Below are 144,179 nucleotides of genomic sequence, written 5' to 3'. Positions count from 1 at the left end.
ACAATAGCGATAGAAATTTCTGACTGGGCCCGGGAGCTCTGCTCAGTCTGCATCTTGCTGACTTGCAAATGCTCCCAGGGTAGCGGAGGAATGGGGGAGAATGGCAAGATCTGGAGGTCCCATCCTAGAAGCCTGTGAACAATGAGTTAAGGCTGTGAGACCTCAGCGACAGCAGCAGCAGCAGCAGCAGAAGCAGCGAGTAAACTGATTTTTAGACCAAGTTCGGCAGTCCCTCCCGGGCCTCGTTCTGCAGATGTTTTAGTGAGAAAAAACCCAGTTCTGAAAATGTAAGGGTATAATCAGAGGAAATTAGAAGGTTCAGAAAGAAATTTGCAGTGACAACATGTGGGGAAGGTCTAGAGTTATTTCATTATCTTGGCAACTAGAATCTCTTCACTCAGGATAGATTCTTCGCAACAGGATCATTTCTTGTTTCCTCATCCCTGAGGCCAGTCGAAAATCTGGAAACCTCCATAATGAAGAGCAAAAGTATTGACTCCAAACCAACACAGGTACAAAACCAAGGGCTTTGTGAGGTTTAATGAACATAATTGTCAAGTGTTTGGTCCAAAGTGCTTCACTGATACTAGAAATAATGACGGCAAGACCTTTTTAGCCAGTCTCAGCCTGTGCATAGATGGGTATAAGAGCCCCATTAAATGTCTTTGATTGTTCTGTGCTTTTCTCAATCATAATCATTTCATTCCTTTATGTCACATGCTGAGGAAACATATCAAGACAGGGTGAAAAGGCCTTCGTGGATTTGGTCACTGTGGTTTTCTCTAAAATTTTCTTTCCATCTGTTACCTTTCTGAACAATTCTTAAAGACACAACCATGCAAAAGCGCAGAAATGCAGTGAAGGTTAAACCAATTGCTTGAGCTCCCTCGGCGAAACCATTAAACCTCTTTGTGGCTTCATTTCCACAGCTGTAAAAACAAGGTTAGCCAAACAAACCTCTTGCACTTTGTTGAATTTATTCCTACAATGATGTTAAAACAACTCTGGAAAACAGCCACCTGCCTACTTGCCCAGGATGAGTAGACGTTTTTGTCAGGTTAGCAGAAGTAAATTTCAATTGTGCTAGTTTCACTTCAAGTGAAGTTGTAGGAGGAAATCTAGTAGATTCAAGACACCTTTTCTGCCTCTGAATCCCACACTGTCCATCTCTAGCACCTCTGCAGTTCCTGGTGGTTGCAATCTACCTCCCTCTTGGTCTCACCTGTGCAATTCCCTCTGAATTCCAGACTTTTCCCACTAGATTGCAATCTCCCTGGGGACAGGGATTAGGTTTACCAACTCTACTGTACTCTCCCAAGCACTTAATAAATACCACTGACTTGACTGCTTGATTCTCTCCATCCTAATCTCACTCCCTTCCCCTACTCTGACCCTTGGGAACTTTGATCTCCATGTTGATGATCCTTTGGTCTTCTAAGCCATCCACCTTAGAAATTTCATCCTCACCTTACACCATGACTTCCAGAATCTGGATCCACTACACCTATCCTATTCTATCACAGTTTTCATGGATTTCCTACCAATTCTCATACTACCACCCTCCACCAAACACACGCACATTTCCCTGCCCCTTCCCTTCATATTAAGGCCCTGGTCATTTCCTCCATTCCTGGATTTAAGTAGCTGAACCCTTCTGGAGAAATCCAGACACTGGACTTACTTCTGCCATTTTAAATTCATTCCAACCTGCTGTAATTAAGCTCTCTTCATTCCTCTCACATTAATCAGCATGTCCACGATCCTATCCAACTCTTCAACACCTTTAACTCCCTGAAGAAGCCCCAGTCCTCCCATCACATCCCTTTTCATTCACTCATTCAACTGTATTTATTGAGTGCTAAGTGTGTGCAGAGCACTGTACTAAGCGCTTGGGAAGTACAAGTTGGCAACAAATAAAGACGGTCCCTACCCAACAACGGGCTCACAGTCTAGAAGGGGGAGACAGACAAAAAAAAAAAAACCATGTAGACAAGTGTCAAAGTCATCAGAACAAATAGAATTAAAGCTATATGCACATCATTAACAAAATGAATAGAATAGTACATATGTACAAGTAAAATAAATAGAGTAATAAATCTGTACAAATATATATATATACAAGTGCTGTGGGGAGGGGAAGGAGGTAGGATGGGGGGGATGGAGAGGAGGAGGAGAAAGGGGCTCAGTCTGGGAAGGCCTCTTGGAGGAGGTGAGCTCTCAATGGGGCTTTGAAGGGAGGAAGAGAGCTAGTTTGGTGGATGTGTGGAGGGAGGGCATTCCAGGCCAGGGGAAGGATGTGGGCTGGGGGTCGATGGCGGGACAAGTGAGAATGAGGTACAGTGAGGAGGTTAGCAGCAGAGGAGCAGAAGGTGTGGGCTGGGCTGTAGAAGGAGAGAAGGGAAGTGAGGTAGGTGGGGGCGAGGTGATGGACAGCCTTGAAGCCGAGAGTGAGGACTTCTTGCTTGATTCATAGTTTGACAGGCAGCCACTGGAGATTTTTGAGGAAGGGAGTAACATGCCCAGAGCATTTCTGCACAGAGATGATCTGGGCAGCAGAGTGAAGTATAGACTGAACTGGGGAGAGACAGGAGGATGGGAGATCAGAGAGGAGGCTGATGCAGTAATCCAGTCAGGATAGGATAAGAGATTGAACCAGCAAGGTAGATGTTTGGATGGAGAGGAAAGGGCAGATCTTGGCAATGTTGTGGAGGTGAAACCGGCAGGTTGTGGTGATGGATTGGAGTGTGGGGTGAGCAAGAGAGCGGAGTCGAGGATGATACCAAGGTTGTGGGCTTGTGAGATGGGAAGGATGGCAGTGACGTCTACAGTGACAGGAAAGTCAGGGAGAGAGCAGGGTTTGGGAGGGAAGATAAGGAGTTTGGTCTTGGACATATTGAGTTTTAGATGGTGGGCAGATATCCAGATGGAGATGTCCTGAAGGCAGGAGGAAATACGAACCTAGAGGGAGGGAGAGAGAGCAGGGGCAGAGATGTAGATTTGGGTGTAATCAGCATAGAGATGATAGTTGAAGCCATGGGAGCGGATGAGTTCACCAAGGGAGTGAATATAAGAGAACAGAAGGGGACCAAGAACTGACCCTTGAGGAACTCCTACAGTAAGGGGATGGGAGGAGGAGGGGGAGCACGCAAAGGAGACTGAGAATGAATGGCTAGAGAGATAAGAAGAGAACCAGGAGAGGACGGAGTCTGTGAAGCCAAGGTTGGATAGCATGTTGAGGAGGAGGGAGTGGGAGTGTCGAGGGCAGCTGAGAGGTCGAAGAGGATTAGGATAGAGTAGGAGCCGTTGGATTTGGCAAGCAGGAGGTCATTGGTGACCTTTGAGAGGGCAGTTTCAGTGGAGTGTAGGGGATGGAAGCCAGATTGGAGGGGGTCAAGGAGAGAGATGGCATTGAGGTTAGCGGCAGAGGAGCAGAGGGTGCAGGCTGGGCTGTAGAAGGGGAGAAGGGAGGTGAGGTAGGAGGGGGTGAGGTGATGGACAGCCTTGAAGCCGAGAGTGAGGAGTTTTTGCTTGATGCGTAGGTTGACAGGCAGCCACTAGAGATTTTTGAGGAGGGGAGTAACATGCCCAGAGCATTTCTACACAGTAATGATCCGGGCAGCAGAGTGAAGTATAGACTGAAGTGGGGAGAGACAGGAGGATGGGAGGACCTCGTCCACTGTCTTTTTGGTAAAATAGAAAACAAAGTACATGAACTTCCAGAGTCTCTCCAAAGACTCCCCCACTTCTTTCTTTACCTTTCCAACTGTTTGGCAAGAAGAGGTCTCCCATCTCCCTTCTAAATTTCCACCGGATGCTCCTCCAGCACCTCAAAATTAACATCTAAAGTAAAATTTCTCATCTTCCTTCCTAAACCCATCCTCCTCTTAGCTTTCCTATCTCTGTCGATAAGACCTCACCCCAGAATCCACAACCCGGGTGTCATCCTCAACCCCTCAACGCCTCTCAGCTTTCACATTTAACCAACGGCCAGATTCTGATAGTTCTTCCTCCACAACATTTCTGGGATCCACCCCTTCCCGTCCTCATAAATCATTACCACCTTGTTCCAAACTCTTATCATATCATGTTTAGAAATGGGATCAGCGTGATCACTGTTCTCACAGCCTCCGTGCTGCTGCCCAAACCATCTTCCTGAAACATCATTCGGTACATGTCTCTCCACTACTCAAAAATGTCCAGTGGCTTCCCGTCTCCCCCACATGAGGCAAAAACCCTGCAAATTGTCTTCAAGATTCTCCATAAACTCTCTTCATCTTGCAAAGTGGTTCTCTTCATCTACTATTCCCCAGCTCTTACTTTTGGAAGCAGCATGGCACAGTGGAGAGACCATGAGACTGGCAGTCAGAAGGTCATGGCTTCCGATCCCTACTCTGCCATTTGTCTGCTGTGTGACCTTGGGCAAGTCACTTAACTTCTCTGCACCTCAGTTACCTCATCTGTAAAAAAATGGGGATTAAGTGTGTGAGTCTAATGTGAGACAGGGACTGTGCTCAACCTGATTAACTTGTATCTCCCCCAGTGCTTAGAACAGTGCTTGGCATATAGCAAGTGTTTAGCAATTACCATAATTATTATTATTATTATTTGCTCCAAGCTCATCCAACTGTATCTGTCTCTCAACTCCTCTGCCTCTGGTCCTTGCTCACCCTGTAGCCCTGGCCTGGAATTCTTCCTGTCCCAAACCCCCAAACTTAACGAGGATAAAAAACATGTGTTTTACTTCACTTATACTCATCTAAGTGCTTGACACCATTCTTTGCACTCAGTAAGCACTCAATAATTGAATGAGGTTAAGGCGGAGGCTGGTGAATTCTTTGCATTTACTTTCAAAGCTGTAATTCAGCCTGAAACTATTTCACTGTTTTCAAACTTAAAAATTTAAATGTTTCCTAAATGGTAAAGAATTAAGAATGGAAAATAATAAGATTGGAGGGCGATGATGAAGATGATTCAATTTTGGGGTTTGTGGCTAGCAGTTCTGAACAGCTGAGTATAAACTTTTCTTTTCATAAACTAAAACCAAGGCAGGGCAAGTATCAGAAGGTCATTCCTTCCTTTGGTTTAATTCATGGGAGAGCCTTATACCACTTACTCGTTGTGTGACTGACCTTGGGCAAGACATTTAACTTCTCTGTGTTTTGATTTCCTCATCTCTAAAATGAGGATTAAATAACTGTGCTCCTTCCTACATAGATGATGAGTTCCATGTGGGGTGGGGCCTGTGTCAGTATAGTGATTGGAGCATAGTAATAGCCTAACAAATACCATTATTACTTACGGCATAGATCTGGAATCATTTGGGGTAAACATGTTCAAGGGAGAACTGTACCAACCATTAATATAGGAAAATGAATCCTTTTATCCTTTCATGAATGTTCTGAAATGTCATGATTGCCCTCCAGAATATCTATTTTATCCATTATCCAGCTGATAAATTTGTGGAATTTGTTACCATAGGAAACTGTGCAGTGAAAAATATCACTAGGATCAAGAGGCATTGGATATGTTCCTAAATGAGAGGTCCAAATTGGATACTAGAAGTAAAGTTAGGGATAATAATACTAAGGATGGTATTTGTCAAGCACCTACTATGTGCCAAGCACTATAAAAAGGGGATTAAGACTGTGATCCCAATGTGAGAGAACTGTGTCCAACCCAATTTGCTTACTGGTACATAGTAAGGACTTAACAAATGCCACTATTATTATCATATGAGAAGCAGCGTGGCTCAGTGAAAAGAGCCCAGGCTTTGGAGTCAGAGGTCATGGGTTCAAATCCTGCTCCGCCAATTGCCAGCTGTGTGACTTTGGGGAAATCACTTAACTTCTTTGTACCTCAGTTACCTCATCTGTAAAACGGGGAGTAAGACTGTGGGTCCCCCGTGGGACAACCTGATCACCTTGTAACCTCCCCAGGACTTAGAACAGTGCTTTGTACATAGTAAGCACTTAATAAACACTATCATTATTATTATTATTGTTATTATTATTATCATTATATTATTACCCAATGTGTTCTTCTATATCCCTGATTTCCCACTTAATAAGAAGTCATTTGGGAGCTACTGCAGACTCAAGAAGACTGTTACCTTCTTCCATAGTTTCCCACTAATCACACTATACTCCCCTTGCCACCGCAGCTGTTGCATGAATTGCCACTATCTTTCCAGTTCTCCATTGTGGCCTGCATAATAATAGTAATGATGTCGGTGTTTGTTAAACACTACTATGTGCCAAACACTGTTCTAAGTGCTGAGGAGGTTACAAGGTGATCAGGTTGGCCCACAGGGGGGCTCACAGTCTTAATCCCCATTTTACAGATGAGGTAACTGAGGTACAGAGAAGTTAAGCGATTTGCCCAAAGTCACACAGCTGGCAATTGGCGGAGCCAGGATTTGAACCCATGACCTCTGACTCCAAAGCCCGGGCTCTTTTCACTGAGCCACGCTGCTTCTCATATAATAATAATAGTGGCATCTGTTAAGTCCTTACTATGTACCAGTAAGCAAATTGGGTTGGACACAGTCTCTCACATTGGGATCAAAGTCTTAATCCCCTTTTTATAGTGCTTGGCACATAGTAAGTGCTTGACAAATACCATCCTTAGTATTATTATCCCCACCTTTACCTCTAGTATCCAGTTTGGTAAGGTAATCAGGTTGTCCCCCGTGGGGCTCACAGTCTTCACCCCCATTTTACGGATGAGGTAACGGTGGCACAGAGAAATGAAGTGACCTCCCCAAGGTCACACAGCAGACAAGTGGCAGAGCTGGGATTAGAAGCCATGACCTCTGACTCACAAGCCCGTGCTCTTTCCACTAAGCCATGCTGCACGATCAGAGGAGGTAGCAGGTAGGAATTCAGCCCTGTGGAAACCCTAAGGGAATCTCAAAGCTATTTTACTTCGTATTTCCTGGGGAGAGCACCAGTGGCCAATAGCTCTCTTGTGTTTTCCAGTATAGGGAACAGGTTGGGAGAAAGCAGGAAAGGAGAGAGGAAATCATCCACTCTCCCATGTCAATCTGCTGTCGGTCACCGACACTCTTTCTCTCCAGGGATCCTTGGCTTTTGAAAAACAGGGAGAGGGCTCTTGGCAGGAAATACCTTGAACACCCTCCTCCAAGCACTCACATTGTTTTCACTCTTCTAATGTCGAAATCCAGGGAACTGAAACCTCCTGAAGATGAGGGATGCCTGTAGTCTTTACAGCACTGTGTCCCGGACTTTTCTCCCCATTCTTGCTGCTTGTCTGGTGGCTCCAGTCCCTCGGGCTTCTGCTTTAGCTCATAGTTAGATGAAAGGGAAGAAGGAGCTGAGGTAAACAGGCCAGAAACAGGAGCTACTGTACCCCTTAGGCAAGGGATTCTGTGCGTGTGTGTGTGCACGCGTGTGGGTGCAGGCAAGTTACCTGTGCGGGCAAATCCGTCATGGCAGAGCCCCCGATTTCCAAGGTACATCAATAGCAAAGCTCTGATAATTATAGAACTTAATAATTATGGTACTTGTTAAGCACTTACTCTATGCCAAGCTCCGTTCTAAGTGCTGGGGTAGACACGGGCTAACCGGGTTGGACACATTCTCCGTCCCACGTGGGGTTCACACTCTTAATCCCCATTTTACGGATGAGGTGACTGAGGCCCAGAGAAGTAAAGGGACTTGCCCAAGGTCACACAGCAGACACGTGGCGGAGCCGGGATGAGAATCCAAGTCCTTCTGACCCTCAGGCCCGTGCTCTATCCACTAAGCCGTGCTGATTCTACAAGATCTAGAAGTCAGAACAGATCTCAGATTTGAGAGACTTGGTTTCAACTCCAGGGAGTTCCCACTCCCTCTCAGAGCCCCCACATCCCTGTCTGAAAATGGGAAGAACGATACTGATAATAATGATATTTGTTAAGCGCTTCCTATGCATCAAAGCCTGCGCTCTGTGATGTCCGTTTCCTTTTACTTTTCCCAGACGAAAATAAAAAAAATACATTTCAGAGAACCGTATTCCCAAATACAAGTTTTTCTTATTTATTTTAGACAGCCCAGCCAATGAAAGAACAGCACATCCTGGAACTGAGAACAGAAGTTTGCCCCCTAAAATTTTATGCTCTCTTGATGAGGCTTCAACTCCTTCCCCTGTTCAGTGCCCCATACAGCAGTTCTTTAGGCAATGGGTGGGGAAGAGGCGTTTCATTAAATAGGTTTAAGTAACCTCTTTCACTGAGTAACAGGTTCCAAGTTGTGTTTTTGGAAAAGGCAGCAACCCAAATGCAACTGGAAATTTCTAGGCAGTGTCTGAATTAGGGAAAATGGCATTCTCACCTCGGGGAAAAAAAAATTATGGCAAAATTGAAAACTACTGGGAGGAGGAGTTCAGTAGGAAAATGAACAAAACTTCCCCAGTGCCTTTCCTTTGGATCATGCAACAGCCCAACGTGTTTGTTTACACCTTCTGTGCCACACAAATAAGAGTCGGGTTAAAGAGTCACCATTATCTTCCCTTCTGCTAATCTGTTTTTGACTGAAAATGTCTTTATCTCTTGGTCTCTATCATTTTTCCTTCTGGTTCTGTTTTCACCTCTGTCTTTCTGCCTTTCATTTCTCTCTGTGTGTCTTTCTCCTTCTCTTCTTTCCCACCGTGCGTGGGTTGTTTCTTCCCCTGGAAGTCCTGCTTCACGTTCCACCCTAAGCCTTGGAAAATATGGTCACTGCAGGTAAAAGTCTCATCTTTCCCAAATCCCCAGTCACTATCAATCTCTCATGTCTCAAATTTGACATACTCCTCTCTTTTAACCCCATTCTACAAAATTCTGCTGCTTCTTCGGCCCCCAGTTCTTCTTGGGTCTGTCCAAACACCCAAACACCTTGTATCTGGATTCCCACAACAGTTTCATTACATGCTCCATGCCTCCGGACTTTCCCCGACCAAGCTCTTCTTCACATAGAGCTGCAATTACCTTGCTTCGGTTTATTAGGAAACTACTTTTCTCAGAAATCTGTAATGGCTCATGATCGCTGCTCTGATTAAATCAAAATTTCTGAAAATGGATGTTGAGGCCTTCACTGACTGGTTCCTATTTCCTTAGCCACCCTTATGTCTTGCTACACCCCAGCCCATATTCTAAGCTCCGTCCAAGCTAATCACCATAATCATCAAGAGCAGCATTTTTTTTTTGTTGTATTTGTTAAGCACTTACTTTGTGCCCCAAACTGTACTAAGTGCTGGGGTAAGAGCCAAACTAATCAAGTTGGACGCAGTCCATGTCTCACATGGAGCTCACAGTCAATGCCCATTTTACAGACGATGTAACTGAGGCACAGATAAATGTAGGGACTTCTCCAAGGCCAGACTGTGAGCCCGTTGTTGGGTAGGGATCGTCTCTATATGTTGCCAACTTGTACTTCCCAAGCGCTTAGTACAGTGCTCTGCACACAGTAAGCGCTCAGTAAATACGATTGACTGAATGAATGAAAGTGACAGAGCGGGATTAGAACCCAGGTCCTTCTGAGTCTCAGGCCTGTGTTCTAAACCGCTAGACCACACTGCTTCTCTGTTTCTTGTGTGTCTACTGTGGGCCGGTCACTGCACTAGCACTTTGCGAGTAAATATACAGTAAAAGAAGTAAACATGATCCCTGCCCTTGGCCTTTCAATCAAATAGGGGAAGAGAGGAAAATCATAATCACACTGGTAAAACAAAAGTAAGCAAAAAAATCAATGAATGATCAAAGGACACTATATACACATACGTGCCAAAAGTAGCTGATGAGATAACATGACCAGGGTGGTGGAAATCAGATGGGAAATATTTCTTGGAAGAGATGGATTTTTGGAAGGGCTTTGAAGGTGTGGAGGGATGTGGTTTGGTGAATTTGAGATGGGAAGAATTTCCAAGCTGGGGAAAAGGCGATGTACAGTGAGTCAGAGAGAAGAGACGCAAGATTAAGGTACAGCTAATAGACTAGCTTGGGAGAAATATAGGGTGAGGTTGGAGTAGAGAGGTAAGGAAACAGTGGGTGGAGAGAATATAGCCTCCTTGTATCATAATAATAATAATAATAATCACTCATTCAATCGTATTTATTGAGCGCTTACTGTGTGCAGAGCACCGTACTAAGTGCTTGGGAAGTAGCTTGGCACAGAGTAAGTGCTTAATGAATACCACTTTTCTTATTATAGTGCAACCAATCACTAGCCAATGGGAAAAAAATACTTTGTGTCTCCCCCAACAGTGCCCCTGGCATGGAGCTGCTGGGTGACCTTGGACAAGTCATTTCATTTCCAACACAGTTTCAGGATCTATAAAATAAGTGTAATGTGGTTTGTTTGCTATCTCCTTCAGATACTGTAAAGATGTATTAATTAATTTCTTTTAAATTACTTGATTGCTTAAGAGGTAATAGTAGCTTCGTTTTAGAATACTGCATTTCAATAGAAAGCCTATCCACTTTAAATGCAATGATCTAATGCAATGTGCATTTCATTTAAAAAAGCTAAAGTTCAACATCTGCTCTGGGGCTTCCAGGGGCAAATAAGAAGACTTAGCTCAGCCTAGCAAATAGATATAAACAACCTTCATGTCCTCCTAAAGCTTCACTGACTTCAAGGTGTTCCCCTTTCCAGTACCACAAAGACGATCCAGCCATGGTGAGTACCATCAGATCCAAGAAATACATACTCATGTTAAGGCTAATGTTTTCAAATTTGACACTTACTTCTTTAGATCCTGCCTAATTTCCTCTAAGGTGAGTCAGGGTCTTCAGGTTAATTCCCATAGCAACTTTTAAGTTTCTCTAAAGGCTTGATGCTACAGTGTATTGAGCTGAGAAAATCACTCAGATGGAGTAAACAATCAGCCATGTGAGCTGAATGCATTATTCCAGGCCCACTCAGCATCATTTTTACATTCGTATTTTCAATGCCCAGGAAGAGTTCATTCCACCTCACGCAGGTGACGTTTTGCTCCCATAAATTGTTCATTCACTTCAGGTCAACATGAACTAGACTTGCTATTACTTTATATTGTTCCTCAACAACCTTTGATTATGATACGTTTACGCCACAGCATATCATACAGCTGATCGGACTATTCCCTCCCTGGTGCACTGATATTTAGAAAATATTCTGAAAGTCTAAAATGTAGGGACTGCTTATTCTGCAGGAAGAGGCATCTCATTTCTACAGCAAAAACAGAAATAATCTGCCGAAACATTTCAGAGAGGGACAATTAAGTGTTAGCTTGAAACACTGACACTTTGAGAGGTATTAGTCAATCCGGGGGCTCTCAGTGAGGTAGTTTAAAATAAGTGCTTATTTTTGGCAAAGTGTAATGCATTATGTCAGTCCCATTAATCAGATCTAGTTATTTACTACTTCCTAAATACAGTCATTCTGGGTGTTCTCAGCAGCCTGCTAAATAATGTCCTTCATTTTCGGCACAAATAGCCAATAGTTTACCAAAGACCCTTGGGATTTACTGCCACAAAGCTCTTATCAGTAACATTTCAACAGCTCCTACACCGAGAAATGATCTTTTCCCAGTCCTCTTCCAGCGCTGAAGTGAGGGCCACAAACAACATTCTCCCGCCAAACTGAATCATCGCTATACGTTTTTCCAAGGCCTGCTTTTCCCTTGATGAATCCTACTGGGATTACCCCACGGGCTAGTTTCTTCTGAGTGAACCCCATTTTTGGCTGTCATTCTGCATCCCACAATGCTTTATTTTCCTTTTTAAAGGTTCAAAAGTTCATTCTGGGTGTATGCCTGCGGAATTCATCATCCGCTACAGAGCTGTAGGGATGCAGTCTCCTTCCACGAGCCTTCAGCTGGGGGGACAAATGTGATTTTTGCCTAGAACGCTTTGGTAGCGAAACCAATCTGGGGGCCATCTGCATGAGGCCAGCTGAACATTTTAGCAGAAACCTAATGTGATTTAGGGTAATACCACATAGAGAAGACCAACATTTTGGAATCGCATACCACTAGGCTGTCCTCCAATCTTGCCCCAAGATATCGTTAATGCTGCTAGGACACAGTGGAGCTCATGCCATTAGACCTCCCTGCACAGACAAAGCTAATGTATTTTAATTTCATTTTATTCTCCTTTTCTCTCAAGCCCAACATACCCGCTAGGCCAGTTTCTCACTCACAGAATTATGAGGATAAGAATCTTATCCAATATAATTGACCCTTAAGGAAAGAGAGACAAACACTTCTTTGCTACAACTCCAGTGCCTAAGGAACCTCACAGCTTACCCCAGGGGTCAGTTTCCCATGGGAGATAAGAATAGTCTATTGATTCAAGTAGAACAAGCTCTAACTTCCAATGGTACTGAATTCCCATCTTACATTCTTATTTAAAATGCCCTTTCTACTTTTGATTTCTCACTTGTCAAAGGAATCTCTCCACTTTCAACTCTCTGTTGTCTCCATTAATCAAGAAGTCTCTTCACCCGGCGCAAATATTAAAACTACATTTGTTCAAGACGTTAACTGTCCCCATGGGAATGCTGTAGCATTTCAGGCCTAATTTGCATGGCTAGAGGAAAAGAAGCCCGTTTGTGTGGGCAGTTGAGTTTAAAATCTAGACAAAGAGCTCAGATGCACTTTCAGAATATTTTCCCCTGGAAAAGATGGTCTTCTGGATGGAGCACGGATCTTTTGCCTCAGTAATACTAATAATTGTGTCATTTGCTAAGCACTTACTTTGTGCCATGCCCCAAACTCAGTCCTGGGATCAATGCAGTAGAAATGGATCAGACACAGTCCCTGTCCCACATGGGGCACCCACTCTAAGGACGAGGGAGTTCAGGTAATTTTATTCCCATTTTACAGATGAAGAAACTGAGGCACAGAGGCATGATGCGACTTGTCCAAGGTCTCTCAAGAGTAGCATGGTAGAGCCAAGATTAGAGCCCAGGTTTCCTGGCACCCAGTCCTGTGCTCTTTCCACTAGGCTATGGTGCTTCTCTAGTACTTTGCAAATCAGTTTCCACTTAATTATAGGTCCATCAGTGTGACATTTCCAAGTGTGAGAAGAGGAATAAGTCATGAATGGAGTAGGTGATTTGGGTTGGATTTTTTTTTTCTTTTAGGAGAGGAAATAAGACATTTGCAGAAAATTCTGCCCTCAGTTAAGTCTGGGCAGACTAGTGACTGTGGGACTTTTTCTTACAGTGAGTCCTGGGTAACTGACTGTGTTGTCTTCTCTCCCACCTTCCCCATCTCATGCATTACTAGCCAAAGAGCCAAATAATGTTGCTCCTTAGTGAAAGGGAGAAATTGCTGCCGAGCAACATGAAGCACTTAATGTTTCAGTAAAGCACTTAATGCTGTGCTAAGGTACTCTGCTAGCTGAACTATCAACCTTGTCTGACTATAGATGAGTCCCTGCCCACAGTCGGGGGTTGGAGGAAGCCCCGGGCAAGGGTGTCCAGGGGGACAGGGACGTGCAATGGGGCAGAGGGAAGACCTAAGATAGGGATATGAGTTTGGATATTCCTCAGGATACCTTGGAGGGAGGTATTCAGATAGTAATTATTAGAATGTTTGCCTCCACTGATGATAATAATGGTTTTAAAGCAATCTTTTCCTAAAAATTCTAATCATTTTATTCTTCACACGTCTTATGGGAATTATCTCTCAAGAGGAGTTTCTGGCCTCATTTCAAAATCTACTCCCTCTTCTTGTTCCTTGGCCCCATCTCCTCTCACCTTCTAAAAACACCAACTCCCACCTTCCTTTCCTTCCTTATCTTCATCTCCACCATTCACACTCTGACAGCTCCTTTTCCCTCTGCCACCGGCCTCTTCTCCAATCCATACTTCATTCTGCTGCCCAGATCATTTTGCTAAAACACTATTCTGCACATATCTCCCCACTCCTCAAAAAGTTCCCATAGTGACCCATTCCCCTCCTTATCAAACAGAAACTCCTCACCATTGGCTTTAAGGCACTTAGCAAACTCTCTCCCTCCTACGTATTACACTCTTACATTCCAGCTCACACTCTTTGTTCCTCCCCAGCTCACCTTCTCACTGGTCCTCATTCTCATCTCTCCCACCTCCATCCTCTTGCTCACCTGCTTCCTCTCTGGGATGGAACTCACTTTCCCTTCAAGGTCACCAGATCAAAGCTCTAACCATCTTTCAAAGCCCTTTTGAAATCATATCTCCTCCAAAGAAGCTTTCCCCGATTTTCATCATCATCATTGGTATTTGTTGAGCACTTACTGCATGTGCAGAGCACTGAACTAAGCACTTGGGAGAGTATAATACAACAGAGTAACTTTTCTCCCAGTTTATAGCCCCTACCAACTTACACTTCATTGGCAACTCCTGTCTTGTGTACTCATCATCATCATCATCATCAATCGTATTTATTGAGTGCTTACTATGTGCAGAGCACTGTACTAAGCGCTTGGGAAGTACAACTTGGCAACATCTAGAGACAGTCCCTACCCAACAGTGGGCTCACAGTCTAAAAGGGGAGACAGAGAACAAAACCAAACATACTAACAAAATAAACAACCCAGGGCATTTCTGTACATACCAACTTACATCCAGCATGGATCAGTGGAAAGAGCCTGGGCTACGGTGTCAGAGGTCATGGGTTCTAATCCCTGCTCCGCCACTTGTCAGTTGTGTGACTTTGGGCATGTCACTTCACTCCTCTGGGCCTCAGTTGCCTCTTCTGCAAAATGGGGATGAAGACTATGAGCCCCACGTGGGACAACCTGATTACCTTGTATCACCCCCTGTGCTTAGAACAGTGCTTGGCACAGAGTAAGCACTTAACAAATACCATCATCATATACCCTATAACTGAAGCACTAATTCATATACATCTCCGGTTTTCCTTCTTCATCCTCTTGGTAAATCATCTCTCCGTGCCTGTCTTCTCTGCTAGAATGTAAGCTCTTTGAACTTACACTAGTAATTTTCTCAGAGTGCTTCATACAGTGTCCTTCACGCTTTAGGTGCTTAGTAATTATCAGTGTTTAACTGATTGAAGGTTTGTTTGTTAGAGAAAATCATAGAGTCCAAAGTCACCAGAATCCAAAGAGTCAGGAATGTGTAGAAAGAAAATGGGAAATTCTGGAACAACTGAGAATAAATGAGCATGCATATGTCCACTGAAATTACCCAGCAGTTTTCAGGCCAAGGACTCAGAGGAAAACAGCCTCGCTGAATTTCGTGACCGTAACATAATCCTGAGATTCCTCAATAGAAGCCTGAATTCAAGTCTTAATTAGTTCCTTCACCTTTTTCCATTTAAGCCTACCAATCCAAATTTCTCACTTTTTACTTCCCTCTCACTCCACAGAAGCATCACCTTGAAAATATCAAAGATGTCCATGCTTTCATTTTAAATTGGCAACTCATTCTAATCCCCATTTCAGGTTTACTTTCCTTTTAGGCAAGACTAAATGTAAAGACCACTAGTGAGCCCACAGTGTAGTTACAGTGTGTCCCAAGATACAGGCCAGTTTTCAATTAACGCCGTATTTATATTCATGGCGGGAACACAATGAAACTGAAAATATCCAATTTGCTTACAGGTCATTAAATTAAGCCTTTAGAGGGCCCAAATGACTCTCTGGTCCAGAACCCGATTATACTCAAGGCATCGTGAAGCCAGTTGGCAATTCATTTCTAGGTCTTTGGCTCTGCTGAAGTTTTCATTCCCACTAGATTGTAAACTCCTTGAGGGTAGAGATCATATCTGCCTACTCACTAATCTATTACACTCCTCCAAGCACTTATTACAGTGTTCTGCCCACAGTAAGGGCTCAATAAATGCCACCGGTTAATTGATTAATTGATTCTGACCTTTTCCCACTCTTCTGGAACAGTGCTGACTACAATACTTTCTCTTTCACTCCCTCAACAGCTCGTGACCTACTTCATTCTGATTGCACATGTGAGGGTAGATGGACAAATGAATCCACCTAAAACTGTGCAGGTCAAAGCTATCAGGAAGCTGAAGAAGAGTTTGGATCAATTCAAGCATGAGAGGTCTCCGATGGGTCACTAGAAGGAAAGTCAAGAATGTAGAGGAACTTTAGGAATTTGTACCTATTGGACTAGGTGGATCATCCACCCGACCCGATAATGGTATCTTTTATGTTTTCTTACAGGAAAAGTAAATTCTACACTTTACTGCATGTCAAAAAATGAAAATTGGAAAAAAATTCACTCCTACTTTGATATCAAAATGGATTGTGGCTTTTTTTAGACATGTCTTTTGCAAGCAATGCTAGTCACCTTATATTGCAAAAAAAAAATCATTTTCTAATTTCCTGGTGCTGTCATCTAGCTTGGGGGAGTCGCCTCTTCTCACAACTCACCATCTCTTGTGGCTCAATTGGGTGTGAAATCATTAAGTTATCCCAGGTAAGCCTCCTGCACTGCCACAATGACTGTGCTTAGTATTATTACACCCGAGCAGGATTGAAATTCAAACTTAATTCTTTCACCCCTGAATCTTCTGGTGCTAAAAGAGGCTCGTTAAGATTGTGGTTCATGAGCCTTGGGAATGAAGCACAGACAATTCATGGGGGGCAATCAGGCTCTCCAAGCTATTTTCCCTCCTACTGCCACTTAAGCAATTCCACATTACCCACACTGTTGGGTATTCACCTACCCCCACGGTCCTTATGTACATATCTTTATACACCCTCTACCTGTGGTTTATTTTAGTATTTATCTCCCGTTTAAGACTGTAAACTCCTTGAGGTCAGGGAACTAGGTCTGCTACCTTTACTGTACGCTCCCAAGCACTTAGTCCCAAGCTCTGTGCAGAATAAACACTCTATAAATACTAGATCTAAGTATTAAGAATAATTCCTTAATCGTACTCAATGTGCCCTAAACCTTTCATTCCTACGAAGAGCCACAGAGCAAATGCTTTGAGGGCTCTGAAGATATGATACAGACCCTTCGGATGATAAACAAGTCAGGTTGTTTGACAAACAATTCAGAAAACCAACTAGGCTGAAACTTATGTTTACTTCATAGTGAAAGTCCCCCTTTTAGGGATAATTTGGTTCAGTTTTCAAGCATCTGTTGATAATTATGCAGACATGCAGTTATGAAATATAGACTTTACTATTATTGAGCTCCCTTGGCCAACTTATCATGGAATGCTATTGTGTTCAGGGGATCCAGATTCCAACCGAGTCTGACTGCCAGATAAAAGCCTAATTAAACAGGGAGAGGTCGTGCAATGAAACCCCAGGCTGCGTGGAGGCTGTCAGGAGTGACGAGCGATGACTGGAACGCGCGCAATCCCCCTGGAAAAGGAAACAAAAGTGGAAGAGAAAAAGGAGGACAGAAAGGACCGTAGGAAGGGAAAGAGTTACTGTGTTTCCAAGAATTAATTCAAAAATACTCAAAGTTTAATAAAAAACATAGTGAAAGAAGTGGGTTAGTGTCTCCTGTTGAAATTTCATTCCTGTTCAGCCATAAAATCGGAGGAAACGTTGCTAAATGGAAAGTCTTTGACAAACAGATGACTAATTTTGTTGCAAGCTCCTATGTAGCTATAAGCTGGTACTCCAGTGTCCAGATGCGGGGGAAATACTTTGGCCACTTGAACAGTTAGTCTCTCAACTAATGGCATTTCAACCTTCTTGGGAGAATTATTTTGACTTGATCTCTTGAGTGACTGGAAAAAAGGCAGTTGTCCCAAGTTCCACATGGTTCAGCACACCTGTGTTTAAGCAACTGTGAAGCTCAGACCTGCCAGGCCAAATTTGCCTGGAACCCTCCCAAAGGAGGTGATTTATTCAAACCAACACCCAGCAAAGCAATTGGGTTAGAAATGAGCGGCTTCACCGGGAAGAAAACAAGCATGCGTCTCTGGTGGGGGTCCCACTAGGTCTTCTGCATGATGAGCCCTTCTAAGGAATATGGGGTGGGCTGCTCAGAGACCCTGACAATGTCAGCAGAGAGAGGAAAAACAACCACGGCTTCCACCTGGGTTGATGACCCTCAAGATATCTGGAGGCTTACTGTTGTTTTAATGTGGAAAGCACTGCTCTGGGAACCAGTCAATCATTTGATCGCATTTATTGAGTGCTTCCCCTGTGCAGAGCACTGTACTAAGCGCTTGGGAGAGTACACTATAACCATTTAACAGGCAGGTTCCCTGCCCACAATGAGCTTACAATCTAGAAGAGACCTGGCTTCTGGTACCAGCTCTATCTGGGACTAGACATGGGTGAAGATGGCTCATACGTGTATTAATAATAACAACAAGAACAATAACAATAATAATGGCATTTGTTAAACACTTACTACGTGCCAGGCACTGTACTAAGTGCTGGGGTAGATATAAGTAAATTGGGTTGGACACAGTCCCTGTCCCATGCGGGGGCCACAGTCTCAATCCCCATTTTACAGATGAGGGAACTGAGGCCAAGAGAAGTTAAGCGACTTGCCCAAGGTCAGACGGCAGACAGAGCCAGGATTAGACTCATAACCTTCCGACTCCCAGGACTGTGCTCTACCCTCTACCCCACGATGCTTCTCTGAGGAAAGCGTGGATTTTTTTTAGTGATGTTTTGCAGGTGAGTTAGACACAGTCCCTGTCCCACCTGGGGCTCACAGTCTTAATCCCCATTTTACAGATGAGGAAACTGAGGCATGGAGGAGTGAAGTAACTTGCCCAAGGTCACAGAGCAGACAGGTGCTGGAGATGAGATTAGAACCCCCAACCTTCTGATTCCCAGGCCCGTGCTCTATCCACTACACCATACTGCTTAATAATAATAGTAAATAATAGTATTAAGCGCTTACAATGTGTCAAGCACGTTTCTAAGCACTGGGGTGGATACATATTTATTACTCTATTTATTTTACTTGTACATATCTATTCTATTTATTTTATTTTGTTAGTATATTTGGTTTTGTTCTCTGTCTCCCCCTTTTAGACTGTGAGCCCACTGTTGGATAGGGACTGTCTCTATATTTTGCCAACTTGTACTTCCCAAGTGCTTAGTACAGTGCTCTGCACACAGTAATCACAATCATATTCGATACAGTCCCTGTCCCACATGGGGCTCATAGTCTAAGTAGGAGGGGAACAGGTATTGAATCTCTGGTTCACAGATGAGGAAACTGAGGCACAGAGGACTTGCCTAAGGTCACACAGCAGGCAAGTAGCAGAGCCAGGATTAGAACCCAGGTCCTCTGACTCCCAGGACCAAACTCTATCACTAGGCCATGCTAACCCTTAATACGTTTTAGCCCTGCTCACCCACTGACTCATTGCGCTGTGTGCCCCCATAGGAATATGGCAGGAATCATTCATTCATTCATTCATTCAATCGCATTTATTGAGCACTTACTGTGTGCAGAGCGCTGTACTAAGCGCTTGGGAAGTACAAGTTGGCAACATATAGAGACGGTCCCTACCCAACAGTGGGCTCACAGTCTAGGAGGGGGAGACAGAGAACAAAACATATTAACAAAATAAAATAAATAGAATAAATATGTACACGTAAAATAAATAGAGTAATAAATACATACAAACATATATACATATATACAGGTGCTGTGGGGAAGGGAAGAAGGTAAGGCAGGGGGGATGGAGAGGGGGAGGAGGGGGAGAGGAAGGAGGGGGCTCAGTCTGGGAAGGCCTCCAAAGCATGGGAAAGTGTGCATGATTCTGAGCAACCCACTGGCGGTATAATCAATTTTTTGGTGCCGGTTCTCAGTCCTGAAGTCTCAGGGCAAGGGCTCATTCAGCAACAGTGATCGGAGATTCCATCGGAAAGATCTGACTCGATCAACTTCAGTGGGACACTATTATCAAATGCAAATCCATTATTAAGCGGATCTCGGGATCCAAAAGTGTCGACTGTGTGTGTGTGAGTCCAAGGGCTCTTGAAAGTAGGCCTTGAAAAGGCAAAAAGGTTTATCATCATCATCATCATCATCATCATCATCATCATCATCATCATCAATTGTATTTATTGAGCGCTTACTATGTGCAGAGCACTGTACTAAGCGCTTGGGAAGTACAAATTGGCACCATATAGAGACAGTCCCTACCCAACAGTGGGCTCACAGTCTAAAAGGGGGAGACAGAGAACAAAACCAAACATACTAACAAAATAAAATAAATAGAATAGATATGTACAAGTAAAATAAATAAATAAATAAATAGAGTAATAAATCTGTACAAACATATATACATATATACAGGTGCTGTGGGGAGGGGAAGGAGGTAAGATGGGGGGGATGGAGAGGGGGACGAGGGGGAGAGGAAGGAAGGGGCTCAGTGTGGGAAGGCCTCCTGGAGGAGGTGAGCTCTCAGCAGGGCCTTGAAGGGAGGAAGAGAGCTAGCTTGGTGGATGGGCAGAGGGATTAGCAGGGCCCTGTGATATAGAGATTACTTTAAGCTCATTGTGGACAGGGAACGTGCCTGTTTATTCTTATATTGTACCCTCCTAAATGCCTAGTATAGTGCTTTGCACTCAGGAAGCACTCAGTAAATATGACTGACTGACTTTATAGTAAATAGTAGTGATAGTGATCGCCTGTATATATGTATATATGTTTGTACATATTTATTACTCTATTTATTTATTTATTTTATTTGTACATATCTATTCTATTTATTTTATTTTGTTAGTATGTTTGGTTTTGTTCTCTGTCTCCCCCTTTTAGACTGTGAGCCCACTGCTGGGTAGGGACTGTCTCTATATGTTGCCAACTTGTACTTCCCAAGCCCTTAGTACAGTGCTCTGCACACAGTAAGCGCTCAATAAATACGATTGATTGATTGATCGATAGTACTAATAGTAGCTAATAATGCTCATTGTGTGCAGAGCACTGTACTAAGTGTTGGCAAAGCAAGTACTAGCAACTGCATCCATCGTGCTAGCCTGCTGTTAGCTAGCCTGACCCCAGGTGATTTCTTTGAAGCCACCAATGACAGTAACAGTGAATTGTACTTCCCAAGCGCTTAGTACAGTGCTCTGCACACAGTAAGTGCTCAACAAATGCAATCGAATGAATGAATAAAGGGGAAAATGGACCAAGGGGACAGTCTAGAAGTCAGCCTGTAAGAATCAGCGAGAGCAGATAATAACAACACAGCATTCCTGGCTCGGAGACAGGGCTGGTATTATGCCTGCATCCAATTTGATGAAGCTTTTCCCGAAAGTACATTCCCATTAGTGTGAGATTGGTCCTTACAGATTAAAGCCATGCAAAGGGAACACTTTTTCCCACTGCGATGGAAGGGCCTGGAATTGGTTACCATAGGAAGTTGTGCCAGCAGAAAATGTCGACGGATTCAAGAGGGGCAAATGTACGGCTCAGTTGCTGTCTGAGGGAAAGATGGAAGGCTGGAGGGCACTTAGAGTTTTGGGCAATTGTGGGTTATTAAATGGTAAAGTTAAGGATTTACATCGTGCATCCCTAACAAAGATGATGGGCTTCAGGCCGGGAGCCATACATGGGGCATGGACTGCGTCCAACCTAGTTATTTTGCAACTACCCCAGCACTTAGTTCAGTGCCTGGCACCTAATAAGTACGGCGTGGCTCAGTGGAAAGAGCATAGGCTTGGGAGTCAGAGGACATGGGTTCTAATCCTGACTCTGCCACTTGTCCGCTGTGTGACCTTGGACAAGCCGCTTAACTTCTCTGTACCGCAGTTACCTTATCTGTAAAATGAGAATTAAAACTGTGAGCCCCCCATGGGACAACCTGTTCAGCTTGTAACTACCGCAGCACTTAGAACAGTGCTTAGCACATAATAAGCACTTAAATACCATCATTATTATTACTTAAATACCATTAAGAAAACCACAAAAAAACCCTTATTAACAATACTAATAATAATAGGTATTTTTGTTTAGTATTTACTATGTTCCAGGCATTGTACTAAGCGCTGGGGTGGATACAAAATAATCAGGGTGGACACAGTCCCTGTCCCACATGGGGCTCAAAGTCTTAATCCCCATTTTACAGATGAGGGAACTGAGGCACAGAGAAGTAAAGTGACCTGTCCAAGGTCACACAGCAGACTAAGTGGTGGAGACAGGATTAGAACCCAGGTTCTTTTGACTCCCGGGCCCAAGCTCGATCCACTAGGCCACATTGATTCCCTTAGTTCCACTGTCAACCAAATCCAATGGTAGGGCAGGTGATAGACTAGATACAACCCTTCCACGTGGCCAGGAAAGTTAAGTGCCTCCTCCCGGAATTTAATAGGGAATATTGGTGGAAAGTATGTCAGCTTTTTCATCCAGTGTTCTCCTAGCAGTTGCGATGTCCGTGAGCATGTATGGAAAGTGAAGGTGGGTGTTGGCTAGAAAGTCGGTGACTGGAGAAAATACTGACATGATTCAATCAGCGATAATAATAATAATAATGGCATTTATTAATAACTTACTATGCGCAAAGCACTGTTCTAAATGCTGGGGAGGTTACAAGGTGATCAGGTTGTCCCACGGGGGGCTCACAGTCTTCATCCCCATTTTACAGATGAGGGAACTGAGGCACAGAGAAGTGAAGTGACTTGCCCAAAGTCACACAGCTGACGATGGGCGGAGCTGGGATTTGAACCCATGACCTGTGACTCCAAATCAATCAATCAATCAATCGTATTTATTGAACGCTTACTGTGTGCAGAGCACTGTACTAAGCGCTTGGGAAGTACAAGTTGGCAACATATAGAGATGGTCCCTACCCAACAGCGGGCTCACAGTCTAAAAGCCCGTGCTCTGAGCCACGCTGCTCCTCTTACTGCACATCCAAATTAACTGCTAGGTAAGAACCCAAAAAGCCACAGGAGCTCCTGTCCATTTGTTCAGGGAATCTCAACTACTTGGTTCTTCTTTATCCGGTAATGATAACAACAGATCCCAGACCATACCTGCTTCAATATAGAAGTCAGGCATACAAGATCATTTTGTGGATAATCCTTCTCCTCTCCCATCTTCATAAAAATACCTTATAACTTGGCTTCCAAGGGACCAGTAACATCTTGTATTTGCATAGCACTTTTTATTTTTTCCAAAATGCTTTCATTTCAGTTCTCTCATTTTAGCTTCGAGACATCCCTATGTAGGGGAAGGGGAAGATGTTATATTATTCCATTGAGGAAACTCAGGCACAGAGATGTTAGGGATTTATCCAAAGTCAGGCAGCAGGCTGGTGGCCGAGTCTTGATGCAAAATCAGGTCTCCTATCTAACAGCCTTGTGTGTTTTCCATGAGATCATGCTGCAGAATTCATCATTCATTCATTCATTCATTCAATCGCATTTATTGAGCGCTTACTGTGTGCAGAGCACCGTACTAAGCGCTTGGGAAGTACAAGTTGGCAACATATAGAGACAGTCCCTACCCAACAGCGGGCTCACGGTCTAGAAGGGGGAGACAGACAACAAAACAAAACATTAACAAAATAAAATAAATAGAATGAATATGTACAAGTGAAATAGAGTAATAAATACGTACATACATATATACAGGTGCTGCCCTCCCCTTGACTTCATTCATTCATTCAATCGTATTTATTGAGCACTTACTGTGTGCAGAGCACTGTACTAAGCGCTTGGGAAGTTTCCCTTTACCGTAGACAACACCACCTTCCTCCCTCCTCGCAAGCCCGTAACTTTGGAGTTATTCTCGACTCGTCTCTCTCATTCAGTCCACGTGTCCAGGCTGCCACCAAATCCTGTAGGTTCTAACCATCACAACATTTTTAGAACCTACTCCTTCCTCTCCGTCCCGACTGCTACCGCGTTGATCCAAACGCTTATCCTTTCCCACGTTATAGCATCAGCCTCCTTGCTGACCTCCTTGCCTCCTGACTCTCCCCTCTCCAAGCCATACTTCACTCCGCTGCCCAGATTCTTTTTCTAAAATGTTCAGTCCAACTCTCCCAACTCCTCAAAAACCTCCAGTGGTTGCCTAGCCATTTCTGCATCAGATAGAAACTCCTTCCCACCAGCTTTAAGGCACTAAGTCTGCTCTCACCCTTCTACCTGACCTCACTGATCTCCTACTATAATCTAGTCCACCGACTTCACTCCTCTAACACTTACCATCTGAACATATCTCACTGCCGACTCCTTACCCGCGTACTCTCTTTGACCTGAGACTCCTTCTTTTTTACGGTACTCGATCAGCGCCGACTCTGTGCAAGAAAACAGATAGATAGATATCAAGAAAATCAGGTTGGACACAGTCCCTGTCCCAAATAGAGCTCACGGTCTTAACTCCCCCTTCATATCAAACAGACCAGCCATCTCCCTACCTTCAAAGCCCTCTTAAAATCACATCTCCTCCAACTAAGTCCTTGTTTTCCCTACTCCTTTCTGTGTCACCTATGCACTTGGTTCAATACCCTTGATATCATCACTTGATATCCACCCCCACCCTTATGTACATATTCTTGTACCTTGCCATTTCCCCCCTCTGTAATTTATTTTAATATCTGTATCTCCCTCTAGATGTAAACTTCCTGGAAGCTGGGATTGTCTACCAACTCTAATAATAATAATAATAGTATTTGTCAAGTGCTTATTATGTGTTAAGTGCTGTTCTAAGCACTGGGGTACATATAAGGTAATCGGGTTGGACACAGTCCCTGTCCCAAATAATAATAATAATAATTATTATTATTATTACCTTTAGGTAAAGGTAAATTAGGTAAAGGTAGAGAAGCAGTGTGGCTCAGTGGAAAGAGCACGGGCTTTGGAGTCAGAGGTCATGGGTTCGAATCCCGGCTCTGCCACATGTCTGCAGTGTGACCTTGGGCAAGTCACTTAACTTCTCTGTGCCTCAGTTACCTCATCTGTAAAATGGGGATTAAGACTGTGAGCCCCCTGTGGGACAACCTCATTGCCTTGTAACCTCCCCAGCGCTTAGAACAGTGCTTTGCACATAGTAACCGCTTAATAAAAAGCCATTATTATTATTATTATTATTATTATTATTAATGATGGCATTTGTTAAGCGCTTACTATGTGCAAAGCACTGTTCTAAGCACTGGGGGGGGATACAAGGTGATCAGGTTGTCCCACGGTGGGGCTCACACTCTTCACCCCCATTTTACAGATGAGGTAACTGAGGCTACGAGAAGTTAAGTGACTTGCCCAAGGTCACACAGTAGACATGTGACAGTGCTGGGATACGAACCCATGACCTTTGACTCCAAAGCCCGGGCTCTTTCCACTGAGCCACGCTGCTTAAATGGGGCTCACAGTCTTAATCCCCATTTTACAGATGAAATAACTGAGGCACGGAGAACTGAAATGATTTGCCCAAGGTCACACAGCAGACTTTATTTTACTTGTACATTTCTATCCTATTTATTTTATTTTGTTGGTATGTTTGGTTCTGTTCTCTGTCTCCCCCTTTTAGACTGTGAGCCCACTGTTGGGTAGGGACTGTCTCTATGTGTTGCCAATTTGTACTTCCCAAGCGCTTAGTACAGTGCTCTGCACATAGTAAGCGCTCAATAAATACGATTGATTGATTGATTGATTGACAAGGGGCAGAGCCAGGATCAGAACCCGTGTCATCAGACTCCCAAGACCACGTTTCAAGCGCTAAATTCAGTCCTTTGCTCACAGTAAATACTCAGTAAATACCACTGATTGATTAATTGACTGAAAAGGTGAAGTTATCAGATGATGGCTAATCTAGAGCAAATTTTCAGTTTAATAATGATGTTGTAAATGCGGTTTCACTGCTTTGATCTTAGGTCATCCAAGCTGTCCTTTTATCTGGTCCTGGACATATTAGGTTGGTGAATACAAGCTGGTGTTTCCTCCTGGGATTCCTAGCTACATCAGGAGGAGGTTTCTAGTGGAATATCACCAGAATTTGTTTTAGTTTAGGACTAAGATGGCAAACTGGAAGACAATAGAAACAGTGTGGCCTAGCGGAAAGACCACAAGCCTGGGAGTCAGAGGGCCTGGGTTCTCATCCTGGCTCTGCCAATTGTCTGCTGTGTGACCCTGGGCAAGTCACTTCACTTCTCTGGCCCTCAGTTACCTCACCTGTAAAATGGGGATTAAAACTGTGAGCCCCATTTAGGACACGGACTGCGTTCGATCCGGTTAACTTTGCATCTACCCCGGAGTTTAATACAGTGCCTGGCAAATAGTAAGCACTTAATGAATGCCAAAAAACAATAGGGATAATAAGATTTTAGAGAAAAAAATAACAAAGATACAACTTGGAAAATGAAAAACCCTAGAGAAAACACCAAATGATAAGAACTGGAAAAGTAATTGCGCTGGAAGAGACACAGGGGTGAGAATCTACAGTAAATTTGCTAGTAATTAATTTAGTGGTATAACATCAGGAGGAGTCAATCCCTTTTTGACCACGGCTTGAACCATAATATCACCAAAAAGGAAATCGTAGTACGTCTCAATTCTTCTATCGAGTTTTCTGCATTAAGGAAACTCACATTGCAGTGTCACCAGAAGGGCCAGATTAATGCAGGCTGCCAATACCCCCAGTTTTTATCCACCAAAACTTGCTTCAGACTGGATATGGTACATATTGTACATATTTTTTACTCCATTTATTATTTTATTTGTACATATCTATTCTATTTATTTTATTTTGTTAGTATGTTTGGTTTTGTTCTCTGTCTCCCCCTTTTAGACTGTGGAGCCCACTGTTGGGTAGGGACTGTCTCTATATGTTGCCAACTTGTCCTTCCCAAGCACCTAGCACAGTGCTCTGCACACAGTAAGCGCTCAATAAATACGATTGATGATGATGATGATATGGTCTACCGTAGACAGTAGTTCCCTACGTGTGAGCCTGCATGTCTCTTTCTCCTTCTCTCCTGCTTTCTCTCTGCTCTCATTGCCCATGACATCAAATGCTGACTGATGTGGTGATGTCAGCTCCCTAAATATATAATAATAATAATAATAATGGGATTTGTTGAGAGCTTACTAGGTGCCAGGCACTGTACTAAGCTCTGCAGTGGATTACTGGTAAATCAGGCTGGACACTGTCCCTGTCCTAAGTGGGGCTCACAATTTCAATCCCCATTTTACAGGTGAGGTAACTGAGGCCCAGAGAAGTGAAGTAACTTACACAGCAGACAAGGGGAAGAGCCAGGATCGGAACCTCCCAACTTCCTTTCTCTCCCCACTTCAGTCTACACTTCAATTGCTTGCTTTGCTGAAGGGAAGGAGGTACTTAAAAGCACCTTAAGCCCAAATTGTTAAAAAGTAAATTACGAAGAGTTGAAGGGAACATTTTTTTTTTAGCTGCAGAGTATAGCCTGGCATCAAAGAATAAAAGAAACCCAAACTTCTCTAAATTTAATATTGTTTTATCTCTAAATGATTAAAATCACTTCTGTCTGATAAATTGAGGTGATTTTTTTTTTCACCCCATTGGTTTAAGCTCTCAGTAACAGAAGCTTGGAATTGTCCATCAGAGAAGTTCTGGACCAGAGGGGTCTTAATCTTATGTTTGTACATATTTATTACTCTATTTATTTATTTTACTTGTACCTATCTATTCTATTTATTTTATTTTGTTAGTACGTTTGGTTTTGTTCTCTGTCTCTCCCTTTTAGACTGTGAGCCCACTGTTGGGTAGCGACTGTCTCTATATGTTGCCAACTTGTACTTCCCAAGCGCTTAGCACAGTGCTCTGCACACAGTAAGCGCTCAATAAATACGATTGATGATGATGATGACGATGGGGTGATGTCAGCTCCCTAAATATAGAATCATAATAATAATAATGGGATTTGCTGAGAGCTTACTAGGTGCCAGGCACTGTACTAAGCTCTGCAGTGGATTACAGGTAAATCAGGTTGGACACTGTCCCTGTCCTAAGTGGGGCTCACAATTTCAAGCCCCATTTTACAGGTGAGGTAAATGAGGCCCAGAGAAGTGAAGTGACTTACACAGCAGGCAAGGGGCAGAGTCAGGATAAGAACCACCCAACTTCCTTTCTCTCCCCACTTCAGTCTACACTTCACTCTGCTGCCTGGAATATCTTTCTACAGAAACGTTCCGGGCATGTCACCACCCCCTCCTCAAAAATGTCTTGTGGTTGCCTATCAACTTCCATATCAAGGAAAAACTCCTCATTATCGGCTTCAAAGTTCTCTATCACCTCGTCCCCTTCTTCCTCACCTCCCTTCTCTCCTTCTACAGCCCAGCCCGCACACTAGGCTTCTCTGCCGCCGCTAACCTCCTCACTGTGTCTCATTCTCGCCTCTCCCGCCGTAGACCCCTGGTCCAATCCCTACCTCTGGCCTGGAATACCCTCCCTCCTCAAATCCGCCAAACAATCTCACTCCCCAACTTCAAAAAGCCCTACTGAAGGCTCACCTCCTCCAAGAGGCCTTCCCTTTTCCTCAGGTCCCCCTCCCCTTCCCGTCGCCCCGACTCTCTCCCTCTGCTCTACCCCCATTCCCGTCCCACAGCGCTTGTGTGTATATGTACACACATATACACACCTCTCCCCCTCCGCCAAGCTAGCTCTCTTCCTCCCTTCAAGGCCCTGCTGAGAGCTCACCTCCTCCAGGAGGCCTTCCCAGACTGAGCCCCTTCCCTCCTCTCCCCCTCGTCCCCCTCTCCATCCCCCCATCTTACCTCCTTCCCTTCCCCACAGCACCTGTATATATGTATATATGTTTGTACATATTTATTACTCTATTTATTTATTTATTTTACTTGTACCTATCTATTCTATTTATTTTATTTTGTTAGTATGTTTGGTTCTGTTCTCTGTCTCCCCCTTTTAGACTGTGAGCCCACTGTTGGGTAGGGACTGTCTCTATGTGTTGCCAATTTGTACTTCCCAAGCGCTTAGTACAGTGCTCTGCACATAGTAAGCGCTCAATAAATACGATTGATTGATTGATTGATTGATTGATGTACATATCTATAATTCCATTTATTCATGTTAACGCCTGTTTACTTGTGCTGATGTAAATATATCTATAATTCTAATTTATTTACATTGATGCTATTGATGCCTGTTTACTTGTTTTGTTGTCTGTCTCCCCCTTCTAGACTTTAAGCCCGTTGTGGGCAGGGACTGTCTCTCTCTATTGCTGAATTGTACTTTCCAAGCCCTTAGTACAGTGCTCTGCACACAGTAAGCGCTCAATAAATATGGCTGAATGAATGAATGAACCATGGCCTTCTGACTTTAAGGCCCATGGTCTATCCACTCTGCTAATCCTGAGCACCGGCAGCGGCTACTAGCTATATGTGCACACATATGTACACAACTATTTCTTCCGACATGACTCCGTACCGTACCCACATAGGTTTATGTACTCAGAAGAACATAGCCTAGTCCTGCCTTTCACATGCAAGCTCAAATGCCTAGTTAAATCACTGCTCTGGCTGTACTTTGTATATTCCCATTTGACTTCACTGAGACTGTCTTGTATCGCAACAAATGGGATTACTACAAAGACACGGGTAAATAAAGACGTAAGGATAGCTCATAATGCATCATTAGCAAAAATTAAGTCAGAGAGATCATCATCATCATCAATCGTATTTATTGAGCGCTTACTATGTGCAGAGCACTGTACTAAGCACTTGGGAAGTACAAATTGGCAACAAATAGAGACAGTCCCTACCCAACAGTGGGCTCACAGTCTAAAAGGGGGAGACAGAGAACAAAACCAAACATACTAACAAAATAAAATAAACAGAATAGATATGTACAAATAAAATAAATAAATAAACAGAGTAAAAAATATGTACAAACATATATACATATATACAGGTGCTGTGGGGAAGGGAAGGAGGTAAGATGGGGGGATGGAGAGGGGGACGAGGGGGAGAGGAAGGAAGGGGCTCAGTCTGGGAAGGCCTCCTGGAGGAGGTGAGCTCTCAGCAGGGCCTTGAAGGGAGGAAGAGAGATGGCATGATTAAGTGTACAAATACCAACAGGATGCAAACCCTCAGACTAGAGAGATTTCTTCATGAAACTAAGACACTGAAATCCTTCCCATAAATACTCCATTGTCCTTATCCTATGAAAAATCCCAGACTGAGCCCCTTCTTTCTTCTCCCCCTCGTCCCCCTCTCCATTCCCCACATCTTACCTCCTTCCCTTCCCCACAGCACCTGTATATATGTACATATGTTTGTACATATTTATTACTCTATTTATTTATTTATTTTACTTGGACCTATCTATTCTATTTATTTTATTTTGTTAGTATGTTTGGTTTTGTTCTCTGTCTCCCCCTTCTAGACTGTGAGCCCACTGTTGGGTAGGGACTGTCTCTATATGTTGCCAGCTTGTACTTCCCAAGCGCTTAGTACAGTGCTCTGCACACAGTAAGCGCTCAATAAATACAATTGAATGAATGAATGAATGAATATACCAGTCAATCAATTAATGACATTTATTGAGTGGTTACTGTGTGCAAAGCACTCTACTAAGTACTTGGGAGACTACAACAGAGTTTGTAGATCTATGTCACTGAAAACCATCCAGTGCTTGCCTCAAAGATGATATGCCATCATTACCACCTTGAAATAATTAACTTACGTAGTATCAGAGGGACACTTCTCTACAATATTTTTTTGTCTCACTTCATTGGCCATGGGATTGATGTCTATGAACAGAATAATTTTCTTGTTACCACTGAGGAACGTGACGGAGAGTATAAGGAAAAAATGTCAAAAGTGGAGGATTTAGGCTGAATAGCATGCAGACCTTCTCAGTAGTAAGATACAGTGCTCTGCACACAGTAAGCGCTCAATAAATACGATCGAATGAACATACTGTTCAAGCACAGACCCTCGAAAGCGTTGTAACAAACTAGAATTGTAGTCCAAAGAACAGTATCCATTCCTCAACAATGAATGGACTTTTCCAAGCTTAATTTTTTTTCAATTTTGATTTGTGGTCCCACTTGCCTTGTGGAACTCCTTTTTGACTCATATATCAAGCTCAACCGAATTCTATTCCCATCTTTGAAGATGCCAACCCCGACCACCTTAGTGTCCTCTGGAAATTAACATTTCTACTCTAAATCCTTCCACTCAGTCCTTGACAATATGTTACATATGGATGACATTGGTGGATGCAATGTCAAGAATACCATGCACGCCCCGCGGGATTCAAGATGTGTTGGACCAACTGATAAAATGTGCTTGCTTCTTCTTCTTCTTCTTAGAATTTAAAATGATCTACTGACTGGGCAGAGTAGTAAAGCTTGCACCAGACTGGCTACTCTGCATCGGTTTTAAGGTACTCTGGACCCTGCACTGGGCCAAAGGGAACATTCACGTTATTTAAAATGAAAAGAAAACCCCGCGTTCACTCACAGAAACACAACCAAACTCGAGAATTGCTTTATTTGCAGAGAAATGTGGCTTTATTTGCAGAGAAATGTGGCTTTAACGCCATCCGGTGGGCCGTAGGATGAATGTTCCTTTTTTTAAAAGATGGGTGGGGAATTTAAGTGAAAATGTTGTTATTTTCCCCCTCAGGCACATTACATCATCTTCCCTGAACTCTATCTCTATTTTTTTTCTAATTTCCACTGTCGTAGCCGATACTTTCCAAAGCGAAGCCCATTAAATAGATACGATTATAGGAATTTAAAATCTAATTCTGTACTGCTGAGACAAAGGCAAGGAGTGTTAGGACCCCTCAGCGCCAAAAGTCCTCTTAAATAAAGCCTTCTGAGATCATAAGTGATCAGAGCTGAATGAAAAATCTTAATGTTGTCAGTTCACTCAGATCCTGAAGAAGATAAACCTTGTTTTGATAGTAATAATTATGGCATTTGTTAAGTGCTTACTGTGTGAAAGGCACTGTATTAAACCTTGGGGTGAACACAAGAAAATCAGATTGGACATAGTCCCTGTCCAGCATGAGGTTCACAGTCTTAATCCCCATTTCACAGGTGAGATAACTGAGGCACAGAGAAATGAAATGACTTGCCCAAGGTCACACACCAGACAATTGGCAGAGCCAGAATTAGAACTCAGGACCTTCTGATTCTCAGGCCCATGCTGTGCCCACTAGGCCACAAGATTAGTCAAGGGAAAGCCATCCACATCGCGGGCTCTCAACTACTGGGTGATTTTCATTCATTCAGTCGTATTTACTGAGCGCTTACCGTGTGCAGATCACTGTACTAAGCACTCGGAAAGTACAATTCGGCAACAGATGGAGACAATCCCTACCTACCAACAGGCTCACAGTCTTCAGGCCACGAGCTAAGATGTCAGCCACCTAAAGAGTCAGGAGGGCCCAGTTTTAAATCAGCAGGGTAACTGGTTCAGTTCCACTGCCTCAGTGTTGTCAGCTTCTCCAAGCCTCAGTTTCCCCACAAGTCAAGGGGGGCAGTCAGTGTGGCCTCCCATCGGGTTCACAGGGGCTGAAGAAATGTCAGGAATTATTCCCCCAACACTCCACAGGCATCAGAGCTAACCGTGAGACGGTTTCACGGGTCACAGGAAGAGGGAAGAAGCACAAGTATATTTATTTTTTAAGTGGTATTTGTTAAGTGCTTACTATGTGCCAGGCATTGTACTAAATAGATGCAAGCTAATCAGGTTGGACACAGTCCATGTCCCACATGGGGCTCACAGTCCTTAATCTCCATTTTAAAGATGAGGTAACTGAGGCCCAGAGAAATTAAATGACTTTCCCAAGGTCACATAGTAGACAAATGGCGGAGCGGAGGTTAGGACCCAGATCCTCTGATTCCCAAGCCAGTCCTCTTTCCACAAAGCCACGCTGCTCCTCTTTCCCTTTGTTCAGGCCCACTGACCACAATCTGTCCTCTGACTTTCTCAGGTTCCAGGTGTAATTCTGCTGGAATTCTTCCCTCTCTGCCTGCCATCTTCAACTTTCCACCCTCCAATGGCTTTTTCCCCAGTGCTTTCAAACACACAAACACTCATCCCCGCTTCAAAGCGGGGACATCTCCATCTGGATGTCTGCCCGCCACCTAAAGCTCAACATGTCGAAGACTGAGCTCCTTGTCTTCCCTCCCAAACCCTGCCCTCTCCCTGACTTTCCCATCTCTGTTGACGGCACTACCATCCTTCCCGTCTCACAAGCCCGCAACCTAGGTGTCATCCTCGACTCCGCTCTCTCATTCACCCCTCACATCCAAGCCGTCACCAAAACCTGCCGGTCTCAGCTCCGCAACATTGCCAAGATCCGCCCTTTCCTCTCCATCCCAACCGCTACCCTGCTCATTCAAGCTCTCATCCTATTCCGTCTGGACTACTGCACCAGCCTTCTCTCTGATCTCCCATCCTCGTGTCTCTCTCCACTTCAATCCATACTTCATGCTGCTGCCCGGATTATCTTTGTCCAGAAACGCTCTGGGCATATTACTCCCCTCCTCAAAAATCTCCAGTGGCTGCCTGTCAACCTACGCATCAAGCAAAAACTCCTCACTCTCGGCTTCAAGGCTGTCCATCCCCTCGCCCCCTCCTACCTCACCTCCCTTCTCTCCTTCTCCAGCCCAGCCCGCACCCTCCGCTCCTCCACCGCTAATCTCCTCACTGTACCTCGTTCTCGCCTGTCCCGCCATCGACCCCCGGCCCACGTCATCCCCCGGGCCTGGAATGCCCTCCCTCTGCCCATCCGCCAAGCTCGCTCTCTTCCTCCCTTTAAGGCCCTGCTGAGAGCTCACCTCCTCCAGGAGGCCTTCCCAGACTGAGCCCCTTCCTTCCTCTCCCCCTCGTCCCCCTCTCCATCCCCCCATCTTACCTCCTTCCCTTCCCCACAGCACCTGTATATATGTATATATGGTTGTACATATTTATTACTCTATTTATTTATTTATTTATTTATTTTACTTGTACATTTCTATCCTATTTATTTTATTGGTATGTTTGTTTCTGTTCTCTGTCTCCCCCTTTTAGACTGTGAGCCCACTGTTGGGTAGGGACTGTCTCTATGTGTTGCCAATTTGTACTTCCCAAGCGCTTAGTACAGTGCTCTGCACATAGTAAGCGCTCAATAAATACGATTGATTGATTGATTCAAAGCTTTATTGAAGGCACATCTCCTCCAAGAGGGCTTTTCTGATTAAGGCCCTCTTTCCTCTTCTTAGAAAGTGCTCAATAAACACGATTGAATGAATGAATGGACAGACATATTCTTTCTCCTTTATCTCTGATATTCCACGTCCCAGCCAAACACCTCAAGTTCACGTAAGAATGGGCTGCACCTTCGCATAACCACGCACGCAAAAAGATTTGCAAATTTTCAGGGGAAAAAATATTTCTCACCAACCTGTACATTGCCTTGTCCTCAGTAAGCTCTTTGAAGGCATGGATCATGTCTACCAACTCTATTGTAATGTACTTTCCAAGAGCATAATAGCACGCTCTGCACACAGTAAACACTCAACAAATAGTATTGATTGATTAACTCTGTCTTTTCCCTTCATTCAGAGTAATTCACATTCTCCCGACTGAAATTTGCCTCACTCTTTGGAGCCGAGACCAACGTTTTTGGTTTTGAATAAGACCACGCTATTGAGTGGAAGTGTACACTATGGTTAGCCTCCTTAGAAATCACGCATGCGCTGTCTGGAAATCAATCGATCAATCAATCACTCGTATGTATTGAGCGCTTACTGTGTGCAGAGCGCTGTACTAAGCGCTTGGGAAGTACAAGTCGGCAACACATAGAGACAGTCCCTACCCAACAGCGGGCTCACGGTCTAGAAGGGGGAGACAGAGAACAAAACCAAACATACTAACAAAATAAAATAAATAGAATAGATATGTACACAGTAAGCGCTCAATAAATATGATTGAATGAATGTGTACAAGATAAATAGAGTAATAAATATGTACAAACATATGTACATATATACAGGTGCTGTGGGGAAGGGAAGGAGGTAAGATGGGGGGGATGGAGAGGGGGACGAGGGGGAGAGGAAGGAAGGGGAAAGAAACAAACTCCTCAGAAATGGCATTTTGCGGGATTTCAGGTTTACGGTCTAGGGCTGTTTGACTTTCTTGCTCCCAATGCTTATGTTTTCATTCATTCATTCATTCATTCATTCATTTAACCATATTTACTGACTGCTAACTGTGCACAGAGCACTGTGCCAAGCACTTGGGAGGGTACAAAATACTAAACAGCCACATTCCCTGCCCACAGTTAACTTACGGACACTGTTCTCCCTAGGTTCTGCACACCAGACAGCCCTTCCTGAAGAGAGGAGAAAATAGGAAAGAATATCAACACGGAAGCTGTCAACCACTTCCTTACTCTCTACTCACTGCCTGCAATGTATAAATCAATCAAACAGTGGTATTTATCAAGAACTTGCTGTGTGCAGCACACTGAACTAAGCACCTGGGAGAGAGACTCTACAGAGGTAGTAGAAATGATCCCTGCCCACAAGAAGCTTAAAATCGAGTGGGGGAGACAGGCACTGAGATAAATTACAGATTGGGGATATATACCTAAGTGCTGTAGGGCCGCGGGGAGCAAGTTGTATAATAGTTACAGGCCCAAGTGTTTAGGCAAGGCAAAATGGAAGGCCAACAGGTTGGAGAAAAAAAAGAGGTTAATCTGGGAAGACTTCTTGGTAGAGATATTTATTTATCTTAGTGTCTTTCCTTCCCCAGAGGAGTGTAAGGCTCTTTAAGGACCAGGAACATATTTGCTAACTCTACTGTACCCTCCCAAGCACTTAGTACAGTGCTCCACACATAGTAGGTGTTGAATCAATTTATGGATGGATTGATAGATAATTATCTTTCTGAATTCTTTCCCCTTCTTGTCAAACCGTTTTTTTCCTCACTTTTCAAGTCCCTCCAATGGCAGGAAAAGAGAAGAGAAAACTTGAGAGAAACACAATAGCACCACTGCGGTGGACTTGTGCTTAGGTTTATGCAGTAAGAGCATCACACCATATAATGTTATGCCTCATCGTATACCCCAATCAATCAATCAATCAATCGCATCTGTTGAGCACTTACTGTGTGCAGAGCACTGTACTTTTAGACTGTAAGCCCACTGTTGGGTAGGGACTGTCTCTATATGTTGCCAACATGTACTTCCCAAGTGCTTAGTACAGTGCTCTGCACACAGTAAGCGCTCAATAAATATGATTGATGATGATGATGATGAACTAAGTGCTTGGGAGAGTACAATATAACAGAGTTGGTAGACGTGTTTTCTGCCCACAATCAATCAATCAATCAATCAATCATATTTATTGAGCGCTTACTGTGTGCAGAGCACTGTACTAAGCACTTGGGAAGTACAAGTCGGCAACATATAAAGACGGCCTCTACATGTCCTCCCTCACTCTTAAACTGTGAGCCCCAATCAATCAATCAATCAATCAATCGTATTTATTGAGCACTTACTGTGTGCAGAGCACTGTACTAAGCGCTTGGGAAGTACAAGTCGGCAACATATAAAGACGGCCTCTACATGTCCTCCCTCACTCTTAAACTGTGAGCCCCACTCAATCAATCAATCAATCGTATTTATTGAGCGCTTACTGTGTGCAGAGCACTGTACTACGCGCTTGGGAAGTACAAGTTGGCAACATATAGAGACAGTCCCTACCCAACAGTGGGCTCACAGTCTAGAAGGGGGAGACAGAGAACAAAACCAAGCATATTAACAAAATAAAATAAATAGAATAGATATGTACAAGTAAAATAAATGGAGTAATAAATATGTACAAATATATACATATATACAGGTACACAATGAGCTTACAGTCTTGAGAGATGAGGTTTCTAGCCCCTTCCAGAGGATCTCTGAGCTTTCCTGCAAAACCCATTTGCAGGAAAGGAAAATAGTAGGTTGGCAGCAATGCCACCTTCTTGGTGGTGGCTCTAACGATGATGGGATCTGACTTCTATTCCCTACTCCCCATTCCCTTCGGGAAACAGAGCGGCTCAGTGGAAAGAGTGCGGGTTTGGGAGTCAGAGGTCTTGGGTTCTAATTCCGGCTCCGCCACTGGTCGGCTGTGTGGCTTCGGGCAAGCCACTTCTCCGTGCCTCAGTTCCCTCATCTGTAAAATGAGGATTAAGACTGTGAGCCCCACGTGGGACAACCTGATCACCCTGTATCCCCCCAGCACACAGTAAGTGCTTAACAAATACCACCATTATTATTAATGAATGAATTATTATTATTATTAAGAAGAAGAAGCCCAACAAGGGGTCCGGCCACCGGCTGCCGCGCACCGAGCCGCCCGCCTCCGACTCCCAATCCAGCTCCCAGGACCACGACGATGACGACGAAGAGTTCGGGCTCGGGGACACCCGCCCTCGCTTCCCCAAGGGGAACTATGCCCGCTGCTGTAAGTTCTGCTACCCCCTCTGCGCCTTCGTCACCCTGGCCGCTTGCGTGGTGGCCTGCGTCGGCCTGGGGCGGGTGCAGGTGGCCCTGAAAGATGACTTGGACGCCCTCGAGGAGACGTTCCGTGCCAACGAGGCCCAGAGAAGTGAACTGACTTGCCCAAAGTCACACAGCTGACAGGAGGCGGAGCCGGGATTTGAACCCCTGACCACTGACTCCAAAGCCGGGGCTCTTCCCTGTATATATTTTTGTACATATTTACTACTCTATTTATTTATTTATTTTACTTGTACATATCTATTCTGTTTATTTTATTTTGTTAATATGTTTGGTTTTGTTCTCTGTCTCCCCCTTCTAGACTGCGAGCCCACTGTTGGGTAGGGACTGTCTCTATATGTTGCCAACCTGTACTTCCCGAGCGCTTAGTCCAGTGTTCTGCACACAGTAAGCGCTCAATAAATACGATCAATCGATTGATTGATTATTACTAATTTTCCCATCTCTCCCAGGAGCTCCACAGCAACCACAAGGCTTCCCCCCTACCCAATCCCTGCACAGACACTAAACTCGTTGAACACCATCCGCCTGGGGCTACATTTCTAAGCCACGGCTTCAACACCGTGCAAGAAGACAATAGTGAAGACATCAGAAAGACACGCTGAGCCCGAACAGCAAAACACGACATTCGATCGAATACTTACGTCAACTTGCCCCCAAAAACCAGACATAATGAACGCACATGCTACTAAAACAAACAGACATTTGTGTAGAAAGTTTTCAATTTCTCGTTGGTCACGCACTGTGTGATCTGTATATCCTCACATCACACCTCTGCCCGACTTCCTGATTATGGTTAATTACGGTTAATTATGGTTATGATTATCTGTTGCACCATTGAGCATACTGCAAATTGGAGATGGGGACAAAAAGGAGGCAATATTGAACTTGTGATCTAACCAAGATTTGGAGTTACAGAGGTGTGTTACTGTGTGCAGAGCACTGTACTAGGCGCTTGGGAAGTACAAGTTGGCAACATATAGAGACAGTCCCTACCCAACAGTGTAGAAGGGGGAGACAGAGAATAAACCAAACCATATTAACAAAATAAAATAGAGTAGATATGTACAAGTAAAATAAATAGAGTAATAACTATGTACAAACATATATACATATATATACAGGTACACAATGAGCTTATAGTCTTGAGAGATGAGGTGTGAACAGAGATTTATTCATTAAAGCCGTATAAAACCACGACGAACAACTCAAGAACGTATGATTACTTTCAATCACGGCCGTCCGAACTACATAAATACTTTCAACACTGGTTTTAGGCAGAATGGGATCAGATCCCTACATGGAGCTCATGGTTTCATACTCCCTGAGGGACTGAGGTAAAAAGCCAAGGCAATACAATAATGATTCTAATAACAATGGTATTTGTTAAGGACTTTATTATATGCCAGGCACTGGGGTAGAAACAAGCTCATCACGTTGGGCACAGTCCCTGTCAACACATGGGGTTCACAGTCTTAATCCCCATTTTAGAAAGGAGGTAACTGAGGCACAGAGAAGTGACGTGACTTGGCCAAAGTCACACTGGAGAAGCAGCGTGACAGTGGAAAGAGCACGGGCTTTGGAGTCAGAGATCATCATCATCATCAATCGTATTTATTGAGCGCTTACTATGTGCAGAGCACTGTACTAAGCGCTTGGGAAGTACAACTTGGCAACATCTAGAGACAGTCCCTACCCAACAGTGGGCTCACAGTCTAAAAGGGGGAGACAGAGAACAAAACCAAACATACTGACAAAATAAAATAAATAGAATAGATATGTACAAGTAAAATAAATAGAGTAATAAATCTGTACAAACATATATACATATATACAGGTGCTGTGGGGAAGGGAAGGAGGTAAGAAGGGGGGGATGGAGAGGGGGATGAGGGGGAGAGGAAGGAAGGGGCTCAGTGTGGGAAGGCCTCCTGGAGGAGGTGAGCTCTCAGCAGGGCCTTGAAGGGAGGAAGAGAGCTAGCTTGGTGGATGGGCAGAGGGAGGGCATTCCAGGCCCGGGGGAGGACGTGGGCCGGGGGTTCGAATCCTGGTTCCGCCACATGTCTGCTGTGTGACCTTGGGTAAGTCACTTGGCTTCTCTGAGCCTCAGTTACCTCATCTGGAAAATGGGGGTGAAGCCTGTGAGCCCCACATGGGACAACCTCATCACCTTGTTTCCCCTCCCCAGCGCTTCGAACAGTGCTTTGCACATAGTAAGCGCTTAACAAATGCCATCATTATTATTATTATTATTATTATTACAGGAGATGTGGTGGAGTAGGGATTAGAACCCAAGTCCTCCTGATTCCCAGGCCTGGGCTCTATCCACTAGGCTATGCTGGTAAGACCACCAGCACAACACTGGACATCCATACTCCAGCTAGGCTCTCCCCCCAGGCCTGATAATAATAATGATGGCATTTGTTAAGCGCTTACTATGTGCACAGCACTGTTCTAAGCACTGATAAATCCCTATTAATCCTCCTTTCTCCACACTCTGGTGATGGTTATAGATTCAGCTCTTGCAGCTCACAGTGGGGGAGAGAGAGAGGCTGCAGAGTGGCCGATAATGGGAGGGAAACCACTTCCAGGAGGAAGCAGTTTCCATTACCGTACTTCCCAAGCGCTTAGTACAGTGCTCTGCACATAGTAAGCGCTCAATAAATGCGATTGATGATGGTTACCGCCAACCTCACTGCCACATCCATTGCTGCCATCCCTGCTGCTGCTGCTACTTCTCCCAGTTTTTTTACATGGTATTTTGTTCTGCACCGACTATGTGCCAAGCACTGCTCTAAGCACTGGGGTAGATACAAGCTAATCGGGTTGGACACGGAAGCAGCGTGGCTCAGTGGAAAAGAGCACGGGCTTTGGAGTCAGAGGTCATGGGTTCAAATAATAATAATAATAATGGTAGTTGTTAAGCGCTTACTATGTGCAAAGCACTGTTCTAAGCGCTGGGGGGATACAAGGTTGTCCCACGTGGGGTTCACAGTCTTAATCCCCATTTTACAGACTTTTAGACTGTGAGCCCACTGTGGGGTAGGGACTGTCTCTATATGTTGCCAACTTGTACTTCCCAAGCGCTTAGTACAGTGCCCTGCACACAGTAAGCGCTCAATAAATGGGATTGATGATGATGACAGATGAGGTCACTGAGGCCCAGAGAAGTGAAGTGACTTGCCCAAAGTCACGCAGCTAACAATTGGTGGAGCCGGGATTTGAACCCATGACCTCTGACTCCAAAGCCCAGGCTCTTTCCACTGAGCCCCCGGCTCTGCCAATTGTCGGCTGTGTGACTTTGGGCAGGTCACTTAACTCCTCTGGGCCTCAGTTCCCTCATCTGTAAAATGGGGATTAAGACTGTGAGCCCCCCTGTGGGACAACCTGATCACCTCCCCAGCGCTTACAACAGTGCTTTGCACATAGTAAGCGCTTAATAAATGCCATCATTTTTATTATTATTATTGTTCCTCATGGGGCTCACAGTCTTAATCCCCATTTTGTAGATGAGGTATCTGAGGCACAGAGAAGTTAAGTGCCTTGCCCAAGGTCACAGAGCAGACAATCAATCAATCAATCGTATTTATTGGGCGCTTACTGTGTGCAGAGCACTGTACTAAGCGCTTGGGAAGTACAAGTTGGCAACATATAGAGACGGTCCCTACCCAACAGTGGGCTCACAGTCTAAAAAGTGACGAAGCCGGGACTAGCACCCAGGTCCTTCTGACTCCCAGACGCTGACTCTATCCAGTAGGTCACACTTGCTGCGAACTTGCCAGGAGGCTTTCTCTCTGAATAATAATAATAATAATGGCATTTATTAAGCGCTTACTACTTGCAAAGCACTGTTCTAAGCGCTGGGGAGGTTACAAGGAGATCCAATTGTCCCACGGGGGGGCTCACAGTCTTCATCCCCATTTTACAGATGAGGTAACTGAGGCCCAGAGAAGTGAAGTGACTCGCCCAAAGTCACCCGGCTGACGATGGGCAGAGCCGGGATTTGAACCCCTGACCTCCGACTCCAAAGCCCGGGCTCTTTCCACCGAGCCGCGCCACTCCCCAAGGCTTCCAGCTCTACAGCAGCAGCAGCAGCAGCAGCACTGAGCATGGCAACGGGTGATCATCATCACCAATCGTATTTATTGAGCGCTTACTATGTGCAGAGCACTGTACTAAGCGCTTGGGAAGGACGAATTGGCAACGTATAGAGACGGTCCCTACCCAACAGTGGGCTCACAGTCGAAAAGGGGGAGACAGAGAACGAAACCAAACATACTAACAAAATAAAATAAATAGGATAGATATGTACATGTAAAATAAATAAATAGAGTAATAAATATGTACAAACATATATACATATTTACAGATGATGCTGCTGCATTGCTCCTTTCTTCTTACCGGTTTTCCTGCAACAGCTGGGGCAGGAGGCATTTGACCTACGGTCCCTGAACGTGGGCCCCCAGAGATCAGTTGCCCCATATTTTTAATTGGTGTCTGAGGATTTATGCCACACCAGAATTACAATTGACCCGAAACTTTCCTAAAAGGCAAACTGCCTCGACGTGGCTTCCTTAATTCTCTCCTCGGCCATGGAAGTCAGAGGACCTGTATTTTAATCCCGGCTCCACCAACTGCCCGCAGGGCGACCCTGGGCAAGCCACTTAACCTCTCTGGGCCTCGGTTGCCTCATCTGTAAAATGGGGATGAAGACCGCGAGCGCTTTTTGATGATGACGGCATTTATTAAGCGCTTACTACGTGCAAAGCGCTGTTCTAAGCGCTGGGGGGATACAAGGTGATGAGGTTTAGACTGTGAGCCCGCTGTTGGGTAGGGACTGTCTCTATATGTTGCCAATTTGTACTTCCCAAGCGCTTAGTACGGTGCTCTGCACATAGTAAGCGCTCAATAAATACGATTGATGATGATGAGGTTGTCCCACGTGGGGCTCACAGTCTTCACCCCCATTTTCCAGATGAGGGAACTGAGGCCCAGAGAAGTGAAGTGACTTGCCCAAAGTCACACAGCTGACAAGTGGCGGGGCCGGGATTTGAACCCATGACCTGTGACTCCAAAGCCCGGGCTCTTTCCCACTGAGCCGCGCTGCTGCTTTTTGGGGCGGGGGTTGTGTCCAACCTGATTACCTTGGATCTACCCCAGCGCTTAATACAGTGCCTGCCACCTACTAAGTGCATAGCTCATTGTGGGCAGGGAATATTTTAGAGAAGCAGCGTGGCTCAGTGGAAAGAGCACGGGCTTTGGAATCAGAGGTCATGGGTTCAAACCCCGGCTCCACCAATTGTCAGCTGTGTGACTTTGAGCAGGTCACTTAACTTCTCTGTGCCTCAGCTACCTCACCTGCAAAATGGGGATTAAGACTGTGAGCCCCTGTGAGACAACCTGATCACCTCGTAACCTCCCCAGCGCTTAGAACAGCGCATAGCAAGTGCTTAATAAATGCCATAAAAATTGTGTCTACTGTTATAGTGTACTTTCCCAAGCACTTAGGACAGTGTTCCGCACACAGTAAGCACTCAGTAAACACAATTGGATGAAATACCGTAAAAAAAGGAAGAATTCAACAACAACCTTCTGCTCTGTGTCACCATTTTGTGCGTAGCTCGCACAGAGCCAAATCCCATTCTCCACCCATAGCATTTTGTGGTTTTGAGAAGCACCTCATAGTCACCAGCGAGTCTTACTGCGCCACATCCTTCCGAGGGGGCCTCTCGTCAGCAGAGGAGACTCCCTGCACGAGTGAATCGGACTTTCGACAACGCTCTAATTGCGTCTTTTGAATCGAGAGCGTTTCAGAGGAGCTCAGCTCATAACCACGTACCTCGTCGGTCCCTCGAGCTCGGCCGCTTGGAATTGGCCGAACCACGTCGGGCCCAAATCCAGCCCCGCTTTCCTTGATCGGTGGCGGGGAAAGAATCAGCCTCGGCCCCTCCGATTCTGACGCAGCCCGCTGTGTGATCGTGCTGTAATCTTGGGATTTTCTCCCCATGGGGGCCAGTATGGCTACAGCATCCCTGCACGATCATGGGCATCAGAGCAATTCACCTGCTTTAATCTCAACTAATCATGTGAGTGCACAATATACAGACCTGGATATTTTTCTGTATTTGCTAAGCTATTGATTAGTGATAATGGTATTAAGTGCTTATAATGTGACAAGCCCTGGGTTAGATTAATTTATTCAATCGTACTTATTGAGCATTTACTTTGTGTAGAGCACTGTACTAAGATACAGGGTAATCGGGTTTTCCCCATGGGGTTCAGTCTTAATCCCCTTTTACAGTTGAGGTAGCAGGCACAGAGAAGTGTATTGCCCAATGTCACACAGCAGAGAAGTGGCAGATCTGAGATTAGAGCCCACACCCTCTTACTCGCAAATCCATGCACTTTTCAGTAAGACGTGCTGCTCAAGCACTGTGCTAAGCCATGGTGCAGATAGAAGCTAATCAGATCAGATCCAGTCTGTCCCACGCAGGGCTCAGTTTCATCCCCCTTTTAGACTGCGAGCCCACTGTTGGGTAGGGACTGTCTCCATATGTTGCCAATTTGTACTTCCCAAGCGCTTAGTACAGTGCCCTGCACATAGTAAGCGCTCAATAAATACGATTGATGATGATGATGATGATTTTGATCCACATTCTAGGGCGGCTGCGCTGCTTGGGTCACTGCCGGCGTCCAGCTCAGCTACGGTGTCAAAGGCCTCCGGGGAGGCCTACGAGTATCACATGCAGACAGCAGTCTGAAAGAGTAAGGCACGAGGAAATATAATCACCCCCGCCCCAGGTTCCCTCCGGCTTCGGGTTCAGGGTTTCCTGGAGAGAGGGAATGATAGTGGTGTCTACAGCCGCATTTATCATGAAACGTTTCATCTGGAGCGGCCCACGGGGGATGTATCCTGACACGTAGGATGATCTGGGTTCGGTCTGCGGCCCAAGGCAGAGAAAATTCCTCAGTGGAATCCTCCTGAGGGCAATGACGGTGACTTTTGCTCCCCTGTTCTCCTACGAATCGACACCTTATCATGGCAGGAGAGTTTGCGTACAGTGACGAAGCTTAGAGCTACGCCATGTAGGGTCACCTATAATGGAAAGGTCTAAGCCGAAGCATCAAAGTTGATTCACCTGAGCAGGGCGGCGGCTGCATGGGAAAGGGTCAAAGGTGGACGATCAAGTAATAATAATAATGGTGGTATTTGTTAAGCACTTACATGATCAAAGACTCAAGTTTTTACTGCACGGAAGAAGGCAATGGCAAACCAGACTGCGAGCCTGTTGTTGGGTAGGGACCGTCTCTATACGTTGCCGACCTGTACTTCCCAAGCGTTCAGTGCAGTGCCTCTGCACACGGTAAGCGCTTAATAGATATGATTGAATGAATGATTGAATGAATATCTTTACCAAAAAAACTCCATGAATACACATTCCGGAATGACTTCATGGCAGAAGATGGGTCGTTCTGGAGAGGGAGTGTCCGTGGAGTCAATATGGGTTGGAAACGACTCGACGGCATTTGAAGAGTACCCTCCCAAGCACTTAGCACAAAAACAAATGATAATAATTATGGTATTTGTTAAGCACTTATTATGTACCAAGCACTGTACTAAGTGCTGGTGTAGTTTTCCCTTTTTTTTTTGTTTGTTTTTTCAATGGTATTTGTTAAGCACTTACTATGTGTCATGCACTGTACTAAGTGGGGTAGATACAAGACAATCAGGCTGGACACAGTCCATGCCCCACATGGGGCCCACAGTCTAAGGGGGAGAGGGAAAATAGATGTTGAATCCCCGTTTTCCAGATGAGGAAACTGAGGCCCAGGGAATAATAAGAATACTAATTGTGGTATCTGTTAAGTGCTTAGTATGTGCCAAGCACTGTACTAAGTGCTGGGATAGATGCAAGATCATCAGGCTCCATATGGGGCTCACAGTCTAAGCCGGGGGAAGGACAGGCATTGAATCCCCGTTTTACAGATGATGAAACTGAGGCACAGAGAAGTGAAGTGACTTGCCCACGGTCACACAGCAGACACGTGTCAGAGCCAGGATTAGAACCCGGGTCTTTCTGATTTCCGGGCCCGTGCTCTATCCACTAGGCTATGGTGTTTCCCAATCTGCTTGAGCCCCGCTCACTAACTGACTCACTGCCCCAGTAATCAATCAATCGCATTTATTGAGCGCTTACCGTGTGCAGAGCACTGTACTAAGCGCTTGGGAAGTACAAGTTGGCAACATATAGAGACAGTCCCTACCCAACAGCGGGCTCACAGTCTAGAAGAGTGGGCTCACAGTAAGAACATAGCAACACGGATGAGAGAGTGTGAGTGACTCTACATGAGACACTAGTACTATAATCAATTCTTCAGTGCCAATTCTCAGTCCTGAAGTCTCATCACATCACATCTCATCACTGGAGAAGCAGCGTGGCTCAGTGGAAAGAGCCCGGGCTTTGGAGTCACGGGTCACGGGTTCAAATCCCGGCTCCGCCAACTGTCAGCTGTGTGACTTTGGGCAAGTCACTTCACTTCTCTGTGCCTGTTACCTCATCTGTAAAATGGGGATGAAAACTGTGAGCCCCCAGTGGGACAACCTGATCACCTTGTAACCTCCCCGGCGCTTAGAACAGTGCTCTGCACATAGTAAGGGCTTAACAAATACCATCATCATTATTATTATCACAGGGGCTCATCCGGTGATCATGACTGGAGACTCCGTCACAAAGACCTGACTCCCTGGATTAGAGCCCAGGTTCGTTCAATCGTATTTATTGAGCGCTTACTATGTGCAGAGCACTGTACTAAGCACTTAGGAAGTGCAAGTTGGCAACATATAGGTTGCCTGACTCCCAGGCATGTGGTCTTTCCACTAGACCATTCTGCTTCCTAAAGTACGCTAAGCATGGAAGACTTTTTGACATGACTGCCCCTCATAAATTCAGCAGAGACACAATGACCAGCCGGGCGAATTTTGGCTAATTATTTTTCCTCTTGGAACCTAAATCAGCCAGGGGAACTTCTAAGCCAACACTAAACCAACATTTGCAGGGAGATATCAGCCACTTGCTGGGGTAGTTCTTTCTTCTGGTAGTGGCACAGCTATCCCAAGACAGCAGCTCCTCACTGGGATAACGCCGGGCCAAATCGGTGAGCGCACACTGGGGTCTAACCACCCGGGGAAAATTCTAGACCTGCACAGATTGAACCCAAAATACTTCAGCTCATCTGGAAAAGTGACCACAAAACGTACCGGATTCCCCAGGCTGCTTAGTTTGGACTGGCAACAGCAGTGCTGTTAAGAAACAACAAAGTACGGGACAGTTTTTTTGGAAGACCATTGCCAATGGGTCTGAGACACTTGAATTAAGTCTTTCCCTCCATAAGGACTTTGCTCTTGGCCAATGTGTTTTAAATGCGCTTCTTGTAATATGGATTTATTGGTTTTGTTGAGTGATTGCAATTTGGTCAGTAAAAGAGTTAAAGAGTCAGGAAAATAAGCGGGGCGTGCCAGCACATTTTTTACGGAGGAGGTTGACATCCTCGTTTCAACAGCGGAGCCAGGTTCTTCGTCAGAAACTTGCCACCCAGAGAGTTTGTTCTTCTTAAAAAAAAATCGGCTAAATAAGCCAAGCAGGATAAAATAAACTCCTTGTTGGCGCGTACTGGACATCAAGATCAAACCCCTAGTTCACTGGGGAATCGTAAAGCAGGGCTTCACTAGTTCCATCCTTCGGCAGATTCCCTTGCTAGGGACGGTTGTTTTTCTAGGCTCAATAAGGAGGCCATTTCTTGATGCTGGGAGTCACTGTCTGAGGGGGTTTTTATGGTATTTGTTAAGTGCTTACTATGTACCAAGCACTGTTACTAAGTGCTGGATTAGATACAAGCTAATCATCATCATCAATCGTATTTATTGAGCGCTTACTGTGTGCAGAGCACTGTACTAAGCGCTCGGGAAGTACAAGTTTAGACACAGTCCCTGTCCCACATAGGGCTCACAATTCTTAAGTCATCACCGCACTCCCCGCTTTGTGTGACGTGCTCTACGAGGGGAGTGTCTTCCGCTTCTTAATACCCGTCCCCTCCGTTCCCCAAGCCTCCTGGCAGCTTGCCATAAATTAACTGGGATGCCAAGTTGCCTCTCACAGTCAAAAGCGGAATGGAGTATTTACCCTCCACGTACAGGAAATGTTTGCTGACCAGGAGTGGAACACGAGATGCAAACAAAAAACGGAGCCGCCCCATCCAAATCGAAAACAGAAACGGGGAGCCCCGGGTGGCCGAGCGCCAACGCATATCATTTACGTGCCCATGAGGAAAGGCTGCTGTTTCCTGTTATTTGTTTGCTCTTCCTCTCAAGTTCAGCCATTCCCAAAGATAAAGCACCAGGCCTCAGTTGCCAGGAGTCTTGGGGGACTCGGCGGCCTTTTGGAAACAAAGAAAACTGCGGATCATTGGATGGAGAGGAATGAGCTCTGGGACTGTCCTTGGAAGCATTCCAAACAGGTTTGCTCATTTATTACAACCGAGCCCCTCTTGTCGGCAGGACTGACTTACCTCCTGGGAGCTCAGCTATTAAAATTAGTGCCCCCCGCCCCTGCCCGGAACGCGATGTGATGCCATTATATCTCACTGCATCTGATACCATCGGATTGCGCTTCACCTCTCCTTCCTCTTACAACCTCCACCCTGAAGCTACAGCTGAAGCTGCGTGCACAGTTGGATCTGTTCCCCAGTGCTCTCCCTCTCTTTTGTCTTCATCAAGTCCCATCCCAGATGGTGGCAGAGACACCAGAAAGAAGCTGCGGCCTCAGGTATCCGTGAGGACTCAACAAGGCAACGAAGGCCAGGAGACCGTCTGTCATCATCATCATCATCATCAATCGCATTTATTGAGCGCTTACTATGTGCAGAGCACTGTACTAAGCGCTTGGGAAGTACAAATTGGCAACATATAGAGACAGTCCCTACCCAACAGTGGGCTCACAGTCTAAAAGGGGGAGACAGAGAACAAAACCAAACATGCTAACAAAATAAAATAAATAGAATAGATATGTACAAATAAAATAAATAAATAGAGTAATAAATCTGTACAAACATATATACATATATACAGGTGCTGTGGGGAAGGGAAGGAGGTAAGATGGGGGGGATGGAGAGGGGGACGAGGGGGAGAGGAAGGAAGGGGCTCAGTCTGGGAAGGCCTCCTGGAGGAGGTGAGCTCTCAGCAGGGCCTTGAAGGGAGGAAGAGAGCTAGCTTGGCGGATGGGCAGAGGGAGGGCATTCCAGGCCCGGGGGAGGACGGGGGCCGGGGGTCGATGGTGGGACAGGCGAGAACGAGGTACGGTGAGGAGATTAGCGGCGGAGGAACGGAGAGTGCGGGCTGGGCTGGAGAAGGACAGAAGGGAGGTGAGGTAGGAGGGGGCGAGGTGATGGACAGCCTTGAAGCCCAGGGTGAGGAGTTTCTGCTGTCTGTCCTGTCCACCGCCTGTTTTTTGGGTTTTTTTTTTTCTTAATGGTATTTGTTAAGCACTTACTATGTGCCAGGCACCATTCTAAGCATTGAGGTAGATACAACGTAATCAGGTCGGACACAGTCCCTGTCCCTCATGGAGCTCAAGGTCTTAATCTCCATTTTACCGATAAAGTAATTGAGGCGCCGAGAAGTGAAGTGACTTGCCCAAGCAGACTAGTGGCGCAGCCGGCATTTGAACCCAGATCCTTCTGAAACCAAGGCCTGGGTTCTACCTAGCACACGATCATCATCATCAATCGTATTTATTGAGCACTTACTGTGTGCGGAGCGCTGTACTAAGTGCTTGGGAAGTACAAATTGGCAACACGATGCTGACTTGAGGGTTCTGTGGGACCCGCGGTAACTCTCTGCGTTCCCCGCCTTACCTCCTTCCCCTCCCCACAGCACCTGTATATATGTTTGTACGTATTTATTACTCTATTTATTTTATTTGCACATATTTATTCTATTTATTTTATTTTGTTAATACGTTTTGTTGTCTGTCTCCCCCGTCTAGACTGTGAGCCCGCTGTCGGGTAGGGACCGTCTCTATACGTTGCCAACTTGTACCTCCCAAGCGCTTAGTACAGTGCTCCGCACACAGTAAGCGCTCAATAAATTCGATTGAATGAATGAAGTGGGAGGAGCAGGAGTTGGGGGACCCCCAGTGCACAGGGGGCTGGGGGAGGGAAGAGGCTCAGGTATTGTCTCGTTCGCATGTTCAGGAGGCATTTCCTGGCACAAGTTGGAGTGGGGGGGGGGTCCTCCGCCTGTATGGAATTCCCTGTGTCCATTATCCTGAGCTCACAGCTTGGCAACTGTTGGTTTTGACCGGTGTGGTAGAGCCGGGGAAACTGGTTCACCCTGTGATGGGGGGTGTTGGGGGTGAGGGAGGGAACACCAACCCAGCCCTGCCAGCACTGGTGTCACTATGGCTATGCCCTGGGCAGTGCCTGCCGATACTCCCCACTCTCCACCCTCCCAGTGCCCATCCCACTGCCAAAGGCTGCCCAGGACTGGATGAGTGACCAGGACTGGACGAGTGACCCATGAAAACATCAAGCAGGACACTCACCGGACACTTCTGCTCTGGCAGCCTCAACAGCCACGCTCTGTTCCAAGGCTGTCTCCTCTGTGTAAGCGCCAGAGTATTTCTCCCTTGGATCAGTAGCATTGATTGAGCACCAACTTTGTGCAAAGCATTGTTCCCGGCGTTTGGGTAAATAGACTAGAATTACTCTAGAGTGAGAGTTGGAATCCGGTTTCTTGCGGGAGAGAGTTAAAGACGCTAAAGGAGGGTGAATGAAAAAGATTGAGACTTTCCAGACTGAGCCCCTTCCTTCCTCTCCCCCTCGTCCCCCTCTCCATCCCCCTCATCTTACCTCCTTCCCTTGCCCACAATACCTGAATATATGTATATATGTTTGTACGTATTTATTACTCTATTTATTTATTTATCTGACTTGTACATATCTATTCTATTTTGTTAGTATGTTTGGTTTTGTTCTCTGTCTCCCCCTTCTACACTGTGAGCCCGCTGTTGGGTAGGGACTGTCTCTATGTGTACTCCCCAAGCGCTTAGTACAGTTCTCTGCACACAGTAAGCGCTCCATAAATCCGATTGATTGATTGATTGATATATGTATATATGTTTGTACATATTTATTACTCTATTTATTTATTTATTTTGTTTGTACATATCTATTCTATTTATTTTATTTTGTTAGTATGTTTGGTTTGTTCTCTGTCTCCCCCTGTTAGACTGTGAGCCCACTGTTGGGTAGGGACTGTCTCTATAAGTTGCCAACTTGTACTTCCCAAGCGCTTAGTACAGTGCTCTGCACATAGTAAGCGCTTAATAAATACGATTGATGATTATGATGATGATGATGATGATGGTTGATTGATTGATTGAGTAGGTTAGCTTGAAAGGAATGAGGAGAAAGAGCTGGGGGGGTGGTGGTGAAGGGAATGGATAAGTAGGATGGGAAAGAGAGTTGATTGACTGCCTTAAGGTCAATGACCGGGGATTTCTGCTTGATGCAGAGAGGAATGGGAAGCCATTGGGAGAGGAGTAATATTTTAGAGAGATGACACAGGCAGAAAAATGAAGTAAGAATTGGAGGGGGTGGGGTGGGAGAGGGAGAGAGGGAGAAAAAGAGAGAGAGAGAGAGAGACTGGAGGCAAGCAGCATGGCATAGTGGATAGAGCACAGGCTTGGCCGTCAGAAGGTCATGCGTTCTTATCTCGGCTCTGCCACTTCTCTGCTGTGTGACCTTGAGCAAGTCATTTCACTTCTCTGTGCCTCAGTTACCTCATCTGCAAAATGGGGATTGAGACTTTGAGCCCAATGAGGGACAGGGATTGTGTCCACCCAATTTGCTTAGCACAGTGCCTGGCACATAGTAAGCACTTAAATACCATAATTATCATTATTATTTTTATTATTACTAAGAAGATCAACAAGAAGGCTGAAGCAGGACAGGATATTGCAATTGCCTGAACCAGCGTAGTGACTGTTCGGATGGAGGCCAAGAGGCAGATCCTCGGACTGTTCTAGATAAAGCACAGACAAGATTTTGTGAGTTTGAATAAGGAGTGCGGAGGGAGGGACAGAGTCAAGGATAATGTTAGGGCAATAGGTTTGTGAGATGGGGAGGATGGAAGAGGTGTCCATTGTGAAGGGAAAGTTAGGGGAGGAGAGGATTTGTGGGTGGAAATATGAGGAGCTCAGTTTTGGACATAGTGAGCTCGAAGAAAACTCAGGGAGGGATGTTTTAGAGGCAGGTTTCAAGGTGAGATTGCAGAAAAGGAGAGAGAGGTCAGGATTAGTGAGGTAGACCTGAGTGGCACCAGTTTAGGATGGTAGTTGAAGCCGTGGGAGAGGATGAGCTCCCTAAAATGAGTAAGTGTAAAGTTCAGAATAAATATCCAACAGCACAGCTGTGTCATGGCCCAAACCACCCCCATCTATCCATAGGGACTTTCACAGACTTCTCTTGGCAGTGATGAGGGGGATGGCAGCAACAGCAGCAGTGTAGCTTGAGGAATGTCATCGTGAGAAAGTTTTCTGTTTTTCTTTTGTTTTCTACGACATTTGTTAGAACAGTGCTTTGCACATAGTAAGCGCTTAACAAATGCCATCATTATTATTATTATTATTATTAAGAGCTCATTATGTGCCCGGCATTGTACTAAGCAATGGGGTAGACACAAGCTAATCAGTTTGAACGCAGTCCATGTCCCACGTGGGGCTCACAGTCTTAATCCCCATTTTACGAAGGAGGAAATTGAGGCACAGAGAAGTGAAGTGACTGGCCTAAGCTTACACAGTAGACACGGGGTAGAATCAGGATTGGAACCCAGATCTTTCGGATTTCCAGGCCCCTGCTCTATCCACTAGGCCACGTTACTGTAAGGAAGCAGGATGGTCTAGCGGAAAGAGCATAAGCTTGGGAGTAAGAGATGTGGGTTCTAATCCTCACTCTGCCACTTGCCTGCTGTGTTATCTGGGGTACATCACTTAACTTCTCTGTTCTGCAGTTTCTTCTATCTGTAATATGGGCATTAAATACCCGATCTCCCTCCCCCTTAAATAGCGAACCCCATGAGGGACAGAGACTGTGCCTGATTGTCTTGCATCTACCCCAGAGCTTAGTACAGTGCTTGGCACATAGTAAGCACTTAACACAAATATTAATATCCTTAATAATAATACTGTTTTTATTATTATTATCTTTCCCTTCCACCAAGGGCAGAGCAGCTGGAAAGCCTCTATGCAGATCCAAAAGAGAATTAGTGTGAGGGCCCTCATCAAAGCGGTTAGTACACAGTAAGTGCTCAATAAATACGATTGAATGAATTTCTCCTGACTTTCAGGCATGAGGGGACACTCCCTAAACACAAAGCACTGGACCACATCCCCTAAGGCCCTGTGTCAATCCAATCCTGCCTGCAGTAGTGTGAGTGGTGTTTGTTAAAACAAACCTACAAGAGAAGCAGTGTAGCCTAGTGGATAAAGCGCAGGCCTGAGAGTCGGAAGGATCTGGGTTCTAATCCCAACTCCGGCCACAAACCTGCTGTATGACCTTGGTCAAGTCACTTAGCTTCTTTTTGCCTCAGTTCCCTCATCTGTAAAATGGGGATTAGGACCGTGTATGGCGTGGCTTAGTGGAAAGAGCACGGGCTTGGGAGTCAGAGGTCATGGGTTCTAATCCCGGCTCCGCCACTCATCAGCTGCGTGACTTTGGGCAAGTCACTTCACTTCTCTGGGCCTCGGTTCCCTCGTCTGCAAAATGGGGATTAAGACTTGTGAGCCCCATGTGATGATTACCGTGTATCTACCCCTGGGCTTAGAATAGTAGTTGGCAAATAGTAAGTGCTTAACAAATACCATTATTATTATTATTATTATTATTATTATTATTATTATATGGCACATGGACTATGTCCAACCTTCAGCTTATATCTACCCAGCACTTAGTATGGTGCCTGGCACATAGTAAGCGCTTAACAAATACCATTATTATTATTATTATTATTATTATTATATGGCACATGGACTATGTCCAACCTTCAGCTTATATCTACCCAGCACTTAGTATGGTGCCTGGCACATAGTAAGTGCTTAACAAATACCATTATTATTATTATTATTATTATTATTATATGGCACATGGACTATGTCCAACCTTCAGCTTATATCTACCCAGCACTTAGTATGGTGCCTGGCACATAGTAAGTGCTTAACAAATACCATTATTATTATTATTATTATATGGCACATGGACTATGTCCAACCTTCAGCTTATATCTACCCAGCACTTAGTATGGTGCCTGGCACATAGTAAGTGCTTAACAAATACCATTATTATTATTATTATTATTATTATTATATGGCACATGGACTATGTCCAACCTTCAGCTTATATCTACCCAGCACTTAGAATGGTGCCTGGCACATAGTAAGCGCTTAACAAATTCTATTAAAAAAAAGTCTCAAACACAAGTATCATATCCACAAGCTATGTCACTTGCTTTCCGACCATACAAATACTGGCCGGGCAGAAATCAGGCTGGCAGAGGCAAAGCCTCACATTTCTTCTACATGACATTTGGAGAAGAAAACAGCAGGCAAATACCTTTGTTTCTCAGGGAACATCACCAGTCGTTTATGTTCTATTTTGAGATTGGAGCAATGATGGGTCCAAAGAGACATTGATTCAAAAATCCCTCTGTCTTCATTTCCTTGGGTAAAACGTGGGGTGATTGGTCATTGGATTGTGAAAGAACTTTGTTATGGGGAGCGAGATGCAATCCTCCAAGCTCGATCATTACATTTTGCTTTTCAGGTCTTGTGTTTGAATGAAAAAGCAAGATTTAGCAACAAAATGGTCTCTCGTCCTCACCCCCAGATCAAATCAGGTATTCATTAATGATGTTTACTGAGTGTTTACTGTGTGCAGTAAACTGTGTGCTTCCCCACAGCACCTGTATATATGTATGTATGGTTGTACGTATTTATTACTCTATTTATTTATTTATTTTACTTGTACATATCTATCCTATTTATTTTATTTTGTTGGTATGTTTGGTTTTGTTCTCTGTCTCCCCCTTTTAGACTGTGAGCCCACTGTTGGGTAGGGACCGTCTCTGTATGTTGCCAATTTGTACTTCCCAAGCGCTTAGTACAGTGCTCTGCACATAGTAAGCGCTCAATAAATACGATTGATGATGATGATGCAGAGCACAGGTTTACTCCAACACAGCTAAGATTCGGAGTAAATGCCATTGTTTGGTAGAGTTCGAGAAGACTGTGGGAGGAAGAGGGGAAGCCTAGTTTCGGGGAGGAGTTAAGGTTTCTCTTATAGGATAACTCTACAATGTTATACTTCAGATGACAAGAAACTAACTGATCTGAGGGTGGCTGTAGACTGTCTGACCTCTTCACGTTTGATAAAAGAACTAGAAAAGTAAGTAAATGTCTTCAGGAATTGAATCATTCCTAAGAACCCATTTTCTCATTCTGCATTTGAGAGCTTCTCTTTTTTCCGCTTTTAAAATCATTTAAGAAACTCCGTCTGCCAAGATCTTGTTACACCTATAAAAATTGCTTAATCCTCCTCCTAATCCCCACACCCACACACATACCAAACAAAAGCCCACAGACACCACACAGTACCTATAAACCTTAGATACCTAATAACCCTGTGTGCCCATGCGTGTTATGTTGCCAACTTGGACTTCCCAAGCGCTTAGTCCAGTGCTCTGCACACAGTAAGCGCTCAATAAATACGACTGATGATGATGTATGTCACCCCACCTCCACTGGGTCCCCTAAGCAACTAGGTCCTTGGAGATTTACCTAGACATTCCTTTTTTCCCACCAACACCCCACATGGAAGTCCAGACAACTCTCTCTCCCTTCTTATCCCTCCCGGCCTTGGCTTCCTCGGCTCTTTCCCTCCTCATTCTGATCTTTCAAAGCACCCATTTGACGCAGAAGAGAATCTGACCAGAACCAATGGACGAGAATGAAATCGGTCGACAGCCGTAACACCAACAGCCAAACAACATCAGATTATCATCATCATCAATCGTATTTATTGAGCGCTTACTGTGTGCAGAGCACTGGACTAAGCGTTTGGGAAGTACAAGTTGGCAACATATAGATACGGTCCCTACCCAACAGCGGGCTCACAGTCTAAAAGGGGGAGACAGAGAACAAAACCAAACATACTAACAAAATAAAATAAAAAGAATAGATATGTACAAGTAAAATAAACAGAGTAATAAATACGTACAAACATATATATATATATACAGGTGCTGTGGGGAAGAGAAGGAGGTAAGATCTATTACTCTACTTACTCTATTTATTTTACTTGTACATATTTACTATTCTATTTATTTAGTTAATGATCATCGTCATCATCAATCATATTTATTGAGCGCTTACTATGTGCAGAGCACTGGACTAAGCGCTTGGGAAGTACAACTTGGCAACACATAGAGACAGTCCCTACCCAGCAGTGGGCTCACAGTCTAAAAGGGGGAGACAGAGAACAAAACCAAACATACTAACAAAATAAAATAAAAAGAATAGATACGTACAAGTAAAATAAACAGAGTAATAAATATGTGAAAACACATATACCTATATACAGGTGCTGTGGGGAAGAGAAGGAGGTAAGATCTATTACTCCATTTACTCTATTTATTTTACTTGTACATATTTACTATTCTATTTATTTTGTTAATGATCATCGTCATCATCAATCGTATTTATTGAGCGCTTACTATGTGCAGAGCACTGGACTAAGCGCTTGGGAAGTACAAATTGGCAACATATAGAGGCAGTCCCTACCCAACAGTGGGATGTGACTTTAGCTTTAATTCTAGTTATTCTGACGACTTGACACCTGCCCGTGTGTCTTGTTTTGTTGTCTGTCTCCCCCTTCTAGACCGTGAGTCCGTTGCTGGGTAGGGACCGTCTCTATACGTTGCCAACTTGTACTTCCCAAGCGCTTAGTCCAGTGCTCTGCACACAGTAAGCGCTCAATAAATGCGATTGAATGAAAATCTCCCATCTCTCTTCCAACCTGCCCCAACGGAATAAAGAAATAGAAATCTGTTATGGCCGGATCAGGGCTGGATCAAGGTCAAGAACTGCGGGCCCTTCACGGAGAAACAGGGCTAGCTTTAAACATCAAGGAAGGTGAGTTGGAGTCTCCCAAGTGGCACGCAGCAGGGGAATTATAATGCGTCTGACCCTTTAAGATGGCCTCCCTATTAAGATGACTACTGCACAGGTGCAGATCCACTGTCCCCTTTCTCTCCCTCTGTGAATCCCAGCAATCAATCAATCAATCGTATTTATTGAGCGCTTACTGTGTGCAGAGCACTGTACTAAGCGCTTGGGAAGTACAAGTTGGCGACGTAGAGACGGTCCCTACCCAACAGTGGGCTCACGGTCTAGAAGGGGGAGACAGAGAACAAGACCAAACATATTAACAAAATAAAATAGAATAGATATGTACAAGTAAAACAGAGTAAAAAAGATGTACAAACATATATACACATATACAGGTGCTGTGGGGAAGGGAAGGAGGTGAGATCGGGGGGATGGAGAGGGAGACGAGGGGGAGAGGAAGGAGGGGACTCAGTCTGGAAAGGCTTCCTGCTACAACCCAGCCCACACTCTTCACTCCCCCACTGCCTACTCACTGCACCTTAATCTTATCTTGTACTTCCCAAGCGCTTAGTACAGTGCTCTGCACACAGTAAGCGCTCAATAAATATGATTGATTGATTGATTCCTGGAGGAGGTGAGCTCTCAGTAGGGCCTTGAAGGGAGGAAGAGAGCTAGCTTGGCGGATGTCACCTTTAGCTTGATTCCTACAGGGATCCCATGCATCTCTACCTTTAGAAGTAAAGGAAACTTTTTGAAAGACTTGACTGTATGTATAATAATAATAATTTTGGTATTTGTTAAGCGCTTACTATGCGCAAAGCCCTGTTCTAAGCACTGGGGAGGATACAAGGTGACCAGGTTGTCCCATGTGGGACTCACAGTCTTAACCCCCACTTTACAGATGAGGTAACTGAGGCACAGAGAAGTTAAGTGACTTGCCCAAAGTCACGCAGCTGCAGCGGACCCGGAATTTGAACCCATGACCTCTGCCTCCCAAGCGCGTGCTCTTTCCACCGAGCCACGCTGCTTCTCTATTTTACCACTTTCTCCGCGACCCAAGGCTGAGCAGTGGGTGACTCGCAGCCCAGGTAGGAGTGAGGTTCGGGGGATTAAGTCTGAAAATCATTATTCCCCCACTCGGCACGATTTGAAGACATCGCTTGGTGGCATGACGTCGCCACGCTGCTTCCAGGGCCGTCATGGCCAATACATCACGTGTCACTTGAGGGGCAGCAGTTTGAAATCGCACCTCAGGGAACAAGCCCAGCTGAGTATGACAGTGCCAAGAAACTCCTAATTAATTAATAAATCGATTGCATTTATTGAGCACTTACAATTGTGCAGAGTACTGTATACAATTCGGTAGACATGCTCACGGCCCACAGGAGATTACAGACTAGTTTCTTCTAGACTCGGACAGGGGATGGGCAATCCCTGAGTTCCATCTGACCGGAAAACACTGGAGCAGAGATGAGATCACCTAGACTGTGAGCTTGTTGCTGGATGGGAACGTTTCTGCTAATTGTTACACTGTAGTCTCCCAAGCTCTTTGTACAGTGCTCTGCACATAGTAAGCTCTTAGTAAATATGATTGCATGAATGAATGAGTCCCAGATTTTTCAAAAGTCACGGGACCATCTTTCAATCTGCGTCCCCTCTCCACGCCGCCGTCTCAGGGAGGAAGGGTAGAAAAACAGAAAGCAGGGCAGGCGTAAACACGTCTACGGCTCTGCTTCTGCCTCTCCCCGATCCTTCTTCTCTCCCTTGACTTCCCTGACCTAGATTCTGCGGAGCGCCTTTATTTAGGAAGAGGATTGCAGTTTTAGGATTCTTGACCCGCACTAGAGGCTAATGCTAGAGGCTTTAGCTCTTCAGTACCAGAAAGTAGTTGCTGTGGCTCTGAGAACGAAAATTCCCTCGGAACGCCATCAGGACCCCGACGAGAAGGCCAAGTGGCCAACTCCCCGGATCCCCCCTCGCCCCTTTTTTCTATTCCTTCCTCCACCCTCGTTTCCCTTTCCCTTCCCAGTTTGGCAAGTCAGCCCCACTCCCAGCCTACTGAGTCAAAGCCCTAAGCTTAATGCAACACTGCCCGTGAAATGGGAGTCGATTCATTTTCCATCCCCAAATCTGCAGGCGGTTGTTTAGGTCTTGGTGTGGGTAAAAATTGACATTTGGAGACTGGGACAAGTGCAAAATTCTGGGACGATAATCCACTCAGGATGACTTTTATAGTTCATTCTGCTCTTCGGAGCTCTTCAAAAAGAAGAAATTTGCCTCAATAAATCGGGGGTCTATTAGGGCTTCTTTGAGGACAAAAGCTCCCAGAAAGGAAAGACTGTATCTCATCGTCTATTGTGAGTACTTAGCTTATAAGCCACGAAGGGCGAGGCCTTTCCGCACTTTCCCAGTTTGTTGATGAGTTTTGTTGGGGTTTAAGCTTCATGCTTCCCAACAGACTGGCCATCCTGCCACAGAAGGAATTTAGATTAGGCTAATAAGATTTGTTCTTCTGAAAGCAGCAGCACGGTTTAGTACTTCTCAAGTGTTTAGTACAGTGCTCTGCACACAGTAAGCGCTCAATAAATACGATTGAATTGAATGAATGAATAGATCACAGGCCGGGGAATTTGTCCGTTATACTGTACTCTCCCAAATGCTTAGTACAGTGCTCTGCACACAGTAAGCACTCAATAAATACGACCGACTGCAATATAAATAAATTACGGATATGTATATAAGTGACGCGGGACTGAGGGAGGAGGAATAAAGGGTGCAAATCCAGGTGCAAGGGTGATGTAGACGCGAGTGGGAGAAGAAAAAATGAGGGCTTAGTTGGGGAAAGTCTCTCGGAGGAGATGTGATTTTAGTAAGCTTTGAAGATTCTAGCGCTTAGAACAGTGCTCTGCACATAGTAAGCGCTTAATAAATGCTATCATTATTATCATTATAAGATGGGGAGAGTGACTGCCTGTCAGATATGAAGAGGGAGGGAATTCTAGGCCAGAGGTGGGGTGCCAGAAAGAGGTCGACAGCAAGAGTAAGGTCCAACAGGTAGACGAGATCAAGGTAAAGTGTTTAGATTGGCATCAGAAGAGTGAAGTGTGCAGGCTGGGTTGTAGTAAGAAAACAGCAAGGTAAGGTAGTAGAGGACAAGGGGAATGAGTGCTTTAAAGCCGATGGTAAAGAGTTTCTGTTTAATGGGGAGATGGATGGGCAACCACTGGAGGTTCTTGGGAGTGAGGAAACATGGACTGAATGGTTTTGTGGAAAAATGATCCAGGCAGCTGAGTGAAGTACGGACTGGAGTTGGCAGAGACAGGAGGCAGAGAGGTCACAGAGGAGGCTGTTCAGTAATCAAGGCGAAATAGAAAAAGTGCTTGGATTAACGTTGTAGCAGTTTGGATGGAGAAGGGTGGATTTTAGCGATGCTGTGAAAGTTGAACCAATAGGATACGGTAACAGATTGCACTTGTGAGTTGAATGAGAGGAGCAAAGGAAAATGCCAAGGTCACGAACTTGAAGCAGGGAGGATGGTGGGACAGTCTACAGTGCAAGTAAAGCCAGTACAACATGTCACCCTACCAATACAGCCTGCGAATACCTAAAGAAACAACTGCCGTATGTCATAAAAAATACAAAACTGCAACATGGAAAATGAAAGATGAGAATCATTACTAAGAACGGGCCGGCTTGCTCGAACGGTGCACAGAGAGCTAAATCTCTAACCAGGCAGAGCCACATCCAGCCCCCAGAAGAATAAGCCCAGCCAAATGTTATTCCAAGGCCTGTTTCCATTTGGAAAATAAAATTCGAAAGACTAAAGGTTAGCGAAGCAGGAGTCATACGTTTGAGTTTATCACTCTCACTTTCCTCTAGAGCAAGCACAAATGAAAGTATCTGATTAATGGCTAGGTAAAGAATGTTGCCATTTTATCCGGGCTAAAAGGGTTAGATCGATCTAAATGGTTTCTGGAGAATTACTGCAGGGGGAAAAGTTTTCCTCTTCTCAGAAAAGTTCCTTAATTTGTCTTCAAAGTTCATTTCCTTCACAAAATGTCTTAAGACTCTCTGGTAATATTAGTGGCAATCAACACCTCTCCCCTCCCGCCCCAAAGCAGGGTGGCTATTTTAGGGAGACAGTTTGCTGTTAAGATGAAATAAGCCTCTTTCCAGATGGATCTTTCAACTTTTCACTCGAGCCACACCAGGCCCAACACCTTGGGTACGAAAACACAATTGCCGCCTTGTCCGACAACACATCAAAATGCCATTTGCGCGGACGTGCCTATTCGCGCATGAGTCTGTTACCACAGGATGAATTCAGACAAGTAGGAAGGAGAGCAAGCTCCGTGCACGTTTATCCCACGGAATATTGTTAATGGGCAACGATTAACTAATGTTCCCAAAGCAATTTTGGGATGGAAAAGTGCTACATAAGTAATATGAATTATTAGTCTATCCCACTTTGCCGCTGCAACCCATACTCGCATTATCATATACAGCAAAGATGAATTTTGCCCACTCCTTTGAAAAAGGTATTTCTAGCCAGCTGGAATTAGTTCTCCATCTAAATTACATTCTCTCTGCAATCTTTTTTCTCAGAGGGGATTCATTTTAATTTGGTCACCGAGTACAGCAAGTTTGTCTCCAGTTTCATCTCAACAGAAACAAATTCGTTCTTCAATTCGTACTCTGCTAGGGCAAACTTCGTATCTAATATCCAAATGGTTTAGTCAGTGAGCCTGACGAACGGCCATGAGTAGAAGAAAGCCAAGGTAACTCCGCTTATTCTGGGAAGAGCTGGAATTCCCTTCGAAGCACATGTAGAGCTGGGACAGAGAGGTTGAGCCGGATGGGGAATTTCGGTGCTCAGTTCACGAATGGTCTAATTCCACGAATTTCAGGTCATACACTGGTGACAGGCACAGGGCTTCTAAACTTTTCATGCTGTCAGACCTGAACATCAATTACCATCTTAGGAGTCTATTGTCGATGACTTGATTGACTTAATGGTATTTATTGAGCACTCGTGCAGGGCACTGTGCTATGCGCTTCGGAGAGTACAATATAGCAGACTTGGTGGATGTGTTCCCTGTCCACAAGGAGCTTGCAGTCTAGAGGGGGTGATGGACATTAATTTAAATAAATTACGGATATGCACGTAAGTGCTGTGGGGCTGAGGGTGGGGTGAATAACGAGGGCAAATCCAAGTGCAAGGGTGACACAGAAGGGAGTAAAACAAACTTTCAAATAGACACCAACTAGGTAAGGCTATTTCCATTCAATCATATATATATGGCAACATATACTATGTTGCCAATTTGTCCTTCCCAAGCGCTTAGTACAGTGCTCTGCACACAGTAAGCGCTCAATAAATACGATTGATGATGAGTTAAAAGAGAGAAGACCCCCTTCCCAAGAGACAGGACTTGAAATGCTATTCTCTCTCATCTACTTCTTAGGAAAATTGTGGCCTCTGTGGCACTTTATGGTTTTTTTATGATATTTGTAAAGCACTTACTATGTGCCAGGCACTGCAGTAATAAGCATTGATGTAGATTTATTTTTTAATTGTATTGAGCGCTTACTGTGTGCAAAGCACTGTTCTAAGCACTCGGGCGAGCACAGTACAACATCAAACACATTTCCTGCCCACAACGAGCTCAAAATAACAGGCCTGCGAGTCAGAAGGAACTGAGTTTTAATCCCGGTTCCACCACTTGTCTGCTGTGTGATCTTGGACAAGTCACTTAGCTTCTCTGTGCCTCAGTTACCTCACCTATGAAATGGGGAGATAGAGCCCCATGTGGAACATGGACTGTGTTTAACCTGATTAGCTTCTATCTTCCTCCAGGAAGCCTTCCCTAACTGAGCCCTGCTGTTAATCACAGCAGGCCTGTAATTAACATAAATAATTAATAATTAACATAACAAAAATAAGTGAGAGGAAGCCCTATTATTGATGAAAAGGTCCTTAATTTCTGTAATTTTTTTTTTAACAATCTATCATCTATGGTCATTATCTTGTACTTCCCAAGCACTTAGTACAGTGCTCTGCACACAGTAAGCGCTCAATAAATACGATTGAATGAACGAATAAATTACAGATATATCATCATCAATCGTATTTATTGTGCGCTTACTGTGTGCAGAGCACTGTACTAAGCGCTTGGGAAGATATATACATCTGTGCCACGCAGAAGGGAGAGGGGATGAATGAAAGAGCAAGTATGAGCGGCACAGAAGGACGCGGGAGAAGAGGAGAGGAGGGCTCAGTTAGGGAAGGCTTCCTGGAGGAAGCGGGTTAGACACAGTCCATGTTCCACGTGGGGCTCTACCTTAATCCCCATTTCACAGATGAGGTAACTGAGGCACAGAGAAGGTAAGTGACTTGTCCAAGATTACACAGCAGACGAGTGGTGGAACCGGGATTAAAACTCACTTCTTTCTGACTCGCAGGCCTGGACTCTACCCACTAGACCACACTGCCCTGCCTCGTAGGCCCTATGTCCTACCCACTAGGCCATGCTGTGTCTCAGCTGTAACTGCAAGCCAATACCTTTCCTCTACAGCCAGCTCCTTCAGTAAAATTCGGTCGCATTTATTGAGCGCTTCCTGTTGTGTGCGGAGCACTGTGAAATGCTTGAGGGAGGGGTCAGTGGAAACTTGCTAGAGGTAAGCTTCTCAGTTGATTTCCTCAAAAATCTCCAGTGGCTACCAATCAATCTGCACAGCAGGCAGAAACTCCTCACCCTGGGCTTCCAGGCTGTCCATCCCCTCGCCCCCTCCTACCTCACCTCCCTTCTCTCCTTCTACTGCCCAGCCCGCACCCTCCGCTCCTCCACCGCTAATCTCCTCACCGTACCTCGCTCTCGCCTGTCCCGCCGTCGACCCCCATTCCACGTCATCCCCCTGGCCTGGAATGGCCTCCCTCTGCCCATCCGCCAAGCTAGCTCTCTTCCTCCCTTCAAGGCCCTGCTGAGAGCTCACCTCCTCCAGGAGGCCTTCCCAGACTGAGCCCCTTCTTTCCTCTCCCCCTCGTCCCCCTCTCCATCCCCCCGTCTTACCTCCTTCCCTTCCCCACAGCACCTGTATATATGTATATATGGTTGTACATATTTATTACTCTATTTATTTATTTATTTTACTTGTACATTTCTATCCTATTTATTTTATTTTGTTAGTATGTTTGGTTCTGTTCTCTGTCTCCCCCTTTTAGACTGTGAGCCCACTGTTGGGTAGGGACTGTCTCTATGTGTTGCCAATTTGTACTTCCCAAGCGCTTAGTACAGTGCTCTGCACATAGTAAGCGCTCAATAAATACGATTGATTGATTGATTGATTGATTTCCAACCCGTTCGTTCTAATTCTTGGAAAACCATTCAAATCGCGGCGATGTGAAGTGTTTCATACAAAAAGAACCACGATGAAGTGCTGCCGATTGTTTTAAAATAAACACTTGGCACCTAGGATTAAGATTACATATATATGTATATATGTTTGTACATATTTTTTACTCTATTTATTTATTTTATTTGTACATATCTATTCTATTTATTTTATTTTGTTAGTATGTTTGGTTTTGTTCTCCGTCTCCCCCTTTTAGACTGTGAGCCCACTGTTGGGTAGGGACTGTCTCTAGATGTTGGCAATTTGTACTTCCCAAGCGCTTAGTACAGTGCTCTGCACATAGTAAGCGCTCAGTAAATACGATTGATGATGATGATGAAGAGGCATCTAATAGGTACATCCTATATTGTATTACGGGGAGGTAAAGGACTCATTTTTTGGCCCATCAGGGGGAAACCCATAGTGCTTCTCTCCACCTCCACATAAAAGGCTACGTTTGCCCACCGAGTTTCCTTCCTTAACATTTGAAGTGAGACACATTTCTTATGACTCAAATTACTCATTAATAGGCAAATAATATGCGACAGTTCGCTCAGGTCACAGGGCCAATATCTTTAGTGCAAAATTTCTACCGTGCACCAACGACAAACAGATCGTGTCCTGCTCGGGAGATGGAGTCATTTTTTATACCAACGTGGAGCAAGGTGCCGAAACCAACAGACAGTGCCAATTTATGTGCCATTATGGAACTACCTATGAGATCCTGACCGTTCCAACTGTCTCTATATGTTGCCAATTTGTACTTCCCAAGCGCTTATACAGTGCTCTGCACATAGTAAGCCCTCAATAAATACGATTGATGATGATCCCTACACTTTTCTCTCCTGCGGCGAAGATGGGACTGTTAGGTGGTTCGACACCCGCATCAAGACCAGTTGCACAAAAGAAGATTGCAAAGATGGAAGAACAGAGTCCAAATAACGGTGATGGGAATATACGGTGTTAATTTTTTTTTTAAGTTTATAACAATTGCCTTTGAGTAAATAGGGTGAGATTTGGTTTTACTTGTACAGGTTTACTGTTCTATTTATTTTGTTAATGACGTGCATCAAGCTTTAATTCTATTTGTTCTGACGACTTGACACCTGTCCAGATGTTTTGTTTCGTTGTCTTTCTCCCCCTTCTAGACTGTGAGCCCGTTGTCGGGTAGGGACCGTCTCTCTATGTTGCCAACTTGGACTTCCCAAGCGCTTAGTACAGTGCTCTGCACACAGTAAGCGCTCAATACGATTGAATGAGTGAACAATTCTATACCATTTTGAGTTGCAATTCATATTGAGGCAAACGCCTGCTAGAATGGGAAACAGCCTGACCTACTGGAAAGAGCACAGGCCTAGGAGCCAAAAGACCTGTGTTCTAATCCCGGCTCTGCCCTGTGCCAGCTGTGTGACTTTGGGCAAGTCACTTAACTCCTCTGAGCCTCAGTTTCCTCATTTGGGGATTGAATACCTGCTCTCCCTCCTATTTAGTCCGTGTCCAACCTGATGTTGGATCTACCAGTTGCCTGCTAAGTGACCTTGGGCAGGGCTGTTTAATGCTTCACTTTCCTCAACCGTGGAGTGAGAACTGAATTCCTGTTTTCCTCCCCTTTCGACTAGGAGACAAGCACTGTGTTTGACCTTGTATCTACTCCAGCACTTTCCTCTCTCAGGGTCACACCCGGAGAGTTTTCAGTACTCTACCGGCTTCGACTACGGGGGGAAGAGTCAAGCAGAGGCCCACCCGTTCCATTCCTAGCTTGGGCAGTGGCTAGTAAGTGGAAGGCAATCTGCTACTATTTATTTATTCATTTATTTTATTTGTACATATCTATTCTATTTATTTTATTTTGTTAGTATGTTTGGTTTTGTTCTCTGTCTCCCCCTTTTAGACTGTGAGCCCACTGTTGCGTAGGGATTGTCTCTATATGTTGCCAATTTGTGCTTCCCAAGCCCTTAGTACAGTGCTCTGCACACAGTAAGCGCTCAATAAATACGATTGATTGCTACAAATCAAAACTCCCTTGTGCTGGGCAGCAGCAGCATGAGAGATAGGCGAGGGTAGAGACTCAAGCTTACCATGCGGAAGGAGGCAATGGGAAAGCACTTCCACATTTTTACTCAGAAAACTCTATGGATTCATTACCAGGATGATCATCAGCAGCAGCAGCAGCGTATGACAAGACTCCGGCACTTAGAACGGAGCTTGACACAGAGTAAGTGGCTAACAAGCATAATAATAACGATCATAATAATCCACCCTAGTGCTTAGTAGTGTTTGCCGCATAGTAAGTGCTTAATACACACCATAATAATTTTAGTAATCACATGGAGATAGCCTCCTAAAAACCATAGCACCAATCCTACAACCTGGATTGGAATTTTGATTTGTCTCTCTGAAAGACTGTCAAGTATTAATCTAGTCCACCCAAGGGGCTTCCTTCGATGGGAATTGAGGATCCAAGCTCCCCTTCTGTTCTATTCTTTTAATCTTAATTAATTCAGCGTGCCTAAACTGAACTGTTTTTGCAAGGAATCAGCTACTAATCAAACTTCTACAACATGTGCAATTAAGAAAGTTATTCAGATGTTTAAGATGACAAAAATCCTATTGACTTTTCTAATGAAACACGCTGTTTCGGTTACTTTGCTACCAAATGGCACTTAAATAAATTCTCAACTGATCTTAGAAACGCTATTAGGGCCAGACAATGGAATTCTCCACGAGATCTCATTTGCTGTTTTAGGAATGTAACACTGATTCTTTTTTAATGGACCTTCGTTTGGAGCTCTTAAAATGAGCAGAAAACTATCTCAGTTTCACGGGATTCCGCCGTGGTTTGCTACCGCACCTGCAGATGCAAGGAAAATAAATGCCATAATCACAGAGGAACGTCACTGAAAAGAAGCTACCGTTGTTTAAAATAAACCCGTGGTTTAACTGGTTACACCAAATCGTTGAGCTGCTGTGTTTATCTAGGTCTTATCCTTTTCGGGAAAGGGAAAAATAAGTATCTTAAGTATCAGTTGGCCCCTAGACAAATTGTTTCCTAGGTCTTGTCAGAATCTCCCCCTCCCTAATGCAAAGCCACAGAACTTACCAACTTTTTAATAGACTGATGTTAAAAAAAAACAAAACACCCAAGTTTGGGGCACATGTGTTCATTCAACTAATTTTGACCAACCCATAATGGCTGCTGCCCACACACTTTTCTTCTGAAAGCCTAAATACATGACAGTAATTGTAGCTTTCCCCCACCTCCATTCTCCCTCTACCCAAAATACCGTCATTACAGATTTGCACCATTCGAGAATAGATCATATTTCCGGTTCCGAATGCGGCTGCCTGCACTTTTCTCGGTTTGGGCATGGGCGCACGGCATGCTCAGTTTAGGATACATAGGCAAGGACAGATGGAAGAAAAAAAAAACCCCAAAAAACAATTAGGCATCACAATTCATTTGCAGTTTAGGCCACTACACATTTATAAACTATCAGGGACAGCCTCCACTGGCCCCCAGATGCACTTCATGTATATACGTTTGTACATATTTATTACTCTATTTATTTTACTTGTACCTATCTATTCTATTTATTTTATTTTGTTAGTATGATTTTGTTCTCTGTCTCCCCCTTCTAGACTGTGAGCCCACTATTGGTTAGGGACTGTCTCTATATGTTGCCAGCTTGTACTTCCCAAGCGCTTAGTACAGTGCTCTGCACACAGTAAGCGCTCAATAAATACGATTGATTGATTCATACCCAGAGGTGGCAGTGATTAGCTCCATTTTTTTAAATTTTCTAGTATTTGTTAAGCACTTACTAGGTGCTAGGCATTGTATTAAGCTCTGGGGTAGATACAGGTTAATCAGGTTGGACCCAATTCCTGTCCCACACGGGGCTTGCAGTTACAGATAAGGTAAATGAGGCAGAGAGAAGTGACTGGTCCAAGGTCACAAAGCAGGAAGGCGGGGTAGGGATTAGAACCCAGGTCCTTCCGACTCCCAAGACCGTGCTCTAGCCATTAGGCTCAGTTTCCAAAGTCCCTTTTGTCACCCCAAGTCCCATCTGTCACTGGGATCTGAGGGAGGTTCCATCCTTCCACCTCCTCACTTTGAGCTGTTGAATTTAACTTTTCTTAGGTTAGTCCTGTCCGGACGGGAAACATCGCCCTGCCCACTTTATATTCCCAGAAAGTAGGGGGACATGGATGAACAGAAAGGAAACCAATCAATCAATCATATTTATTGAGCGCTTACTGTGTGCAGAGCACTGTACTAAGCGCTCGGGAAGTACACGTCGGCAACACATAGAGACAGTCCCTACCCAACAGCGGGCTCACAGTCTAAAAGGGGGCTCACAGTCTAGAAGGGACCAAAAACAAAAACAAGGACCCAGTGGTGATTTTGCAGTGTTTTCACACTGGTTTGGTTAATTGCATGCTGTCAGCGGTACCAAAGTTACTAATATAAACTCCCTGATGGCAGGGATCACGTCTACCAACTCTATTTTACTCTCCCAAGTGTTTAATACACAGCTCTGTATACATCAAATGTTCACTAAATACCATTTACTTCTGCCTAATAATAATAAAGGTATCTCTTAAGCATTTGCTATTTGCCCAGTGCTGTTCTAAGCCCTGGGGTAGATACGAGTGAGTCAGGTTGGACACAGTCCTATCCCACATGGGGCTCACGCTCTTCATCGTCAATCGTATTTATTGAGCGCTTACTGTGTGCAGAGCACCGTACTAAGCGCTTGGGAAGTACAAGTTGGCAACATATAGAGACAGTCCCTACCCAACAGTGGGCTCACGGTCTAAAAGGGGGAGACAGAGAACAGAACCAAACATACCAACAAAATAAAATAAATAGAATAGATATGCACAAGTAAAATAGAGTAATAAATATGTACAACAACATATACAGGCGTATATATGACAAGACCCCAGCACTTGGAACGGAGCTTGACACAGAGTAAGTGGCTAACAAGCATAATAATAATGATCATAATAATCCACCCTAGTGCTTAGTAGTGTTTGGCACATAGTAAGTGCTTAATACACACCATAATAATTTGTTTAGTAATCACATGGATATAGCCTCCGAAAAACCATAGCACCAATCCTACAACCTATATGTATAAAAATTTCCCTTTTAAACTGTTCTTACCAAAACACTGAATCATTGGCCAGTTCAAAATCCAAAGCTTAGGTTGTTCTTTGAGCCTGAAAACTCCACTTACCCAGGAACTGAGGGAAGTGCCTCCGTTAAACAGGGATCTTTCGACGTTAGGATCTTAATCCCCATTTTACAGATGAGGTGGGTCGGGCACTATGCTGGTGTCGATACCCGTTAGTCAGTTGGACACAGTCCCTGCTCCACGTGGGGCTCAAAGTCTTCATACTAGCTGTACGGAGGAGGTAACAGGCCCAGAGAAGTTAAGAGACTTAACCAAGGTCACACAGCAGACATGTGGCAGAGCTGGGATTAGAACCCAGGTCCTTGCTCTACCCGCTAAGCCACACCGCTTCTCTTAATTGAGGATGTGGTCACCTACTCCACAGCAGTGGAGTCAGCAGGCACCAGAAGCATCTGAGTCCATTTTGGACTCGTCTTTCACCCAACACGCCCTTGGGAGCTGTGAAATACTGCAAAGCTTTATCACTGGGGGCTGGTACGCCTGCACCACAGAAACACAGACCTTTTCACATAACATTTCTAGATCTAGAAATCAGGGGTTACATGGCTGGGCTCAGATATATCTTCAAGGACACCAAGATGGAGGTATGGGGTGGAGGAGAAGCAGACTGATGATTTAAAGAACTATTAGAAAAATGATTTGGATAGAGCATGGGCCCGCTGTGTGACCTTGGACAACTGACAACTTCTCTGTGCCTGTTACCTCCTCTGTACAGCTAGTTTTACGACTTTGAGCCCCACGTGGAACAGGGACTGTGTCCGACTGACGTGTATCGACACCAGCATAGTGCCTGGCCCACAGTAAGCACTAAGCAAATGCCATGAAAACACACTGGAAGATAAAAAGAGAGGTGATGATTTGGAAGTTCTGCCTCTGACAGTGGGAATTATTCTGAACGTAAATATGCCAGGGTTTTGTACTCCAGATCCTAACGTCGAAAGATCCCTGTTTAACGGAGGCACTTCCCTCAGTTCCTGGGTAAGCGGAGTTTTCAGGCTCAAAGAACCACCTAAGCTTTGGATTTTGAACTGGCCAATGATTCAATATTTTGGTAAGAACTGTTTAAAAGGGAAATTTTTATTAGGTGATCCAGATTATTTTTAAAAGGGCACTTGCCCCTCTCGCCCCAAATATTAAAAAGCTCAACGTTAAACTTACTCCCCAGAGAAGACTAAAACGATAAAAACTTACATCTCTTATTCCAAAACCACATTTAAGAATTACAAAACTTGGAAAAACGTTAGGTGAATTTTGTGTTTATTTCTTGCCTTAAAATGCCTGCGAGCATTTTTGCGGGGTTAAAACACGTTCCTATCATGCAAAACAGAGTTTAGGAACAGTCAATACACTCAGCAGCTGCTTAAATTGGGACGGAGGGCTGAAAACTCATTTGTGATTCTCTACTCAACACCCTTAGAAAACATCAGAAAATAAAACAGATCAACTTTCCCAGGACTACAAATAACAAACTTCGCGTTCCATCAGGGGAGTTCATGCCACACAGGCTTAAACAAATCCTTGTGACTTACCGATGCCCAGTAGCCCAGGAAAATGTTCGAAATTGGCACTTGGTTTGAAAAGAGGCTTAGATCTCACAAAAGCAGTCTTGACTACATAGTAGATCATTTTCCCTACCACTCTATTGGTGACTATTTCGGTGGAGTTGTCAAGGTTTATGGAAACAGCCAGTTTATGACCTAGAAGGCCACAGAATCCATCAGAAACACCCCTCCAAAAAAATTACAGATTTCCCTTTTTGTTTTTCCCCCCTTTTAACGAGCACGTGTGGTGGAAGCCAAGGGCCAAACTGAGGGACTTAGACTGTTAGTGTTGGGCACGATTGGCTCCACGCCTAGCAACACTTTTATTTATTGATTAAACCTCTCCGCTCCTTTTCGAAATGCAAAATTACAGCCATTTACATCTGGATTCTCAAGTACAAAAAACTGCCAGGAATCTTTTATTTTTATGTTTAATAACCAAAACAAGATTACTTAAGAGAAATTGGAATTTCTTTTTATAAGCGTCCTAAAATTTGCTTTGGAGACGTAACCCTGAACTCTGCAATTGGCAAGCAATACATGCTCTCTCCAAGGCTAAACTTCTATTACTGAACAGAAAGCAAAGGCTGAGCCAAGTGAATAAGCAAACATGAATTCCTTTCTCTCTACCTCATTTTTGAAAAACTACCTGATTTTCCAGGACAGAAAGACAACAATTATTACTTCCCCTTTGCATTTTACCCCATCCACATCTGAAGCTGAAATTTCCCATTGGAACTTACTGTTACGAGAACAGCTGATGACAACTACCGTGAAAGCCTTAAAGAAATACACTGTTGTTGAAAATATGACCCGGATTATTTTTCTCCTCTTTTACTGATAACTTTCCTTTAAAGTAGCTGGAATTTTCTCAAAATGTTACACTGTAGTCTTACGATTATAAACATACGAACAAGCTCCGCCACAACTGGTTTATTTCAAATCTGCAGAACTAAATGACAAAATCTGCATTACCCAGAACCGCAGGTGAAGTGAAGATTTTTCCGGTGACATTTTACTACAGTCAGGGCTGACTGGGAATTTCTCAGCGATAATCACTCTGGATTGTTCTAAAATAAAGCAAAAGGCCTTTTAGGAGAAAACTTTATTTCTTTCCACTCCATTAAGTACGCTATTGAGTAGCTTATTTTTGGTGGGTGATTCCTATCTTCCGTTTCCCATTTTATGTGTATTTTCTTGATGATATTTGCTAACCTAGAAAGATTCTAGATAAGGTAGAGGGCCCAAAGCTTCTTTAACATTCAGGTTGTTCCAAATCAGATCTTCGGGGCTGGCGGGGAGGCCGGTTTTATTTCAACCAGATCCACTTGTCACCCATTTCCTCGTCGTAGCCTTTTGCATACTTCCGACCTTTCAGCTAAAAGACAAACACAACAGTTGAGTCAGAACAAAACTTCCATTTAAAGTGAGAGGCTCATTTCTTCTGCCTGGCTCATCTTTTGGAGCCAAGTCGAAGCTTCCGCAACCAGTACTTGAAAAGGGATCCAGTAGAAATATACTGTCATCACCATCATCAATGGTATTTGTTGAGCGATTACTGGGTACAGAACACTGTTCTAAGCAGTGGGGAGGGTACAACAGAGTTGGTAGGCCACTAATCTGACAGTGGCAGGGGTTTTCTACTCATCATCATCATCATCAATCGTATTTATTGAGCGCTTACCATGTGCAGAGCACTGTACTAAGCGCTTGGGAAGTACAAATTGGCAACATATAGAGACAGTCCCTACCCAACCGTGGGCTCACAGTCTAAAAGGGGGAGACAGAGAACAAAACCAAACATACTAACAAAATAAATAGGATAGATATGTACAAGTAAAATAAATAAATAGAGTAATAACTATGTCTAGAGTAGCCAGGTGAGCATCAGTCCCCAGGGCCCTGTATACCTTCTGGTTTGCATGGCCAAGCAGTCATCCACGTCACCTGCCTCTTGTGACAGTCCTGTCTCTGTTTGTTTGTTTTTGCTCTGTTTTTTGATATGTGTAACCATTTGCTATGTGGCAAACACCTTCCTAAGTGCTGGAGTAGTTACAAGTTTGGACACAGTCCCTGTCCCACGTGAAGCTCACAGGCTGAGTAGGAGGAATAGCATTCAATTCATTCAATCGTACTTATTGAGCGCTTACTGTGTGCAGAGCACTGTACTAAGCGCTTGGAAAGTCCATTGCCCTTGTGAGTTAAACTCCCACTCTTGTTCCCTGGAATTCAGAGAACCATCAGGGTTGCATTTTTCACGGATCGTGCCCATTATCACCACTATTATTATGCTAGTTATTAGGCATTTATTATATATCAAGCACTGTTCTAAGTGAAGTAGCACTTTTCTTAAAGAAGCAGCCTGGCCTGGTGGGTACATCACAAGCCGGGAGTCAGAATCAATCAATCATATTTATTGAGCGCTTACTATGTGCAGAGCACTGTACTAAGCGCTTGGAAGGAATTCAGAAGGAATTCAGAAGGACCTGAATTCCAATCCTAGCTGTCACTTGTCTGCTGAGTGACCTTGGGCCGGTTGATGCACTTCTCTGTGCCTCGGCTAACTCATCTGTAAAATGGAGATGAAGGCTGTGAGCCCCAAGTGGGACGGGGACTGTGTTCATCTTGATTAGCTTGTATCTACCCCAGTGCCTAGTCGAGCGCCTGGCACATAGTAAGGGCTTAACAAGTATATATGTAAAAAGGCACATAGTAAGGGCCTAACAAGTAAAAAAAAAAAAATTGATACAAGTTAGACACAGGAACTGCCCCACAGGGTGCTCACGGCCTAAGTAGCATCTAAGTAGCAAAGAAGCTGCCTTGCCCGTGGAGCTGAAGGGTACCTGATACACTGCATCATCATCATCAATCGTATTTATTGAGCGCTTACTATGTGCAGAGCACTGTACTAAGCACTTGGGAAGTACAAATTGGCAACATATAGAGACAGTCCCTACCCAACAGTGGGCTCACAGTCTAAAAGACTGCACACAACAGTCACACAACAAATACTGTTGATGGCGAAAATGAAGACGGTGGGAGCTCTCAGGATGACAAGAAAATGTCGCTGGAAAAGCTTAGCTTCTGTTCAAATAGAACAATCAACTTCCCAAGCGATTAGTACAGTGCTCTGCAAACAGTGAGTGCTCAATAAATAAGACCGAATGAATGAATGAATGGAGTACTTACGGAATGCACCACACTGTAGTAGGCACTTAGGGGAATATAACAGAGTTGACCGGCATTTTCCCTGCCCACAGTGAGCTTTGAGTCTAAAGGGGGGAGACTGACATTCACATAAATCAACTACCGATATGCACATAAGTGCTGGGTGACTAAGGGTGGGGTGAAATGTGGTGACTATCAAATGCTTAAAGGGCACGGATCATTTTTTATTATACCATCAGTTCACAAACATTAATCCAATGAAAATATCGATCATCCATGATGCCAACCCACTGTTCCACCCACATCATGTTCCCATCAGAACAAAAAACTTCAATGAGCAAGTAGGCAGGGAAAAGTGCAACACATTGTCATGGGCATGCACGGTTTTCACCTATATGAGCCAGTTCCAGGCTGAAGCAGGACTAGATTGTAAGCTCGTTATGGGCAGGGATTGTGTCTGTTTATTATTGTATTGTACTCTCCCAAGCGCTTAGAACAGTGCTTTGCACACAGTAAGTGCTCAATAAATACAATTGAATCACTGAATGAATGACTAGATCCCAGTCTTCTGATATTTCCAGAGCAGAGTTATTTCCAGTGGACCAATAGCCGGGATAGATTACTAGGAAGAGTACAATACAGATAAAAGAAACAACTGCCTGCCCTCAAAGAGTTCACCATTTAATGGGGGAGGTGGCAGAAAATGATTTACTGGTAAGAGGAAGATGTACTCGGCTGCATAACTGGAAATTGCTATACACAATAGAGCTAAGGGAGGTGATCATCATCATCAATCGTATTTATTGAGCGCTTACTATGTGCAGAGCACTGTACTAAGCGCTTGGGAAGTACAAATTGGCAAAAGCTGCTGAGGTGAGGAGTAGAATAATTCATTCAAGAAAGCTTTCTGATGGCGGTGGGATTTCAAAAGGGCTTTGCAGACGAGGGCTTGGTGGATCTGAAAGAGAGGGGAATTCCAGGGAAGGGGTAAACCAGACATCAGAGCTTGGGAAGAGTTGAGAATGAGGCACAGTAAGGGCAGCTTGGGAGGAGAGGAGAGTGGATAGGTAAGAAGGAGAGTATGTTAAAGCTAAAGGCCAGGCGTTGTTTTGGTGTGGAGAAGAATGAGTGTCCATTGAGGTTCCTAAAGGGGTGGAGAAGTGTGTTTTAGAAAGATTATCTGACAGCAGAGTGAAAAATATGGACAGGAGAGGAGAGAGCCAGGAGGCAGGGAGGTCAGTGAGGAGGCTGATGCAGCAGTCGAGGTGGGATACGATAGGCACCTGGACAAGAGTAGTGGGCCATTTGGATGAAAAGGATCTGGGCAATGCTGTGCACGGAAAAGACCTGATTCCAGCCTGCAGGGATATTACAAACTAACAGCAGAGACAAATAAGTGAATTTACCTGCACAGATGCGGAAGAGGAGAATGGAGAGACGGAGAGGTGAATAGGTGCTTATATAGCACAGCATGAAAACTGATCTGTGCAAAAGAACTCCAGGCTTTCAAAGATGACGTGACTTTCAGTGAAATTGAATAAATAGTCGAACGAAAGTAAGAGTAGATATAAATAATGAACACAAGTGGATAAGTAAATCAACACCACTGCTCTTATACATAAGTAATGAGGGCCAGAATGCTGACAGTACAGGTGAAAACTCGATATACAGCAGTATGGTCTACACTGAAAACCTCATTACTGCAAAAGAAACGATAAGCGCAAACAATTGTAATGCAGACCTCAAAACTAGCTTTGGGTACAGTGAACCCTGAGAGTAATCTTTCAGATTATAAGCCCCAGTCATAATGATGCTTCACCTATATTCCCTTTAGCAAACATACATTCACAAACTGCAGGGGAAAAAACGGATTTGATTTTTCTAAAGGTGTCTGTTTCAAATGATTTGGTAAGATTTTTTTAAAAAAGGCTATATTCTTCTAAATGGCAAATACACAACATATTCAACAGTCACCTTTATTACTACTTCAGCTCACACATACAATTACCCAAAACAGCGTTGTAAGTAATTTAGAAGCAAAGAATAGTGAATATAAATAATTCACATGTCTCACAACTTTTTAAATAAAAAGATATACTGAAGGAAGCATGGCCAATGTGGAGATGGTGAAATATCCTCCTGGCCCCTGACTTGCAAGACAAATCAATGAAAAAAAAATTTAAAAAATGTTGAAACCATTTCAGGACGACACCTTCTTACCCAAAGCTAAATTGGAAGAAGAGACTATTCATCATCATAAGGTTGGGATTTTCAGTTTTCACCGCATTTTATTTACAATCACACGCCCTTTGAAACCTCTATTAACCTACATTTCCTGAAGCATCTGATTCAGTAGCAGGGGGTTTAGGCAGAGTCCCTAGCTTATAGTTAAGTAGAAAGATTTGTTTCTGGATTTCCATGCCAAATTTGCAAATTATAACTGGTCAAAATGTCCTGGTTCTTAAAAATACCAGTTCGTATTTTAATGCAATTGCACTTCTCAATTCTCTAGAGGAAGCTGGTCCTGGCAGAAAACATTTTCCTTCAGAGGAATATTCGCCGGATTATGTTCCGACAACATGTGATTTGTACTGTAATATATGATAAAGCCAAACTTCAGGGAGGCAGAAAAATCACACACCCCCCCCCACGGTTTCCAGTCAGCCGCTATCATTAGTCACTCTTGATCGGCTTTCTTAAGGTTTTTAATTTAAAGTTGTCTTTGAATGTCTTGTCCAAACATCAACACAGCTATGCAGTCCTGTTAATGCCAACACCTGCTGAGTGAGTAGTGGATGGATGATAGTAGAGCTGTTTGTTTCTCTCACCGCAAGCCAAATTTCCAGCAACAAACCGGAGAATAAAAACTAGCAGAGCATCAAACCTGCTGTGTCTAGCCGGCCTCTATTAATTGTATCAGTCTACTCTCTTCATCTTTCTTGAGGCAAGGTTTAATTGGCCCTTTGATATTTAGAGGCGATTCTTGGATTATAATAATCAGTTATTAGTATATCAATCCAGTGGAGGCCCACAGGGAGGGTTCTCAGTTCTAATATTTCACACAGGGAGAACACACAATCAGCTTTTTTCATTTTATTTTATTATTTCAGGTCCACAGCCATTAATTTGAAGTAAGATTTCATACTTTCCAAGCCTGATCCACATTCATCACTTTAGGAAGAGTCACTATGTGGCTTTTGTAAAAGATAGTGTAAACATGATTTTGATCTTTTAGACTGTGAGCCCACTGTTGGGTAGGGACTGTCTCTATATGTTGCCAACTTGTACTTCCCAAGCGCTTAGTAGAGTGCTCTGCACACAGTAAGCGCTCAATAAATGTGATTAATTGATTGATGCGCTGCATAAGTAGTTTTCCCAAAAGCAGCAGAATTATTCAATCATTCTCACTGAGGCTTGACACAGATAGCTCTGAGCGGAGCGAGCAGAGCCTTTTCTGGTTCTTCATGATCAGAGTGGCTCCTAAAAGTGCTTATAAATGTTTAAATGGGAAAGTATGCAATTAAACATCATAGTCCACGGCATCACCCACCCTCCTTCCTAAAACGAATGAGAAGACAAACACATTAGGAGTGCCAGGCCCTACTGTATATAGGGTAGTTCAACCCCAAATCCGAAGGATTAAAGTGGATAACGTGTGACAGAGGAAAGTGTTTCAACAGAAGTTTTCTTTGATTTTCCCTTTGAATTATAACTTGGAGACAAATTCGACCGCGTTTAATCTTCTGGAAAAAGATGGGTACTTTGCCAAGAGTTCCCTGCTTTCATCTCAAATGGCTTCCTCTCTGGAAAAACGCAACGACTAAATAAGAGGTGCTTCTTCACCCACAAGAAAGCACAAAAGCCCCATATTGTTCCCCCTTAATTTACTGGAGTTTTTTTGTTCCAGACTTGACTTTAGGCTTTACTCGGATGGTCTTACGGCTGCTGTAAGGGGGAGGAGTGTGACGATGCCACTCCAAACTCCAACAGGTACAGCCGGAGATGGCTTAAGCCCCCAAACGCACCAGGGCTTCGTTACTTGTCCTGTGCCAGACTGGAAATACTTGTCCCGGCAACCTCCTCCCGATTTGAACCTTTCTGGAGAAAGATGGAGAATCCCGCATCTTCACTCCCTTCCTCTCTTGGGATTGCACCTGGAGAACTTCCAGTACTCTACCGGTCTCGGCTACAGGAGGAAGTCAAGCAGAGGCCTATCCATTCCTCCCCTAACTTGGCTAATGAGTGGAAGGCAATCTGCTACAATCAAAACTCACCTGTGCTGGGCAGCCCGGGAGAGAGTTGAGGGCGGCGACTCAAGTTTACTGAGCAGAAGGCGGCAACGGTAAGCCCCTTCCGTATTTTTACCAAGAAAACTCTATGGAAACACTACCAGAACGACTGCAGAGGGGCGTTCGGGGAGAGATCATCATCATCAATCGTATTTATTGAGCGCTTACTATGTGCAGAGCACTGTACTAAGCGCTTGGGAAGTACAAATTGGCAACATGTAGAGACAGTCCCTACCCAACAGTGGGCTCACAGTCTAGAAGGGGGAGACAGAGAACAAAACCAAACATGCTAACAAAATAAAATAAATAGAATAGATATGTACAAATAAAATAAATAAATAAATAGAGTAAAAAAAAATATGTACAAACATATATACATATATACAGGTGCTGTGGGGAAGGGAAGGAGGTAAGATCGGGGGGTGGAGAGGGGGACGAGGGGGAGTGGAAGGAAGGGGCTCAGTCTGGGAAGGCCTCCTGGAGGAGGTGAGCTCTCAGCAGGGCCTTGAAGGGAGGAAGAGAGCTAGCTTGGCGGATGGGCAGAGGGAGGGCATTCCAGGCCCGGGGGATGACGTGGGCCGGGGGTCGATGGCGGGACAGGTGAGAGCAAGGTACGGTGAGAAGATCAGCGGTGGAAGAGCGGAGGGTGCGGGCTGGGCTGGAGAAGGAGAGAAGGGAGGTGAGGTAGGAGGGGGCGAGGTGATGGACAGCCTTGAAGTCGAGGGTGAGGAGTTTCTGCCTGATGTGCAGGTTGATTGGTAGCCACTGGAGATTTTTGAGGAGGGGAGTGATATGCCCAGAGCGTTTCTGGACAAAGATAATCCGGGCAGCAGCATGAAGTATGGATTGGAGTGGAGAGAGACACGAGGATGGGAGATCAGAGAGAAGGCTGATGCAGTAGTCCAGACGGGATAGGATGAGAGCTTGAATGAGCAGGGTAGCGGTTGGGATGGAGAGGAAAGGGCGGATCTTGGCAATGTTGCGGAGCTGAGACCGGCAGGTTTTGGTCACAGCTTGGATGTGAGGGGTGAATGACAGAGCGGAGTCGAGGATGACACCAAGGTTGCGGGCTTGTGAGACGGGAAGGATGGTAGTGCCGTCAACAGAGATGGGAGAGATGCGTCCATGCAGTCGCTATGGGTCAGGAACGACTCTACAAGCAAAAGACAAGACAAAGGGCTCCCTTTAACTGCCCAAGGAAATCACTGCCACCGTCTTCTACTAGCTGGTGGAAGGAGAGGATGTGGCCAAGGGTCGATGTTGCTAAATGCACTCTCATCTAGTCAATCAATCAATCGTATTTACTGAGCGCTTACTGTGTGCAGAGCACTGTACTAAGCGCTTGGGAAGTCCAAGTCGGCAACATATAGAGACAGTCCCTACCCAACAGTGGGCTCACAGTCTAAAAGTCCCTGCTCACATGCCATTCCCGAGCATTCCTGATGTGTTTAATTACGACTCTGGAGAAAACCTGATTTGAGGAAGAAGGGTTGTTAGACTCCAATTTCAAAAGCCTGCTTCGGCATTACTGACTGTTCATTTCCAGACGCAGTGTCCTTGCTCGCAATGCTGAACTATTATGTCGGAACTAGAAGTCAACTTTCCACTTTCAGATAATCCTTGGCTAAAGAAGTTTCTGCATTTATGGAAGAAATGGCGATCCTCTTCTCAAATTACTCCTAGAACTGGCTCAGAGTTTGCTTCCGGATGAATGCACTTTAGAGAAATAGGGACCGCTGCAGGATATTGAACCTATTTATTCCTTCTGGATTTTGCTTGTCTTTTAGCAAATTTAGTTCTGGATTCTCTTCAGATTCTTCCATTTGTGCTCCTAGAGAAGCAGTGTGGCCTAGTGGATAGAGCATGGACCTGGGTTTTAATCTCAGCTCTGCCACGTGTCTGCTGGGTGACCTTGGGCTAGACACTTAATTTCTCTGTGCCTCAGTTACCTCAACTGCAAAATGGGGACTAAGATTATGTACGTTTGTACATATTTATTACTCTATTTGTTTTACTTGTACATATCTATTCTATTTATTTTATTTTGTTAGTATGTTTGGTTTTGTTCTCTGTCTCCCCCTTTTAGACTGTGAGCCCGCTGCTGGGTAGGGACTGTCTCTATATGTTGCCAATTTGTACTTCCCAAGCGCTTAGTACAGTGCTCTGCACATAGTAAGCGCTCAATAAATACGATTGATGATGATGATGAGCCCCATGTGGGGCAGGGTCCAGCTGATTCGATTGTATCCACCCCAGTCCTTAGAACAGTGCCTGGCACATAGATATCACTTGCAAATACCATCATTATTAATAGTCAGTCAATTGTGTTGATTGAGCACTTACTGTGTGCAGAGCACTGTACTAAACACTTGGGAGAGTACACTATAACAGACATTCCCTGCCTACAACGAGGTGACAGTCTAGAGGACTGTATTATTATTATTATTATTCTACCGTCCAATTCCTTCTGAGGATCTTTATCTTCTAAATGTCTCCGCAAAGTACTCATTTTTTTCTTTATCTTTGAAATATCTCCCTCTTTCCACCAATTTCAGTGTCTCGACTTACTTGATGTTCTCACTTTTGCCTTTTTTGCCGATGTGACAGTCTAGAGGACTGTATTATTATTATTATTATTCTACTGTCCAATTCCTTCTGAGGATCTTTATCCTCTAAATGTCTCCGCAAAGTACTCATTTTTTTCTTTATCTTTGAAATACCTCCCTCTTTCCACCCATTTCAGTGTCTCGACTGTTACTTTCTTGATGTTGTGCTCACTTTTGCCTTTTTTGCCGATGAGATGACTGTCTGAATCAACGGTAGGTAGGTTTTCAGAACTTTTCATAGGCAGAGCACTAAACTGAGTACTTAGGAGAGTACAAGAGAGTAAGGCATTCGCCCTGCCCATGAAGAGCTTGTGATCAAGAAGGCGAGGCGGACAATAAAATCATTTTCAGCTAGAAAGAAGAAGGAGAGTGGACCGGCAAGTGAATGCTTAGTGGAGCAGTACAAAAATGAGAAAAGGTAGCTATGAGTAGACAGTCATGTGTGGAATACACCATAATCACCGTCTGTTCTACACTGAAGTAATATTTGATGCTTATTTAGTTATTCCTCTGCAAACAATGCACTTAATAAGAATTTTCATGTTGCCCTCTGAGCTTTCTTGTTGCTTTCAAATTGATCGGCCCCTCCCCAGACTGAGCCCCCTCCTTTCCTCTCCTCTTCCTTCCCCTCCCCACAGCACCTGTATATATGTTTGTACAGATTTATTACTCCATTTTACTTGTACATATTTACCCTTCTATTTATTTTATTTTGTTAATATGTTTTGTTTTGTTGTCTGTCTCCCCCTTCGAGACTGTGAGCCCGCTGTCGGGTAGGGACCGTCTCTAGATGCTGCCAACTTGTACTTCCCAAGCGCTTAGTACAGTGTTCTGCACACAGTAGGCGCTCAATAAATACGACTGAATGAATGAATGATCACAGCATTCAGTAGTCTTAGCCAGTGCAAATTAATCTTTCACTACCTGTCAAGACACTGGAGAATAATAATATTAATAATAATTGTGGTATCTGTTTACGGGAAGCAGCGGGGCTCAGTGGAAAGAGCCCGGGCTTTGGAGTCAGAGGCCGTGGGTTCAAATCCCGGCTCCGCCACCTGTCAGCTGTGTGACTTTGGGCAAGTCACTTCTCTGGGCCTCAGTTCCCTCATCTGTAAAATGGGGATGAAAACTGTGAGCCCCTCGTGGGACAACCTGATTACCTTGTATCTACCCCAGCACTTAGAACAGCGCTTGGCACATAGTAAGCGCTTAACAAATACCAACATTATCACTATGTGCCAGGCATTGTACTGGAGTGGATAGAAGATAATCGTGTTGGACAACAGTCCCTGTTCCATGCAGGGCTCACAGTTTTAATCCCCATTTTCCGGAGCGAGGTAACGGAGGGACAGAGAAGTGAAGTGACTTGGCCAAGGTCCCACAGCAGGTAAGTGGAGGAGCCGGGATTATAACCCAGGTCCTTATGACTTTCAGGCCTGTGCTCTATCCAGCCGGCCACACTTTTTATTCTATGGCCTCTGAAAGCACAGAGCCAATTTGTTTCTGGGTGCTGTTGAGGTTTTTCAAGTCATCTGACGACGCTGTTCTTTTTTGATGTGACATGCCAACAACGTTCAAATGGAGTATAGAATTTAACTGCATGGAGAAGAGGAGAGGTTAAGAGCACCTCACTGTCTTCCCTCTCCCAATCTTTGTCTCCTGCGTAAGTTTCCTTTACCCACTGATACCAGTCTCTATTCCCAACTTCCTTATTCTTGCTTATTCATCATCAATCGTATTTATTGAGCGCTTACTATGTGCAGAGCACTGTACTAACCGCTTGGGAAGTACAAATTGGCAACATATCGAGACAGTCCCTACCCAACAGTGGGCTCACAGTCGAAAAGGGGGAGACAGAGAACAAAACCATACTAACAAAATAAAATAAATAGGATAGATATGTACAAGTAAAATAGAGTAATAAATATGTACAAACATATACACTATTCAAGTAGTATTCGGCAAGGAGCCAAAGCAGCAACTTGGGACGTGGCTGAATTAGCCAGAAATTCAGACCTCTGCGCAAACTACTGGAGGGAGGATGGGGAAAGTCATCCTGAAGAGGAACGAGGAGGAGGTTGGAGAGGAGGAAATGGAGGCAGCGGGTGAATACAACCTGTTTAATGAGTTTGGACAGGAAATGTAAGGGTGGGAATAGCTAGAAGGATAGCTACTAGATAGCTATTTTAGTCGAAAGGAAACCTGAGGGAAGAGGAGAGAGGAAAGAGCCATCAGGGAGTGAGTGGTTGGAGATGGCAGTCAGGAAAAGGAGAACTGAGGCAAGAGGTTTTACACGGAGGAAAGAGGATGGGGTTGTAAGTGCAGATGGAGGAGATAAACCTCTTTTTGGACCTCAGAATAATTTCTTGTTGAGCATAGCTTAAATCTTGCTTTGTCATCAGAGTACATCACCATGTCCCTCGGGCTGTCAGCATTACATTTACTTCAGGTCTGAGCCAATTTGTGTCTTCTGAAATGAAGCTACGTGAGGTTTTACTACTGAAAAACTAACCAGACATTTGAGAAACCAAATTTCTTGTCATCGTTCGCCCCCTTCCCCAAACCCATAAAGCGATATAAAATAGCATAGAGTGAGATAGCTCTTTTTGGGTAGAGGCTCTGGGAAAACCGTGAAAAGAGGGCCTCACATATAGCAAATGAATCATCTCAGCAAATAACTATTTTTATGAGTGGCTGGCACGGAAGGGGCTGTTGGGTGCACATTAATCTTTGTAACCACGCAAATATGTGGCTGAATAAAACCTCATGGCCAGTAAAACCATCATTAACATGAAGATTCAGTATATATTATACATATATATGCCTACACACACACACACACACTCAAATAGCAATAACACTGACTATGAAAACAAAATTTACTTGGAGATTCAGTCAGTGATGAATAGCGTACAACAGAATCCAGGTAGCTTTTCAAGAACTGCATTTCTGCCGTCGAGATTACAAAGTACTAATATTTAGTTAACCCTTCAACGTAGACTGTCAGGCCCATGTGGTAAGGGGATTGTGCCCCATTTGATTATCTTGTATCTACCCTAGCACTCAGTACAGTTCCTGGCACGCAGTAAGCACTTAACGAGTACCACTTAAAAAAAACAACAACACAAAAAACCCTCCTTGCACCCAGTACTGTATATCCCCACCTTAGCTGTCATATAACAACAACTGTGGTACTTAAGTGTTTACTGTGTGCCAGGCACTGTACTAAGTGCTGGGGTAGATATGAGCAAATCCGTCTGGACACAGTCCCTGTCCCACAGCCTTAACCCCCATTTTACAAATGAGGAAACTGAGGCACAGAGAAGCTTGGTGATTTGCCCAAGACAAGTGGCAGAACCGGGATTAGAATCCAGGTCCTTCTTACTCCTAGGCCCGTTCTCCATCCACAAGGCCGTGCTGCTTCTCTATATTTCTTGCCATCAAAAGGGGAAGGCCAACTGGTGTTCAATCTCTACCAAACTGGTGAGCACCATCTGTGTCTCACATGAGGCTCACAGTCTTAATCCCCATTTTACAGATGACGGACTTGATGCCCAGGCCCTCTGACTCCTAAGCCTTTGCTCTCTCCACTAGGTCATGCTGCTTCTCTATATTAGGAAACGATTACCAGAAACACACTGTACTCTTCCAAGCGCTTAGTATGGTGCTCTGCACATGTTCAGTGCTCAATACATATGACTGGCTGATACACAATCAGCTCTCCGGCACCGATTGAAGTAGTGCTCACTGCTACTACTCTATTTATTTATTTATTTATTTTTATTTGTACATAGCTATTCTATTTATTTTATTTTGTTAGTATGTTTGGTTTTGTTCTCTGTCTCCCCCTTTTAGACTGTGAGCCCACTGTTGGGTAGGGACTGTCTCCATATGTTGCCAATTTGTACTTCCCAAGCGCTTAGTACAGTGCTCTGCACATAGTAAGCGCTCAATAAATACGATCGATGATGATGATGATGCACACAAAACATTGTACGGTACTTGCTAAGCACTTATGCGTCTGGCACTGTACTGATCTTACAAAAAGTTTTAACCACACCAAGGGACCAGAGCTCTAGAAGCTGGTGGCAAAATCTGCCACCCTGATAAACGGATCCCCGTTCTAGGCTGTGAGCCCGCTGTTGGGTGGGGACCGTCTCTATATGTTGCCAACTTGTACTTCCCAAGCGTTTAGTACAGTGAGAGCACACGGTAAGCGCTCAATAAATACGATTGAATGAATGAATGAATGAATCAAGATTCGCAGGCTACTCCACAAAAGGATGGTTGTCAAATCTGAGCTGAAGGGATCCTGTCTGCCCCTTCCCCACCTTCACGGGCAGAGTGAAGCAGGCTGGTGGTAGCCTGGGGATGGTAGGTTTGTTACCAAATTCAAGGATGCAAAGGGAGATCTGCAAGCTGGAGTCTGCATATTCCTCCAGTGGGAAACCTTGCCAGTTCAACGTGTTAAGATTACCAACACAGTCTTTCAGACCACGATTCAGGAAGAGTTAAAATAATAATTATGGTATCTGTTAAGCACTTACTATGTTCCAGGCACTGTCACAGATCCAAGCAAATCAGGTTGGACACAGTCCCTGTCCCATGTAGGGCTCACAGTCTCAATCCCCACTTTACAGATGAGGTAACTGAGGCACAGGGAAGCAATGTGACTTGCCCAAGGTCACACTCCCAAGCATGGGCCCGTGCTCTATCCACTGTGCCATGCTGCTTCTCAGTGTACAGATGACTGTATAGTTATATCCAGATGCTTGTGCTCTAGGGGCCCGTACACAAGAAGACATGCAAATAATTATCAATTACTGAAGAGATACAGCACAACAGCGTGGTCTGAGGAAAATGAAATTCACGGATCAGGCTATGCACGAAAAACCCTACACGCAACCAAAGGACTTCTTCCATCGGCGAAAAAAGAACCCTCAAGGCAGTCACCAAACTCCACTATCGAGAATAAAAACAGAAAACAAAATCCAAAAGGCAAGAACGGTCTTCAGAAGACCGACTTCACGGCAGAGTGGAGGGATAATGGGGGCATCGAGCTCCACATCTATTATTTGGTCGATCAGGAAGATTATGCGAAGAAAACAACCAATAATTACCATTTTTGAATCAATAAAAGATTCCTTAAAATTTGTTTCAAAGTAGGCTTAAAGAGCAAAATAAAGCCTTTTTTTATAAAATGAAAGTCACAAGGGTTACACAAATTTTTCAGCTTTTTGGTGAAATTATATTACACCATTTTTTCTTGTTTATTATGAATCTGACTCTTTTATTAAGCTGCTTTTGGTAAAGCCAAGAACAGACAGTGCTATGTGTTAAAGCTGTCAAACATCTCCATTTAAAAAATGTTAAGGGAGACCTTGATCCTGGAAATGAAAACAACTTTGGATAGTAAAGAAATAAAAATAGCAGGGAAGAGAAAACACGAGATGCTGTTGCCATGGTAACTGTCTTGAACACAATCAGGTGCATGAAAGGAGTGTGGTATCTTAATAGCATTCTCCTTCTTACATCAAGAAAAGATAGAACCTATAAAGTAGAAACCAATTTTGTATTTAATCGTCTGCCCTAAAGGAAGGATGCCGCTATAATAAAAAGTGACCATATATACCTTGCGAAAAATGACCATTTTTAAAAGTTTTAACATCTATTTTACATTTACATTACACCTCAAAAATGCTCTGCTTACAAAATAATATACTGGTTGTTCAGTTTGTAAATGCGCTCATCCTGCAATTCCAGGCCCATGGACCATTAGGAATATACCATTTGAGAAAAATGATTAATCCCAAATAATTGCTCCACTAGCTGCAATAAATGTTCCAGAGCCCTCGGCCTCTAATTCTTGAAAGCCAACAGGGCAGCAACGGGCGCATCAATGGCCCTGAACTAATAAAGCTCTCCATTAAAATACAAAGTTAAGATCTTACAGATAATGTGCCTCACTCAAAGTACTCAGGCAGGATTCCACAGAATGCATTTTTTTCAAGGACTCAAGACCATCAACCGACAGTATTTAAAGAACCGACAAAAAGAATAATAGCGGTATGGCAATTTCTATGCGTAGAGCATTGTACTATTTGCTTGGGAGAGCACAATAGAGCTTGTAGACACGGCTCTCGCCTTCAAGGAATTTATATTCCAGAGGGAGAGGCAGGCACTGAAATAACTGCAGTATTAGGAGGAAAGAGGGGATACTTATATGATTAATATTTAATAGGGTAGGTAAAATATGATTGGCAGTGGTACAGATGGTTGTGAGTTCACAAGGGCTGAGGGGCTATTGGAGGGAGGGTAGACATTTATCCCCCTCTTAGGGTTGCACCTGGAGAGTTTCCAGGATTATTCCAGTTTTGACGACAGGATGGAGAGTCAAGCGGAGGTGCGCCTATTCCATTCCTAGCTTTGGAAGTGGCTAGCGAAGGGAAGCCACTCTGCCACAGGTCAAAACTCACCTGTGCCGGGCAGCAGTGGCACGGGAGAAAGGCGAGGGCAGGGACTCAAGTTGACTGCGCGGAAGGAGGCAATGGTAAACCACTTCTGAATTTTTGCCAAGAAAACTCTACGGATAAACCGCCGAAACAACTGGAGACAGAGGCGGGGCGTTCCGGGAGACGTGTGCGCATGGCGTCGCTATGGGTCGGAGACGACTCGGCGGCATAAAACAAGACATTTATCAATAAAGATTGGATAGCCGAGACGGGATTTCAGCTGGACACTGAAGGCGGGGAGATTTGTGATGTGTTGGATTTAAAGGGGGAGGGAGTTTCACCCTGGGGAACGGCAGAGTCAAGCAATGACGATGACGATTATGATATTTGTTAGGCGCTAGGTGCCAGGCACTGTATTAAGCACTAGGGTAGATACAAGAGAATTGGGGTGGACAGAGTGCCTGTCCCATGTGGGGCTCACAGTATCAATCCCTATTGTACAGATGACATAACTGCGGCACAGAGAAGTGCAGTGACTTGCTCAAGGTCCCACAGGAGACAGGCGGCAGAGCCGGGATTACAACCCACGACCTTCCAACTCCCATTCCCATGCTCTGTTAATAAATCAATCAATCGTATTTATTGAGCGCTTACTGTATGCAGAGCACCGTACTAAGCGCTTGGGAAGTACAAGTTGGCAACATATAGAGACAGTCCCTACCCAACAGTGGGCTCACAGTCTAAAAGGGGGAGACGGAGAACAAAACCAAACATACTGACAAAATAAAATAAATAGAATAGATATGTACAAGTAAAATAGAGTAATAAATATGTACAAACATAAATACAGTTCCACTATACTCCATATGTATATATGCAGCTCCTCACACGACAGGCTGCAGCAGTGGGGAGGCAAGAACGAGGCAAAGAGAAAAGGTTAGCTAAGAAGGAGTAGAGTGCAAACTGCAGTGTAAATGTCAAAAAGAATGAGTGAGGAGAGATCTGACTGAGTGCCTTGAAACCAATGGTCAAGGAGCATGTCCTTGATGGAGAGAAGAATGGGCAATGATCGGAGGACTCTGGGTGAAAAGACGGGGACAGAAAAATGATCCGGATGGCAAGAGTGAAGCGTGATCTGGGAAGGGGCAAGGAACTTCAGTGAGGGAGATTATACTTTACATTATGATTATAATTATTATATTATGTCAAGCCGGGACACGACAAGTGCTTGGATTAGCATAGTAGCCGCGTGGATGGTGAGAAAGGGGTGAGTCCAAACAGATCAAACGTTTGGGGCTGAAGGAGAGGAGGAGGCACAGATAATGCCACGGATATAGGCTTTAGGACTAGGGAGGTTGGCAGCATCGTCAGCCGTGATGAAGAACTTAGTCGGCTTAAGGTGCCAAGGGATTCCATGTTGCGGGGTCCTGGGGGTAGGAGGAAACACAGAAGATTGAAGAAAGGAAGAGGGTCAGGCCCAGCAGGGATTTGTGAGCAGAGAAGCAGCGTGGCTCAGTGGAAACAGCCCGGGCTTGGGAGTCAGAGGTCACGGGTTCTAGTCCCGGATCCGCCACGTCTGCTGTGTGACCTTGGACAAGTCACTTAACTTCTCTGAGCCTGTTACCTCATCTGTAAAATGGGAATTAAGCCCCACGTGGGACAACCTGATCACCTTGTAGCCTCCCCAGCCCTTAGAACAGTGCTTCACACATAGTAGGCACTTAACAAATGTCATTATTATATACCAATGGTTATAGATATATGATCATATATATACCTGTATATATATGCATACATGTATATATGTATAAATGTATGCATGTTTGTACATATTTAATACTCTATTTATCTTACTTGTACACATCTATTCTATTTTATTTTGTTAGTATGTTTGGTTTTGTTCTCTGCCTCCCCCTTCTAGACTGTGAGCCCGCTGTTGGGTAGGGACTGTCTCTATGTGTTGCCGACTTGTACTTCCCAAGTGCTTAGTACAGTGCTCTGCACACAGTAAGTGCTCAATAAATACGATTGATTGATTGACTGATTATTATTGTTGTTGTTGTTGTTGTGAGTGAGCTGCATAAAGGTGGGAACTGAGGTCTTGGCAATGGGTTAGCTCCCCAATGGAATGAGTGTAGCAGGAGAAGACAAGAGGATACAGAGCAGAACCCGGCGTCTTTTAGAGAAATAAATGGTCACAGCCTGGGTGAACGGGAATGAAGGGAAGCTTCAAGAATAAGCCACTTTCCTTTTCCCAGATACAACAGTATCTCTGTGGCCCTTTCCCACTGACTGCCCATCTGCTCTCACAAATCTAGCTCAACCACGAGGGAGCAATCAACACTGGGATGGTAACAGGACGCAATGCCAATTCTTTTCCTAATACAGGGTCCATTCCTACGTTCTTCTTAGAATGGGTAGCTTAGAATTGTGGAAAAAAAAAAACCAACCAACCCCCAAAACAACCATTTTATTAGAATGAAAACAAGAGAATTTAATCTTGGTTCATTAAGCAATTTCAAGATAAAGGACCTCATTTGGGCAAGATCCTTCAACTGATAACTCCAGTCACCTTTCATCTTTGTCAACCTCTGTGTGCCATTTCAGTATAATTTTATTCAAGTCTGAACTGTTCAGGCAAGAACATAGAATATGCTGTTTATCCTACACACAGTGTTGGCGACAGAAGGGTAGCTTTAAGTTCAACTCCTGGCTCTCCAGGAAAACTACAGCATATTTCCGAAGGAGAAAACACACACACGCGTGCGCACTGAGGAAGACTATTAAATTCCAGAACTGGAAGGGTTCATAGCACAATGGGAAGAACCTTTCAGCACAAGCAACCCTGTCCAAAGGCTACTTTTTTCGGACTGAACTCTCAACTTTTCTGCTTCATGCCTGCAGCACCACATGAAAACTGTCCTTCTCAATTGCCTTATGGTTCTAACAACGCCGAGACTTAACTTTAGTTAGCCAAAAAGATGTAGGAGGAGCAGTTTATGAAAAATCTAAAATTCGACCCTTTTGGCTATTTCAAAAGTCGTCTGCAACAGCTGAACAGTTTTAGGAAACTCGCCTGCTGATTTATCTGAATAACCTCACACGCTTAGAGGCCAAGGGTAATAATTTTTTGCAGATCGCACAACAGGAATCCTCTTGATTTATATACCTTTTTATCTACACATAGTTTCTGTGTTTAGGAGGATACGGAGAGCCACCAATGATTACTTCAATCTAAATGGACTTTCATTTGCTACAATTTAGAAACTAGGCTAACCGCCTCATTCCCAATATTAACCCACAGTAAGGTTACTTGATATGCATACATACTTGGACTGAGAGCCCCATAAGGGACAGGGACTGTATGTCTGACCTGTTTAATATTTATCAATCAATGGTACTTACGGAGTGCTTACTGTGTGCAAACACTGTACTAAGCACTTGAGAGAGTATCATAAAACAGAATTAGACACAATCCTTGGCCACATCGAGCTTCTAACCCAGTGCTCAGAACAAAGATTTGGCTTAACAAATACCATTTGCAGTTATTATTTATGTTTGCACACCTAAACACACCACCATATTTTCCACAGTGCACAGGATACCACCTGGGAAGCATTTCGGGAAAAACAGCAGCACTTTCATGCCACATGAGTGACTAAGTGAAATATTTTAAACAATTACTGTTCATAAAAAAAGAGACCTAGTCATATACTGGGAACACTGAGCTGAATGGATGTATATAGGTGTATCCAATTTAGGTAGTTGGATGCAAATACATGGGCACGTTTTTAAAAATCATACCCCAGTTGCCTGGTAAGAAAATGAACTGAAGTAGAGCTGAGTAATGAAAATTATTTGGAATAAATTGTCTCTTCTGAAGGAAAAAGGTTGTAGCAGAATGTAAACTAAGGGGTTCCTAGATTTCTAACGTACACAATTAGATGCGATTCATTCATTCATTTATTCATTCATTCATTCATTCGTATTTACTGAGTGCTCACTGGGGTAAGCAAATGGAAAGATCCATCTCCTGACCAAGGCCTCAGTGGGAAGGGGGGAATGGGACCTACAAAATGTTTATAGTTCTGATCAAGGACACCCCCAGGAGAATAATAATAATAACGATGGCATTTGTTAAGTGCTTACTATGTGTGCGGAGCACTGTACTAAGCGCTTGGAGGGTAAGCAAATGGAAAGATCCATCTTCTGACCAGAGCCTCAGTGGGAAGGGGGGAATGGGACCTACAAAATGTTTATAGTTCTGATCAAGGACACCCCCAGGAGAATAATAATAATAATGATGGCATTTGTTAAGTGCTTACTATGCAGAGCACTGTACTAAGCGCTTGGAAAGTACAATTCAGCGATAAAGAGAGACAGTCCCTGCCCACAACGGGCATCCAGTCTAGAAAGGGGGAGACAGACATCAAAACAAGTAAACAGGCATCAACAGCATCAATATAAATAAAATTATAGACATATCAAAACAAGTAAACAGGCATCAACATAAATAAACAGAATTATAGATATGCACACACATACACGAGTGCTGTGGGGCGGGGAGGGGGGACAGAGCAAAGCGAACAAGTCGGGGCGACGGGGAGGGGAGCTAGCAATGCTGACCAAAATCTTTTTTCAAAAAGAAAAGACAATGGAAATACCTCTCCAGTGCAATAAACGTGAGCACAAAGGTATTGTGAAATAACGAAGCATATAACCCGAATGGTACCATCTGCCTTCCAAACAGCAAGACCTCCTTCAGCCGCAGCCTGTGTAACTTTATATATGTTTGTACATATTTATTACTCTATTTATTTATTTATTTATTTTACTTGTACATATCTATTCTATTTATTTTATTTCGTTAGTACGTTTGGTTTTGTTCTCTGTCTCCCCCCTTTTAGACTGTGGGCCCCCTGTTGGGTAGGGACTGTCTCTAGATGTTGCCAATTGGTACTTCCCAAGCGCTTAGTACAGTGCTCTGCACATAGTAAGCGCTCAATAAATACGATTGATGATGATGAAGCTAAGTATTACCTTTGCAAGGAATGGAGGGAACTTGACACACGAGATAGATGCTCAATCAATCGATCAATCAATCAATCAATCGTATTTATTGAGCGCTTACTATGTGCAGAGCACTGTACTAAGCGCTTGGGAAGTACAAATTGGCAACACATAGAGACAGTCCCTACCCAACAGTGGGCTCACAGTCTAAAAGGGGGAGACAGAGAACAGAACCAAACATACCAACAAAATAAAATAAATAGGATAGAAATGTACAAGTAAAATAAATAATAAATAAATAAATAAATAGAGTATGCAACTGAATGAAGGGAACAACGGCATGCAGCCGCTGTGAGGACCCCCATCATGGTTTCGGGCGTCCTAATGGGTCCCCCTGGCCGATCACTGCCCTCGGACAGAGCTAAACACTCTCAACACTCTCTTCTGGAGGTTACAAATGACATTATGTTTCATGCTCTCCCTAACCTGCGTCTCTCAAGCTAGGCTCCTGGTCACCAGCCTTGCTCCTTCCTGAAATGATCGGAGATTTGACTTCAACATTTTCATCATCAATGATATTTCCTGAGCGCTTACAATGGGCAGAGTACTGTACCAAGCGCTTGGGAGAGTACAGTGTAAAAGAGTTAGCAGGTGCGAAGCCTAACAAATGCCATCATCATTATTGTTATTATTATTATTATTATTATTATTATTATATGCCTGTAATTTATTTAGTTATATTAATGTCTGTCTCCCCCTCTAGACCGCAAGCTCGTTCTGGCCAGGGAATGTTTTTATTGTTTCACTGTAGTCTCCCAAGCGCTTAGTACAGTGCTCTGCACACAGTAGGCGCTCAATAAATCAATCAATCAATCGTATTTATTGAGCGCTTACTATGTGCAGAGCACTGTACGAAGCGCTTGGGAAGTACAAATTGGCAACACATAGAGACAGTCCCTACCCAACAGTGGGCTCACAGTCTAATAAATACGATTAACTGACTGACTGACAGGAAGCACCTATTAAATGGCATTTAAAAAGAAAGTTTCCCGGGTCTGTGACCTCTTCTGCTCTTACGCCGACCCACTGTGTGCTTTGGGTGGGCAAGACGTTTTTCTTTTTTTGGCCCTTTCCACGTCTCCACCTCCCCTCTGATCAGTGGGGCCAACTTGTACTTCCCAAGCGCTTAGTACAGTGCTCTGCGCACAGTAAGCGCTCAATAAATGCGATTGATTGATTGACTGATTGATTGATTACAGTCGAGAGGAGGGAGATGATTTTAACCAAGTTGCGGCAGCAGCGGTGGCAATTCTAGCAGTGATGGGGAGCCTGAACTGGGGGGCTTTATGGCAAAAAGCAAACAAAAAATGACTCAGAATAGGTGTTCACCCAAGAGTCAAAATCAAAACCATTGTATCGCTACTACAAGCTAGCAAATGGAAAGATCCATCTCCTGAACAAGGCCTCAGTGGGAAGGGGGGAATGGGACCTACAAAATGTTTATAGTTCTGATCAAGGACACCCCCAGGAGAATAATAATAATAATGATGGCATTTGTTAAGCGCTTACTATGTGCAAAGCACTGTTCTAAGCGCTGGGGGGGGGATACAAGGTGATCAGGTTGTCCCACGCGGGGCTTCCAGTCTTCATCCTCATTTTACAGATGAGGTAACTGAGGCTCAGAGAAGTTAAGTGACTTGCCCAAGGTCACACAGCAGACATGTGGCGGAGCCAGGATAATAGTAATAATAATAATGGTACTTGGAATGTGCTTACTATGTGTCAAGCATTGTTCTAAGTATGGGGGTAGATACAAGCTAATCATCATCATCATCATCATCAATCGTATTTATTGAGCGCTTACTATGTGCAGAGCACTGTACTAAGCGCTTGGGAAGTACAAATTGGCAACATATAGAGACAGTCCCTACCCAACAGTGGGCTCACAGTCTAAAAGGGGGAGACAGCTAATCAGGTTGGACACAATCCCTGTCCCACATGGGGCTCACACTCTTAATCTCCATTTTACAGATGAGGTCATTGAGGCTCAAGGTCACAGCGGAGAAGCAGTGGGGCCAGGATTAGAACCCAGGTCCTTCTATCTTCTAGGCCCATGTTCTAATCCACTAGGCCATGCTGCTTCTCAGAAAGAGTGCTCAGTGCATCGGCCACCCTGAATGCACCTCCTCCACACAAGGGATATGTGCTAAAGGGCTGTAGTGTGTATTAATAATAATAATGATAAGAACAACTGTGGTATCTTAAGCAGTTACCAGATGCCAAGCACTGTACTAAGCACTGGGGTGGATACAAGCTAATCGGGATTGTCCATTGGGCTCACAGTCTTAATTCCCATTTTACAAAAGAGGCAACGGAGGCCCAGAGAAATGAAGCAACTTGTTCAAGGCCACACAGCATACAAGCGGCGGAGCCAGGATCACAACCCAGGTCCTTCTGTGCTCTCCCAAGTGCTCTGCAATCAATCTATCAATCGCATTTATTGAGCGCTTACTGTGTGCAGAGCACTGTACTAAGCGCTGCACACTGTAAGCACTCAATAAATACAACTGATTGATAGGATATGATTTTTCCCTGCATCTGACCACCTCGGGCTCTTCGTGGTGAGGGTGACTCTCTTGCCTTCAGCTTCCCCACAGGCAGAGGACTCAGAGGCCCTCAGATCTATTTGTTTTTTCGGGCACAGATCCCGGGAGAAACAGATGAGAAATGAGGATCTGGAATCAGAGGAAAGGATGATCTGGTATCTTTTTCACCACCATTAAATATTAATTTTTCCCCAGAATCTCTGTGAAGCAACACAATATCTCTCCAATCACACAACCTCCATCTTCATCCAGTGTACACTTTAAAATAAACAAAATGTGTAACGGTTGGAGTCAAAAAATACTACTTCTCTTCAGGCTATCCCAACACCCTGCAAGGTTTTGCATGAAATTATGGGGTATGCTTGGAGTGATTTTATTCCCTTCATTACATTCCTTACCGTTATTTACACTACTCATTTTACATATGGAGCTTGGTTGTAACATGTATTTTAGACTTTGCATTTTATTTTTCCACTTCCTACTGTGGTTAATTGATATTTCCCCTTGTCATTCATTCTTCTTGAGGGTCACATCACCTGAATTCCTTTTAACCACGCTGTAGTTTTTTTTCCAGAATTCCCTTTATTTTAAAACAAGAACTATTAACAAGGCTTACTTCTATTTCTTGTAATTAGAGGATATCGGTTCCAGAAAACAGGAAACCACACATCTGATGAGCTGAATGGTTATTAATTCAGAGCCATATTTTCAGAGCAATCGTTCCTGAACCTTAGAACCGCAGACTATGAGAAGATTCTGAACTTCCTTCTTTAGTGGCCTCAGAGAACAACTCAAAAAGCACTGTACTTTACTACTGGCCTCTAAGGAGCTGGGGTTGTTAGAGATTGTATCCTTCCATTAAGTTCAATCAGTGATGTCTCCCCAGCCCAAAAAGGTACTTTGGAGAAACATTTTTTTTTTCCAAGCAAGCTAAAGGCAACTTCAACTGAGCTGAAGTTGGAGCACACCACCTAGAAGGCGTACAATCTTCATGAAATTCCCCACTCAGGTCACCCACTAGCTCTTTTTACAGGAAGATTAAGCAAAATCTAGAAACATTTTTTTTTTCCAGGCAAGCTACAGGCAACTTCAACTGAGCTGAAGTTGGAGCACACCACCTAGAAGGGGTACAATCTTCATGAAATTCCCCATTCACGTCACCCACTAGCTCTTTCTACAGGAAGAGTAAGCAAAATCTAGTAAAATTAATGGAATTCTTTCTTCTCAAAATCTCAAGAAAACCCCATCGCGGTTCACAGGCTTCTGATCCAGGGCTGGGTGCCCCGATGGGAGCATACAATAACGTTGTCAAAATACACAAATACATTTAGAGTAATCCATTGTTCATTCTTGCTCTGCTCCCTTACGTATGTACATCTACCTAAATCACTCTCACGCCTTTCGGAGCCAGGGAATGCAATGAACACATAAGGGCTTTAAATAAACCGCACAAGTCTTCGCATGTCTGCCGTTTCTACAACGGGTTACTTATGTCAAGTTCAAGCTGCCTATCTGTCAGTGATATCCATGAATCCAGGCTTGGTTTGGGGTTAGAACTTAGTTTCTCCTCCCCCCTTATTCACGTATACATTTTTTAGAAGCAGGTTATGCAACCCTCAATTGAGATGCTGCGCCCCAGCCTGAGAACTTGCATTATGTTGGTGAGAGAAACTGCAGAGCCTTTCAGAAATCAGCAGTTCCCCTCTGTCCTGCCAAAGATCCGCACTCCGAGAATACTAAACCAGTCTAAGTAATTGAAAGACAACACCTTTTTAAGTGGGTCTAAATAACCAGCTTTCTCTTCATTAGTGAAAAAGCAAACACTCCGCTCCTCCCCCAAGGCTCAAGAAATCAAGAAAAAGGTTAACTGCAAATCCTAAAAGCTTTGGGGGACTGACTACATTAGGGGCTTGGGGAATGGCTTGCTACCCAAATAAATATACAGCTCAGATTCAGATTTGTTTGCGGATTCTGGGCCAAGGAGGATGCTCAGTTTTTCCCTTCCCTGATGAGACCACTGAGTTTTTAAGTGGGACCCCCCCTCCTCTCTATAAGAAATCCTTCGGACTTTCTGAAAATGTTTATGTTCCATCCATCTCTCCGCTAGCCGCGAAAAGGCTCAGACGGTTCTAAGTGAAAAAGATGACTGTGAAGGAAGTGAGGAAGGACACTAGTTGCAATGGAAGCATCTTCATTTTCTGTGGGTCTTCTTCCCAACCTTCCCAACACATGCTATTAACAGTCAGGAACCGGAGGAGATATATATTTATGCATATTAATGCCTGTTTCCCCTTCTAGACTGTGAGTTCGTTACGGGCTCGTTATGGCTTTGTTTTGGATTTGTTGTTGTATTGTACTCTCCCAAGCGCTTAGTACGGTGCTTTGCACACAGCAAGCGCTCAATAAATACGATTGAATGAATGAAGATATCCACCACTCCAAAAGCCTTAACTGGTTTGGATGGGGCACCAGTTAATACCTCATACTATTCCTTAGAGGGTTTTTACAAAATGCCACAAACGGCAAATGAGACATATCGGCAAGGCTGAGTTGAGGAGAGCTATAGGTCTCCCACTGAATGAGTCAAGACATCCTGGGATACTGCCAGAGGTTTTCCCCAGTTTCAAAAGTACGTTTTTTTGTTTTAAGTGCTATGGTAGGAGCTTGTGGCAGATGGCAAGCTGATCCCTTCCAAATACGGAGTTATGGCATGTTTCACCACTACACTCCTAGTTAAATTAGTTCTCGCACAAGATTTACAGGACTTTAAATTTCTGGGTAGGATACCTGAGGGAAGGATGTGTGTGTCGCATTTTTTTTTTAAACCACACTGACCAAAGAGATGCACTAAGCTAACTGCCGTTGATCTTTATGGGCACCATGGGTGTCCCAAAAACAAAATTGTGGCCTTGCGGGGCACAGATCCTATTTTAAAGCAATGGATACATTTTTTATATCTTTAAAATGCTTTTTAATGTACAACCAAACGCTAAGCACTTGGCAGGAAATGTCTTCCTCAAAGAGGGCAGAAGTAGCTTGACAATGTCGTTTCAATAAATTCCCAAAATGCAGTCCTCCATTTACGTCCCACTTCAGGGCTGGGATTTTTGTTTGGTTTTTTTTTTTTTTTAATAACATCACTGTCACGGAAGGTGCATATGAAAGGAAGCATCTAAGAAAGGGGTCACGTTAGGATTTCTTAATAAATATCTTCTTTGGATGTCCATGCAGCTACCAGATGCTTGATTAAAAGCAGCAAAACCCCAAACAGATGAGGTCTTGCAGGAAGCATCGCTCTGTGATGTTTTGCAAATAGATGCTATGTGGGTAATCGAAGCAGCGCTCCCGCCCAGTAATAATAATAATAATAATAATAATGGCATTTATTGAGCACTTACTATGTGCAAAGCACTGTTCTAAGTGCTGGGGAGCTTACAAGGTGATCAGGTTGACCCACGTGGGGCTCACGGTCTTAATCCTCATTTTACAGATGAGGTGACTGCAGCACGGAGAAGTTAAGTGACTTGCCCAAAGTCACCCAGCTGGCAAGTGGCGCAGCGGGATTTGAACCCACGACCTCTGACTCCAAAGCCCGGGCTCTTTCCACTGAGCCAGTAAGTGCTTCCTCCGTCAAGCCCAGAATCCAGAAGCCACCATGCAGGCCTAGCAAAGTCATGTGCCCCTGGTCAATGCAGCACACGTATCGACCTCCATCCTCAATATACGAAGATCCCCAAAGTGAAATCTGTACTTCAATCGTTCAATCGTATTTATTGAGCGCTTACAGTGTGCAGAGCACTGTACTAAGCGCTTGCGAAGTACAAGTTGGCAACATATAGAGACGGTCCCTACCCAACAACGGGCTCACAGTCTAGAAGGGGGAGACAGACAACAAAAAACTGTGGTGAGATTCAAGAATACCTCATTTCTTAAAAAACAAACAAAAACAATAGACATGTCTCAGAATTGCCAGGAGGCAAGAAATCGGGTTATCTACAACCCAATTTTGTCTTATCTTGACTCACAGTTGAAGGATCTGGTCAGTTTTTAATATGAACAGACTAGGCTACATGATAGGATGAAATTAATGCACCTATTTTACATCTGAATGACCTCAGTAGCCAACAGACACAATGGCTTGTATTGCAGCTTTGGCAGAGAAGCAGTGTGGCTCAGTGGAAAGAGCATGGGCTTTGGAGTCAGAGGTCACGGGTTCAAATCACAGCTTCACCAACTGTCAGCTGTGTGACTGGGCAAGTCACTTCACTTCTCTGTGCCTCAGTTACCTCATCTGTAAAATGGGGATTAAGACTGCGAGCCCCCCGTGGGACGACCTGATCACCTTGTAACCTCCCCAGCGCTTAGAACAGTGCTTTGCACATAGTAAGCGCTTAATAAATGCCATCATCATCATCATTATTATTATTATTACTTTGTTAGGGCACACTGAGTGTCTCAAATCAAGAGCACAATCCAGGAATCCTGACAACCAAGACGATGCCTTTATTTAGGTAATGAAAAAGCTAAGAAAGAGGAGGAAATCAACTCAATAAAACATAACCTATTTTCTCTCAGCAAAATATTAAATTCTGAAATCAATGTAAAGTTAAGGCACATGACAGGTAGGAATTCTGCTAGCACACCAAACCCATTGTATGTTCTTTAACCTCTAAACAGAATATACTGTACTTACATTTCTGAATTCATGATAGAGTCGATAAGCCTTATGCGCTCCGATTGTTAGTTCTGGGAGGAATTCAGGAATAGTTGCATAATTGACGACGTCATATTTATTCTGCACCCTAAGCAGAAATAAAAAAGTATACATTAAATTCAAACACTGTTTTAAGCAATGAACTGAAAAAATAATTAAAATAATGAAATTTATTAAGTGTCTGTGTTCCACGCTAAAATAGAACACAAAATAATCACAGATCGGACCCAATCCCTGTTCTTCACAGGGTTTGTAGTCTTAGAGGAAGAAGTGGTGTTTCCTCCATTTTACAGATTAGGAAACTGAGGCAGAGATAGGTTAAGGGACCTGCTCAAGGTCACACAGCAGTCAGTGGCAGAACCGGGACTAGAACACAGGTCTCCTGATTCCCAGTACCGCACTCTTTCCAAACAGGCAACGACGCAAAAGAAAGCTCTAGCTACGCATTTCCAGATTTTCAAAAATTAGGCCTGTTGTATACTGGCAAAGTGCACAAGATCAAAGCTGAATTTAAGGTATTAATTACATGAACTTTTTTTGAGGGGAATAATTTATCCCATCTAACCAGTTTAAAAACAGGCACGTCCAACTCATTCCTGGAGACGGGCTGCCGATTCGGCCATTCACGAGCCCCTATTTTTAAAAAAGCTACAAATTACTCATGCGATTTGTACGGAAAATGTCGACAACTTATTACATTATTTTTTTAAACAGAACATGAGAAAATACAATTGGTGAATGGATCGCTTGAACTTCTTGCAGACGCAATAGTAGTAGCTGGGGCTTTTTGTAGAAATAGAGACAGAAGAAAGACGGTCCCAGAGAGATAGACCATCCCCTCTCTTAGGCCAAGGTGACCCACTCCCAAAAGCTGATGGACACACAGGAAGAACAAGTTGAGGGGTGGGAGCAGGGGGGACAGGGGAAAATGGAGAAGGGGAAGAGGAACAAGAAAGATGCCCGGGAATTTCTGACCTATCCTTTAGCGGCAGCAGCAGAGGTGAGTCCCTAAGTCCCTTCCCAATAAATGCTCAGTTCTTCGGGTTACACCATTCTTGGCATCTCCCTCGTCCCCCTCTCCATCCCCCGCACCTAACCTCCGTCCCTTCCCCACAGCACCTGTATATATGTTTGTACATATTTATTACTCTATTTACTTATTTATCTTACTTGTACCTATCTATTCTATTTATTTTTTTTGGTTAATATGTTTGGTTTTGTTCTCTGTCTCCCCCTTCTAGACTGTGAGCCCACTGTTGGGTAGTGATTGTCTATGTTGCCAACTTGTACTTCCCAAGCGCTTAGTACCGTGCTCTGCACACAGTAAGCGCTCAATAAATACGATTGATGATGATGATGAAGTCCCTTCCCAATAAATGCTCAGTTCTTTGGGTTACACCATTCTTGGCATCTCCCTCGTCCCCCTCTCCATCCCCCGCATCTAACCTCCTTCCCTTCCCCACAGCACCTGTATATATGTTTGTACATATTACTCTATTTATGTTACTTGTACATATCTATTCTATTTATTTTATTTGGTTAATATGTTTGGTTTTGTTCTCTGTCTCCCCCTTCTAGACTGTGAGCCCACTGTTGGGTAGGGACCGTCTCTCTATGTTGCCAACTTGTACTTCCCAACCGCTTAGTACCGTGCTCTGCACACAGTAAGCGCTCAATAAATACGATTGATGATGATGATGAAGTCCCTTCCCAATAAATGCTCAGTTCTTTGGGTTACACCATTCTTGGCATCTCCCTCGTCCCCCTCTCCATCCCCCGCATCTAACCTCCTTCCCTTCCCCACAGCACCTGTATATATGTTTGTACATATTTATTACTCTATTTATGTTACTTGTACACATCTATTCTATTTATTTTCTTTTGTTAATATGTTTGGTTTTGTTCTCTGTCTCCCCCTTCTAGACTGTGGGCCCACTGTTGGGTAGGGACCGTCTCTATATGTTGCCAACTTGTACTTCCCAAGCGCTTAGTCCAGTGCTCTGCACACAGTAAGCACTCAATAAATACGATTGATTGATTGGCATTTAACACTAAAATATGACACTGGGAACACATGCCTATCCCCAACTCTTGCTCCATGGAAAGGGAGGGAGATAAATACTCATAAGCTCTTCGGGTGATATTTAGAAACGCCCTGGGGACCAAGATTTGGGCAAAGTTAGGATCACTGGAAGACTGGAGTGGGGTTGGGTGCCAGAAAAGGCTGAAGGGAATCAATGGCCCTGAAGGCTGGTCCTGCTGGCTCCGAGACCGGCCTGACAACTACTGTGAACTGTAAAGAGGCAAAGAGTTAAACGCTTAACAATTGAATTGGACCTTCCAAGGGCTTAGTACAGTGCTCTGCACAAAGTAAGCGCTCGATAAATACGATTGAATGAATGGGCATCCTGTACCTTCAAACCTGACCATCAATTTCTCCATCATTTCTCCTTGCCCTCCATGATGGCAGAGTGCCCAACCAAGATCTTCCACAAGGAATTCGGGGAGGGAGGGAGATCCCCAGCTACGGACATCGGCCCTTTGCAGATTTCACAAAACCTCGCACTCTTGAGGAGGTCGGGAATGAAACAGAAAGGGGAAAAGAAAGATACTACCACTTCTGCTCCCCTCTCACGCTGTTCTCCCTGTGGCTAGCAACCATGTGGGAGCCCAGACCTTCCACTTTTTCAGCCCCTGGGTGGGAGCCAGGGTAGTCTCTGCCCAGCCCCTGCCAGGCCTAGATTCTTCCTTCTTCAGTCAGATCACAAATTTCATTCCTCTAACAACCTACTCACTGTATTTCGATCTCATCTATCTCACCACTGGTGCTCTGCACACCTCATTCATTCCTTCATTCAGTCGTATTTACTGAGCGCTTACTGTGTGCAGAGCGCTTGGGAAGTACCCGTTGGCAACATATAGAGACGGTCCCTACCCAACAGCGGGCTCACAGTCTAGAAGGGGGAGACAGACAACAAAACATATTAACAAAATAAAATAAATATGTACAAGTAAAATAAATGGGGTAATAAATATGTACAAACATATATACATATATACAGGTGCTGTGGGGAGGGGAAGGAGGTAAGGCGGGGGGATGGGGAGGTGGGGGAGAGGAAGGAAGGGGCTCAGTCTGGGAAGGCCTCCTGGAGGAGGTGAGCTCTCAGTAAGGCTTTGAAGGGAGGAAGAGAGCTAGCTTGGCGGATGTGCGGAGGGAGGGCATTCCAGGCCAGGGAATTCTCCCTCCTCCCTCTGACCTGGAACTCCCTTCCCTTCATATACTGTGAGCCCACTGTTGGGTAGGGACTGTCTCTATATGTTGCCAATTTGTACTTCCCAAGCGCTTAGTACAGTGCTCTGCACATAGCAAGCGCTCAATAAATACGATTGATGATATACGACAGACAACTACTCTCCACCTTCAACGTCTTCCTATCAAAGGTATTTACTGAGCACTTCCTGAGTGCTCGGCATATACAACAGACAACCACTCTCTCCACCTCCAGAGTCTTCCTACCAATCAGTGGTATCTATTGAGCACTTCCTGCGGGCTCAGCATTGTCCTAAGCACTTGGGAGAGTGCAATATAACATAGTACACACAGTCCCTGCCCACAATGAGCTTACAGTCTAGTCTAGCCTACTAAAATCACGAGCAGCTGTGTAGCATGTCCCGGGGCCGCGGAACAAAGGAAAAAATATCCACGATCTGCGCCGACACCTTATTGGGGCCGAGGCCAAAGCACCTCAGACTTGAACCAGGATGGCATGCTGCGGGGGGCCAGACTCCTTGAAACTCCTCCGACGTGGGACTACCTTCAGGAAAGTCCAGTCGGATTGGTGGCTATTTTTGGTCAAAAATGAGCCAAGAAACAGATTGGAATGAGGACTGGAGTGGCGATGGACTTGAGGCTGACATTACAGCAAGGAGGCTGATGAAATCGCCCAGCCCGCACCCTCCGCTCCTCTGCCGCTAATCTCCTCACCGTGCCTCGTTCTCGCCTGTCCCGCCGTCATCCCCCTGGCCTGGAATGGCCTCCCTCTGCCCATCCGCCAAGCTAGTTCTCTTCCTCCCTTCAAGGCCCTACTGAGAGCTCACCTCCTCCAGGAGGCCTTCCCACACTGAGCCCCCTCCTTCCTTTCCCCCTCCTCCCCCTCTCCATCCCCCCGCCTTACCTCCTTCCCCTCCCCACAGCACCTGTATATATGTTTGTATGTATTTATTCCTCTATTTTATTTGTACACATTTATTCTATGTATTTTATTTTGTTAATATGTTTTGTTTTGTTCTCTGTCTCCCCCTTCTAGACTGTGAGCCCACTGTTGGGTAGGGACCGTCTCTATACGTTGCAAAACTTGTACTTCCCAAGCACTTAGTACAGTGCTCTGCACACAGTAAGCACTCAATAAATACGATTGAATGAATGAATGAATGAATGAATGGTGGAAAGAGGATGGAATGAATGAATGAATGAATGAATGAACGAATGAATGGTGGAAAGAGGACGGGGCTTGGGAGTCAAGGGATGTGGGGTCTAATCCCAGCTTGGCCGCATGCCTGCTGTGTGACCTGGGCAAGTCACTTCTCTGTGCCTCCGTTTCTTCAACCGTAAAATGGGGATTCAATACCTGTTCTTCTTTCTACTTAGGCTGTGAGCCCCACGTGGGCCAAGGACTGAGTCAATCAATCAATCGTATTTATTGAGCGCTTACTGTGTGCAGAGCACTGTACTAAGCGCTTGGGAAGTACGAGTCGGCAACATATAGAGACGGTCCCTACCCAACAGTGGGCTCGCAGTCTAGAAACTGATTCTATCCCAGCACTTACTACAGTGTTAGATACAAAGTAAGAGCATAAACACCACAATATCTCCTTCAAGAGGCCTTCCCCAACTTAGCCCTCATTACCCCCACACCCTCTCCCTTCTGCAGCGTCTATGCACTTGGATCTGTACCCTTTGAGCACTTGATATTTACCCCCACTTCAGCCCAACAGCATTAGCTATTTTTGTGTCATTTATTTTAATGTCTGTCTCTCCCTCTAGACTATAAACTTGTGGGCGCCCTATGTGTCTACCAACTCTTTTGTATTGTACTCTCCCAAATACTTAATACAGGGTTCTGCACACATTAAACGTTTAACACCATTGTTTGATTATGAATCGAGTCTCATTTTAAGAGCTATAACAGCTTCGGGTACTGTTCATTTTACAGAAATCATCAGGAAATCATGGTCTCAGAACACCCAGGACCTTCCCTTACGGGGTCTGACTTGGGACTTGGACAGTTTCATTTCCGGTTCCTAAACGTCCCTGGGTAATCAGTGTCCGTAAGAAAACAAACAAGGAAAAAAACAGGTTAAATCTCTAATAACAATAATAATAATAATAATGACGGCATTTGTTAAAATAAATAGAATAGATATGTACAAGTAAGATAAATAGAGTATTAAATATGTACAAACATGCATACATATATACATATATATATGTATGCATATATATATACAGGTATATATATATATATATATGCATGCATATATATATATATATATATATACAGGTATATATATGATCATATATATATAACCATTGGTATATAATAATGACATTTGTTAAGTGCCTACTATGTGCGAAGCACTGTTCTAAGCGCTGGGGGGGATATAACACGATCAGGTTGTCCCACGTGGGGCTCCCAGTCAATCCCCATTTACAGATGAGGTAACTGAGGCTCAGAGAAGTTAAGTGACTTGCCCAAGGTCACACAGCAGACATGTGGCGGAGTGGGGCAGAGTGCCCATTTTCCTTCGAACTCGGAGTTGGCTGGGTGGGCACATTCGGGAGGGGCACACGGGCTTTCAGAGACTCAATTTCAAAGTATCTTTATCTCCCAAACCCATTATCACAGCAAAGGATCAGATACAGCTTCCTGGGAAGCAGGATTATAGAGGGCTAACGGGAGAAGAAATCAAATAGCAACGTGAGCTTGAAGCAGAATTCACGCCCGCAGGGTCATCGTGTCTGTTAGGGAGGACCTTCGTTCTCAGAAAGGGCGTCTGCTTTAGCCTGTACAGGAACCCAGTCATTTGGGTCCAATGCTGAGGAATCTGGACTATTTATGGATTCACTGTCCAGGCCTCCGACAAGATATTCCAGGGTCGAGTGTTCCAGGCCAAATTCCTCATCAACTCACTGCTCCTACTCACCATTACTGAAACCTAGCTCACCTCGGATGATAGTCATCATCATCATCATCATCAATCGTATTTATTGAGCGCTTACTGTGTGCACAGCACTGTACTAAGCGCTTGGGAAGTACAAGTTGGTAACATATAGAGACAGTCCCTACCCAACGGTGGGCTCACAGTCTAAAAGTCTAATGATAATAAGACTAATGATAATAAGACTAATGATAGTCTCCCCCTGTCACTCTCTCCTGAGGGGGAAAGGGCGGGCAGCTAATCTTCTCCCACTCCCAAGACTCGTTGGGAAAGGGGAAGGAGTCGGCTTCACTCTTGCTCCCCAATGCCGCTTTCACACCATCCTAACTTCCCAACCCCTCTTTCCCTTTCCTTGAGCGTGGCTCAGAGGAAAGAGCCTGGGCTTTGGAGTCAGTGGTCACGGGTTCAAATCCCGGCTCCACCAATTGTCAGCTGTGTGACTTTGGGCAACTCACTTAACTTCCCTGTGCCTCAGTTACCTCATCTGTAAAATGGGGACTGACTGTGAGCCCCGCCGTGGGACAACCCGATCGCTCTGTATCTCCCAACTTGTACTTCCCAACCGCTTAGTACAGTGCTCTGCACACAGTAAGCGCTCAATAAATACGATTGATGATGCTGATGATCTCCCCCAGTGCTTTGCACATAGTAAGCGCTTAATAAATGCCATTATTATTATTTGAAGCCCATACCATCTAGTAAGCGCTTAATAAATGCCATTATTATTATTTGAAGCCCATATCATCTGCCTCCAACACTGTGAGCCCGCTGTTGGGTAGGGACCGTCTCTATATGTCGCCAACTTGTACCTCCCAAGCGCTTAGTACAGTGCTCTGCACACAGTAAGCGCTCAATAAATACGATTGATGATGCTGATGATCTCCCCCAGTGCTTAGAACAGTGCTTTGCACATAGTAAGCGCTTAATAAATGCCATTATTATTATTTGAAGCCCATATCATCTAGTAAGCGCTTAATAAATGCCATTATTATTATCTGAAGCCCATATCATCTGCCTCCAACACTGTGAGCCCGCTGTTGGGTAGGGCCCGTCTCTCTATGTCGCCAACTTGTACCTCCCAAGCGCTTAGCACAGTGCTCTGCACACAGTAAGCGCTCAACAAATACGATTGAATGTGAATCCACTCTAGTTACTAGTCTCGATCATCTTCTGCCCCTTCAACGCTTCCTTCAACTTTCTAAACTATTTTGACCTCTTTCTCACGTAACTTTTCTCTCTCTCTTTCCCTATATTGAGGCTTGGGGACTTCGCAATGCATGTGGATGTTCCCGACGACTCTCCACTGTCCACTTCCTCTCACTCCTCAACTCCGCTAACGTCCTGTTCCACCCCACCTCATTGACTCATCGACTTGGATACACACAGAGAAGCAGCGTGGCTCGGTGGAAAGAGCCTGGGCTTTGGAGTCAGAGGTCATGGGTTCAAATCCCTACTCTGCCAATTGTCAGTTGTGTGACTTTGGGAAAGTCACTTAACTTCTCTGTGCCTCGTTTCCCTCATCTGTAAAATGGGGATTAAGACTGTGATCCCCCTGTGGGACAACTTGATCACCTTGTATCCCCCCAGCGCTTAGAACAGTGCTTTGCACATAGTAAGTGCTTAACAAATACCATCATTATTATACTCGATCTCATCATCTCTAGTCACAGTACAACTACCTTCACCAACTCTGAAATCCCTCTATCTGACCACTACCTCCTCATCTGCCTTCTTCCACACACCCAAATCCGTCCTGTTCCCCCAGAGACCTCTGATGTTTTGACCCTCTCCAATTTTTTAAAGTCAACATACTCCATTTGTTCTCCAAACAATCTTTTCTTAATGCACAAATCGATGTCCTCTCCACTGAACAACTCCCTTGCTCTTTTGTCTTTCCACTGATCTCGTACAAATAATCTGCAACCCTGAATCACCTCCGCAGTCTGTTTCCTCATTTACTGTGCCTGAGCTGCAGAGAGTGCTTCTGGTGGAAAACCACACACCAGAATGACCTTGTCCATTTCAAATTCCTCCTTACTGCTTTAATTCTGCCTTTCCCTCTGATCGACAATATTTCTCAACTCTTATTGATTTCTTATTGATCTTATTGATTCCCATAGCAACTGCCCGTGCTAGCTGTTTCAGACGTCTAACTCACCCCTCCATCTCTTTCCCCTAATGACCTGGCCGTGCACTTTTTTGAGAAAATTGATACCATCAGTTGGGATCTCCCTAAAATCTCCCCTGCACCTCTCCAATCCTTCCCAGCCCTGTGCTGTCTTCGACTCTCCCATATTTCACAGCAGCATCTCAAGAGAAGATCACTTTCCTCTTCTCAAAATCTACCCCCTCCACCTACGCCTCAGACCCCATCCCTTCGCACCTCATGAAAACACTTGGCCTCTCCCCATTTCCCTCCTTGATTGCCACCTTCAAACACCCTCCAATGGCTTCTTTCCCACTGCTTTCAAACACGCTCATTCATTCAATCGTATCTACTGAGCATTTACTCTATGCAGAGCACTGTACTAAGCGCTTGGAAAGTACAAATCGGCAACATAGAGAGACGGTCCCTACCCAACAACGTGCTGCTCATGCATCCCCATGCCCAAAAAATAACCCTCCCTTGACACTACGGCTCCTTCCAGCCATGTCTCTCCAAACTCTTACACCTGCTGCCTCGAGTTCCTCTCCTTCAATTATCTCCATGATCATCATCATCAATCGCATTTATTGAGCGCTTACTGTGTGCAGAGCACTGTATTAAGCGCTTGGGAAGTACAAATTGGCAACATATAGAGACAGTCCCTACCCAACGGTGGGCTCACAGTCTAAAAGGGGGAGACAGAGAACAAAACCAACCACACTAACAAAATAAAATAAATAGAATAGATATGTACAAATAAAATAAATAAGTAAATAAATAGAGTAATAAATATGTACAAACATATATACATGATCCCTCTCCAATCTGTTTACCACCCCCTTCGCAACAAGAAAACTGCCATATGGACCCCACTGACTTTCTTCTTGTCAAATCCAACAGCCTCTACCCCACCTTAATTCTCCTCGACCTCTCAACTGCCTTAAAAACTGTGAACCGCCCCTTTCGCCTGGAAAAATTATCCTCGCTTGGCTTCACGGACAGTGTCCTCTCCTGGTTCTTCTCCTATCTCTCTGTCCGTTCCTCCTCCGGCTCCCACCTTCTAACTGTAGGAGTTCTTCAAGGCTCAGTTCTGGATCCCCTTCAATTCTCCATCTACACCCCCTTCCCTGGAAGGCTCATTTGCTCTTGGTTTCAACTACCTTCTCTACATCATCATCATCAATCGTATTTATTGAGCGCTTACACGGATGATTCCCCAATTTACCTCTCCAGCCCTGACCTCTCTCCTTCTCCGCAGTCTCTCATTTCTTCCAGCCTTCAGGACATCTCCACCTGGATATCTTGCTGACACTTCAAATTAAACCTATCAATCAATCGATCGTAGTTATTGAGCGCTTACTGTGTGCAGAGCACTGTACTAAGCGCTTGGGAAGTACAAGTTGGCAACATATAGAGACGGTCCCTACCCAACAGTGGGCTCACAGTCTAGAAGCTGGGGGGGGATGTTCAGTCCAAAACAGAAGTCCTCATCTTCCCACCCAAACCCTGTCCTCTCCCCCTGTCTTTCCCATCACTGTAGATAACACCCCATCCATCCCAGATATTGGAATTATCTTCAACTCATCTCTTTCATTCAATCCACATATTCTGTATCACCAAATCCTGTCAGTTCAACCTTCACAACATCACTGAAATCCACTTCCCTCTCCACCCAAACTGCTACCACAATAATCTAAGCATTTATCCTATCCCACCTTGACTGCTACATCAGCCTTCTCACTGAACTCCTTGCCTCCTTTCTTTCCCTACTCCAGGCCATACTTCACTCTGCTGTCCAGATCATTTTTCTAAAAAAAAAAAAAATAAAATTCAGTCCACATCTCTTCATTACTCAAAAACCTACAATGGTTGCCCATCCACTTCCACATCACACAGATACTCCTTTCCGTACCTTTTAAAGCACTCAATCAGCTCTCCCCACTCCTACCTTATTTCACTGACCATTTCCTACTATAAACCAGCTCTCACAATTCAATCCTCTAACATCAATTTACCCACTGTACCTTGATCTCTTGCCCACATCCTCCCTCTGACCTGGAATTCCCTCCCTCTCCATATCCACCCACTCTCCCCACCATCACAGCCTTATTAAAATCACACCTCCTCCAAGAAGACTTCCCCAGTTAAGCTCTCTTTTTCCATTCCCTCTCCCTTCCGCCGACAGGAGTGGATATGTACCTTCTAAGGACCTGATATAAACCCCAGCCTCAGTCCTATAGCACTTGTAGATATCTATATTTTAATTATATGCATATTAATGTCTGCCTCCCATCTGGAATGTAAGCATCTTGTTGGCAGGGAATGTTGTCTACCATCTGTGTTGTATTATACTCTCCCAAGTGCTAAGGACAGTGCTCTGTACAGATTAAATGCTCAATAAAATACCAACGATTAATTCTAGTATTAAGAGCCTGGTGCTTGCTGATACAATTCTCTCATTTCTCACAGCCATTCTGCCAGGATTTTTTTTTTTAAATGGTATTTATGTGCTTACTACGCGACAGGCACTGTACTAAGCACTGAGGTAGATACAAGCTTATCACACTGGATAGTCTTAACCCGTGTTTTACAGATGAGGTAAGTGAGGCCCAGAGAAGCTAAGTAACTTGCCCCGGGTCACACAGCACACAAGTGGCAGTCGGGATTAGAACCCAGCTCTTTATACCTAGCACTCAGTATTTGCTGATACACTTCTCTCCTGGATCTTCTTAGCCATTCCTCCAGGTTTGTTGTAACCATCACCCACTACTGCCATGAGCTCTGTCTGGCAAACTGGATCCAAGAGGGATGCGTGTGACTACTGGCTGCGGCCCAGATCTCACAGAAACCTCCTTGTCTACCATCATATGGCCATCACCTTCGGATGCTCAAATGTCAGTTTTAAATTATGGATGTCATAATATTAGTATTAAGTGTTAGCCCATATGTTTGGTTGTACGGAATCATGTGGAATAATTTAACATCCAAATAATATCGTTAAACATGGAAGAATAAAAATATTTTTAAGAGTATTGAAAAAGATACAGTCCCACTTCTCTGATTCATTCATTCAATCATTCAACTACATTTATTGAGAGCTTACTGTGTGCAGAGCACTGTACAAAGCGCTTGAGAGGGTGAGATACAACAGTAAACAGACACTGATTTGAAGTAGTGGAAGCATCCTCTTCCATTAATCGAGTATAGAGGATACACTCCTTTTTTTAATAATTGTTTGAGTGAAAGCGCTTTAAAATGCTTCTGGTAACAGACAGATGTGTAAGGTAACAGGCTGAGTAAAATCAGAGTCTTCTCTCAAGCCTGTTTTCTAATAGTCAGTCATACATTAGGAAACCGAGTTCCATTTCCTAGTCTTTGATTTCTGTTGCCTGCTGCAAAAAAAGAAGAAATTTCCCATGCCCTCGGGAGGAAGGAACTAGGGATGTGTGACAGGATTATCAGACGGGTAACTATTAAAAGAAAATCAATCAATTTCCCTTCAGTCGGTATTGTTTCCAACTGGAGAGACTCCTATTCACCCTGTAATTCTATATCACAATTCACCAAAGGCTAGTCTGCCATAATAATTTTACAAGTGACATTACCACAAAAAAACTTTGATGAGAAATGGGGTCTAAAGATCCATCATCAAACACATTTAAAAAGACTGAGGGAATGAAGAACAATTTCTCGGTACTGTGCAGCCTGAGAAGCCGCTAGAATATTTTTAAATGATTTAGGTAAAAAAAAAAAGAAAACTTCTACCCAAGAACAACAGCTCCTTCTGTGGGCAACAGAGTGAAACTCTCGCCAACTGAATAACATTTTATATACATTCAAATCTAAGCCATTTTCAGCATTGTTATCAATATTGTTTCAACTCCTTAATCATCAAATTAAACTCTTCACAAAGGTTAGAATGAAGATGATTCTACCTGAGCACACAAAAAAACTGTGGTCTCTGATATATACACAAGGAAACCAGAAAATACCTGGAACCTGAGGACAAGGTCAACACAAATTGCAGCCCTATTTTGAGGGTGAAATCTCGGGATTGTTTTTTTACTGCAGTAGGGCTACACTGAAAGGAGAATTAGGAATGAGCAATGCTTTAATTAAATTCAGTTTTCTTCTGTCAGACAGAAAACTGGAATGTCTATTTTGAAGCCACGCACTGTACTTTGTAAAAATGCCAAGAGAATTTGGTAGTTTGGTTTGCATTTTTGGATGTACTTCTTCATGGTATTTAAAAAACAAAGAGAAAACTTGAATATAGAGAACATTCATTATAAAACTACAAGAAAACAACCAATCTCTGTGGCTCAGTGAAAAACTGTACTTAGGGGGCTATACAATTTTCTAAATCAATGAAGCACGCTATACATTAAATTACCGGCAGTACATTTTTGCAGTAATCTGTAACAACAACAATGGTACTTGTTAATAATAATGTTGGCATTTGTTAAGCGCTTACTATGTGCAAAGCACTGTTCTAAGCGCTTGGGGGGATACAAAGTGATCAGGTTGTCCCACGTGGGGCTCACAGTCTTAATCCCCATTTTACAGATGAGGTAACTGAGCCTCAGAGAAGTTAAGTGACTTGCCCAAGGTCACACAGCAGGCGTGGCGGAGCCGGGATTCGAACCCATGACCTCTGACTCCAAAGCCCGTGCTCTTTCCACTGAGCCACGCTGCTGCCAAGTTAAGCACTTACTATGTGCCAAGCACTGTACTGAGTGCTGAGGAGTAGACACAAGATGATCAGGTTGGACACAGTCCCTGTCTCATGTGGAACTCAGGCTAAGTAGGAGGGAGTAGGATTTAATCCCCATTTTACAGATGATGAAACGGAGGCACAAAGATGTAAAGTGACTAACACAACATCACAGAAGAGCCAAGGGGCAGAGGCAGAATTAGAACTCAGATCCTCTGAGTCCCGGGCCTTGGTTCTTTCCACTAGGCCACGCTACTTCTCAATTAGGCGTACTTTTCTTTCAAACACACTGGTGCTCAGGACAACTCTCTATTCTGTGGCAGAGTATTTTTGGACGTATTTAGGTGGGCCTGAAGAGGGTAAATGAATAGATCCCCACTGAAATCCAGATATAACTATTATCAATCTATCATTCAATTATACTGCACGCTGAGCACTGGCAGAGTACAATATAACAGAGTTGTTAGACATGATCCCTTCCCACAAGGAGCTTACAATCTGGAAGGGAGACAGGTATTAAAATAAATTGTATATACAGGAAATGGCAGAGTGAACTGTGAACCCGTTTCTAGACTGTGAGCCCGTTGTTGGGTAGGGCCCGTCCTAATGTGTTACCAATCTGTACTTCCCGAGCGCTTAGTACAGTGCTCTGCACGCAGTGAATGCTCTTAGAACAGTGCTTTGCACATAGTAAGCGCTTAATAAATACCATTAAAAAAAATGCTCAAAAAATACAATCGAATGAATATTTCTGGAAGTGCTTTGGGGCCTCCATTTTACAAACGAGGAAACTGAGGCACAGAGAAGATTAAGTGACTTGCCCAAGGTCACAGAGAGGACAAACGGCGGAGCCAGCATTAAAAACCAGGTCCTCTGGCTCCCAGGTCTTTTCATTAGATGCTGTTCTTGCCCCTCCTTTCCTGTGCTGCTACAACTCCTGGATGGGGATAGTTCACTCTTCCTCAAAACTGACTAAAAAACCCTCACTCCAAAAGTTCCCCTCTTCACCTCCCCGAGAGCTACTACTTTGTGGCACCTTCTTTCCTAACCAGTCTCCTCATAAATCCCCAAATCAGGACGTGTATTTTTTAGATGCTTCCATTGTCAAATTAAATACTCTAACTTCCAAGCTTCACTATTCCTCTTTTTCCCTTTACTTGTAGTAGTGCAAAAAATATATTTTGAGCCTCAGATGGCCTGACTAGCCCCCACACCAGAGGCTCTTAAGCGGAGGGACCGTTAGCAAGGAGAGCAGAAGAAATATATGGTGAAGCATCCCCTCAAAAAATATATGGATGGCTGGGATCTGCTGGGAAATAGTCTCCCCCTTTTAGACTGTGAGCCCGCTGTGGGGTAGGGACTGTCTCTATATGTTGCCAACTTGTACTTCCCAAGCGCTTAGTACAGTGCTCTGCACACAGTAAGCGCTCAATAAATTAAAAAAAAAAATAGCAGCACAACACAGATCGTTTATTGAGAGAGATGACACTCCAAAACTACCACACAAAACCGGCCATCCTCAGCTTCGAGCCCCACAGCCAAAAATTCTTCCAAAGGTTCTCCATTTATGCTCTGTTTTCAGCTTTCCAACAAACCAGTTTCACACTTACAGCACGAGCATCCTAGACGGCGCTAAGTCTGGGTCGGGGGAGGTGGAGGGATCATCATCAATCGTATTTATTGAGCGCTTACTGTGTGCAGAGCACTGTACTAAGCGCTTGGGAAGTACAAACTGGCAACATATAGAGCCAGTCCCTACCCAACAGTGGGCTCGCAGTCTAGAAGGGGGAGACAAAACCAAACATACCAACAAAATAAAATAAATAGATATGTACAAGTAAAATAAATAGAGTAATAAATATGTACAAACATATATACAGGTGCTGTGGGGAAGGGAAGGAGGGAAGATGGGGGGGATGGAGAGGGGGACGAGGGGGAGAGAAAGGAAGGCGCTCAGTTTGGGAAGGCCTCCTGATGGGGATGGGGTTCGTGGGAGCTATGGGGAAAGGGGGAAACAATTTTAAAAGTCAAGGTGGCAGGAGGGTGAACAGGGGAGGAAACGTAGAGAAGCTGGGAGGTGCAGTGGGAGAGGCCTAAAAAATCAACCTTCACTAAAGTTCTACTTGTCACAGCAAGACTCAAAGCCTGAGAAATATTCTGGTTTATACTTCGCATCTTATTACTATAGTCAGAGTGTGCCAATATTGCAAAGACACCGCACTACTAATAATTTTTGGACAGTATGGCAAGAGTTTGGTTTCAGACCTTGGGAAAACATTGTGTGACATTTGTTGAATCCTAAGGGCATTCAGATATTCCTCAGCTATAATTAGACATCTGTAGCAATTACATTTTTTTTAGCACCATAACCACTCTCCCTGTGAGAACATGGATTAAATGGAGTTTTCTCCAGGGTTCTGTTAATTTGGATTCTCGACAGCCAGCAGCTGCTGCTTTTGAGTAGCAGAAGTGATTTACCTACTACATGTTTTATGTTGTGACTTTATCCTTAGTATGATCAATCAGTCAATCAATCAATCATATTTATTGAGCGCTTACTATGTGCAGAGCACTGTACTAAGCGCTTGGGAAGTACAAATTTGCAACAAATTGGCAACAAAATGATCCTAGCTGAAACCTTAACATCATATTCCTAGTCTTCTAGTGGTGGGCCTCGCATTGTCAGAAAATTTGGAAACTAAGTTCTAAGTTAATTTTTATACTTGTCCCTTTTTTTCCTTCAGAAATGTCCACAAACAGATCATCTGCAGAGAAGCAGCATGGCGTAGTGGAGAGTACGAGCTTGGGAGTCAGAGGTTGTGGGTTCTAATCCCAGCTCCACCACTTGCAGCTGTGTAACTTTGGGGAAGTCACTTATAACTTCTCAGTGCCTCAGGTACCTCATCTGTAAAATGGGGATTAAGACCATGAGCCCCACGTGGGACAACCTGATCACCTTGTATCTATGCCGGCACTTAGAATAGCGCTTGGCACATAGTAAGCGCTTAAATACCATCATCATTATTATTATTAACACACTGATTGAAAACCACTACTCTGAAGCATTAATTATACTAGCACTAGGAGTACAGAAGCATATAATCCCTACTCGAATTTGGAATCTTACACATTCAAAGGGTGGCCTTGCACTCCGAAAACATTTTCATAAATTATATCCCACCAGGCAGAAATAGAGTGATTACGGTCTCAATGGAGCTTCCTTCCAATTTCCTGGTGGCTTCCTGGCCTCTTGAGCTGGACCACTCCAATGTCTCTTACTAACTTCTTGGCAAGTGGCTTCGAACCAATTCCTTAAGCTCTACGAAACTGTGACGCTGGGCATTTTTTTCCTGTCCCCCTGCTTAGGGTCCTGGGAAATGAAGACCTGTGCCTGTCTCGGGCAACTTAACTGATTCTAACAATCCATCTCAGCAAGATTTGGAAGGGGCAGGAAATGTGCCCGTCCTCTCTCCTGTTTCTAAGCCATTACTGTTCTCTACCACTTAACACGGAGTTTAACTGTAACTGCTACAAATTAGTTTATTAGCATTACAGAAGGCGCCAGTGGCACTCTGGTTTTGCACTCTTTGTACAATTTGAATAATTTGTTCACATATTTCCCACTCCCGGGAATGTCCTCTGTCTCTACTTCTCTCCATTCTCTCAGCTTGAGCACCCTAGCCCCATACTCTCCTACCTTCAGGGCATCACAAAAGCCAACTCCTCCATGAGGCCTTCCCAAGGTAAGCAACAGCATGAGACCAGACGTCTGGAGATCCTAGTTCTAATTCCAGTTCTGCTACTTGCCTGCTGTGTGACTGTGGGCAAAGCACTTTAATTTTCTGTGCTTAGGTTTCCTCATCTGTAAAATGGGGTTACAATATCTGTTCTTCCTCTTTCCCTTTTAGACTGTGAGGCCCATAGGGTCAAGAACTGAGTCCCAGTCCGATTATCTTATCGCTACTACTGTATTAAGCAGTGACTGACACATACGAAGCACCTAATGAATGCCAGTATACCACCAAATAAACCACCTAGTCCTCGTGTATTAGAAGATAAACATGTTACTTATTAACAATTTCATCTTCGCATTATTGATGGTGAAACTGCACGAAGTTATTCTGGTTCTCAAAGCTGCTCTTGGTAAAACCAGTAGCTTACACTGGGTAAACTGAGGCTTCTCTAGACTGTAAGCCCGAGGTGGGCAGGGAACATGTCTACCAACTCTGTTGTACTGTACTCTCCCAAGTGCTCGGTACCGTGCTTTGCACACATTAAGCGCTCAATACATACCATTGACTGATTGATTCCATCTCCGAGGTGAAATTCAAGGTTGGGATCAACAAAAAAATTCCAGGTCTGTTAGTCTGTTATAATACTTTACGGGTTTAAATTATGGAACCATCATGTCCTTTGTGTCACGCTAATAACCTAATTTGTAGCAGTGACAATTAAGTTCCCTGTAAAATGGTAAGAAACAGTAATGGTAGAGAAGCACAATGAGAGATTACAGCCAGCTTGAAATAACAGGGAACAAGATGCAGAGCCATGGGAACTGTAAACGGTGGAAGCCATGATGGCACCTACATTATTTAGAGCAGAAACTCAAATCCAGATTGGAAAACCCATGATTGTCTAAAGAATCCTGCAGTCCTTTCTACCCATTTGTTTGCCTGTGTCCTTAATGTTTAGCTGTTCTCTCCCTCACGTGTGAGCACCTGCAATGCAATTCAAAGGAACTGATTTTTGTATATAATAATTTGGACACGAACCGTGAAGAATCTATGACTACGGACAGGGTCGAGTTTTGAGAAAATCCCAAGTTATACTTTTAATAGTCTTTAAATACAATTCTTTGGCTTTCGATTACTGGGTCCTCATTTAACTGATTCCCACTTTTTTTTTTTCTAATCAAATCCGCTTCAATAAATAAATGCAACCAAGAAAAGGGAGGCAGCATGTTTATCAAGAACCGCAGACACTGTTTGACTCAAGGAAACAACAGTTGTTCCACAGTGTGGCCTAATGGATAGTGCACAGGGCTGGGAGTCAGAAGGACCTGGGATCTAATCTGCTCTGTTACCATGGTTCACTTAACTTCTCTGGCCCTCAGTTATCTCATCTGTAGAATGGGGATTAAGACGGTGGGCCCCATATGGGGCAAGCACTGTGTCCAACTGATTACCTTGTACCTACCCTAAACAGTGCCTGGCACATAGTAAGCACTTAAATACCTAAAAAAAAAATACTGCACAGTGAAGTTTATGTAGTTTCAATACCCTTATTCAAAGACGCTACTGCGGTTTGGGATGATAATTTACATTGCTTTATTTTGATTTATCCCATTATTTTTTTACACATCAAAAAGGCATTCACGCCCTTTATTTTGTGTATTAGGCATCGGTGCTTGCCCCTTAAACTGCTTTCATGTTTTAGCACTTCATTGCTCCCAATGTGGCTACCTCCTTCCCACTCCCAACAACTTACACTCATATACTGTGAGCCCTTTGAGGGAAGGGGTCTTTGACTAATTCCCGGATATACGCTCCTTCCCAGCATTTAGGCCAGTGTACAGTAAGCACTTAAATACTATTGCTATTAGAGGCGGAAAAATATAAAACCATTCTCATGTTTTGCCATTTTCAGTTGAAACAAAATCAAATGCTACCTTTTGTAAAAACCATTTCAAGACCTTTGTACTGCCCCATGAACTGAATTTCATTTTTGTTTGCTAAGATTTAGGATTTGCGTAGCCAAGTTAATGCCTAACCATTTTTACCCTGGAATGCAAGTTTGCGCAAAACTGGCCTGGTAGGGAGAAAACTTTATTTTTCCTGAAATATTTGCCAAAGATAACCAATCTCAAAAAGGGAACACTTTTGGTCAGGACAGTGGTATAAGGTTAAAGTAATTGGAATTATACTCAACAGCATCTGGGCTGATTTTGTTCAGTAAAACTCTGCAGTGGGAAGAAATGATCTTACATCCCCATCTGATCTTACTCCAGCTATCATATATGTTATAACAATGATAGTACATCAAGATTAAAGTGATTTGGCATCAAAACAATTCAGGAATACGGTAATGGATTTGGGAACTAATCTCCAGGAAATTTTATTCCCACATTCTGGGAATGTGCCACAAGGTGGCAGCAAGGGAACATCCTTTAATATTTTTTTCCCTTATTTTGTGACTTTCTAAATCATTAAAACCACTTTTAATCACCGCCCACTTTCATTCCATCGCATTTATTGAGCGCTTACTGTGTGCAGAGCACTGTACTAAGCGCTTGGGAAGTCCAAGTTGGCAACGTACAGAGAAGCAGCGTGGCTCAGTGCAAAGAGCACGGGCTTTGGAGTCAGAGGTCGTGGGTTCGTATCCCGGCTCCACCACGTGTCTGCTGTGTGACCTTGGGCAAGTCACTTAACTTCTCGGAGCCTCAGTTACCTCATCTGTAAAATGGGGGTGATAACTGCGGGCTCCACGCGGGACAACCTGATCACCTTGTATTCTCCCCAGTGCTTAGAACAGTGCTTTGCACATAGTAAGCGCTTAACAAATGCCATTATTATTATTATTATATAGAGACGGTCCCCACCCAACAGTGGGCTCACAGTCTAGAAGGGGGAGACAGAGAACAAAACAAAACGTATTAACAAAATAAAATGAATAGAATAAGTATGTACAAATAGAGTAATAAATACGATGTTTGTCTTCGGAAACAATCTGCTCTCTCCCTCCTCCCTGTTTTCCAACCCCACATCCCAGCAGTCTTTAGAAGCATCTCACTGTGCCTCATTTCTGTCTCTCCTTCCACTGACCTCTCGCTCACACGCTTCCCACCTTCCTGAAATTTCGACAAATTCTGCCCTTCTTCTCGGCCTTTCTGAGATCATATCTCAGGCATAACCCCTTTGTTATTATAATAATAATAACGATAATAATGGGGAAGCAGCGTGGCTCGGTGGAAAGAGCCCGGGCTTTGGAGTCCGAGGTCATGGGTTCAAATCCTGGCTCCGCCAATTGTCAGCTGTGTGACTGTGGGCAAGTCACTTCTCTGGGCCTCAGTTCCCTCATCTGCTAAATGGGGATTAAGACTGTGAGCGCCCCGTGGGACAACCTGATCACTTTGTAATCTCCCCAGCGCTTAGAACAGTGCCTTGTACATAGTAAGCGCTTAATAAATGCCATTATTATTATTATAAAAGTATTCCTTAAGCCCTGGGAGAGATACAAGATAATCAGATCGGGCATGGTCCCTGTTCCGCATGGGGCTCACGATCACAGTAGTAAGGGAAGCAGCATGGCCTACAGGAAAGAGGAGTCAGAGGATCTGACTTCTACTCCTGGCTTTGCCACTTATCATCATCATTAATCGTATTTATTGAGCGCTTACTGTGTGCAGAGCCCTGTACTAAGCGCTCAGGAAGTACAAATTGGCAACATATAGAGACAGTCCCTACCCAACAGTGGGTTCACAGTCTAAAAGGGGGAGACAGAGAACAAAACCAAACGTACTAACAAAATACAATAGAATAGATATGTGCAAGTAAAATAAATAGAGTAATAAATATGTACAAACATATATACATATATACAGGTGCTGTGGGGAAGGAGGTAAGATGCGGGGGATGGAGAGGGGGACGAGGGGGAGAGGAAGGAAGGGGCTGGTGGTCAGAGCTGGGTGTTAATCAGTCGTATTTACTGAGCGCTTACTGTGTGCAGAGCACTGTACTAAGCGCTTGGGAAGTACAAGTTGGCAACATATAGAGACGGTCCCTACCCGACAGTGGGCTCACAGTCTAGAAGCTCCACGCCAGTCCCTCACGCCCACTTATCTGTTTTGTGACCTCGGGCAAGTCTCATAACTTCTTTGGGCCTCAGTTATCCCATCTGTAAAATTAAGACTGTCAACACTATACGGGACAGGGACTCTGTCCAAACCAATTATCCTGTAACCACCCCAGTGCTTAGTACAGTGACTGGCACACAGTAATCGCTTAACAAGCTTGTTGTGGGTAAGGACTGTGTCCGGTGTACTGTTCCCTTCCAAACAGTAGAGTGCTCTGAGCTAAGCGCTCAATAAACACTATTGATGGACTAACAAATACCATTAATAAACAAACGAACAGGTATTTAATCCCCATTTTAGAGATGAGGAACTCAAGGCACAGAAAAAGTTAAGAAAATTGCAAAAGTTCACACAGTAGAACTGACTGTAGCCTCAAGAGATGAAAAGCGCTAAAATAAATTAAACCTAAAGTGAAAAAAAAATGAAGAGAACATTTACTTCCTCTGAATGCCTTTTTTTAAAAGTTTCAGCTCCTCTACTACTACATCTAAATGAAAGAAAGCAGGAAGATCCAAACCCCAAGCTCCCTGTGCCAGGAAACAGACTGAGAAAAAAAATTATCTGTTTAACACATTCATCTAAAAGATAGTAATGGTAATATTCTCAAGAATTTACTATGGTAAAAAAAAATACACAGTATTTGAATTTGACCAATTCAGCACAGACTTTGGAAAATAATGCACCCTCTACCTTTAAATATTCCCCCAGGAATTTCTTGGAAGTCCTTAGGTTTACCCTGGCTCTGAAATGAGCACACCACGATTTCAAAATGAAATATATACAGCACGTTAGCAGAATAGCCTAATGGATAGACCGTGGGCCTCGGAGTCAGAGGACCTGGGTTCTAATCCCAGCGTCACCACTTGTCTGCTACGTGACCTTGGGCAAGTCACTTCCCTTCTCTGTGCTTCAGTTACCTCACCTGCAAAATGGGGATTAACACTGTGAGCCCCATGTGAGACACGGACTGTAATCAACCTGATAAGCTTGTATTTACTCCAGTTTTTGGTGTACAGTGCCTGGCACAGAATAGGCACTTAAATACCAAAAAAAAAAACAAAAAACAAAAACATTACATGAAGTCCTGTCAATTCCTGGGTTATTCACTATTAGTTCTATACCTGCCTGATCATGCGTTTTGGTAAACCATTTCAACAACTGTTTCTGACATTCACTTGACTCTATTGCCTCACTCTTAATTATCATCTCTTTGCAACTCAAGCCTACTTTCCTCTCCATTAAATGATAAGCTGTTGGAGGGCAGGGACTCAGGGATTGCCTCTTTTGCATTTTTTCCAAAGCACCAGCTCCAAAGCAGATAGAAGGCATTCAAGAAAAACTGCTGAGGACAGAAAATGAAATAATTCAGTCAACTGCCTTTCCTTGATTAAAGGGGTTTTGAGTTGCTCTTCCTTTTATTATATACCTGAGTCGGAGTGCCAACAACCAAGCAGATGTACAAAACTCTAGAAACCAACACCCCAAGAAGGATCATCCCAAATGAAAGGTGTTTTTGTGTCTGTGAAGGCTTAGGTTATACCCTATTACAGTTTCTACTGTTCATGAAGTATTTAGGAATGTTACAGCATCTTTCTTTATCCTCCACAGTGTCCTTTCTGCCCCCTTCACCCCTCCAAGACTACACTCTCCAAGGCCACCAGTGACTGCCTTCTTACTAATTCAGATGTACTTGACTCTGTTCTAATCTTCCTCAACGCTTCAGCTGCTTTCAAGAGCGAAGGCCACTCTCTTGTCCTGGAAATAATAATGTTGTTACTCTGACCAAGATCTGTCTTTGGTCATTTTTTTGCAAAAGTGATATGGCAGCGCTTAGAACAGTGCTTTGCACAGAGTAAGCGCTTAACAAATGCCATTATTATTATTATTATCTTTGCAAAAATAAACCCCTCAAAAACCCTGCTCTCCCCTTATCCCATCAACATACCAAGGAGAAATCCCGCAGTGTTTTGGAGCTCCTGCATGAATAACCAGTTAGGCACAAAAGCAAATACCAATAGCTACGATCATTTCTTGAATACAGTACTCTTCCTGCATTAGTAAAAAGGATACCACTCCTCCTCCACCCTTCCTCTCTCCCAGACCATCATCTTCAACTGCTCATTCTCTGACGGCTCCATCCCCCTGCCTTCAAATACACCAACTCTCCCGGAAGAAAAAAATCCTCCTCTGGACCCTACTACAGCATCCAACTATCATCCTGTAGCTTGTTTAAACTCCTCAATGGGTTATATATACTGCCATCTCCACTTCATCTCCTCTGTCTTCTTTCTTTATCCTCCACAATGTCCTTTCTGCCCACTTCACCCCTCCGAGACTACACTCTCCAAGGCCACCAGTGACTGCCTTCTTATTAATTCAGATGTACTTGACTCTGTTCTAATCTTCCTCAACGCTTCAGCTGCTTTCAAGAGCGAAGGCCACTCTCTTGTCCTGGAAATAATAATGGTGGCATTTGTTAAGCGCTTACTATGTGCAAAGCACTGTTCTAAGTGCTGGGGAGGCTGCAAGGTTGTCCCACGTGTGGCTCACAGTCTTAATCCCCATTTTACAGTTTTAAAATGATTACTCTGCCCCGCACATGTCCTGCTCAGGTGGTCCTGCTGTTTTCTAGCTCCAGTCTATCTAACCTACCATGGGTGTGCAGAGGATAGCTGTGTGTTTCTGGCGTGCGCGTGTGTGGTTTATTTTCTTGTCCCTTTGTTTTCACAATAAAGTGGAAAAGACCCTCGCATGGGGGGAATCAGGTGAGAGGATGTAGTTGGATGTAGAACGTAAGCACAGGTTCTGCTGGCAGCAGAACTTTTCTTTCCTCTCTTAACCACTGATGTCTCGGCAATGGTCCCCAAATGGCAGGTGGGCAGAAAAGTTGTGCTACTGTATCTTCAGGGCCAAAGCGTACAGGTTTGCAAAAGACTCCCTCTCGAAGACACTCACGACTGCAACCTCATCGTTGGTGGTGTCATCTTCAAGCCACAACTCGTGAGGGCTGCGGTGGCTCAGAGGGAAAGCAACAGCCTTGAAAGGCTGGAGGCCTGGGTTCTAATCCCTTCCCCGGTATGAGAGTTTAAAAAAAAAAAATTGTAAATACCTAGGAGGGTCTAGAATAGATTACCTAAGAGTGCTGAGAGAAAATTTTCTCCCCCTTTTCGACTGTGAGCCCACTGTTGGGTAGGGACTGTCTCTATATGTTGCCAATTTGTACTTCCCAAGCGCTTAGTACAGTGCTCTGCACACAGTAAGCGCTCAATAAATACGATTGATGATGATTAAGGGTTTTGGCTAGGATCTTCTTCTCAATCTATGATTTTTAAGGCTGGGCAGCAGGGGGGGTGTGAAGGAGGGAGGGGAGAGTCAAGAAGAAATCACCCAATTAACACTGTTAGTTCCCAAACGCTATCAGAAAATTGGTACATCAAGTGTGTACAAACAAAACCCTTAGAATAAAGCTGTGTGGCCTCGTGGAAAGAGCATGGGTCTGGAGTCAATTAATCAATCAATAATATTTACTGAGTGCTCACTCGGTGGGAGACGTCAGTAGTTAGATATTACAATTGTGGTAATTATTCATTATTTTTATTGACTGTGTTAAGCGCTATGTGCTAAGCACAAGTTTGCAAAAGACTCCCTCTCGAAGACACTCACACCTGCAACCTCATTGTTGGTGGTGTCATCTTCAAGCCACAACTCAGGGGATTAAGGGTTTTGGCTAGGATCTTCTTCTCAATCTATGATTTTTAAGGCTGGGCAGCAGCGGGGTGTGAAGGAGGGAGGGGAGAGTCAAGAAGAAATCACCCAATTAACACTGTTAGTTCCCAAACGCTATCAGAAAATTGGTACATCAAGTGTGTACAAACAAAACCCTTCAAATAAAGCTGTGTGGCCTCGTGGAAAGAGCATGGGTCTGGAGTCAATTAATCAATCAATAATATTTACTGAGTGCTCACTCAGTGGGAGACTTCAGTAGTTAGATATCACAATTGCGGTAATTATTCATTATTTTTATTGAATGTGTTAAGCGCTATGTGCCAAGCACTGTTCCAAACACTGGGGCGGATACAAGTTAAGTTGGACACAGTCCCTGTCCCAAATGGGGCTCACACTCTTATCCCCATTTTACAGATGAGGCACAAGAAGCACGGGGAAGTTAAGTGACTTGCCCAAGGTCACAAAGCAGACATGTGGCAGAGCCAGGATTAGAACCCAGGTCCTTCTGATTCCCAAGCCTGTTCTCTTTTCACTAAACCACGACACAATCTGGTTCTAATCTCGGCCCAGCCACTTGCCTGCAAATCACTTAAGTTCTCCGTGCCTCAGTTACCTCATCTGAAAAATAGGGATGAAATATTTTTTCTCCCTACCTCAGACAATGAGCCTCATGTGGGACAGGGACTATATCTGATCTGATTGTCTTGTACCTACCCCAGTGCTTAGTACAGTGCTTGGCACATAAGAGATGATTAATAAATACATTATTATTATTTTTATTTTCATTTCAGAAATCCCCGAGGTCATCACCGTACTTACAGCAGCCTTAAATGATGGAAAGAAACATTATCCTGCTCCAGCCAAGGTCCCTTATCAAACTTCAGGTACAAGTAATCCTCCAACACCTAAAAATGCAAATTACAACTTAACTGCAATTGGTATGTCAATCCAAGTAGGACTGACTCAATTTTAATGGCCCGGCACATCTTGAAAAGTCAAGTCATAATCATCCCGGTGTTAAATGAACACAGACTATCTCTTCTCTTTAAGAGTACGACAGAAGATAGTAACAATTTTACTAGTGATCTGGTTTTAGGATGATGTATGCTCATATTCTCGGTCGTTTTCTTCATAATAAGCTTGCCCTTTTAAAAGCAAAAGTGAATCAGAGTGGTATTTGTAAGTGCTTCCTAAGGGTCAAACACTGTTCTAAGCACTGGGGTAGATACAGTTTCATTAGGTTGGGCATATTTAGAAGTAGTCAGTGAGAACTTGCAATAGCTCAGATGAAATCCAAAATATCAAAGGAGAACCAAAATGTTCTCAGCACTGGGGTAGATACAGTTTCATTAGGTTGGGCATATTTAGAAGAAGTCAGTGAGAACTTGCAGTAGCTCAGACGAAATCCAAAATATCAAAGGAGAACCAAAATGTTCTCAGCACTGGGGTAGATACAGTTTCATTAGGTTGGACATATTTAGAAGTCAGTGAGAACTTGCAGTAGCTCAGACGAAATCCAAAATATCAAAGGAGAACCAAAAAAACCCAAACCCCACCCTCACCCCCCCAAAAAAAACAAACCAAAACAAAAAAAGCTTTAGTTTCTAACCAAACATAAGGATTCAATAAATCACTTCAATAAAGTTGTGTATCTTTCTGGCACAGATTGTTTTAGCCAGCTAACTTTACCTTTTCCACGTTTTGTGCTTCTTTTGGAGTGTACTGCAAAACCTCACATTTCTCACTGTAAGGGAACAAAATGATGCACAAAAGGCAAGTCAAATTTCAAAGCAAACAGTTTTTACTTCTTCAAAATTCTTGGCTAGTAGAAATGAAAGGGCAGGGATGGAACCACCTGAAAGACGACATGCCCCAGAGGTAGGCTATAGATAGGTAAATCCTTATTTAGAGCATTTGCTATGAAATATGATTTTTGTGCCTGCTTCTGTGAGTCAGGAGGTTGCAATAAGGAGGGTGAGGCAGACAGGGAGGGGAGGAATGGGACCTGACTCTCCCCACTGTATGTTCCACTAAAAATAATAATAATAATGATGGTATTTGTTAAGCCTTCCGTCCAACTTTCAACTACCCAAATAACTCCTGGTTTCAATTAATGTGAATAATCTATATTCCACTGTAGTTCCAATCAGGAAAATAGCCAATTAAAATGTTCTCTTGGCACTTTTCTATACAAAAAGTCTTTATGGAGGTGATATTTTTAATCGCAATACATCCTCAATCCATCAGTCATATTTATTGAGCGCTTTCTGTGTGCACTGTACTAAGTGCTTGGATGAGTAATAATAATAATAATAACGATGGCATTTGTTAAGTGCTTATTATGTGCCAAGGACTGTTGGGGGGGAGTACAAGGTGATCAGGTTGTCCCATGTGGGGCTCACAATCTTCATCCCCATTTTACAGATGAGGGAACTGAGGCTCAGAGAAGTTAAGTGACTTGACCAAGGTCACACAGCAGACGTGTGGCAGAGCCGGAATTCGAACCCAGGACCTCTGACTCCCAAGCCAGAGCTCTTTCCACTGGGCCAAGCTGTTTCTCTATAACAGAGTTGGCAGTCACAGTCTCTGCCCACCAGGAGCTTCCACGGACGCATTCAGATCAGATGTTAATTTTCATGGCTACAGTACAGACTTTTAACTGTCAACCGACATACTTTTATGTCAAGGAAGTACACAGACCAATTCCAAATCTTTTAATTGGCCAAATTGGTTTGAACCCCTCAGGCCAAGGACTTAAAATCAATTAGGCCAAATGGAGGAGAAACCGGGTTGCACTTTGAAATTCAAAATACAGCTGCTATTTCATGACATGCTTTGACGTGGACTGGAAATGAGGTTAGTGATCATCTGAAAACAGAAGTCTGCTTGGATGCAGAATAATAAGTGTTTGAAAAAGCAATTTGTCCCCTTGTCCCTCTGTGCATATGCTCAATTCGTACACCATCAGAACTCCTCAAGTTTTTTTTTTAACATGGGGTTTTACAAGAATACACCCACATATTATGGGGGAATTGGTTGTACTGGGAGTTTTCCCAGCTCAACTCCTCAAGTCCACAAAACGCATCAGCCCCACAACACTGGTAAGTGTGGAAAAGGTCTGAGGAAAAAAAAAAAAAATTCACGTGCAGATACTTTTTTTAATCTACCTAAAAATCTATCTAAATTTGCATTACCTGCATTTTTATTCATACACAGATCAGTTACCCACACTGACACCGATCAAGTAACATCTACTCAACCGATTTATTTTGCTAACCTCATCTCTGGGAGGAAAGTTTTCTTATAGGCATTTTCAATGTCCTGGAGATATGCAGGAGACACCTTCATTTCATGTGGCTAAAGCAGAAGACAAAAAAAAAAGCAAGTCGTGAAACGTGGACACTAGCTTAGCTTTCTTGAACATGCCTGAACAAAAATAAAAACTGGCATAGAAGAAAAATGAAACACACTTAGAAAAATAAACGTTCACCCTTTCCCCAATGGAGTCACTATATGGTTTGTTTTTTTTTCTTTCTGTGCTCAATAAGCTAATGATCTCGGAGAGCAGTGGAAGACAGAGGGATGGCATAACGTGCACTAGTCAATTTACCTCCTCCCTCCTTCCATTTTCTACTGAGGTTTATCTCTCTCTCTCTCTTTCTCTCCCTCCTCCACCTCCCAGATTTGAGGGTGGATTTTTGAAAGCAAGGATGAGTCAATTCTAGTTAAGGTTGGCTCCTAAATTAAATCCCTTCCCAATGTTCCTGACGTTTTTATGGCAACCATTTAGGACAGCCTCAACATTTTCCTTTTTTTTTTTTTTTTTAAAAACAAGGAAAATAGCTGCACAAAAGCCTTTTGGCTACCACTTCACCGCTTGAGTTTTTCAGGGACTTTCCTACTGATTTGAACACATGAACTTAATGCAAAACTCTATTCTTGCCCTAAGACTTGTTCTCCTACTATACCAGATAAATGAAAGGCCCAGTTACTGTTCAGCTGCAAATATTACAACGGAGAAGCAGCGTGGCCTCATGGAAAGAGCCCGGTCCTGGGAGTCAGAGGACCTGAGTTCTAATCCAGCTCCGCCACATGTCTGCTGTGTGACCTTGGGCAAATCATTTAAATTCTCTGTGCTTCAGTTACCTCACCTGTAAAATGGGGATTGAATCTGTGAGCCCCATGCAGGATATGGACTGCATCCAACCTACCTTAGTGCTTAGTACCGTGTCTGGCACATAGTAAGTACTTAAATACTACATTAAAAAAAAAGAAACTATAAAAGCAGAAAGTAGAACAATCCTTCCCTAGCTGCAGCTGTGAAACCAGGAAAATGATCAAGAACCTGAAATGCTTCTTAAGAGTTCTTGGGCCCATGCTACACACCCCTCCGCCCCACCCAAGTGTTTGCAAAGGCACCCAAAACCCAGATTTTGTCTCTCATATAACTACTTATTTCAGTAGCTGGCTTAAAGTGAAGGGATTTCTAAGAGGCACGCATCGTTGCAACAGAGGACAAAAGGAAAATGCATAATAAATCTGTCTGGGAAAGGAGAATTACATTTCCCTTTTCTTGAATCCTTTTCAGTACTTCTGGAACAGGTATGTCAATATAAATGGCCACATGGGGAGGCAAATATTCACAGATGGTGATGCGCTTGACTTCGTTGTAATGTTCCACACCTATAAGTGACGAAAAAAAGCACTGTGAATGGAAAAAAGTGGCAATTTGATCTCCGCACATCCTGAAATATTTTTTTTCTGTTCCTGAAATATTTTTTTTTCTGTTCCAGATGCAATGACAAGGAAAAAAACTGTTTGAAATTGTAAAAAAATAACGAGGCACCCAAGGATCACAACTGCCCACGACACAAATTCCCACCGCTTGGTATTCTTCAACTGACATTTTTGATCAAACCCATGAAAATGGCATGAAAAGTGGCATCATTTTTGAACTAAAAAAAAACTATGGAAAATTTAAGTAATTTTAAATGAGGAAGTTATAAAAAATAGTAAAATACAAATTGTTGACAACACTAAATATGCTCTTCCATTTAAATATAAAAAACATTTTTACTCAGGAATAAACTATATTTTCTTTGAAATAATTTATATCAACTGAAGAGTACTGCTGGTTTCAGTTGTTTGTTTTTTTTTCTAAGAATAAAGCAAACTTTCAATCTTTATTGTCTGAGCCATTCAACACCACAATCCAGGAACTGCCCCAGGTAAGTTTCTGGAAGGCATTTGTGCTGTGGCGCTGTCAGAAATAATGAAATAACAAGGGCCAAGTCCAAAAAGTTCCCAATCGAAAAGACTCCATCAGGTTTAAGTAAAAATTGCAATTAAGGGTCTTTTTGCTGTTGGGTGGTCTGATGACTTTAAAGATAAATTTATATACTCAGAAAGCCATCCTTCATGACTCTTAGGAACTGGCCCATTATGGGCAGATAATATATTGTTGGGTTATACTCGCCTAAGCAGTTAGCAAGTGCTCCATCAATACCACTGATTGATTGATGGATTGATCAATGCCGCTGTGCCCACGTGGAAATAATAATAATAATAATAATAATAAAAATAAAGATGGTACACGTTAAGCGATTCCAAGCGCTAAGTGCTTGGTCCAGGAGCCGTTGGGGGGAAAACACCAGGTTCTTGAACTAACTCCATCACTGGTCTGCTGAGTGATGCTGTGAAAAATCACTTCACCTCCTCTCTGTGCCAAAGTTTCCTCATCTCTAAGACTAAAATAAAATCCCTGCTCTCCCATGTGGACAAAGAAAGTATCTGAAGGTGGGTTAACTTGGATCTACTCTAGAACAGCTTAGAAAAGACCGAAGGACGACAGTAACAACTTACACTGTTTTCGGATGTATCCTTGATTGAACATCGCTTCCAAGAACACAAAGTCACTGAAGATGGACCGTTCCAAGACAACACCTTGTCCTGCGGTTAAAAACAGGTCATCCGAACTGAAACTCATCGAATACACCCACCACAGCAATACACCCCGGTTGTGACTGAATGCGTGTCTTCGCTTCGTATCTTGGATAGACTGCAGCGATAAGCTTAGGGAGCGTTCTTTTGACCGTGTCACTTTTGACCACGTTCTTGTGACCTATGTCACAACTTCTCTGGGCCTCAGTTTCCTCAAATGAAGCCAGCCCCATAAGGGACAAGGACTGTGTCCATTGTGCTTATCTTTGTATCTACCCTAATGCTCAGCACATTGCTTGGCACACAGTAAGTGCTTAATAAATGCCATCATCATCGTGACTGTTGCTTCTAAACTGTCAATTTGAGGGCCGTTATTAATCACTTTGTTGTAAGTACCAACAGACACATACGTCTAACACTACAGAATACTGCTGAAATATTATAATGCCTTTCACTGTTTGAGCAACAATTCAGCCAAGATTGCCGGGGAAGGGGCCAAACTTTACAGGTTGCAGCCCCAAGGTAAATGTACTGCTGATGGCCCAAAGAAACGCAACCCACAGGATGAGAAGGATTAGCAAGACTGAGAGGAGGGAGGGGGTGAAAACCAGAAGGAAGGAAATACGGATTAACCACGGGAAACTGGGAAAAGAATTGGATGGCAGTGACAAGAGAAGAGGCGTGGCAGAGAAGGGTGAGGACAGAGAAAGCTGAGAAAAAGGCCAGTGAGTTAACAGGAACAATAGGCCGTAAAGGGAAAGAGAAGGATCAAAGCAGGGCAGAGAAGACAAGATACAGAGGGAAGAACGAGGGAGCATTGAAACGATAATGACGAGAGGAAAGAATGGAGCAGAAATGAATATTTCAGCATATCAGGCTGTCTTTGTTTAAAAGGGCTATAGAATTCCACTCCCTAGAGATTCAGCCCCTGGTTCCTTGTAGTAATAATGGGAAAAATGCAATATTCACATTTCCTTTATTGCCCCTCTCCATCATCTTCCTGCCTGTCAGGCAAATTGAGGTGTCAAAAGTAAGCTAACCTACCCCTCCTCCATTCTCTCCCTATTAATTTTCCATTTCCTCCTTATATGGGTGTTTTCCTATTGCTCCCAAGTGCCACCGGTTTCTTTGAGATGCTCTCCCACCAGAGCGAAACCTCCGTGGAGTTTGGCAATGTTTCTCAACGGCTCAGCACTAAACCAACTAAACCAAACAAAAGCAAGTAAGCGCTTAGTACAGTGCTCTGCACACAGTAAGCGCTTAATACGATCGATTGATTGATTCGGTGAACGTGCCGCAAAAGCAACTACTTTTTGGAAACGACACTTTCCCATTTCATCGCTGCTGAAATAACGGGCCCCTTCTTTTTTCCCCCTGAAGCCATCCCTCCCCATATTCTCCCCCACTTAGACTATACCACGAGAGACGCACGAAGTTACGGAATCTGAGTTTCCGCGGCAGGAGGAAATGCACCGGGAACGCGGAGGCGGATGAAAAAAGACGAGCATTCATACTGAACCTGTGCTCAGCAGGTGTTCGAGCGCGTCGGCGTACTGCAAGAGGCGACTGGTGTACAGCCAGGACTGCAGGCGGTACGAGTTTCCATCAGCACTTCTGGGATCATCGTAAAACACCTCCAAACTGCTGCTGGCACCGTAATCTAGATTTCTTATCGTTCCGTCTCCTAAACTTTTGTCTAAGTAATAGATGTCTGCTTCCGGAAAGTACCTCAGACCTGGGGACGGAAATCACCGTGGTAAAGACGCTGATGCCGTGAGGTCGATTCTGCATTTTGAACACATCTGGCTATTTCCTGAAAACCTCGCTCCCGGAGTCAGTTTGCCAGTTTTACTCCAGGGAACCTGTTTACTACAAGGGGCTGCTAAACGTTTCGCAGCAGGTTACGCCCCCCCTTCCTTGGGGAGCTCTGATAATCCGTTTAAACCCGCTGCATGCCTTGGATGGCTGAAGAGCAGCTGGAAGTGATGGGTTTGGAATTCATTCCATGGCTGGGATCTCCCCACAGCTACACATCCCATCGCTTTCGACATAATGTCGTCTCTCCGGGACCAGACACCTTGAGGAAAGCAGCGGTCTCCCCGTCCTCCGCCCAAGCTCCTGCGGCTCTCCGCTCCACCTGGAACAGCTCGGCCCCGGTGATCGATGGGGTGGGTGGGTTGAAATAGCAGGGAGACGATAAATGATCGGAGAAAATACATAATTGAGGCTTGAAGGTAGGACTGGGGGGGAGTGGGAGTGAAGGGGGGAAAGGAATATGCAGGGGGCGAGGGAGGGACGAAGGAAGGGAGGAGGCTGAGGGGACAGAGAACCACGCAATCCCAAATTAAATGACCAATTTTCTCGGATTTGTGGGAGATTTCACGTTTAACAGAAAAAAAAAATCCAACTCAGAGGTCCCGGTTTGACAGGAAACACTCCCGAATTTGAATTATTGGAAACTTCAATCCTATGATACCTGAATTCCCCTTGAAAGACGGCAACTCTGAGTCCTAGTCTATCTAGGTCGGCGTTAACGGATACTCTGCTAGAAACTGGACGGGGATGATCGTTCTTCTTAAAAAGAAAACTGGTTCATACCTAACTTCTCTGCCAGTCCTTTGGCAAGCTTGCTTTTCCCAGAGCATAAATTGCCGTCCACGGTAATGACTTTGCTCTTCTCTGTCAACCTCTTGGTGGTCCTTTCTCCGAGGATATAATCCCAAAAGGTGTATAGCTTCTGGCGCTGCGCACTCGTGTGTATTCCCACCTGAAATACGATGCAACACAGCAACACTATAATTTCAAATTTTTCAGCTGCAAATCTTCAACTAACAAACCTGCTTAAGGCTAATAATGCGGCACTCTAGAAGCGCAGGAAACAGCACAGGCTTGGGAGTGAGAAGAACTGGGTTCTAATCCTGGGCCTGCCACTTGTTTGCTGTGACACCCTGAGCAAGTCGCTCAACTTCCCTGTGCCTCAGTTCCTCATCTGCGAAATGGGGATTAAATACCTGTTCTTCCTCCTACTTAAAAAGAGTGTGAGGGGACCTGATTATGTTGAATCTACCCCAGCGCTTCGCACATAGTAAACGCTTAACAAATTCCACGGTTCACTATTATTATGCGTGTGACATGAATGGCTTTTTATTTAACCCAACAGCCTGGAAGTTACAAAAACAAAGCTGTCACCGTCATGTCGGGTAATTAAATCTGAAAATAAAATACAAGCCGCGTGTGTTTATTTTGTTAGTATGTTTGGTTTTGTTCTCTGTCTCCCCCTTTTAGACTGTGAGCCCACTGTTGGGTAGGGACTGTCTCTCTATGTTGCCAACTTGTAGTTCCCAAGCGCTTAGTACAGTGCTCTGCACACAGTAAGCGCTCAATAAATACGATTGATTGATTGTACCAAACGCTTGGGATTAATGATGTGTCTACAGCTATAATTCTATTTATTCTGACGGTATTGACACGTGTCTGCTTGTTTTGTTGTCTGTCTCCCCATTCCCCAAACATGTATATATGTTTGTACCTATTTATTACTCTATTTATTTATTTATTTTACCTGTACATCTCTATTCTATTTTATTTTGTTAGTATGCTTGGTTTTGTTGTCTGTCTCCTCCTTTTAGACTGTGAGCCCGCTGCTGGGTAGGGACTGTCTCTATATGTTACCAACTTGTACTTCCCAAGCGCTTAGTACAGTGCTCTGCACACAGTAAGCGCTCAATAAATACGATTGATTGATTGATTCTTGACAGGGAGACCGTTGTTGGGTAGGGACCGTCTCTATATGGCGCTGACTTGTACTTCCCAAACGCTTAGGCCAGTGCTCTGCACACAGTAAAGGCTCAATAAATACGACTGAATGAATGAATGAATGAATGAATAAAGGAATGTGCATAGTCCTGTGCTCTGCACACAGTAAGCGCTCCACAAATACGATTGAATGAGTGAATGAAAGCGCTTATTACAGCGCTCTGCACACAGTAAAGGCTCCACAAATACAACTGAATGAATGAATGAAAGCACTTATTACAGTGCTCGGCACACAATAAGCGGTCCACAAATACGACTGAATGAATGAATGAATGAAAGCGCTTATTACAGCGCGCTGCACACAGTAAACGCTCCACAAATACGATTGAATGAATGAATGAAAGCGCTTATTACAGCGCTCTGCCCACAGTAAACGCTCCACAAATGATTGAATGAATGAAAGCGCTTACTACCGTGCTCTGCACAGAGTAAATGCTCCACACGTATGATTGAATGAATGAACGAAAGCACTTATTACAGCGCTCTGCCCACAGTAAACGCTCCACAAATACAACTGAATGAATGAACGAAAGCGCTTATTACAGCGCTCTGCACACAGTAAATGCTCCACAAATACTATTGAATAAATGAATGAACGCGCTTATTACAGTGCTCTGCACACAATAAACGGTCCACAAGTACGACTGAATGAATGAATGCGCTTAGTCCAGCGCTCTGCACAGTCAGTGCTCCATAAATACGATTGAATGAATGAATGAAAGCGAGTATTGTAGCGCTCCACAATTACGACTGAATGAATGAAAGCGCTTATTACAGTGCTCTGCACGCAGTAAATGCTCCACAAATACGATTGAATGAATGAATGAAAGCACTTATTACAGTGCTCTGCACACAGTAAATGCTCCACAAATACGATTGACTGAATGAATGAAAGCGCTTATTACAGCGCTCTGCACAAAGTAAACGCTCTACACATACGATTGAATGAATGAATGCGCTTATTACAGCGCTCTCCACACAGTAAACGCTCCACAAATACGACTGAATGAATGTGCTTATTACAGCGCTCTGCACACAGTAAACGCTCCACAAATACAACTGATTGAATGAATGAATGAAAGCGCTTATTAGAGTGCTCTCCACACAGTAAATGCTCCACAAATACGACCGAATGAATGAAAGCGCGTATTACAGTGCTCTGCACACAGTAAACGCTCCACAAATACGACTGAATGAAGGTGCTTATTACAGTGCTCTGCACACAGTAAACGCTCCACAAATACGATTGAATGAATGAAGGCGCTTAGTCCAGCGCTCTGCACACAGTCAGTGCTCTATAAAGACGACTGAATGAATGAATGAATGAAAGTGCATATTACAGCGCTCTGCACACAGTAAAGGCTCCACAAAGATGAATGAATGAAGGGGCTCAGTCCAGCGCTGTGCACATAGTCAGCATTCCGTGAAGACGGTTGAATGAATGAATGAAAGCGCTTATCACAGCGCTCTCCACACAGTAAACGCTCCACAAATACGACTGAATGAATGAATGAAGGCGCTTAATACAGCGCTCTCCACACAGTAAACGCTCCACAGAGATGGCTGAATGAATGAATGAAGGCACTTAGTCCAGCGCTCTGCTCACAGTCAGCGCTCCATAAAGACGGTTGAATGAATGAATGAAAGCGCTTATTACAGTGCTCTGCAGAGTAAACGCTCTACACATACGATTGAATGAATGAATGCGCTTATTACAGTGCTCTCCACACCGTAAACGCTCCACAAATACGACTGAATGAATGAATGAAGGTGCCTATTACAGCGCTCTGCCCACAGTAAACGCTCCACAAATACGATTGACTGAATGAATGAAAGCGCTTATTACAGTGCTCTGTACAGAGTAAACGCTCTACACATACGATTGAATGAGTGAAAGCGCTTATTACAGCGCTCTGCACACAGTAAATGCTCCACAAATACAACTGATTGAATGAATGAATGAAAGCGCTTATTACAGTGCTCTCCACACAGTAAACGCTCCACAAATACAACTGATTGAATGAATGAATGAATGAAAGCGCTTATTACAGTGCTCTCCACACAGTAAACGCTCCACAAATACGACTGAATGAATGAATGAATGTAGGCGCTTATTACAGTGCTCTCCACACAGTAAACGCTCCACAAATATGACTGAATGAATGAATGCGCTTAGCCCAGCGCTGTGCACATAGCCAGCGCTCCATAAAGACGGCTGAATGAATGAATGAAAGCGCTTATTACAGCGCTCTCCACACAGTAAACGCTCCACAAATACGACTGAATGAATGAATGAATGAAGGCGCTTATTACAGTGCTCTCCACACAGTAAACGCTCCACAAATACGACTGAATGAATGAATAAAAGCGCTTATTACAACGCTCTGCACACAGTAAAGTCTCCACAAAAACGATTGAATGAATGAATGAATGAAGGGGCTTAGTCCAGCGCTGTGCACAGAGTCAGCGCTCCATAAAGACGGCTGAATGAATGAATGAAAGCGCTTATTACAGTGCTCTCCCCACAGTAAACGCTCCACAAATACGACTGAATGAATGAATAAAAGCACTTATTACAGCGCTCTGCACACAGTAAAGGCTCCACAAAGATGAGTGAAGGCGCTTAGCCCAGCGCTGTGCACATAGCCAGTGCTCCATAAAGACGGTTGAATGAATGAAAGCGCTTATTACAGCGCTCTCCACACAGGAAACGCTCCACAAATACGACTGAATGAATGAATAAAAGCGCTTATTACAACGCTCTGCACACAGTAAAGGCTCCACAAAAACGATTGAATGAATGAATGAATGAATGAAGGGGCTTAGTCCAGCGCTGTGCACAGAGTCAGCGCTCCATAAAGACGGCTGAATGAAGGAATGAAAGCGCTTATTACAGCGCTCTCCACACAGTAAACGCTCCACAAATACGACTGAATGAATGAATAAAGGCGCTTATTACAGCGCTCTGCACACAGTAAAGGCTCCACAAAGACGATTGAATGAATGAAGGCGCTTATTACAGCGCTCTGCCCACGGTAAAGGCTCCACAAAGACGATTGAATGAATGAATAAAGGCGCTTATTACAGCACTCTGCCCACGGTAAAGGCTCCACAAAGACGATTGAATGAATGAATAAAGGCGCTTATTACAGCGCTCTGCCCACGGTAAAGGCTCCAAAAAGACGACTGAATGAATGAAGGCGCTTATTACAGCACTCTGCCCACGGTAAAGGCTCCACAAAGACGACTGAATGAATGAATAAAGGCGCTTATTACAGCGCTCTGCCCACAGTAAAGGCTGCAAAAGACTATTGAATGAACGAATAAAGGCGCTTATTACAGTGCTCTGCCCACGGTAAAGGCTCCACAAAGGCGACTGAATGAATGAATGAATGAAGGCGCTTAGTCCAGCGCTGTGCCCACGGTCAGCGCTCCATAAAGACGGTTGAATGAATGAACAAAAGCGCTTATTACAGCGCTCTGCCCACAGTAAATGCTCCACAAATACGACTGACTGAATAAATGAGAGCGCTTATTACAGTCTCTGCACAGAGTAAGCGCTCTACACGTACGATTGAATGAGTGAATGAAAGCGCTTATCACAGCGCTCTCCACACAGTAAACGCTCCACAAATACGAGTGAACGGATGAATGAATGCGCTTATTACAGCGCTCTCCACACAATAAATGGTTCACAACTATGACTGAATGAATGAATGAAAGCGCTTATTACAGCGCTCTGCACACAGGAAACGCTCCACAAAGACGACTGAATGAATGAGTGAAAGCGTTTATTACCGTGCTCTCCACACAGGCAACGCTCCACAAGTACGACTGAATGAGTGAATGAAGGCGCTTATTACAGTGCTCTGCACACAGGAAACGCTCCACAAATATGACTGAATGAATGAATGAAGGCGCTTATTACAGTGCCCTGCACACAGTAAAGGCTCCACAAGGACGATTGAATGAGTGAATGAATGAAGGCGCTTAGTCCACCACTGTGCACATAGGCAGCGCTCCATAAAGACGGCTGAATGAATGAATGAAGGCGCTTATTACAGCGCTCTGCCCACCATAAAGGCTCCACAAAGACGACTGAATGAATGAATGAATGAAAGCGCTTATTACAGCGCTCTGCACACAGTAGACGCTCCACAAATACGACTGAATGAATGAATGCACTTATTACAGCGCTCTGCACAGAGTAGACGCTCTGCAAATACGACTGAATGAATGAAGGCGCTTATTACAGCGCTCTGCCCACAGGAAACGCTCCACAAAGACGACTGAATGAATGAATGAAGGGGCTTGGTCCAGCGCTCTGCACAGGGTCAGAGCTCCATAAAGACGGTTGAATGAACGAATGAAAGCGCTTATTACAGCGCTCTGCACACAGTAAACGCTCCACAAAGACGACTGAATGAGTGAATGAAGGCGCTTATTACAGCGCTCTGCCCACAGTAAAGGCTCCACAAATACGACTGATTGAATGAATGAAGGCGCTTACTACAGCGCTCTCCACACAGTAAACGCTCCACAAAGACGACTGAATGAATGAAGGCGCTTATTACAGTGCTCTGCCCACAGTAAAGGCTCCACAAGGACGATTGAATGAGTGAATGAATGAAGGCGCTTAGTCCACCGCTGTGCACATAGGCAGCATTCCATAAAGACGGCTGAATGAATGAATGAATAAAGGCGCTTATTACAGCGCTCTGCCCACGGTAAAGGCTCCACAAAGACGACTGAATGAATGAATGAATGAAGGCGCTTAGTCCAGCGCTCTGCACACGGTAAATGCTCCACAAAGACGATTGAATGAATGAATGAAGGCGCTTATCACAGCGCTCTCCACACAGTAAAGGCTCCACAAATACGACTGAATGAGTGAAAGCACTTATTACAGTGCTCTCCCCACACAGGAAACGCTCCACAAAGATGACTGAATGAATGAACAAAGGCGCTTATTACAGCGCTCTGCCCACAGTAAAGGCTCCACAAAGACGACTGAAGGAATGAATGAATAAAGGCGCTTATTACAGCGCTCTGCCCACCGTAAAGGCTCCACAAAGACGACTGAATGAATGGATGAATAAAGGCGCTCATTACAGCGCTCTGCCCACCGTAAAGGACCCACAAAGACGACTGACTGAATGAATGAATAAAGGCGCTTATTACAGCGCTCTGCCCACCGTAAAGGCTCCACAAAGACGACTGAAGGAATGAATGAATAAAGGCGCTCATTACAGCGCTCTGCCCACAGTAAAGGCTCCACAAAGACGACTGACTGAATGAATGAATAAAGGCGCTTATTACAGCGCTCTGCCCACGGTAAAGGCTCCACAAAGACGACTGACTGAATGAATGAAGGCGCTCATTACAGCGCTCTGCCCACGGTAAAGGCTCCACAAAGACGACTGAATGAATGAATGAATCAAGGCGCTTATTACAGTGCTCTGCCCACGGTAAAGGCTCCACAAAGACGACTGACTGAATGAATGAATAAAGGCGCTCATTACAGCGCTCTGCCCACCGTAGTCTCCACAAAGACGACTGAATGAATGAATAAATAAAGGCGCTCATTACAGCGCTCTGCCCACCGTAAAGGACCCACAAAGACGACTGAATGAATGAATGAAGGCGCTTATTACAGCGCTCTGCCCACCGTAAAGGCTCCACAAAGACGACTGAATGAATGAATGAAGGCGCTTATTACAGCGCTCTCCACACAGTAAAGGCTCCACAAAGACGATTGAATGAATGAATGAATAAAGGCGCTCATTACAGCGCTCTGCCCACCGTAAAGGCTCCACAAAGACGACTGAAGGAATGAATGAATAAAGGCGCTCATTACAGCGCTCTGCCCACCGTAAAGGCTCCACAAAGACGACTGACAATGAATGAAGGCGCTCATTACAGCGCTCTGCCCACCGTACAGGCTCCACAAAGACGACTGAATGAATGAATGAATAAAGGCGCTCATTACAGCGCTCTGCCCACCGTAAAGGACCCACAAAGACGACTGAATGAATGAATGAATAAAGGCGCTTATTACAGCGCTGTGCCCACGGTAAAGGCTCCACAAAGACGATTGAATGAATGAATGAAGGCGCTTATTACAGCGCTCTCCACACGGTAAAGGCTCCACAAAGACGATTGAGTGAAAGCGCTTATTACAGTGCTCTCCCCACACAGGAAACGCTCCACAAAGACGACTGAATGAATGAATGAATAAAGGCGCTCATTACAGCACTCTGCCCACCGTAAAGGCTCCACAAAGACGACTGAATGAATGAATGAATAAAGGCGCTTATTACAGCGCTCTGCCCACGGTAAAGGCTCCACAAAGACGACTGAAGGAATGAATGAATAAAGGCGCTTATTACAGCGCTCTGCCCACGGTAAAGGCTCCACAAAGACGACTGAAGGAATGAATGAATAAAGGCGCTTATTACAGCGCTCTGCCCACGGTAAAGACTCCACAAAGACGACTGAAGGAATGAATGAATAAAGGCGCTTATTACAGCGCTCTGCCCACCGTAAAGGCTCCACAAAGACGATTGAATGAATGAATGAAGGCGCTTATCACAGCGCTCTCCACACAGTAAAGGCTCCACAAATACGACTGAATGAGTGAAAGCGCTTATTACAGTGCTCTCCCCACACAGGAAACGCTACACAAAGACGACTGAATGAATGAATGAATAAAGGCGCTCATTACAGCGCTCTGCCCACCGTAAAGGCTCCACAAAGACGACTGAATGAATGAATGAATAAAGGCGCTCATTACAGCGCTCTGCCCACCGTAAAGGCTCCACAAAGACGACTGACTGAATGAATGAATAAAGGCGCTCACTACAGCGCTCTGCCCACCGTAAAGGCTCCACAAAGACGACTGAATGAATGAATGAATAAAGGCGCTCATTACAGAGCTCTGCCCACGGTAAAGGCTCCACAAAGACGACTGACTGAATGAATGAAGGCGCTCATTACAGCGCTCTGCCCACCGTAAAGGCTCCACAAAGACGACTGGATGAATGAATGAATAAAGGCGCTCATTACAGCGCTCTGCCCGCCGTAAAGGCTCCACAAAGACGACTGACTGAATGAATGAAGGCGCTCATTACAGCGCTCTGCCCACCGTAAAGGCTCCACAAAGACGACTGACTGAATGAATGAATGAAAGCGCTTATCACAGCGCCCTGCCCACAGGAGACGCTCCACAAATACGACTGAATGACCGACTGACTGGCTGAATGAATAAAGGAAGGGTTGTCTGTCTGTCTGAATGAATGAATGAATGAGTGAGTGCCCGTGACCCCGTGACCTCTAGCCTGGGCGGACGCTGGTCTCACCGCTCTGCGGGCTCCGGCCGAGGCGACGCCCCGCGCCGACGGGCTCAGCCTCAGGATCGCCGCGGCCATCGCGGACCGGACCGAACCGGACCAGACCGGACCGAACCGGATCGGGCCGGGGCTGCGGAGGTCGCTCCGCTCCGGCCGTCGAGGACGCGGCGCGATGACGTCCCGGCGGCCCCCGCGGCGCGGCGTGATGACGCCCGAGCGCCCCCCGCGGCGCGGAGTGATGACGTTTAGGCCGCCCCCGCGGCGCGGCGTGATGACGTTTCAGACCGCCCGTGCGGCGGCGCCGTGATGGCGTTAGATCTGCGCCGCGATCTGATGACGTCAGGTCTGCGGCGCGGCGTGATGACGCCACGTGGCCGTCGCCGTGACGACGGGCGGGCCGGCTGAGGCGGCCTGGAAGTGTCGCGGATAGGAATGATCACCACGTCATTTATCTAGTCTATAGAACATTATATTATCATATAGTAATATACATATATAGAACTATATATAGATGACAATATATATGTTGCCGATATAGGCGTTGTTTTATATATATATATATATGAAACAAGCGCTTAGTCCAGTGCTCTGCACATAGTAAGCGCTCAATAAATACGATTGATGATATATATAGTTTTATATATGAAACCATATATGTAGTTTTTTTACGTTATATATATGAAACTATATATAGTTTTAAATATATATATGAAAATATATATATGTTGCCAACTTGTCCTTCCCAAACGCTGAATCCAGTGCTCTGCACACAGTAAGCGCTCAATAAATACGATTGAGTGAATGAATGAATATATTAGTATATATTTATATCATTATATTATACATTCTTCTGAGTATATACAGATGTAAGTTAAATCGATATATAATTGTTTATATAATTAATACATAACACTATTTATTTTACTTGTACCTATCTATTCTATTCATTTTATTTTCTGTTACTATGTTTGGTTTTGTTCTCTGTCTTCCCCTTTTAGACTGTGAGCCCACTGTTGGGTAGGGACCGTCTCTATGTGTTGCCAACTTGTACTTCCCAAGTGCTTAGTACAGTGCTCTGTACACAGTAAGCGCTCAATAAATACGATTGAATGAATGAATGAATGAATCACCCTATCTCCCTCCTACCCTTCCTTTCCAAACTCCTACAACGAGTCATCTACACTCACTGCCTCAAATTCCTGAACTCCAACTCTCTCCTCGACCCCCTCCAATCTGGCTTCCGTCCCCTACACTCCACTGAAACTGCCCTCTCAAAGGTCACCAATGACCTCCTGCTTGACAAATCCAACGGCTCCTACTCTATCCTAATCCTCCTCGACCTCTCAGCTGCCTTCGACACTGTGGACCACCCTCTTCTCCTCAATACACTATCCAACCTTGGCTTCACAGACTCTGTCTTCTCCTGGTTCTCCTTTTATCTCTCCGGCCGTTCATTCTCAGTCTCTTGTGCAGGCTCCTCCTCCCCCTCCCATCCCCTTACTGTAGGGGTTCCTCAAGGGTCAGTGCTTGGTCCCCTTCTGTTCTCGATCTACACTCACTCCCTTGGTGAACTCATTCGCTCCCACGGCTTCAACTGTCATCTCTACGCTGACGACACCCAAATCTACATCTCTGCCCCTGCTCTCTCTCCCTCCCTCCAGGCTCGCGTCTCCTCCTGCCTTCAGGACATCTCCATCTGGATGTCCGCCCGCCACCTAAAACTCAACATGTCCAAGACTGAACTCCTTGTCTTCCCTCCCAAACCCTGCCCTCTCTCTGACTTTCCCATCATTGTTGACGGCACTACCATTCTTCCCGTCTCACAAGCCCGCAGCCTTGGTGTCATCCTCGACTTCGCTCTCTCATTCACCCCACACATCCAATCCATCACCAAAACCTGCTGGTCTCACCCCCACAACATCGCCAAGATCCACCCTTTCCTCTCCATCCAAACCATTACCCTGCTGGTTCAATCTCTCATCCTATCCCGACTGGACTACTGCATCAGCCTCCTCTCCGATCTCCCATCCTCCTGTCTCTCCCCACTTCAGTCTATTCTTCACTCTGCTGCCTGGATTATCTTTGTACAGAAACACTCTGGGCATATCACTCCCCTTCTCTAAAATCTCCAGTGGTTCCCTGTCAACCTACGAATCAAGCAAAAACTCCTCACCCTGGGCTTCAAGGCTGTCCATCCCCTCGCCCCCTCCTACCTCACCTCCCTTCTCTCCTTCTCCAGCCCAGCCTGCACCCTCTGCTCCGCTGATGCTAACCTCCTCACCCTACCTCATTCTCGCCTGTCCCGCCGTCGACGCCCAGCCCACGTCCTTCCCCTGGCCTGGAATGTCCTCCCTCTGCCCATCCACCAAGCTAGCTCTCTTCCTCCCTTCAAAGCCCTACTGAAAGCTCACCTCCTCCAGGAGGCCTTCCCAGACTGAGCCCCCTTTTTCCTCTCCTCCTCCCCCTCTCCCCATCACCCCCCTCCCTCTGCCCTACCCCCCTCCCCTCCCCACAATATTTGTGCATATTTGTTACTCTATTCATTTTACTTGTATATATTTACTACTCTATTTTATTAATGATGGGCATATAGCTCTAATTCTATTTATTCTGACAGTTTGGACACCTGTCTGCTTGTTTTGTTGTCTGTCTCCCCCTTCTAGACTGTGAGCCCGTTGTTGGGTAGGGTCCGACTCTATATGTTGCCGATTTGTACTTCCCAAGCGCTTAGTACAGTGCTCTGCACATAGTAAGTGCTCAAGAAGTACGATTGAACAAGGAGAGCCTAAATTAGATGCTGCTTTCAAGGGCCTGCTGTTTGTAATTCTTTGCGTCACTGGAGACTGCTCTTTTA

General features: G+C 44.3%; 1 protein-coding gene and 1 non-coding gene across 2 annotated transcripts; one reads left to right on the top strand and one right to left on the bottom strand.

Moving 5' to 3' along the window:
- Positions 1-65,638: 65,638 nt before the first annotated feature.
- On the top strand, positions 65,639-65,776 carry LOC119931116. Its single transcript, XR_005451977.1, has one exon. It is a non-coding gene; the product is annotated as a small nucleolar RNA SNORA7 (small nucleolar RNA).
- Positions 65,777-70,417: 4,641 nt separating this feature from the next.
- NDUFA10 (NADH:ubiquinone oxidoreductase subunit A10) lies at positions 70,418-141,471 on the bottom strand. Its single transcript, XM_038748995.1, has 10 exons — positions 141,335-141,471; positions 132,759-132,927; positions 131,680-131,895; positions 130,083-130,169; positions 128,782-128,903; positions 127,498-127,577; positions 125,910-125,964; positions 125,040-125,125; positions 99,543-99,651; positions 70,418-72,096 (listed from the first exon to the last, which is right to left on the bottom strand). The coding sequence occupies exons 1-10, from the start codon at positions 141,401-141,403 to the stop codon at positions 72,028-72,030; spliced, it is 1,062 nt and encodes a 353-aa protein (XP_038604923.1). The 5' UTR covers positions 141,404-141,471; the 3' UTR covers positions 70,418-72,027.
- Between the last annotated feature and the right edge of the window lie 2,708 nt (positions 141,472-144,179).

This window comes from Tachyglossus aculeatus, chromosome 7 (genome assembly GCF_015852505.1).
Source record: "Tachyglossus aculeatus isolate mTacAcu1 chromosome 7, mTacAcu1.pri, whole genome shotgun sequence".
NCBI classification, from domain to species: Eukaryota; Metazoa; Chordata; class Mammalia; order Monotremata; family Tachyglossidae; genus Tachyglossus; species Tachyglossus aculeatus.
The sequence above is the reverse complement of the archived record's forward strand: the minus strand, read 5'-3'. Positions and strand labels throughout refer to the sequence as shown.

Coding starts and splice junctions, on each gene's coding strand:
- NDUFA10 (XM_038748995.1), bottom strand. CDS start 141,403: ATGGCCGCGGCGATCCTGAGGCTGAGCCCGTCGGCGCGGGGCGTCGCC. Junction 132,928..141,334: donor CGGCCGGAGCCCGCAGAGCG/GTGAGACCAGCG, acceptor ATCGTATTTCAG/GTGGGAATACACACGAGTGC. Junction 131,896..132,758: donor AGGACTGGCAGAGAAGTTAG/GTATGAACCAGT, acceptor TTCCGTCCCCAG/GTCTGAGGTACTTTCCGGAA.